At 38.2% G+C, this 144,179-nt stretch overlaps 1 protein-coding gene and 1 long non-coding RNA gene across 3 annotated transcripts; one reads left to right on the top strand and one right to left on the bottom strand.

Annotated features, from left to right (window-relative positions):
• Positions 1 to 26,847: 26,847 nt before the first annotated feature.
• Positions 26,848 to 31,141, bottom strand: ZIC3 (Zic family member 3). The gene is made up of 3 exons (XM_072123374.1): positions 29,975 to 31,141; positions 28,926 to 29,089; positions 26,848 to 28,607 (listed from the first exon to the last, which is right to left on the bottom strand). The coding sequence occupies exons 1-3, from the start codon at positions 30,945 to 30,947 to the stop codon at positions 28,419 to 28,421; spliced, it is 1,326 nt and encodes a 441-aa protein (XP_071979475.1). The 5' UTR covers positions 30,948 to 31,141; the 3' UTR covers positions 26,848 to 28,418.
• Positions 31,142 to 31,234: 93 nt separating this feature from the next.
• LOC140076716 (uncharacterized) lies at positions 31,235 to 119,376 on the top strand. 2 transcript variants are annotated; one of them, XR_011849643.1, is made up of 5 exons: positions 31,235 to 31,320; positions 31,978 to 32,673; positions 100,712 to 100,902; positions 101,788 to 101,944; positions 118,642 to 119,376. It is a non-coding gene; the product is annotated as an uncharacterized lncRNA (long non-coding RNA). The 2 variants fall into 2 exon arrangements; XR_011849642.1 differs by having other exon boundaries at positions 100,712 to 101,944.
• The last annotated feature ends 24,803 nt before the right edge of the window (positions 119,377 to 144,179 follow it).

Below are 144,179 nucleotides of genomic sequence, written 5' to 3'. Positions count from 1 at the left end.
ATTGAAGCTGATAAGACAGTTTTAAGTGGACAAGTCTTTTTCCAAAAATGTTCAAATATTTTGCACTCTAATAGTGCTTTAGTCTTTCTCTTTTCCACATTAAATTTTTTCTAATATTTTAATTTTTGCCTCAGGTATCTATCTTTCATGGAGCATATTGAGGATGCTTCTTAATATGTCCTATTTACTGTCAATTGTGTACTTTTATTAGTTTGGGCACCTTTATAACTAATCAAGTAGCCACACTGCCCATTGTGGGCTCTGACCTTGTTGTGAAAGGGAATTGTCCTTTATTGTTGAAACACAACTTCAAGTATCTAGGTATCTTCTCCGCCAACACAGTTGTATTTTCCAGTTGTAGCTTATGTAGCTCATTCCTACCTGTAAAGTGACTTCTAGTTCTCTAGGAACCCAAACCAACAATTTTTTTTTTAATTATATAACAAGCACCCCATAAAAAATGTCATACAAAATCATCTACATTCTCATAAATACTTAAAAAACAAGTACAGTCATTGAATATATAAATAAAAATATAAGACTTCATCCTGCCTCCCATCATCAAATCATCTCATCTCCCTAACCTGGCACCTTCCACAGTGTCTTTCAGAAAAAATATTGAACTCAATAAATTGCTTGATCATTGTAGAATGTGTTATAGGTAGAATTTCAGTAAAAAGATGTGACACCAATTCAATATGTTTACTATTTAACTATGTTTTAAGACTATTCACCTGCTATTAACAATGACATTGTTCTTTTAATTAATGGAAAATATGTTACCTTGGCCTCCATCATTCATCAGACCAGGACACACCTCTAAGAAATGCTAACCTGTAGCCCTCTATGCTTATACGAATAAGAAAGCAGGGTGAGGACAAAACCCTGTATAGGAGTACTTACACTCACCGGCCACTTTATTAGGTACACCATGCTAGTAGCGGGTTGAACCCCCTTTTGCCTTCAGAACTGCCTCAATTCTTCGTGGCATATATTCAACAAGGTGCTGGAAGCATTCCTCAGAGATTTTGGTCCATATTGACATGATGGCATCACACAGTTGCCGCAGATTTGTCGGCTGCACATCCATGATGCGAATCTCCCGTTCCACCACATCCCAAAGATGCTCTATTGGATTGAGATCTGATGACTGTGGAGGCCATTTGAGTACAGTGAACTCATTGTCATGTTCAAGAAACCAGTCTGAGATGATTCCAGCTTTATGACATGGCGCATTATCCTGCTGAAAGTAGCCATCAGATGTTGGGTACATTGTGGTCATAAAGGGATGGACATGGTCAGCAACAATACTCAGGTAGGCTATGGAGTTGCAACGATGCTCAAGTGGTTCCAAGGGGCCAAAAGAGTGCCAAGAAAATATTCCCCACACCATGACATCACCACCACCAGCCGGAACCGTTGATACAAGGCAGGATGGATTCATGCTTTCATGTTGTTGACGCCAAATTCTGACCCTACCATCCGAATGTCGCAGCAGAAATCGAGACTCATCAGACCAGCAACGTTTTTCCAATCTTCTACTGTCCAATTTCGATGAGCTTGTGCAAATTGTAGCCTCAGTTTCCTGTTCTTAGCTGAAAGGAGTGGCACCCGGTGTGTGGTCTTCTGCTGCTGTAGCCCATCTGCCTCAAAGTTCGATGTACTGTGTGTTCAGAGATGCTCTTCTGCCTACCTTGGTTGTAATGAGTGGTGATTTGAGTCATTGTTGCCTTTCTATCAGCTCGAACCAGTCTGCCCATTCTCCTCTGACCTCTGGCATCAGCAAGGCATTTCTGCCCACAGAACTGCCGCTCACTGGATGTTTTTTCTTCTTTGGACCATTCTCTGTAAACCCTAGAGATGGTTGTGCGTGAAAAATCCCAGTAGATCAGCAGTTTCTGAAATACTCAGACCAGCCCTTCTGGCACCAACAACCATGCCACGTTCAAAGGCACTCAAATCTCCTTTCTTTCCCATACTGATGCTCGGTTTGAACTGCAGGAGATTGTCTTGACCATGTCTACATGCCTAAATGCACTGAGTTGCCGCCATGTGATTGGCTGATTAGAAATTAAGTGTTAACCAGCAGTTGGATAGGTGTACCTAATAAAGTGGCCGGTGAGTGTATATTGTACTTACTGTGGTAAACTTCTGTCTGGAGGATGTGACCCACTGGCAGTGACTTTGGGGGCTTCCTCTTACCATTTTCATTGGCTCAGTGGCCTCGTTTTCATGCCCTTCAGTGAACACAATGTTTCTGGTTGTCTCACAAATGCCCTTAGCATGCCCCTACAACTTTAGCCAAACCCTTTTAGCAGGTTTCTTTCTCCAGTTTTGCAGAGTTTGTTTAGAGTGTTTTAGATGTCTTTTGCATGTCGGATTGGTTATAGGATTTTATATTGATAAATGTAGTCTCATTTTGGCACATTTTGACACACAAGACTGACTGACCGGAGTAGATTTGCGGATACATTTTTGAAAGTTGTACTTCTAAATCTGTCTACTACACCTGTATTCAAATGATAAATCTGATGTACATTAACTGAAGTGAAAAGAGGAAAAGGGTGGCTCACTACAAATTAAAAAATAGTTTTATTGGGAAATCCTTAGATGATCAAATTTTGCACTACCAAATACTTGTGTACATATTGTACATCCATAGATACCTAGTAGTAAAGATATAACTTGAAGCTGCTCCACTACAAAATCTCTACAGTACCCAAATCTATGATGAATCATTCTATAGTACTAGTTTCCTTGGTGAAGAAATACTTTATTGACATTGATTTGAATGGACTTTGCTCTCTGCACCCCCTTAAGTTACGGCCCTGCATTGTAGCTGCCGGGTTAAATTGAGGACTAAGCTGCTAGTACAGACAGTTAGTGCAAAGGGAAGGATTGGGCAGAATAGCCTGGAGCACTCATTGGGGCTCATTTATGCCGACTGTTCGCTGTTTTCGAGTTTTGCATGGCTTTGACAGGTATTTAACAAGTGTCTGTGCTGGGATTGTGTCGCACGCGATCAGATTTTGGCGTTCATGCGAGTGTGCCGTAGGACGATCCGACTGATTCGGACTGAGCGCAGGATTTAATTGTCAAATTGTGTCGCAAGACAATGCACTTACATGCACCAGGAAGAAGAAGGTGAACTCCGGCGGACCTGACCGGGGAAGCGACACATGCAGTAAATCGGGCGCACGATCTTATTGAATCGTGGCAGAGTGCATGATCGTCGGACAATGCACGTTCTGTGAACTCCTGTGACCGGGTAACTAAATGTGCCCCATTGTTTTGGTTGGACTTGTGGCTTCATTCATATACAATAATAAGGTTAAGTTTCTTTGCCATAGAATGCCAGGAGGATCAAGAAAATTATTCATGGCATGTTCAATACTTTGAATGTCATTGGTACGCAATGTACATTGAGTAGCATTGGCACTAATGGAGTTTGCTGAGTAGCAATTTTACTAATGGAGCCTAAAAGTCATGCTTAAGCCTAAGGAATACTCCTACATTCATGTATCAAATACGTGTTTTGCCACTTAGCTACACTTACTATTACAAGCTCCTGAGGTCCTCTAGCTTCAATCATGAATAAGGAAGCAATTGTGGAAATGTACATAATGGAGACATTCATATACAATATGGTGATAGCAATTTATGCCCTTGGTAATAAAAACAAATACGATTTCCACAGATGTAGTTTTTGGATTATTACACTATAAAAAGTTTAGCAAATAAATGAAAGCATATTTCAATCCCCACATAACGCCTGCTGTTATTTATTTTACTAATGAATAAATAATTAAAACTAGGCAAATTTTCTAATACATTTTCCATAATAGAAATATATTTATGAGTCTGTGTTTTGTTCTTTTAATCTGTTTACATTTAATAAAGTTGACACTTTGACATATTGCAGTCTTAAACGTCTTTGGCAGTCCATCAGGTATTGAGTCAGAATTTGTGGTGACATCAAACGATTGCATGGCACTGGTAACATTGTTCCCTCTTGTCGTAGCCCTTCAACATTTGCCTGCAATAATTATTAATGTATAAATTTATTAAAAGTTACAACTCACAAGCTTGTCCAAAGAAGCACATTGGGGCTCTTTGTGTGCTGGTCTTAATTTTTTACTCCACCGGCGCCACAGTTGCCAGAGAGGTTCCAACTCGTGAGACAGAATTTAAAGTAAATCAGGAGTGGCGTGGCCTACCTTGTTCACCAATAAACCCACTTTTTTATAAAGTGGCGGGTGGGGAAAAAATGGCAAAAAGATTAAAGGGAACCTGTCATCAACAATTGGCCTAAGAAACCTCTACCAGGATATTAGTTTTTGTTTCTATCATTGCACAGTGTAGTGGCCTCATCTGGGATCGAGTGAAATGTAAATTGGTTGTATAAAGTCAAGGAGGCAGAGAGGTTAACACTGAAGTCAAGGTGGGGAGCTCTGAAAGCCGCCTCCTCTTTGATTGATATTGTGCATTAGATATCAGGAGATCCAGTTAGAGATGTCTCAGGATGCCGGACCATTAATAACAGTGAAGGGGCTTTCTGAGGAAGAGAGAGCTTGACTTCAGTGTTAAAATCTCTGCCTCCTTGACTTTATACAACTAATTTACATCTCATTTTAAAGTTGATTTTCTGGATGATGCCACCACGCTGAGCCATGAAAAAAACATAATCTGGAAGGTGTTCAGCTGTATCACAACATACTAATAGTGGTTTATTAGGTCACATTCTGCTGACTGGTTCCTTTTAAGTGGGTATAGGTAATCTTAGTATTAGCACTTAATGCCAAGCAGAATCTGTAAAAACATATCAAAATTTAGCGACAAGAAATATACAAAATATACTCAGTCAAAAATAATCAATAAATAAAATAAAATAATAATAAATAAAATAATTCATAGGCATTAAGTTTCAAGAATATTATAGTTCATCCAAGTATCATCCAAGATCATTTTACTCTGCATATGTGTTTGATATTTTCAGAGATCTGGTATTTGATTGCAAATTCTGATGTCTCCAAGACAAATTCTGAAGACTTCTCTAATATCAATTTACTAAACTATATCCACCAGGCAAACTGTATAACATATTCTGTTATATGGGCAATAGCAAAACCTATTTTTATGCATAATTATCCATACAATTGTTTTACAAAAAATAACATGAACAGTATGAAAAACTTTAATATCATGTAGTGATCAGTCCTATGACAGACACTATATGACTTAGAGCATCAGGAGTCTGCTCCAGCACTGAAAGTGTAAGGAAAAACACATGTCCTATCAAACATATTTTCATGTACAGAATTTTAACTGCCTGCATATGTCGATATATATTGGAAAATGTGTTAACAGTACTACTCAGAGAACCCTGTTATGTGAAGTCTAATATGTGTTCCTCAGGACAGAGATCAACTCACCATTGTAAAAAAAAACATCTTCTAAGACCTAACTACAGTCGTTTCATGTATCATCAAACCACACGCCTCCCATGGGAGGTTATTGATAGAGATTTGAAAGATGGAAACACAAAAAGAAAGATTAAAACAGATCTGAAAAAAATATTAGCTAACGCATGAACTTTTAAACATTGAAACATATGTAGTCCCGTGATTATCACAAGCATATTTCAGTTCTTCAAATGTTTTTTAACACATCTACTTGAACCTAGTTAGAAAACTACTCCTTTGCTCAAATTATTAGTAAGAACTTAAAAATTGCCGTAATTGTAGCAAAGATCTAATGTTCTAATCCAATGCCCCAACTGAAGGAAAGATTCACCTGTCATGTTTACCTGTACCTAGGAAAGCAAATTCAAGTTTTCTCCAGCCTTTCCCAAATTCAAGAAATCCTTATTGGTTTCCGTTGGCAACTAGAACAGTTTTACTTCTGAAACTTCTGATAAATCTCCCCATTGGGTTTCATCATCATCTGATTAATGGTCGCATGCTTCTATAAAATGGTCCATTTTGCCATCTGCTTAGCTGGCTTTAATCTTTTTTGGTTATTCTTTTTTTCCACCATGGCTAACATTGATCTGGTTAGCATCCACAAAGGTTTAAATACAGGAACCATGTCCTTGAGGAGTAGCTACCTATGTTCAATGAAATCTACCAACAAAATCAAGCATTATTATCCAGGGACACTTACTCATAGACCCGGGTACTGTGACTGTGGGAATCCTCTTATATTTGTTGTCTATGGCCTCCTTCTTTCTAAAATCAACTTTTAAAATCATGCTAATGTTCCTAATGTGCCTAAGGTCCTTACACACTGTTATACTGTCTAACCCTCCCCCTGCTCCCTCTGCTCTTATATAAGAAGATCCCCACAATCATAGAGCCTGGATCTATGAGTAAGTGTCCCTGGATTACAATGCTTGATATTGATGGAAGATTTCCTTTAATGTTCATTAAAATAACAAACTTACTAAGTTCACTGAGGTAAGTTAGACCATAGTATCAGTAGGTCATTTTGTAAATCCTTTTTTGAAACAGAGTAGTTGTCTGTGTTTTTATGGAGGTTTGCATTAATCTTTAGGACAATCAAGATCTTTGGAAATTTTAGCTACAACCAAGGTCAACAGGGACACTAAGACGTATTCTCTTTAAATTTTCCAAAGTTATACATTTGTGGATAAATTCTGGATGTCCATATGGAATCTGATGAGGTACAGATCAAACAAGTTTGATTCTGACTTAAATTACATGTTTGTCTTCAAATCCAAATGATCAGAATTTCTTCTACCTCTTCTCTGGAATCCTTACAGGATTTTGATGAGTAAATTGTATATCTAAGGGCAGTATGAAAAACTGCAAATTATCTATCTGAGGAATCAATATGGTCTTGAGGGGAGAATCTGTTCCACAGCTCATCAAAGGACTTTAGTTGAAAATTCCTTCAAGTTTTGGAGATGCTGTGGACTCCTTTGATTCCATCAACACTTCTGAGACAGCTATTGCAGAAGCCACTGTCTTTGACTCTTATGTTCCTTCTGCTTTCACCCATGTCAAGTTTCCAGGTTTACTGGTACTTCTAAATGCTCTGGAAGTCTATTTGTGACTGTAGCCTCAGCACAATCCTTGTCTGCTTATTTGCTGCTGTGTTAATGAATCCTGGTCTTGACCCTGACCTTGATCTCAGCCTTGATCTTGCATTTTGTTTTAGTCTGACTTGTCTCCACCAGATAGTTAAATCACAACCACAGATATGGGGGGAGGGGGGTTTATAAAATGCTGGCATGTTCAACCTGGAGTAGTTTTGCATAAAAAACAGGTTATTAGAAAGTACACAGGCATAAGGCAGGATTGCCATTGCTGGCCTACTCCAACAGTGGCTAGGGTGCACATTACATTGCAATTAATTCAGTTTTTCTACAATAGAAACTAGCATAGAAGCACTGATAAATGCCCCCTATGATTCCTGGCTACATTCCCACGGTAATCGTAAAAAGATCTGAGAGATCTGCACCCGGATCTAGCAGCACCAAACAAATGTGGCTCATATGATAAACATTAATACAACGACAGAGAAAATAGGCTAGGCTACAAAATAGGCTAGATAATGTAGCTTTGAACATGTTGTGACAAATTTTTTGAACCACTGCACCCTTAATGTCACAGCAGTGCTTCCGCTACTATAAATCAATAATTTTATACAATACATGGCACATTGCCCATGTTGGTCACAGATTTTACACCAGAGCCCAGGAGTTTGAAGTTATGCCTCTGTTTGACTACAACCTCTATATGGAAGGATTCATGTCTAGGCCTTTGTAATCTAAGCAATAGCTCTATAAAATGGGACTCGACAGTAGGGGATGCAGAGATATCAGACACTTCCCTGAATCTGGTAAATGTTGGGACCTAAAAGCCCTACTTTTAATATTTTGCTTTGAAGCACAGCTGGCTCCGAGAACATTCTAAACCTATTCATAGCTGACAATATTTCTCAATATCATCTAATGCCAGTATTAAGATTATGGAGTTTAGAGAACATGTCAATAGTGTTGACCAGACACATTGGGGCACCTTTACTTACCCGGTCCCGCACGTTCCCTGTTTTACTTACACCGTCCACCCAATATCCTGCATATGTCGCTCCCCGCTCAGGTTCGCCGGAGTTCACCATCTTCTTCCTGGTGCATGTTAGTGCATTGTCTTGCAACACAATTTTACAGTTAAATGCCGCGCTCTGTCCGAATCAGTTGGATCAGTTGGATCGGCCTGCCCCCCATTTCTGTTGCATGAAAGCCAGCGCAAATGCATCAAAATCCGATCGGGTGCGACACAATCCCCTTCTAAATCCCTGTCCCAGTGGCGTGATCCCCGAAAACATCAGAAAACCCGACATAAATTCGGCGCGGGACCCTTAATAAATAAGCCCTATTGACATTTACATGCACACTGCCATTTTGGGTAGAATCATCCTTCTCCATGACATTATTGGGGAGCAACGGTCCTTCCTAGAAATGGCTGAGCACATTGCCGCAAGAATGTAAGTGCTAAGGTTCAGGGTGCCATTAGCACCCTGCAGGCTGTTACTGGCAGAGTTTCGGGTCTGTGTCCAGATTCAGTGCCCGAACACTAACCCTAACAGAATTTTAAAGTTTTGGCCTGCACTTTACTACATTCCAACACTGCTGCTAGTGATATTAATAACATTGAGTGAACAAACATTGTAGCATAAAGAAAACCAACTCTCCCACTCAAGTCATTTTAAATATAGTAAGTGTTAAAAATTGGCTAAATACTACAAAATACACTTCTAGAATTTCTTTCCACTTGATGGAACCTCTAATACATTTTGTCTTATTGGAAACAGAATAGCATTCTTCGGATTGCCCTCTCCTAATTATTTGCAGCATCCATCTGTCTGTGTTAGCCTTCTACCATTTTTCATGGTTCTGCCATTCTCATCTCCCTGTGATGTTTGAAGGCATCTTGTCTGTTTCTTAGTTTCTTTGAAAAGTATGAATACATTTATCAGTGCATTTTTTTGTTTTTACTTATCCTTTCAATCACTTTAAACGTTATTTTTTTAGTTGTCCTAAGCATGGAATAAAGAGGAAGGTTAATAAAATGAGACACCAAACATGATAAGTTCTGTTTATGATTTTCTATGTATTGTTTGTGGTAGATTTCCACCCAGAGGACATGGACTTGAATCTTTTCTCGTCAGCTGGCTTTGTCGGAGATTGCAAATGGTTAACTTTAGTTTACTTGCATGCACAGACCTATATACAAACATATCCTATTTAGAAAAGCCTGGGAAGAATTGGGGTCATAGGTCTCACAGCGGGTTGTCAAACAGACAAGTGAGCTTTCTATTTGCTACTTGTAGACATATCGATAAGTAGACAGATCAACCAAGTGCTAGGTTATGGTGGCTTTCTTTTAATACTTTTCAGAGTGCTCCACGGAGTAGCAGAATTTTCAAATACGCACTCATGAATGTGCATTGAAAGTCCTCTCCTACCTAAATAAGAAGACAATGACCATTCTCCAGTTGGCTTCATAAATAACTAAAATACATTCATTAGCTAAAAGAAAAGATTTCTTAGCCCAATCATTCAGTTGCCATTTTAGAACTTTGGGGTATAATTTGATTTGAGGTTATCTCTATGTCATAAATTTTCAGTGAATTTCCCATTATCCCAATACTAGAAAAATGTGTATATTAGTAAAAGTGAATACTATATAGCAATATTAAATTTCATGAAAATAGAAACCAACAGTATATAGTCAAAGAACAATATTTTTTAAAAAAACGTAATGTTAATTTTACATACTGTAGTTCAGACAGGTCTATCTTTTTGTCGAGGTTTTTCAGAACAAGACAGTTACCAGGGATTCTTTCTTGTAGCTGTTAATGCCTCCCACCAGTGAAGCTGTCTTTCAGCACTTATTTCAGTCAGTCCAATTATACTGCATGTCCCATTGACCACAGCAAGCTGCTGTTATCCTTTTAATTTTGTCCCAAAGAGTCTGACGATAATTGAAGATGAGGAAAGAAGCCTAATGCACCTGGAGGAAGAGTAGAGAACCAGTGAGGCGATTAATGTACATGGGAATCACTAGGCCCCTCCATTTTTTCATTTCTTGACCTGGTCGAATTCTCACCTTGAATATGAACTGTTCCTTTAAATAGGCTAATTTTCACTACTCCTGCACAAAGGAAACAACTTGAAAATTAGCACCACGTTTTGTTCGTAAATACAACAATGGATAATCGAACGGATATAACTGAAATATTGAGCTATTAAAATTTTTCCTTCTTTTTTTATATTTTCTAATAAATTTAGCAATGCATAATAAGTTCATTATTTCTGGTACCTTTAAACACTCTAGGGTTAATTTATTAGAAAATAGCAGATCTAGTAACAGCAGGGTGATGAACCCAGTCCCCATTATCTTGCTAGGTTTTGCAACCTGGGGTAAAGGGGTATATGTTTCCATACCCTCCCTTACATACTTTCACCACAAAAGGATGATATTATGAGCTCATGCTATGTAATAGTTCTAACAATGATGCAAACTAAAAATTGGGGGATTCTACTACTACGAGATATTCTGAAAAGATTTATCGGGGCGGTTATTTTCCGTTGATTTTGGAAATAGGAAAGTAAAATATTTTAAATGTAAGATTATTTTTTTAACAAAACATTTTAAATAATGCTAACAATTTAAAAGGTTCAGCATTTAATGAATACATGTACCAATTTTACATTTCAGATGAAATATGGCTTAAATATGTATATTTATATTTATATTATTTATAACCTTTTTATTGCTGTCATTGCATTTTAGACAGTAGACTTCATCATAATCTTTTCAGTCAATAATGGTAGTCTATAGTCATCTTCTGACTGCATTTTCCAGCAAGTCTGATAATGAGTCAATTTCAAAAGGATCATTATTGGACATGGCAGCTGCTTTGGGGGCTACACAAGCTGTACAGCCAGACTCAATATCAGTTCAACTGCAGCAGTGATTATGATTAATATTGTTGTTCAACAAAGTTATCACATTTTTTAAATTAGATTTTTAAGTTATAATTTTATATTTTACAACATTTTCCATTACATTATCTGGATTCCTCCGAAAAATACCCAACACACCCACGAATAAAAACGTCATAAACATTTTATTAGTGTCTGTTTTTTCTATATTTTAATGATCTTTTTTTCTCTAATATGGTAATTCTATTAATGGGGTTTTCTAAGATAAATAAAAAGTTGCCTAAATCCAGACGTGATAATTGAATTAAAAAAATTATACACACCACTTTAATTCTTATGAGTTCTTTTGCCACTACTCTTGTCCATTCATTCTGTGCATTGTTTACTGTTTTGGTTCTCCTCGCTGAGCTCATTTTACTTGCTGCATGATAACATACCGCTATACCCCGTGTGACTGTTTCAGCCAATATCTAGCCTCATCAGTCCTATGCAGCGTATTATCATTTATTTATAGAGTAGCATAAATTTCATCCAGTGGCTGATTAAGTGTCCCATGGGCCCCGTGCTGTTCACACGACTAGGGCCCCACCAGTGTCCAAACAAACATAGATGTTAGGACTTAACTGCTACTCTATAAACTATTTATAATAAATACTCTATATACTCTATTTAACAAATGTCCACCCCAGATAACCCCCTTTTAATGAAATGTCCACCCCAGATGCCCCCCTTTTAATGTAATGTCCACAGCAGGGCCCTCTTGAAAGAAAAAAAAAATCTATACTCACCTTCCGGCTTCTTCTCCCCTTCCGTCTTCTGGTCTTCCGGCCTGGGTGCATCACCATGACGCGTCGATGTCATAGGCATGGGATATCATAGTGTAAAGGCCGATGCGGCGCATATACTATGACGTCACGGGGCCGCGACACTGCTGAGTTATAATGATGCGCTATAGCCGAAGAGCAGAAGATGGAGCTGCGGGGCTGGGGAGAAGAAGTATAGATTTTTTTCTAAGACTTATGGTGGATCTTCATATATTGCCCGTGCATGGGCAGACGTGGGCCCCTCGCTATCCAAAGACCTGCCCATACCGCCAACATGAAGATCCACCATTGATTCCATGGCGTGGTACAATAAATAAGGAGTTCATATACATTAACATTAAGATGAAAACAAATGCATGTACAAAAGAGCTAAAAATTGCACTAATCTGGAACAAGGGGAGGCCTGCCCATGAGGACTCACAATCTACATGGAAGGATGGATGGAGTCAATAAGTGAGGGATGATAGCAGTGAGGTTTTTACATGTTGAAGAGAAGGGTTTGCAGGTTTACATTTTATGATTGGTAACAAAATGCCACTATACTTTAGAGGCCATCAACTACTGAGGATACACTGGGGAAGATTCCTTATGGCTTCTCCACCAGTTTTCTGATGGAGAAATCACATAATTCTATGCACCAGTTCTTGGCACTCTACACTATTGGCATATTAGGGGGAACTGGCAAGGAGCAGGGTGGGTGGAAGGTGAGCCAGGGCATGAACACCAGGGGAAACTATAGTAAAAACTGTAGTTCTGATCTGATTTAAAGGTCGGAAATGGCAGGGTTTGCATTCATATTCACTAAGATGCAGTAGTGAATACAATTGCAGGACTGCTGCCGGCAGGGGGGGGGGGGGTAATAACTTGAAACTGGTGTTCCAAATCGAAAATTTGGCAAATTGATGCCTCAAACAACTATCCATAGCTATGATTGGCCATTTGTCCCCCAGTAAATAATAGCCACGGCTTCTTATTAGGGGCGTCAATTTGCCTGATTGGCTATCCAGCCTCCAATCCGGCAACATGACCAGATAACCTGCCCAAACCCAAGTGGTAATGTTAGGTAGGCTAGGTAGGTAGATTAGGACAAAAGAGCTTTGTAAGAACTTTTTGGGAAAATAAAAATCTAAAATGGCCTACTTCTGTTAGTCAATGACCACATTGGGTGGCTAAACAATCAGTGGCTGTTATACTTTTACCCACTGAGCTTTAATTTTATTAAAATTCTTCAATTTTTATTATGCTCCTGTTGCTGTTGCTTTTTGTATTGGCTTACTTAATAGTTGCTTAATTCCTCACCTATTTACAGTTTAACACTGCCCCATTCACCTAAATGCCTTACTGAAAATTATTTGAGTATTAAAAGAGATAAGCCTTGCCAATCTTGCATCTAATGTTTACTGCCAAATAATGGAATGCACAAAAGAATAATCGTATTATAACGAATAAAAAAGACATCAACAGTCTCAGTTGACTTTAACATTATTTTTTTTCCCTTTTAACCAGAGTATTTTTAAGCCATGAATGCATGTACGCAAGAAAATAATAACCTTATCTAATGAAAAGCAGACATTTAATAATGTTTTCTATTTTATTTACGTAAAAAAACTAGAACAGCAAGTTCATGGTTCCACAAAAGAGTTCTCAAAATGAAATCCCTTTTCAAAAAACATAAAAGACACAATTTGTTATGTGTAGTTTATGATGCTTTTGTTATTAGTTTTTTGACAGGGCTGTGGAAGAAGCCTAAATATGGTACAATTCAAGGTACTGTCAGAGAAAGCTATTTCTGTTAAAACTGATACATATACCTCCTGTGGTGGATATAGACAGCAGAGGGTCCCTGTTTGCGGGTGTCTTCTTTTCCAAGAGTCAGTTGGCACACACTGAGATGTTTGTAGCCAATGTTGCAAATCACCAACTAGGTTTACATGCAAACTTGTATTGAGTTCTGTAGTTTTTATGTTTTTTCGCTCTGTTTTTAACCCCTTATGTGTTTTCATATTTTACTCCTAAAATCCAAAAGTGTTAAATTTTTCATTTACAAAGATGTAAGTCTTGTTTTCAGGAGGTAACATGCTGGGAAAATGGAGCTCAGTTTATTTAAAAAAAATGTATTTGCATCATTTTTTACAGGCTTCAATCACATTTTTTAGGTTTTATTATGTTTCATGCCTTTACAAAAATAAAACTCTTCCAAAAAGATAAATGATCCATATTGGCATTTTTTAACACCTGTAACTTTTTATTGTTCAACAGAGCAGTGTAGGGTGTCATTTGTTGCGGGGAGTACCATATCAACGATCCGTGCCAGTATCGTTCGTGTGACTAAGACTATGAGGGCGCTTAGCTCGAAACGCGCCAGTGTTTTCTTTTGTGGATATGTGGATTTTAATGCTCCAATAAAGACAAACTTTCCCAAGATGTGATGTTCCGGAAGATTTTTCTACTTTCGTTATCGTTCGCTTCAGGTCTCTACTGTAAAACACCTAAATAACAATGTGCTGTATTGTTAACCCAAACGTTATTATTTGTTAAAATTGTTTTCATTGATATCATTGCATTGATATCACTTAGAAGGTTGACACACAAGATCAGTTCCTGCGTTGATCACTACTGTCAGCCATACTGTAGTTCCAATAATAATTATACTAAAGTTATTGCGCTGCCTAAGCAATGCATACATTCTGATATATTCACTTCTAAACTCACAGTTTCAGAAAGAGGGATTCTAAAAATGTTTTTTTCTCCATTGGACTCATGCCATTAGTCCTTGATCTTTAACCTCTTGTTATCATCAGTGTAATGCAATGAAAAGTACATATATTGGTATCCATTATACCTAAGCAGATGATATTTGTGTATGTTCTGAGGATTGATCATGAGTCATCCTTTCAGTTCACCTCTGAAGCATGTACATCCAGCAAAAACAACCATTGACTATGGCATGAGCTGGTAGAAGTGCTTACTTTGCAAGAAATGGACCATTAGAATTTCCCAGATTTTTTATTCAGTTAATAATAATAATAATAATTTACACTTTATTTACATAGCGTCTACAGATTACGCAGAGCTGCACAAAGCATACCAAATTGGTCCCTGTCCCCAATGGGGCTCAATATCTAAACAGTTAAAAAAAATCCTCACTACTAGAGATGAGTGGACCTAAAGTTTGGGTTTGGCTATGCAACCCAGTATTATTGCCAGATTGACAGCCAAAAAGACAATGTGGCAAATGGATCATGGCAATGGCTAGTAGCAAGGGGCAGCCGGATTGACTCTTCAACTACCAATTTGGCAATATGTCCAGGTCGCATGACCAAACCCGAATGCTAAACCTGAACTAAAAGTCTACACATCTCTAACCACTACTTATAATAGCATACAATTGCAGATGATCATTTGGATTCTTTTATGGACAAGTGGGTCTTCTAATGGCTCCAATAATTGGCAATAAATGGCTCCCATGAATATTATTTTTATCAATTAATCTATTTATATAGCACAATCAAATTCTGTAGCACTTTACAGATTATGGGGAACATATACAAATAAAGTAATATATTACATAGTAATAACAGTCATATTAAACAATAGGAATGAAGATTCTATGAGGTCTATGAGGATGAAGGGGGTAATACAAGAGGCATAAGAGCTTGTATAATTGTCCAGCCATTGTTTAGAAGGAATCTATAATGAAATAAAAATTATTTAATAAATAAAATGCCATCTTCCGCTACCTTGTATACAAAGATCACTGTTAATGGGACTGCAGAGGAACCTATAGCTTGGTCTGCTGTTTGTAGAATAACAGATGGAAAAAGTACAAAGAATTGATTAATAAAAAGAAAGTTAAATTTACATGCAGTTAGGGAGTGTGGTAGACTTGCCTAAAGTGATCGGTTTTAAGACCACGTTTGAAGCTTTGCTGGCTTGCATGTATTAATCTGATAAACCGGGGAAGGGCATTCCAGAGAATTGGTGCAGCTCAGGAGAAATCCTGGAGATGTGAATGGGGGGTCCGCATTAAGAAAGAGAATAATCTAAGAACACAGGTGATTGAAGAGCACAGGTTAGGCGATAGACTGAGAAAAGAGAGGAGAGGTAGGGAGGTGCAACATTGTGCAGAGCTTTGTGGATAAGGGTGATTCATTTAAACTGCAATAGGAAGGAGAGGAACCAGAGCAATGGCTGACATACAATGGAATGTAGAGAAGAGAGTTTAGTAAGTGGAAGACCGATTATCAGGGAGTTACAGTAGTCTAAACGAGAGTGAATCAGAGCAATTATTAGCATTTCAGAGGTTTCATTGTAAGAAATGCCATAGTATCAAAATAGTTGATGTTCATTGCAATTTTGTTGCTCCTGATACATGTATTAGCATACGATAAAGTGGTCCAATAAGTATTTTTGAAATTATTTATTTATTTTTTTCAACATAGCCCCCTTTCAGAAAGATACACTTCTCCCACCATTCCTGCCATTTTTTTAGCCCTTCCAAAAGATAGGATTTGTCTCTCCAAACTCTCCAAAACTCTCCTCTGTCTCGGCAATGACTTCCTCGTTTGAGCAAATTTTTTTTCCCGCAAGCCATTTCTTCATGTTAGGGAACAAGAAAGAGTCACAGGGAGCCAGATCGGGTGAATACAGGAGTGCAGCAGCAATTCATAATGCAATTCATGCAGCTTGGCAGCGACAACTCCGGATGAATGTGCTGGTGCGTTATCGTGTTGAAACAGCACCTTCTTTTTCGCCAAATGCGCTGTGTCTCCTTCAATTTTTTGGCGAAGCGGTCCAATAGCTGACTGTAGTATTGTCCAGTGATCATTCTTTCTTTTTCTAAAAAATCCATGAGGATGACACCGTTCCCTTCCCAAAAAATGTCGCCATGACCTTTTTCAGCCGATGGGACCGTCTTCGCCTTCTTTGGAGCAGATTCCCCAGGAGAAATCCATTATTTCAATTGTTGCTTAGTTTCTGGTGTATAATGATGAATGCAGGTTTCATCAACGGTGACCACTCGACTCAAAAACTCCTTTGGATCTCCCTTAAATTGCTCCAAACACTGCTCCGAAGTTAACAGCCGCAACCGCTTGTTTTCTACTGTGAGCAATCGCTGCACCCATCGGGCTGACAATTTTTTATCGCCAACTTATCATGTAAAATATTAATTGCCATTCCGGTCGACACACCTACGGTCTCTGCTACTTCGCGAACTTTCGTTCATTGATCACCGAGTATCATGTCATGGACTTTTTGAATGATTTCCTCGGTAACCACATCAGTCTGCAATTTGTTTTGCTGTCATTTGATAGATGGCAGCACACAATGATAACACCAACTTCCCTCAGCAACGACCTCTGTTGTCAAACACGGGTACCTATTGAACCGCCCGTATGTATACAGGTCGTGTTCCTGTTGATGGACCTGCACAGAGATATACATGATCTGTGCAGGTTCTGATTTCCGATAGGGAAACAAAACGCTTAATGATTGACTGGGGTGCAAGTTGTGGGCCACCACTGTTCTCAGACTTTTAAGGTCCCTTAAAGTCCCAATAGTCTTCTATTTTAGTACCTTTGCACTTGCCAGAGGTTGGCTATTATTGGATGATAGAAGTAGAAGTATTGCAGTTACCTCATGCTCAAATGATACTTGTGGACTAAAGAACAAAAATATTGTTAAAAATATTTTAAATACATTTAAAAGATTCAAAAATATCACATTATTTATCTCATACGGTGAATTTTATAGATGACAAACTCAAAGCAACAATTACTGACAACAAGTGATAAGAGGACCCAAAGGTTCTATTTTGGTTTGTGTCATTCCCACTGGTAACATCCTTGTGATAAACATGTATCTTACATGAAAAGATAAAATGTAATGAAAAATATAAATAAATAAATCTGTTTGTGAGGGTATACATATTTAAAAAAAAATGTTTTTACAAACCTTTTATTTTAATAGAATTTTTTTCACAAATTGTGAACGACCAAGTCCCCTAAACAACACATATACAAATGGGGAAAAAGAAAGGGGGAATAGGATAAAAGTGGCATTATAAAGGTTCGTCTAGCAGACAAATGTACAGACTATTATAGCCAATTTTTATTCCAAGTATATTAAAGTTGGAGGGGAAAAAAAGGGGAGGTGAGGGAGGTGTATGACTTCTGCTTCCGGTTAATTTATGGTCCACCATCCACTCACCAGTGTTCAGTAAAATAACTGTATAGTTGGTTCCTGGCATTTCTGCGGTACTGGACTAGGTATCTTTCCACAGACAAATGAGATTAGCAGCGGCTTCTCTAGACGAACCACAAGGAAATGATGCAGGGAGACCAGATCAGCATCCATGAAGTTACCTGTAGAGCCAGAATCCAGGAAGGCGGAGACATGGACTAGACCACTGGTTCCAAAACTGAGCAGAACAGGAATATGCAGGAATGGAGATGCTTTGTTCTCACCTAGGGATGCTTCTCCCAAGGACCCTAGGTGAGTGCTTCTAACTTGGATGCAGAGGATGGGAAGGGCAAGTCTGCAGAAAGTATTCTGGACTGGCACAATAGAGGCAGAGATTCACCAGATGTTGTCTTGTCCGCTCTTGGGGAGTCAGCCATGCTCTATCCAGCTGCATGAGTTCCTCGGAGGAAGATAGAGGTGGATTTTGACAAAAACAGGGCCAGGTGAGGAAGGCACCGGGTCCTGACTGGCGCTTGATCAAGGCGTTGCTCTCCGACGAATTTCGAGAAATGCAAGTCCATCTGAGTAGCCAAGGAGATAAGCTCACTCAGAGAAGATGGCAGGTTCCGTGCAGACAAGGCATCTTTGATCAGTCCAGAAAGTCCTTTTTTAAAGGTAACAAGTAAGGCTGCTCCATTCCAGTCCAGCATGGAGGCTAAGGTACGGAATTGAACCGCATAGTCACCATCAGAAGAGTCCCCTTGGTGTAAGTTCAGCAGGGAGGTCTCAGCAGATGTCGCCATGGCTGGTTCCTCGAAGATGGATCGGAATTCTGTGAGGAACGTGATGAAGTCAGCCGTGAACCAGAGTGCCAGAGGGGTGTAGGCCATGCCAGAGCTTTCCCAGCTAGAAGGCTGATTACGAAAGTTACCTTCGACTTCCCACTGCATGGGAATAAGCTTGATGTGCAGAGAGCACTGCGTGATTAACTCCCTGCACAACATGGGATCACCATCATATTTGGATGGCAAGGATAGAGGCCAATACGCCTGCAGTAGCGGAAGGTACCGCAGGAACCGGATGCTGCTGCCGCTGGGATGACAATCCTACAGGGATTCAGAAACACAGTAAATTGAAACAGCTTTCTCTGAGGCACTAGGCACAAAGATCCAGCGGGAAATGCTGGGAGAGGCCGGCGTTCATCAATTTCCTGGAAATGGCCAGCACTAATTAGTGGTGCGCTGGCCCTTTAAATCTTCAAGTGCTTGCATGTGCGCGCTAGGTGGCAGGGACGCACACTCCAGGCTGCCGGAGCAGGAATGCGGACAGGTAAGGTAGGGAGGGGAGCCAGGGGCCACGGAGAGGCACGGGTGTGCCGACGCCCCAGGATGTGGGTCGCTGGGGCACCCATGATATTGTAGATATGGCGCACGGGGGTCGATTGACGTCCACCATGGATGTCCGCCAAGGAGGGATCCTGGAACAATTGGTATTTTGGTGAGAAATACCAATATCCAGTATTGTATCTATTTTAATAAAACTCAATAGGGGTCATTCATTTATGTGCTTGTTTTTTAGTTTTTTCAGTTTTTTCCAGGTTTTTGCGACCTTTTTAAAAATAGTTTCATCATACCATTCTATTGCTTACATCTGCTCATGACTGGAGTTTTTTTGTGCAAAAAAAATGGTGACTTTTTACAGCGATCGCGCAAAATATTTACAACTTTTTCATTAATCCATATCTGGATTTTAAATATGTAGTAGGTGCAACACTGAAAAAAAGGGAAAGACAAACTTTGCTGGGCGGTTGAAAAAGTTGCAAATTTTTTGAGGTGTAGATATTTACCTTGATTATTGTAGCATTGTAGAGAAGTGTTAATAAAGATGCAGGTTCATTAAGTCTTACACAAAAAGACAAGGCTGAACTATAGTAAAGAGAAATTCTTTCTTGGCCCCAAATATAGATCAGAATCACTTTGACCAATTTTTTTTGTTCCTGTAACCTATGGTAAGAAAAAGTAATAATTTTAGTGCACATACTAGAAAAAAATAATATGTTATGCTGCACTATTGTTTTGAAATTGGAATGGAAGTTGTCCATTTATATATATATATATATATATATATATATATATATATATATACGGCTCAGGGTTTAAAGTAAAGTAGTAGAGCATATACTTACCTCTCTCTATGCTCCCATTACGCTGTAGAGATGCCCGTAACTGACGGGTCTCTGTTTTTATACAGATGCTGCAGCAGGTGGTGGCTATTGTCAAGACAGCACTGTCAGCCCCTGTATAATAACGGATGGGTGGTGCCACAGCTTGGTGGAAGTGAGGAGATAGGTGAGTAAAGGTTATTATTTTTAAAGCCCCTCCCAGCAATATAAATATTTCTATTCATGGATAACCCCTTGAATAGGAAAAGAATGTACATAAGTAAATTTGTCATAGTGTACACTCCAGTGGACTGTGTTGGTGTTGTGTATGGACCATCCACTGTTTATATTATGATTAGAATGATTTAGTTAGAATTATTTAGAATTGTGTATTTTATTTTAGATTTAAATGTTTTGTAACTAAAACTAAATTTACAGATATAGGTTAAAATATATCCATAATGTTAATGTATGCCAAACACGTGTACCACTCCAATGATGAAATTGTTATTTTTTTTCCTTTTCAGTGTCAACCAAACTTAGTAACCACTCATCAAATAGAAATTTGTAGTCAGCTGGTAAAAGACTATTTTAGGTTTTATCAAGAGCAGAAGACTGTTTTAACCAAATCAAAAGCTGTGATTCTTGTTTATTGCCATATTATGAACTGTGATCTTTAAAAGAAATGTGTATGTTTTTGGAAGCTTTTCAGTTATACAATATACTAATTGTTGTTTGTAGATTATTTTAAAAACAACATTGTAGTATTTTAAATCTTTGCTACCTTTTTTGGCCTGTTGGTCTTTCTTTCGCATCTGTGCCGTTAAGGGTGGATTTTCATAGAATTTATATATTATTATTCCTTAGGGTGCGTTCACATGTAATAGTTACGTCCAGCCAGAAGTTTCATGCTGGCTCAACTGATGGACTCAACTGATGCCCGATGTTTGAGACGGACTCAACCATAGGCACCCATCTGGAGGCCATATGGATTCTATAGTCATCTAAAACATACTACATGTAGCCCATTTATTGTGCATAAAATTGTGACTTTTTTTTAAAATTACACACCCCGTCTGCCTGTTGTGGAAAAAACAAATTAGGAAGATGAGCCTTTAATAATTCTATCACACCAGAAAAAAATTATTAAGACCTGTACACAAAGGCCTTAATATTAGTTTTTTAAAAAAAAAAATAAATAACACTACGGTTCTCAATGTATTTTTTAAAACATTGGAAAGTGTTATACTAGAATGAAGAAAAACGCCAAAAAATTAAAGTAAGTGTAGTCTGATAACAAGTTTAATTTTACCCAGAGCCCAGATAATTCAAGTCTGACCATGCAATGAAGCAATCAAAATAGATATTAAAAAAGTAAAAAAAAATTAATTAAAATAAGAAATCACCAGGTTAGACCACAGGCATAAGAAAAAAAAATAAGATTTTAGATATTCAATTTACTATTTTTAAAGCATGTTATATAACATATTGGTCTTGGAGGAGATGACTTGATTTGTGGTTTTTATTACTTTCTCTTTAAATATATACTCTTGGAATATCCTGTCCTGTCCCTTGCCCTTTCATCACTTTTCCTTGGTTATATGAAGGAAAACTACAAGCAATCCATACTTTATTTTTTCTATTGAATGCAACTTCTCTCCTCCTGCTGAGCTAAATGAGTAGGCCCCTGTCCCTCCCACTCAGCCGGTCTCGTAGATACACAGATGAACAGAGCTCATAGAATAGACTCGAGGGCTTCTTTTAGTCCTGAATATGAGACTGCAGTCATTTAGCTCAGACACTGCAAAGGGTGTAAATTCAATTAGGAAAAAGTTAAAAGAAACACTCATCATCCCTGGGTCCACTACACTCGCACCTTTCTCAAATTGTCTAGCTTGTCTCCCGGTCTTGAAAGGAAATTTAGCAGTCCGAGAGGTTAACTTACTGGGGGACATTTAAAACTGGATCTACGGTAAATATACAGATACAAATCCACTACTTATTTAAATACAGTAAGTAGAAAATGTTCACAATGAAAACAATAATATATATACATACACATGAATGCAGACTGTTGAGTAGTTCTCAAGTTCTCAGGATGTTCTCAAATAATAAGTGTCATACAAAACTTCAATGACTTTCTTACAGTCTTCATTTTAGAGATAAAATGCTGTAAATATAGGCAGTGATGTCACCCCTGTTATGAAGACATCACTATACATATTAACATAGGCAGTGTTCATTGAAAATCCATATGATTTCTAGTATTTATAACAATCTCAAGGCATTGTATGCTATGACAATAATTTTAGATGTTATTAATATGTGAATTGACAAATTATAACTTTTGTGGCTACACTTGTATTGCTCTTTGCTTTTTCTACAACTATCTTTTGCACAGTGGTATGAACATAATCTGAAAGTTGGTGTTTCTATGTGTACACATGTATGTGTGGGTTTGTCTATACATGTATGTGTGTGTTTGTCTAAACATGTATGTGTGTGTTTGTCTATACAGGTATGTGTGTGTTTGTCTAAACATGTGTGTGTGTTTGTCTGTACATGTGTGTGTTTGTTTGTCTAAACATGAGTGTGTGTGTTTGTCTAAACATGTGTGTGTGTGTTTGCCTATACATGTATTTGTGTATTTGTCTAAACATGTGTGTGTGTTTGTCTATACATGTATGTATGTGTTTGTCTATACATGTATGTGTGTGTTTGTCTAAACATGTGTGTGTGTGTTTGTCTAAACATGTGTGTGTGTGTGTGTGTGTGTTTGTCTATACATGTATTTGTGTGTTTGTCTAAACATGTGTGTGTGTGTTTGTCTATACATGTATGTATGTGTTTGTCTAAACATGTATGTGTGTGTTTGTCTAAACATGTGTGTGTGTTTGTCTATACATGTGTGTGTTTGTCTAAACATGTGTGTGTGTTTGTTTATACATGTGTGTTTGTCTATACATGCATGTATGTGTTTGTCTATACATGTATGTGTGTGTTTGTCTATACATGTATGTGTGTATTTGGCTATGTTTGTGTGTGTCTATGTGATTGTGTGTGTATGAATGTGTATGCATTGTGTGTGTGTCTAAGTCTGAGAGTTTCTGCATTTGATTGTGTCTATGTGTGCACGGGTCTCTATGGGGGAGATTTATCCTTACATAGGCTCATTACGATAGTTCTATGTCTGCCTTTGGAGCTTCGCTGCTTTTTAGATTTATTAAAGTGGCATTGGCCCTTTAATAAATCTCTCTGGGATGTTTTTAAAATAATCACAAGTAGAGTAAAATAATCACAACAGCTCATACACCGAGAGAAGAGTGGAGAGACTTTGCGACTTTTTTTAAATTATTTTTTTTAAATCACAAATCATAATAAGCCTGACTTTTCACGGCGTTGCACTAGCAGTGGTTCTGTGTTTAAGCCACTATTTCCGAGTAGGCCTTTGCAATTTTTAACTCTAAAAAATCACATTAAATTCATATTTGTGTGTGTCTATGTATGTGTGTACGTGTATATATCTATGTATGCATGCCAGTCTGAGTGAGTCTGTGAGGGGCATTTATTCATTTTGGCGCAGGGTGGCGCTGGCAAAGTGCTATATTTTTAGTGGGTTGTAAATTTGTGGTGCAAGGGATCAATGGATTGGCGCACAACACAAACGTATAGAACTCCCTAGACTTGCTTTTAGCTGCCCCCTTTTTGCGCCACAAATTGCAAAAAAATAGAAGCGACAGAAAACTGTTGGATTCCCAAGCGGCAAAAAAATTTAGTGCCCAAAAGTTAGAAAAAGCCAAGACAAGTCAATATTGTGGCGCCGACACTTTATAAATTAAGGCGCAAGAGGCACAGAAAGGAAGAAAAAAACAACGCCAGTTTTCCGTTAGATAGGCCATAATAATTGACCCCCTATGTGTCTATGTCTGCATCTGGGCATACATGTGTGCTAACAAGCATATATCTGTGTGCCGAGTGTTGATTTGTGTGTGAGTATGCAAATGTGAGTCTGTTAGCATTTGCCAGTTAAAACATTTTCATTGTAGGTTATCTCGGTCAAAGCAAATACATTCTGCGAACATTGTGGCCGAGCATGTTGGTTCTATACAAATGAATACAGATAAATAAAAACAACCTTCAATGTCAACACCTCCAATCAATAGCAACGCATCAGAACTAAAGAGTAACACATGTTTTCTATTTTTTTTAACCAACAAAGAGTTAATTTTCTCCATAAGATGAAATATTCTTTCGTGCACTGAAAACACGTGCGCCCACTCAACTTACTGCATTTCGTGCATCTGCTGAGGATTCAACAAATTTCTATAGAGCAAAAAGTATCAGAAGAGCAAAATTAAATACATGAAATATAAATGTAATCTGATGTGGGTTCATTTCAGGCTATGTCTTTCCAGGATTCAAATAAGACAATAATCATATATACAAACTTGGTGCAAATTCTAAGTTTCTGCAGGTGAATTTCTTTCTACTAGGTCACCTGTTTAAGCTGTAGCTTCATATATACAACCAAGATCAAGAAGAACTTCCTCCATAGACACCATTGTTTGACTATGTATTCATTCGCCGCACTGTCCACACAATTTTTGGGTCCATCTTTACATCCACAACAAAGTCTGTACTAATATTAAATGCAAGATATTTAGATTTTTTTGTTAAAATCTTATAGCAGCCATCACTTCTATAGCAGTATTCTTTATATCAATCACATTGCTGGTACATGAAAAATAAGTCTAATTACTTGATGACATTTTAGACTGTTATATTATTAAAATGCAGGTTTTTTTTTCCCAAAAGCAAAAATATGTGATGTTCCCTCTATGTTAAACTAAAAATCCATTAAAAAAATCACAGTTTATTAAAACCAGTAATACATATCTATAACCTCGATCCTACGTGACTGCATGCCGCTAGATGCGTTACCTTACTAAAGAAAAAGGAGAAAATCGAAATCATAAACAACTTTAGAGACAAAATCAAAATCTGGAGACGTAAAAATAAAGAACCAATCGTATTTCCCTTCCGGTGGTCCGAAGATGAAAGACTTCAAAAGCTGGGAGGGGAGAGGATCAGCGATTCTATGAATCATCACTATACGCAGCAACAGGGCGTGGGGAAGGATTTTGAATGACAGCAGATATTTTGGCCTGTGCTGTGTACCCAAGCCTCTTTTTCTGTATATAACTAACAAATTGTGTACATATATGTGAAAATCCAAAGCTTGTGCTATTAACGTTGATAGATAGCCATAGATAGATAGTGATAGATTATATAGAAAGATAGATCTAGAGGACATAGATAAATAGATGATAGATATGAGATAGATAGATAGATAGATAGATAGATAGATGGATAGATTATATAGATAGATTGTTAGATAGAGACTAGAACAATGTAAAATATTAATTTGTGCCTAGACAGATAGATGCTAATAGATAGATAGATAAGAGATAGATAGTGTTAGATAGATAGATAGATAGATAGATAGATAGATAGATAGATAGATAGATAGATAGATAGATAGATAGACAAAGACTAGAACTATGTAAAATATTAATTTGTGCCTATAGGCCTTTTATATTTGCATTATTAGAATTCATTACTACATACTGCAATCTTAGGAAAAATGAAAATGAAAGAACACTTTACATATGAATTTTTTTTTTCCACGTTTGAACTTTACGTTTTTTTGACTACTCGGATCACAGGCCAAAGAACCAGGTTTAGATGTTGTAGCTGTTAATGTCACCATCATTTTTCAGCACATAAATGTTATTGCCTAAGCTTATGCAATCTGACTCAGCGAAACAGTCTGGAAGGTAACAATATTAACCTCTCTACTACTCAAAAACATCAAAGATATGTAACCATTTCAATCTTTTTTTTCTTACAGTAAGAACCCTGCTGTTCTTTAGTACCACGACTTGTCTTAATACGTTAAAGAGGCAATCAATGGAAATTTTCGAACAATCAGGGTAAAAAATTGGCAATTGAAAAAAAAAGAATTTGAGAGGCCTGTTTTATTCTATTTTATTGTCCTAGTATTTTAAAAATATTTTCTAGCATTATTTTTTTACACTCTCTCTTTATATATACTCGGCCCTATGAGTGTGTCTGTTAATACAGTATTAATTTAATTGCACTCTTGTCTTTCTTTTATCACATTTTATTGATAAGAAACTATTAGGCATAAACATTTCCAGTTAGTAAAAATATTCCGGCTCCCCTACTGCAAAAAAAAAAAAAAAAAAGAACTATAGGCACAAAAATAAAATTTTGATGCATTATATTAGGTATGTGCCATTCTTTTATTATTCATTTAGGATACCCAGATTGAAAATAATTTCTAATTATACACAATAAGCGATATTGGTAAGAATGTGATACTTGAAAAAATAATTGCTGTGACCTTCTATTACTTTAGGTTATACCATGTAGTTCTATGTGGAATAATCTGCCTCTTCACCAGTGACTGATAACAATGTACTAGTGGGTAGTAAAGAAACCCTCTTAGTCTTAGTCTATACATTCCATCAGGTTCAATTTTTTTTTTAAATGTATCTATCAAGGTCACCATTTGACCAAATCGTATTGAGTATATATATATATTCAATCTGAGTAATATATTTTTGTTTTATATATATATATATATATATATATATATATATATATATATATATATATATATATATATATATACTTAAAGGGATGGGGGAAGGGACCAGGAACCAAACAACCACATTACAATCATGATAGTAACAGCACTGCCACATGAACCACACTTCTTTACTTAAAGGAATTCTTAAGACAGATAAACTTTTATGTAATTAATTTAGGGAGCCTATCACATGGTCAGAGCCAGATACAACCGTATCTGAAATCGTGAAGAGAATCAAAATTATGCAGATAAATACATCGTCTCTAAATTAAATACAGCAGTTTAATTTTGTGGTTCCAATCTGAAACTTATGCAATATATATACCAGATATGATAAATTTATATAATTTTTTTAATGGATTTTTTTAAGGGACATTTTTTGAAATCATAAGTGCCAATGCTGGTATGAGGCCTAAAAAAATCTATTCAATTTTTGTAGAGGTTTTTTGTTCTTTTTTTTTTAACCCTAGCATTTTTTTTTACCTGGCTGTATCTCTATGTATGTCACATTAATCATATTCCATACATAGGGCTTTTTTTTTTCAAGCTAAAACTGAACCTATTAAACTCTTTGAAATTTGCCTGAGAACAGCAGCATGTTCCCATTTGTCCTTTGAAGCATTAGATAGAGATGTCATGGTACCTAACTGAATTGATTAGAAATATTTGATTTGCCTGAACAACGTTGAAAGGAAAATGTATTATACTTACTGCTTTAAACAAATATCAACTAGTTTGAAACGTCTTTGATATCTATCCTTGTCACCTAAACACCTGCAACAGACTGTTACAACCTTCCAAAAATAATCTTGAATAAAGTAGATTTTTTTTCCCCCATAAATGATTCTGTCAATGTAAAATAACTCATAGGTTAGACAATTTAAAATTAGATTTTTTTTCAAAACAATAAATTTTAATGCTAAAGCAGTTATAACCAAAAGCTATACAGAGTTTTGTTAGAAAATTTTTTTTTCATAAATATTGTTCAGTTCCCGGCACTTGTATCAATAATTAAATTACAAACGATAAATATGGCATCATGGATATATTTACAAAACTTCTTACAAAAGGCAACTGTATACTAAACGGTCACAATCTGTGAATTAACACACACCCCCATCCTGAAAATATATCGAACAACAGCTCTGACCCTATAGGACAAGGAATACATTCACAAGTGTAATGCTTTGAGAAAGTTCAAGACATAACAAGACTTTGGCACGGTTTAAGAATGTGAGAGTTTTACAATCACCGTAAAGGTGAATGGATTTTTTTTTATCTGTTAAATACACTGTTTAAGAACCTTCTATAACGAGAAAAGAAAAATGTAATATTGTTAAAAATAAAAAAAAATAAAAATTAAAAATGGATAAGGAATGCAAATGCCAAAATATGTTTTCAGATCCTGAGAAAGGGACACAATTAGTCCACAGCCTTCTTTAAAATGGGCAAAAAAAATCCAGGGTAATAAAACAAAGCCCTGTTCTGTTGTTTGTGTGATAAACTCCATCATCTCCATCTTGGTAGAGCAACCTTCTTGGTCTCTGTGATTCATTTGGTCCTTTATGATTGAGTATGATTTTGCCTTTGTGTATTTTTTTTTTACACATACCACTCATTAAAATTAGGAGGAAGTAATCCTGGGTTGTGAGTGTTGCTGTTAGTCTGAATTACTGCTGAAGTAGTTTTAGAAGACTCCTCACTACTGGCAGAAACCATTGCTGGTGGGGTGGCAGATTCATAACCTGAACTGGCAGCTGGGGATGAATCAGACCCTTGAGATTCATGGACCTTGGAAAATAAAATGACAAAAATTAGAATCACAACTTCTGTTATCCTGCTTAAATACTAATATTCATAAGAGTCATGAATTTAGAAATAATTGCACAAATCAGTGGCTACATGATGGGGTTGGAGTTAATCTTAAAATAGAATATTTTCCCAATGTAATTCCAATACTTTTCAAGTTCACGTTTGTTAAAGACATTAAACATTTTGCATTTGCATACAATTCCAATACACATTTGCATAGTCAATTACATAATTGGACTAATTTATAAAAAATAATGACATACAATAAAATAAATATTGATAATAATAGCCAGTTACCTTCATATGTTTCCGTAGAGAGCTGGGGTGAGTGTAGGATTTATCACAGACTTTACAGATGTAGGGTTTGTCTGATGTATGCACGTGCATATGCTTTTTCCTGTCACTGCTGTTTGCAAACCGTCGGTCGCATCCTTCAAACTCACACTTAAAAGGCTTCTCACCTAACAGAAGAGGACACAGCATAGTGTGTTATATACAGAGCTACAGTATTTATATATCCAGTCATTGCTGTGCTACATTTTACAGTATCGTCCCCCCCCTCTACCAACCTTTAATGAAATTCACATTGTTGGCCCAGACTGGTTGATTTCCTCCTTAAATATTCCCATACGTTATCTGCATATCACATTGAAATATTTAACTAACCAAATTGACACTTAATAAAATACAAAGGGACACCTAGACAAATCCCATAAAATAGGTTAAACAGTCTGGTAATTGTAATCTGACGTCTAGATTAAATTTGATTATTGTGGCTCTTCCCAGTGACAATAGAGTAGAAGTGTTAAAAACCCTGCAAGGTCCTTCATCAATACATTGTCAGAGACCATATCACTTTAAAAAAAAAAAAATCACTGCAGTTATAAGACCTTTTACACCAGAGAGGACATTAGTTGTCATCCTGCCTTTTCTAGACTCACTTTGCTTGCAAAGAGTTTAATTAAACATCGAATTCCAAATAAAAATACTTTGACAAAAGTATCACTGCTTTAATTAGGAGATGTGCCAATCAAGGGGGAAAAAAAGAGCGGAAGTGAGTGAAAATTAGATTTAATTAGCATTTCTATAGTTTACTTAACAGTATGCAAGGAACTAAAGTGCCTGGATAGTGAATCATCCCTCAACTAATTCGTATTTGTTCACTGCTAACCAGAAACAAGGCAAAAAGAAACTACAACTTATCCCATTTTACAAAAAATGTCCTAAAATTCAAGAAAATTTCTTAATGTTTTTAAACATAAAGACAAGTTATATAACATCTACATCCAGGCCTAATAAGTTACAATTTACTGATACAAGGCTATTAACCCCTTGCGTCTACTTACCTGTATGAGTTCTTTTGTGAATCTTTAGATTTTCTGAACGTGCAAATATTTTCCCACATCCAGGGAATGGACATGGAAAAGGTTTTTCTCCAGTATGCACCCTTATATGATTAACAAGTTTGTATTTTGCTTTGAAGGATTTCCCTCCCCTGGGACATTCCTCCCAGTAACAAATGTGATTAGTTTGTTCTGGTCCCCCAACATGTTCCATTGTCATATGTGTAACCAGTTCATGCATACTACTAAATGTCCTGTCGCAGGTTTTCTGTGGGCGATTCATCGGTGATTCCTCCATCCACTTGCACGATAATTCTTGTTTGATTGGTTGCCTCATATATCTAAAAAATGCCCCTGGGCCATGATGAGCAGCCACGTTCATGCTCATATTCATGTGGTTGTAGTTGTGGAACTGGGCAGCTGCATAATGATCAGTCCTGGGGCTGGGTACCGCTCTGTAAGGATCTGGACGCCCAAAAATATCACCTCTGAGACCTAAATGCATTTGTCCATTTACCACATGTCCATTGGGTGAAGTGTGGCTGGAGCTTTGTTCATGAAGTCCTGGGAAGATCAGGTGTCCTGGGGGTTCAGTGATTCCAGGGGGGCCGTGGCTGGCAAAAAGTCCATGTTGACCACCTGGAGAGGCAGCATCCCCAATTCCAGAATTCCGGTTCCGAAAAAGAAAATCTCTTGTGGAGTTAAAGGCAGCGCCGCCATAAGATGGCACCTGCCCAGCATGGTGCCCAAGCGCGTTGGCATATCCGGACGCCTGCGGGGTAAAAGCTGAGCTCTGGCTTGAGGAGAGATCATGACTGGCTGGACTGAGCTTAAAAGCTGCGGCGTGTGAAGGTTCAGCAAAAGGATTAAGCCCCATGCCAGCATCTCGGTTGGACATTTCATGATGGCGAGATGTCCCAAACCCACCAACTCCCAGGGTGGGAAACTGAGGTCCTCCATCTAGAAGCATCGTCATGAATGAACCTGAGCAGCGTGCAGACCCAAATGAATGGTCAGCACAGGATGCAGTTCATGCAGAAGCAATGATAACAAAAATAAGTTTTGCTTTTATTCCTTTTGCTTGTTGGAAATCCAGGAAATAGTTCACCCTCTCCAACAGAGTAATGTCCTTGGACTGATAAAGTCAATCACTCACTCCTCACACATAAACCAACTCAGGAGGCAGTCTGAATTGCACCAATAGAAACTCAGCTGGGGGAGTGTCATGCGAGCCCAGCCCCAGGCACCCATTTGCCTGTGAACTCTTGATTGACAGAGTTTAGCATTGAATATGGCAGCTTCACTAATATCTATTCCCTGATTGGTCTACTCAGGTTTAGTATTTGCAGGTAAGCTTAACCCCTTTAGTGCTGCAAATTAATAGCAATGCATAGCAAACATACATGTAGCAGTCCCTTGCAGCACTGCATGTGTTAATAGATTACGAAGAGCCCAAATATTTATCCGAAAGATCCCTCATTTAAGGATGCCTCTAACCACCTTCCTAAACATCATAAGCCAGTTATCATTCTTCACACCGTTATCTCACATTTATCCCGATTAAGACCCTGAAACCTTCCCCATAATTGCAACACACAGGGTTTTGGCAATGCATAGATAGAAGGGAATGTTTCAGCCTTTGTCTCTGTATTGTTTGTAGCTTTTATTTCTGCTGTTTAGTAGCGTCTGTGCTTTTGCTTATTTCTATATGCTGTCCCTTTAAAATTCGCTGCCTTGTGTTTACAAGCAAACAACGTGTATTCGGATAAATCCCTTATGTGTTGCTTTATAGAAATCCATCACCCCTTATTATTATCTTCTTCTTGCGTTAACTTATATTGCTTATTATTTTGTGCTTTTGTGTTATTTTTATTATTAATTTTAGAATCTATAAACTTTATTATGCATTTAAGTTGTATTTATTATTTAAAGTGGTTTTTTTCCGAGTTTCATGCCTGTGGATTTTCATATGTCTCCATCCCTCCCTCCCTCCCTTCTCTCACTAGTGACAAAAAAGGAATAAACAGTTAAATTGCTTGGATGGAAACAAAAGAAGAAGGAGACTTTAAGGGAGAATCCCTGTTGTGTGTGCTCTGAGTTAGGATTTCTAAACTTCCCAGTGAAGTTTCATGCAGAAAACATATATGATCACATAAAACCTTCATCATATAGACTGCATTAAGGCACCAAGAATAGGGTTTTTTTTCCCTCTTCAAAAAAAAAAAAAAAAAGCATTCGTCTAGTGATGATTATAAGCTTTAGACAGCTCTATAAATTCCGTTCCTTTCTGTATGGGAAAGCATTTGCAAAGAACTATAGGGAGTAAGATTGGGAATAAAAGAGAGAGAGAAAGATGGCCGTAATTGTAATATCCTGAGATTTGCTGAGCCCAAAAGTCTGTCTATTGAGCCACTTTCACAGGATTGTCGCTGTCTCTCTGCAGGAAACATAAAATCTGATCAAGTTCAGAGACGCATTGAGAGACTGCTTCAAGCAGTGCTTTATAACTGCAGTCTTTTCACATCCTTCCCCCCAATCAGCCCCAGGAAAGAGTTCGCATTCTTTATTTTAGAGTTTTGCTAAAAAAAAAAAAAAAAAACTCCACCCCTATAAAAATCAGCTTCACTAGTAATGCCATGTCCCATCAAAACCAATCAAAATTCATGCTACACATCCAACAGGAACACACTAAAAGTTGAAAGGTGAGTCCTCTTGTCTTAAATCGTTGCTTCTTAAACTGTGGAGCTTAAGCCTGGTTTACTGTGTTTGTTAGACCTCACTGTGGTACAGCATGTCTACAAGGGTAAGGCAAAGTTGTGGAGAGATCACTGATCCTATGCTTGGAGCTGCACGAGAGGCTGCATTTGTAGCTGTTCTGCCTGGGAACTTGGGCTGGTTTATTTGATGGACGCAAAGCTTATCCCAATGCAGTCGTAGGCTTTGATGTTCCTTTGGTGAATGCACTACATTTCAAATGCCCTCCTAGTCACTGAAAGTCCTATAGAAAGCAGCAAAGGTTTATGGTGATTCTCTTGTTCTTTCATAGGTGTCAGCAAAGTTTTTCAGACCTACCCCCCCCCCCTTTCATTAGTTTATTGGCCTGTTCCAAAGTAAATTGCTGATTTTCGTTACCTGTTTATATGACTGTGTACATGGAGGACACTGTCCCCATAAGATAATTCATTAGCTTGGGCATATGTTGACTCGTTTCGGTGACAAAAAGGACATCATTTAATTAGACCATCAAGTGAGAAGACGTTGTGAAGTGTCTGTGAAGTTGCCGACTTGAAACCACTGTGGATAAATGACCTTTAATGTTTCAGAGGCCTCAGCAGTGGTCCTCCTCCGTGTTTTTTTTTTCCTTCTGCTTCTCTTTTTTGACACTTTTTTAATACTACATTTTTACTTTCAAGTTTAAAAGAGAAGAAAAAAGACCTATAGCTGGAGATGGGGGGTTTGTGACACTACTCTTGAGCTGTAGGATCTTCCTTTTTTTTTTCTCAAGAAGGTAAATCCATCCAGATGTGTGAAAGTCTTTACTGTAAAAATAAACACTGGGTTGAATATAAAATGCACGCTGTACTGTTTAACCTTTTGCCAGACCTCAGAGGGTGGATAATATATCTTTTCTGAGGAACCCACGTTAAGGAGTGTGATCTGACACGATAAATCATGTGTTAAATGTAATATATGGTGTTACCCTAAGACATCATGGCCAGTGTAACAGTATTCGAAAGCAACAGTGAAAAAAAAAATAGTTTTTTTAAAAAAAAAAAAACGAAATCATAGTATAATATCAACTTGTAATAGTGTATGTAACATAATAAAAGCTTGATGTATAATTATATATTTCATGTTGTTTTTATTATCCTACATACACTCCCGTGTTATGCCGTGATGATCGTCTTGCTGTATCATGCCTAGACTGTATTTTTACTCATTGTGCCCTGTATCATTGCATGTTGGTCTTCTATGCTTTATCAGCCTTTAATGAAACAATATGACATATTAAATATGAATACTTTGTTATAGCTTTAGATGACTATGTTATGGTGGTGAAAAAATATAGGAGTGATGTTAACCCCTCACATCTCCATATTTTATCAATTTTCTTAATTATTGGAACTTCTTGCTTTGATAAAATGTGATTTATATTATATTTAAAAAAAATATTGATATATTGAGATAGATATATAGATATATAGACTTTAATCAGTTCCCAGTTCTGAATGCGATTACTGCTATGATTCACGTGACCCAAGATGCATTATGAATCTTACATTGAAATCCATCGACTGGGTCGTATATAGCTTGTTCATTTGTAAACATATTGTGGGTGCAGAATAATTGAAGCCAAACTAGGGGCAAATGAGACATTTTCATTGTTAGTGTCAATCAATGCGGTATAATCACATGTACACTTGAACTTCGAAGGGATGCATTGAAGTAAACAGGGCCTTGGGTGGGAAGAGAAAAGGAGCAGAGTGACTCTGTTGAAGAAACTTCATCTTACAAAGAAACCAAGACTTCGGCACAGAATGTAGACATTTACTCGATAGTTAAGGCTCATTCATTGTCTTTGGGCCAGCCTATCTAGAGGAAGAGAGAGACAGATGCAAGGTATTAGTCAACCACAAGATAAGCTTCTAGCTACAAGGAAAGGTTGTGAAATGACCACATTAAGATTAAGTTCTTCCAAGGAACAGCAAGAACAATGATATTATGCTCGTCTCATAGAACATAGCTGTTGATTAGAGCTTTTGTGTGATCTGGCTGGTCTTGATGCTAAACCGAGACAGACTGTGAGGCCTCCTGATGTATTCACCGCCCTCATAAAATCCATTATTGTGGCAAATAACAATATTTTCGACTCCATGAGTTTCTGTCTTATACCTGATATACAAAAACATCAAATGTGTGTGAAAGTGAAACTGTTCGGTGAATTCAAGCCGATATGTTCTTCTCGTAAGTTGAGGGAATGCATCAGTTGGATTAGGGGAAGAAAACATCAATCATAATATCTGCTATGGACTCTAAAAGGCAGAGCGGGCCATGCTCATGAATGACATCTGTTGTCTGTTTAAGGTAGAAATATTGCAATATCTATATGTTTCGAATTCACAGAAGGTTTCTTATGGACTGGAATAGGACATTTACAATAAATTGCGCTGTAACAAATGTTTTAGTTATCATTAGACTAAATAGCCGAGTCACTGGCATATTAACGTGAATATTAAAGGATTACGCTTCTGGGCTCAACATCTTAAATCCATCTAATGTGCTTTGTCTTTTAGGTAGACAATCCAGGCTCTCAGTCTGGGAGTATATTAGGCCTATTTCAGTTCTCGTGTATGTTCTGCTCACACTATGAATCCCAGGAGAAGACTCGTTTTATTTGCTCTTAGGAAAATAGAAAAGAAATGAAATGGCATTGCTATAAACATTCTAAATAAACACAATTTTACTGCCGCAACCTGCTGGTTGGAGACAAGTTCTGGGTGTGACATGGCTTCCACACGTCTACTTGTAAACAACAAGCTCTATAGCTGGCTTGCTCTTGTTTAGTTGTTGCTTGTGTGTGTGGTAACTTTAGCTGACGAGTAAAAGAAAGTTGAGAATATCTCAATCAGTGATGAGGTGACCTGTGACCTGGAGGGTGCTTTTTATTGTCCTCTTTCTTTTGAGGGGGACACACAGTTTATTGACCCATTCAATGTAACCTTGCCCTGAGGGGAAACCACAAGCACCACACTACTTGACGATATAAGGGCTATGTGTACTGTCCCTTTATACCTATGTTATCACTACTTCTACCAAATGTCTATAGATACTCATCCTGCTGAGACGATCTTGTCGTCTTGTATAGGATACGTACGTCTTTTCAGTATATGTTTACATATATACATAGAAACTAGATAGATAAGTAGTTGAATCGAAGAAAGATACCATAGTTTAAAAAGGAAACACTACGATTACCTCATTATAACATTGTTATAATACTTATTTTTGAGCTTTTTATGTCTTTATTTATTCAAAATTTATTTTAACTTTATTTTCGTTTCAGTGGCTACGTAGATGCTATCACGGGGGTAAAATCAGCTTAGGATGCTCTATATTAATGTACTGAGCATAAATACTAATGAGTAGTATAAACGTGTCTGTGTGGTACGTACGTAGCAGTATACATTGCATATATGCCATTGCAGGCCTATGTGTTTGCTATTTTATATACCCCAGATCTTCGATGTACTGTATGTCTTGTGATTCTAAAAATTCAAAGGGATCATTTAAAAGCATTAGACCAGTCTTTCTTGCATAAAAATCTATATAAGTATTATAAAAGTAATATAAAAATTATTCTCATAACAAAAAAGCATTGAAAGGTCATAAAGATTATGGATTATGGAGAAGCTGAAGTTTGTTTCCCAATAGTTGTATCATGTAAAGCTGTGAAGCAACTCATCATATCACTAGAATTCATAAAAACATTAACCAGTTAACCACATATGTGTGTATATTCAGTATTATAGTACAATTCCATTTTTTATACAATTATTTTTTAATTTTTTTTTAATGTGTTAAAAATCTAAATAGTTAACCAGCAAACATAACGGCTCCATGATGAAAAACTAAATAAATGATGTCCAACATGTGCCTAGTTTCCATAATAACTATATAGCATTTTTCCATACAAAGGAATTCTGAAATATAAAAATAGATGTTTATTGGTGACAAAATGCCAACAGTTTCTCACGATTGGGGGGTGGGGGGTATTATGTACTAATTGACAATACATAACGAAGGTTAATTAATCAGTCCTCTGTCACAAATGACATGTAGTAAAAGTGGCTTTGGAACTGTAACACTATATATTGTATAATATAGGGTACAGAGTGACTTATACAATTATTGATAATACCAGTGAAAAGTCTATATATTATTTGTTAAAAATGGGCAAAGAATGCATAGTACTTCCATTTTTTTCACGTTTTATTAGTGCATTAATGTATTTGAATTGTCTTAAAATATATTGTACATACAATCAGAAGAAACTATACAATTCACAATAGTTTCGTAAAAAATGATATCCATTCAAATTTGCAAGTAGTAAAATGGCTTCCCACAAAAACATCATAAAACATGAACATAAATGATATTTTCTGAAAAATATGTCAAAATTTTAAAATAATATGGAGCCATTGTTCCACCTACGCAAACCTTCCTGTTTGGTTTACATCTAGACACGGTGTATTCATATGAATTATTTATTCTGTGTACATCACTCCTAAATTAGTTGGTTCTATATAAATAACAGGAAATAAATCATATTAATGTCCAAGTAGTTGATACTCTTATTGATTGCCGTTAACGGGAAAATTGGTTCTCTAAAATCGGTTGGTATAATTGATGACCTTTTCCAGATGGCCTCAACATATCATCGCAATATGTAATATGCAGATTATATTTTCCTGTTGTGTCTTGTCATAATGCATTATTTTATTTTACTCCACCATAAGAAGGAAAAAAAAAAGAAAAATTGACAGCTTATTGTAACTCATGTGAACATTTACACTGTCCGTATTTTTCTTTCTTTTCTACAAGATCTTTGGTGAATCACAAACAATTAAAAATTTGCTTTGTTTGTTAAACAGAGAGGTGCTTTCCAACCAAATATGTCAAATCACATCACAATTCTCAACTGTTGTAGCTCACTTCCACTCCATGTGAGCAGGTTACTGGTAGAAAATGTCTTAGTCTAGTACATAGGCAATCTCGCGGGTCCCATGAGCAATTGAGGTCTCCTTTGGACCATGTGGTAAGCCGCCTTATTGTGCGCATGAAAGATTGAAATCCCCCAGGAAAGCACACTAAGTCCCTCCATCAAGATAAGTACAAGACTTGTGCCAGAGTCTTGGCTTTTGTGCTACTAAAACCATCACTGTTCTTTCATGGGTGTTGAGATCCCCTTGGTCCATTGTCAAATAAAAAACTTGTTTGTGTCGAAAAACTTTTTAAAGAAGGCAGTGGGCAGCTTAATCTAGATTTAGTTTGCTGTTTGATTCTTACTAGCACCCATTTAATGTACAGTTACCTCAACTTTTTAAATTTCTTTTGGACTGTATTTAGAATTTTGGCTAATTTTTTTTTTGTAAATTATAAATTATGATACTGATTTATTCATCAAATGGAATGTAGTGTAACAATGTAGAAAACACCTACTAGGACACATTTGAAATACTTACACATACATGGACAGTATATACAGTCATACAGTCACTTTGCCTTTATAATTTGTAGTGGGGCCAATTCTCAATAAATAAGTATAAATAGTTTCAATGTTAAAAAGTTTCAAAATTAAAAACAAATGTTGGTCTACATCATCTTAAAAAAACACGAAAGGCAAGAAAAAGATGAAGAAATACGGTCAATACGTAACTTTCTAGTTTTGGAATTTTATGTTCCATTTTTTCCTTCATTGTTTTACATTTTTTTGTATTTTTTTTTTTAGACATAGAAAACATAAACATAAAACATTTAGTCATATGAATAAAGATTCCACAAGGCAAATGAATGTTATTTGACTTGGAAAGTTATTGGACAGTATAAAGTTTCTCTAACTTTTTTTTTCACTTTAGTTGACTGACACCTTTGCCCCCTTGTAAATCACAACAAAAGGAAAACCAGCAAAGTGGGTAACAGCAGGTAGTCTCTGGACCCAGTGCATATAAATGAACCTACCTTACTACTAGATTGTGTACCTATTTAACCATTCGAAAAAAGGAACAATTCACCTTTTGACTTTGGGGGAGTTGATGAGAGGAAATTTAGTTAAGTCATTAGCATATGTTTATCTACCATGAAAGACACCTTTTAACTTGTAAAATTGTTTCAGATTTTAATTAAAGTTCCACGTTACCCCTCACACACATCTAATACACAAAAGATTGCATTTCCCTGCAGATTGGAACATAATGTGTACTCTCATTATAACCTAAGGTGAGAGGAGACTTGTGTATTGCAATTATATATATATATATATATATAAAAATATATATATATATATATATATATATATATACATATATATTCAACTTCTAGGGGTCATCATTTTTTGTTTTAATTTTTTTTTCCGGAAAAATACAGAAGTGGAAGGGCTTTAATTAGTCACTAGTCACAATGACAACACCAGTCAATTAGTGTTTGTCTGAATTTAATCCTGTTAGTCCCGTTATTATGTTGTTTAAATGTAGCCCAGATCATAAAACCTATTTCCTTTCAACACCTAAGACACTCTGACCTTCGCCTTGACCCTGTGACCCCCTTAAAGAGATAGGGCGACATATTAGAAACTATCATGGCACATCTGATGTTTCTTTGTACTTTGATTCCCTTTTTTTTTTTTTTTTTTTTTTTTGTAACTCAAATACTTTCCATTGTATTCAGTTACTTTCCTTCTCAGGATATTATAGAAATAGGGAGCATAGAAAATAATAATAATCTATCCTCCATCTTTATTATACATATCTCTTTTTTTATCATTCCATCTATCTCTATCACTCTCTATATTTCTATATCTCTTTATCTTTCTTTCTAAATGTCAATCTAAATGTGTATCTGTTTATCTGTTCATCCCCGATCAATTGATCCCACTTTCTATCTTCATGCCCAAAATTCTAGTCTTAAATTTTCCGTCCTGTCTTTGTAACTAGAAGTTTTTCACGGGTAAGCTGATACTTCAAACACCGCACATGTTTTTGACACACAAAAAATGAAATATAGTACTGATAGAATACGCAATAATTGAAGCCACACTCTTCCCCAAGAAACACAACGCATTTTTCTCCAACTTATTACACTCCTAGGATTACCTAACAAGAAGAAACATTACCCCAAAGCGCCTTTAAAAGTTCCACTGAGATCCCATTCCTCGAATTTGTTACTTTATTAAAAAAAATAATAAAATAATTAGTCGGTAACATCTAATTAGTGTTATTTTATGAAAATAATTCAGTACCCCCCCCCCCTCCTCCTCCTCCTCATCCAATTTAGGCTGCATTTAGAAAAAAAATGTCTCCAATTGATAATGCAGGCCACTGAGCGTTATTTTCTTGTATCGTGCGGCACTTTTCAAAGGGTAGTGTGATATATTTTAGAAAAGAGATCAAGCTGTGAAGGTTTGCGTGTCTTCTCTCCACTAAACTAAGCTCTTGTCAATCATGGCAGCCCCTATCCAATCACGGCGGCTCTTTCCTGAAAGCACATCATCCTGCTGTGCTTTTATACATCACACTGCAGTATGTTTTGATGCATTTTCGCTATCACTTTTAGGGCTGTGAATTAGGAGAACATAATACAGAAAACTGTTCTCCCAAACAAGTTGCTTGCTCCAGTCTCGGCCGTGATTTTGCATATATTGCCTCTAATATTCCAACACTAAAACCTCATAATGTAATAGAGAGAAAACAATAAGTCGGTTTACTTTGTATACATCTACCTGGAGATCAGGATCTCTTGATTTAGTGTGCACCCTGGTGGTGACAGGTATCAGCGCTCTCTCTGCAATACTTTGCTTGCTTGTTAACCCATGCATGCCATCCAGTGCAAGTTTCCTGTTATGGTTATGTGGTATATATTGTATTACATAGATTGTTATGTGTTATGTGAAATGATGAAGAGTATTAGAAAATAAATAAGAGTGCAAAAAAGTTATAGGGAATATTATATAGTATATTGTATGGAAAGAATAATCACAAAGGTATATTGTGATGGTGCATACTATGTATTGCTATGTGTTTGTTATGGTACATGCTATACTACATAGTCTGTTATAGCATATATTAGTCTAGTTCCTCTACTGCTGTCATGGAACATATTCCCTTCCCAATTGATAACAGATAGATATATGAGATATAAATGTAGATAGAGATAGATAGGTAGACAAACAGACATATAGATGGATATGTAGAGAGAGACATAGAAGATATATATATATATATATATATATATATATATATATATATATATATATAGATAGATAGATAACATATATATATATATATCCAGTTTGTATTACTGCAGTGTTGTGTGAATTCTATTGAGCATATTATATGGCATGGATATATATATATATATATATAGAGAGAGAGAGAGAGAGAGAGAGAGAGAGAGAGAGAGAGAAAGAGAGAGAGAGAGAGAGAGAGAGAGAGATAGATAGATAGATAGATAGATTTGAGTTACATATGTAGATGGATGATAGATAGATAACATATATAATATAGTAGTATATCAATTTATACTATTTGCATTACTGCAGTTCTGTACATTCTTTGGAACATATTGTAGCACATGGAAAAGTAGATAGAGAAATAAACATATGTAGATAGAGAGATTATAGACAGATAGGTAGATATTTGAGATACATATGTAGACAGAGAGATGATAGATAGATAGATAGATAGATAGATAGATAGATAGACAAATGGATAGGTTTCTGGATTTGTAGATAGGTAGTGAGATAAATGATTGATTAATATTTTATGTGTTTATTTTCCCAGGAACGTGTCTGAGTCTGAGAATCACTAATGTAGCATATATCTGTTATTGTGTATGTTGTGTAGTGCGTATGGGAGTATAAAGTATATGAATTGCCATAAAATATAATGTATAGCGGATGTAGCTTCATAACCTCATAGTATAGCACAACGGTGGTGGATAGGAGTATAATAGAAGGAAGAGTGTATCAGAATGTGTAAAAATACAAACCAGTATACTATAGATGGGTGTATAGGTGGAGTTCAGTGGATCTCCTAAACAGTTCGGGCAATTAGTGTAGTGTATGTTTCTATAATTAATATTATGATATTATGCTTGTTGTATATTGTAGAAAGGCATTGTATAGTCCCTACATATTGTGACGGCAATCTCACTATGGCACTTACTATACATACATTTGTAGATGATATATATATATATATATATATATATATATATATATATATATATATGTATATAGTGTTTGTGGATGTAGAAATCACAATATTCTGCCAATATAAGAACAAGGAACATAAAGAAAGTATTTAAAAGTTACAATGTCGCTAAATGTATTTTTGTGTTGGTTTGTGATATTTTCTTATTCCTGATTTTATGGTAACTGTCCATCTTAACTTCTAAAGGGCAGTTGTACAATTCAATGATTGAAGCCTTTTCGGAATGATGCCAGGAGTAGTAGGTATCATGTGTATCAGCTCAGCCTTTCTTAAGTTTTTATGAGAAAAGCAAGTTTTATGAATCCAAATATGTCAATATCAATATCACCTTACCATGGAGTATTTATATAGAGATGAAATCTGTGCTTTACACTGGTTTGGAACAAAATTATTTGGCGTTCTTGTCTGCCCCAGTGCTTCTGAAGACACATTTCTGAAAAAAGAAGCAAAGTTTAATAGTACTTGCATGAAATATAATCCCTAAAATAATAGGTTCTATTGATCTTGGAAATTGCCTGCTACCTCCTGCTAACACGTTGTTATCGTTCTTCTTACATATTCGATCGCATCACTTGCTGTTTTGTGGGCAATTTGGTTTCTATACCAGGAGGAGGGGGGTAAAAAAACAACTAGACTTTGACTACAGTGGCTATAATAGGAGATTGGCCAACATCGATGACGGGAAAGAATACAGAAGCTTGTATGCTCTGAATCCTCAAGCCATGCATTTGCAAACAGAAGAGGTTTGAGTGGTGGCATATGCATCCAGCTCTTGTCTAGCAGTGACTGAAGATGCATGCCTCTGCAAATTTATCAATTAGTCTGCTATGGCCACTGTGATCCTGGTTACTCTGTAAAAATGCGGAACAAAGAGGTTGAAGACCCATGTCCTGCTTGTCTGTACTCCTGCACTGGTCAAATTCTGCTTCTTCAGGAAATAACCAGCTCATACCTTAGGAGGCCTAAATCTCCTGACAAAAATGATCTGTATGTTAGTTTCAATTATTTCAAATCTAAAGCTGGTTAAAGGTATAGACATAGTTTTATATTCAGTATCTATTAGTATAGGGTATACTTCTTCCAATCCAATGTGTGGAATAAAATACTATAATACTAAAAACAAACACTATGGTTTGGAATGGAAAAAAAAATGTCAGCAATTTTTGATATCCGGTGGTCAAAAATATTTTCGTTACCATCAAAGTAAGAGTAATTTTTATGTGGATTGTTGATAAGTAAACTTCTTGTCTCATTGGACATTGGAGGGGTTTAAGAATATCATAACACTTGTTGTTTCATATATCCTAATTATAGACATTCTAAAGCCCCCTAAACTTAAAAATGTACAAACATAAAATGAGATTACTCTTCAGAAAATATCTCAGCCACCAGTTGTAACCACGATATGAAGTTATGACGAAAGCTGGAAAATGTCACTGTACGTTTGTAGGTTTATGTGCTTCTACTATTCACATTTTTACCCATCAACTATTTCAAATTTCCCTAAGGGGTCATTTTATTAACCATGATTAAAAGGTGACCAAGGATAATTAGCGTATTGCTTTATGCATGAAGTTATATATGGACAGAGCTCTTCATGATTTACCGCTTGCTCATAAACTTTGCTTTCTATTACTAGTCTTGTGGTTAGATCTCAGATAGAACAAGTTACTTAATGATATTTGGTAAGTACTGATGTCTCAGACAATTGGCTTTTCATGGTCATGACTTATGAACTACCCACTTCAATGTAATGGGTTAATTTAAGCATCATTAAACACTTCCCCATACTCTAAACACTTTACAACTGAAATACTACAAAACCTACAGTAAAAAAAGAACAACAGCAATCTAAAAAATTCTTCTTTAGAATCCTCCTTTTTGTCTATATGTAGTGTCCTGTACATCAGTGCTAGATCTGAGCCCCATGTACCAACTTGGTAAAACTTCCCACCATCTTATCATATCAGTATTATTCAATTGCTAGGGAGAAAATTATGTTTTTTTCTCATTTTTATTTATCCGTTTTATTGACATTTTTAACAATCCTCTGAAGGAATATTAATCCCCTCTTATATACAACCCAGCAGTAATTTTATCATTGTGGTCCAGTTACTTAGATTTTACAACCATATAGTGTTTTGGTAGCGGTTTTTATAATAGTCAAGATATGATTATGTAGATTTTATCAACAACTCATATTTCATGGAAACCTCAAGCATGACCACAAATTGGAAAATTGAGGCTAAATAGTTTCACTGACAGGTTTTGATTTACACTTATAATAAGTTCAACCAGTTAATAAGTAGCTAAAAATATTTAAAAAAAACTTTAACTATGCCTTCAACATTCTTCAAAATGTATTTAAAAAACGTGAAAAATAATCCAGAATTCACAGAGATGTAAGCATATGTTATTTTGGCTAAATACAAAAACTATTTTTTGCCTGAAGCAATGAGTACTAGATTATTGTCCTCTTTAGGAGGAGTCACTAGAAGTCCCCCTTAACAGCTACCCCAGTACCATTTCACTAGACTGCCATGTTTATCTCATATGAGAACAAAAGACTGAGCATATCAAAATTTACCATCCCCAATCATTTCATCTTATGAAAAAACTTACCTGAGCATTTCATATTCATCACATGGTTTGTCGGTTCCACCAAAATTTGCAAGTCTTGATAACCTAAGTTTAATTTTTATATAACCACCTATAAAGAATAAATCTGTCCAGGGAGTCGTAAATGACCTTAAGACAAGTACTAGGGAATGGGACCATGGGGACCGAAAAAGGTGGGGTGCCTCTACTTTATCATAAATTTTATTTTTTTATTAATTTTGCCTGACTACATCTTTCAGCTATGTTCTATCAAATAGGGGGCCTTTAAATTTTTTCTAGTCGATCTAAAAGGATACATTATGGGCCAAACTTTTTGTTAGTCTGAATATCAGTACAAAGCTATCTAAATTGATACTTATTTAACAATGTAATCTTATCCCCTTTGTACTAACCAGATTTTATGTGAACAGTAAGCCAGACGCATTGTTTTTCCAATTGGAGAATGAATGGAGGGAAAATAGTTTAGATATTCTATGACGTTTATGAGACGGGAGAATCTTTTCACTAGGTTTGAGGCTTAAAACAAATCTCCTCCTAGAGAGTCAATGGAGAAGATTATTTTTTTTTTAAGGACTTGCTCATCTGGAGTTGTAACCAGTAATAACCAGTAAGACAGGAATATGCTGAACTAAACAAAGCTTATTGGTGATTGGTTGCTATGGATTATTACACATTAATATGATAATAGACAAAGAAAATGCAGTGCAATTGTCAGCAGTGAACTTGTGTTTTATGAATGAATCTATTATTCCAAACCTCCTTTACATTTCTTTGAGTTGAAAACACAATGTATGATTGCAGCCTTTTGAAGGCTACAGTGTATTGTTTGTCTATATTTTTGACTATCTCCATATAGATTTTACCAAGTTTATTGTTTTTGTAATCTGTACAAAATCATTGATTAGGAAATTGCCGTAATCAATAATGCTTAAGTAATACACAGAGCTTGATGATTTTTTTCCCAATTTTAATTGGTTTATATTTCTTTGTAAAAATATATTTGAAAGGTTTTGCTTATCATCTTTTTTGATTAAAAGCCTTTTAACTTAACCCTTTGAACTTAAGAAAATTTTTATCACTTTATACATTGCAATTTTTTTGTGTAGGGTAAGGGATATTTATACATTTGTTTATTACATTTACGTTATTCATTGTATGACCATAGATATGATGCACAACTAAGTTATTATCAGTACAAAGCTAGGAATAAAAAAATGTATAACCATATATTTTCTACGTCTAAGTTCATAAGTTTTAATTTATTAATGTTCTATAATAAATTGTTAGAATATTTCAATTAATTTTTAAAGAAAGACATTTCTGTTTATAATAAATCCAAATCCGATTCGTCTATTGTTCCATCAGAGTGACTTAGAAATTGCAAATGTTCACTATTAGAACAGTTAGTCAAAATTTTAAAGATGTAATGTCACAAGTTCTGAAGACTTAAATGAATTTTATGGATTTACTTGCCTTGTCATAAAATCAACAGGAATAGCATCAAAATTTCAATAATTATTAAATTATTTTGCGAGATGTGGTTATTCCATAAGTGAGACTAAGTTTAAATATCAGCTACAAAAGTCACATTATTTTCACTTTCAAAAAATTTTATATTATTATAGAGTGCTGACTACTTAGGATATTTAGAGATTGAACAAGTTCCATAAAAATAAAGCTGAGATCCAATCAACAGTAAATGAGAACCAAAGCCAATGACAAGGCTTGTTATCCCGTAATTATTCACCTCATTTATTTCTGATGCTGGAACCTACAAGGGTAATTAGGGAAGGAGTTAACCATTTCTATTACACCTATTTGAAAGTGCTGCAATAACATAAAAACTTTACATCAATTGATTTGTTTCAATAAGTTATAAAAGTTCCAAAAAGATCAAAATCATCTACTAATTCCTTGTTGATTTTACCTTATTCCCTCTATAAAACTACCTTTTAATCAACATGTCTGATGACAAGGTGAACTCTGGCTCTATAAACTCCATGCTGGGTATGCTGGGACATAAAGTATATGGCTTCTCTTTTACAAGTAGGAAGTAACCAGTGGTGGGGCACTTTGATTAGGTGTGTATTATTCATTTACATCAATTCTTAAAAAAAAGTTTTGTTTGAAGCTTGCAAATCACAGCAAGGACTCAAGGTGAATAAAACATTATGTGTGAGATGAGTGAAGCACAACTCCATCCCGGGCTCATGAAGAGGGAGAACACGTTTAATCTACTGACTTGGAACTTATCTTCAACTTTTACAAGTGTAATGTTACATAATCGAGAATGTATTTGTTTTTGATATTACTTGTGTTTTTAACAATTGCTCACATTTATATAATAAAAAAGACGCCTTGTCACTCAATGATATGGTACACACACTATCCATTCCTTTATCTATCTATCTATCTATCTATCTATCTATCTATCTATCTATCTATCTATCTATCTATCTATCTATCCATTCATGTATTTTATATAAATCCAGATATAACACCAAATGAACACGTTTTACCTTTAGATTTTTCCAAGACAAATGAAACATTTAATAAATTAGTTTTAGAATTATTATAAGATATAAATAATTATTTTTCAATCAATGTTATATATAGCTAGATTTAGTGTGATATTAATTGAAATATATAGTAGGATCTAGTTATAGAAGCTAACTTTAGAATATCTATCTATCTATTGTATAAATCCCCAAAATATCCCATAAATCCCATTATATATATATAGCAATAAATTAGATAAACAAAAAAACATATATTGATAGATATGACATGATATGTATATATATATATATATATATATATATATATATATATATAGAGAGAGAGAGAGAGAGAGAGAGAGAGAAAGACAGATATACATATTAGATAAATGGAAAGATCTGTAGATTAGACAAATAATAGATTTTATTATATATGTGTATATATATGTATAAATGTATAGATAGAGAGAGTTACGTAGATAACTGCAGGTTCACTAAATTATATATATATATATATATATATATATATATATATATATATGTGTGTGTGTGTGTATGTTTGTGTATAATAGTGTTTGAAAAACTATATATAGCCATATTTGGCTACTAAAACATAAAAAAAAAAATCTCCATTTTTATCTATGAAAGATTAAATTATATTTTGATTGCAGAATTGTAAAACTTATCGAAATTGTGTTTGCATTACACTAATTTTTCTCACATATTATTATACTGTATAATCACCTCTTTACTACACGATCTTTATTATTTTTGAATAAAAGAATCCTTCTTTATTTTGAAGACATTAAATCTCTAAATATTTTTAAATAGTTGATCATGGAATATTTAGAAAAATAAAAAAAAAACCCCTGTACTAAATAGAATTGAATTCTGAAATGTTGTTGCTCAAAACAGTTTTTAACATAATTGATTTTCTATTTTTAGATATTTTTTTAAAAAGTCCTACTTTTAAATAACTTTTCAGATGAATTACATGGATTACATTTGCAAGAAAAAAAGTCCCTGGGTAAATACATGAGAAGACACTGAGACACAATTGTGGCTTTCTATCTTAAAACACATGTTGGAGAAGAAAAGGGAAAGCCTTTTGCCCTTTAGCCTTTATAGTCAAATAATGGTCTTTTCAGACTCTGCGCATTTTTATTGTTTGTAAAAACATTTTGCATTCTCAACTGGACACTTCTAGACTGAAGACTCCAGACACCCTGCCATAAGTCAAATGAATAAAAACGTACAAGTCTACACTGAAGACTTCTATAGTCACGAGATCAAACATGTTTCCCTCTAAAAATAAAACGTAGGAATGTCTTTCTACGTCAGAAGTCGTGTGAGACAAATATTCATTTAACTTAGTATTCATATAAAAAACATATCAAGCTTTGATGTGTAAAACCTTTCTCATATGATACGTCTTTGGTTCTACTCTGTAGCAATAAGTTTTCTGTGTTATTCAAGTGAGATGTAATTTCTACATCTATTTTAACCAGTATTTGATAAAATCTATAAATGAGTTAAAGAAAAAGCTTCCTTTTTTCCAATTGTCAAACTTAGAGAAAAACATTATTGAAGATTCTTAATTATCCATTGATTACACACAGTTAAATATGAATCAGTGATAATGATACATTAGATTAATTTGAATGACTCCATTTTAGTAAGTTAACATTTGTTAAGAATGGATGTATACATAGATATATAGGAGATAAATAGATAGATGGATAGATAGATAGATAGATAGATAGATCGATCGATCGATCGATCGATAGATAGATAGATAGATAGATAGATAGATAGATGGATGGATGGATGGATAGATAGAGAGATCCATAGATAGATCCATAGATAGATAGATAGATAGATAGATAGATAGATAGATAGATAGATAGATGCACAGAAGGTAGTGGGACAAAAAAATAAAGCGAGATATATGTTCTGTGCTGATGTGAAATTATAATTTAATGATATAAATTGAAAATGGATGGACTATAAATGATAGACATATAGTCAGATGGATATACAAAAGGTAAGTCAACAGATAAAATAGATAAACGGTTGATAAATAGATAAACAATACAGTAACACAAATAAATAATAGAATAAACTTAGCATGGTAGGTATTATATATATGGAAGATAGATAGATATGAGATAGATAGATAGATAGATAGATAGATAGATAGATAGATAGATAGATAGATAGATATGAGATAGATAGATAGATATGAGATAGATAGATAGATAGATAGATAGATAGATAGATACGTAGATAGATCTATAGATAGATATATTTAAGGCAGATGGATGTATAGTTGCATAAATAGCTAAACTTTACATACATAAGTATATAATATATATATATATATATATATATATATATATATATATATATATATATATTGAAGGAATAAAAGAAAGACGGAAAGAAGATGGGAGATATATAGATAGATAAAGACATCAGAGAGAAATCTAAATAGAAATAGATTTTGGAATTGGATTTGTAGCCAGCCATACATAGCTAAATAGATAGCTCAACATAAGATCTATAGGAAGATAGACATACTGTGAGATGGAACAGTAGTGATAGATTGATAGATAAATAGATAATAAAGGAAAATTCAAAGCAGCACAGCAAATGAGCAATGAGTGCACAGCCGTAGGTTCTGTGGCACGGACCGTTATATAAAAATCCAAAAATAGGCGGCACTCCAAGGTAATTCCAAGTTCAAAGGCGAAGTTTATTCCAATGCGACGTTTCGGTGACCTTTGAACTTTGATTTACCTTGGAGTGCTGCCTATTTTTGGATTTTTAGATAAATAGATAGATAGGAAGACTAACATAAGAAAGATAGATGATAGATATATTGATCTGAAATAAATGGATATATATATATATATATATATATATATATATATATATATATATATAGATCTGAGATAGATAGATAGATAGATAGATAGATAGATGATTTACCTTAATAAATTGATAGACATTTACATTGGTGACATGATAGACAGAAGCAATAAATAGATAACAGAAGGAAAGATAGACATATAGATAGGCAGATGGATAGATGGATAGTCCTATGTAGATAGAAATTGTGGTAGATGATAGGGAAGAAATGCTTAGATTAATAGATAGACACAATATCAAGTATATCTAACAGATGAAGAATAAATAGATAAGTTATCAGATGAGATAGATCTATAGATGCAGCAGGTGGACAGGTCGTTATATAACACAGATACAATGATCTCACTGTAATTCTGAAAAGACTAACATGGCCATATGCAGGGGATAACATTTTTTCTACCTGCTACTCTGTAGCCTTTGTACTTGCATTCATACATACAGTAAAATCAGTTGCATATGTACTTGGATTGTTACATTTAAGTCTATATTGGTGTTTTACGCTTCCATGGAAATATTTTTTGGAATATTGGAGAACATGCCCTATTTAACCAATGCTACCAGTTTTATAGTCCACTATCATTCCCCCCATTCTTATTAACCTTTGAAATGAAGTGAACAAGTCTCTGAAGAAGTAATATACACCAATAATTTGCATTTAATCTCGATGGCCACTGACTGTATAACAGATATTGCATTAAACAATAGTACATGTGATTCTACAAACCTTCTAATATATCTTTTTAGAGAAATATTATTTGTCATCTTATCCCCCTACTTCTTATTGACATTCAATCTGAAATCTCTGTGATGTTTAAAATTACCTATGCCCATTGAAGTCTATGGAGAGGGAGGGGTAGAAGGGTGGAAAAATACAGTGAGATAGAAGAAGAGACAAGGAAACAGATGTTCTGCATACTCTAATAGTATTTGTTTTATATCAAAACTGGTTAATAATGTCCAGTATGATGCTACTGCTTCTTCAGGGTATGTTTCTGAGACAAATATCCTATTGTACCTCCCGGGAGCCCCCTGAAGGAAAGAAGCCAGACTAGAACTAGAGTTAGAAAAATAATTTGTACTTTATTTAAACATTTCATAAAACATTAAAAATCCAGTGGTGACGAAAACAGAAAAAGAAGGGGGGCATCACCGGACAACAAAGAGTGGAGGAACATTACAATGTATATACACAGGTAAGACCTAGTACTGATGAGGGTGGGATCTTAGGTGAGAGCCCACTATGAAGCTGAAGGTACATACAGCCATTGTCATAATAGTCAATAAACATTACAGTGTAATCGTACAAACCAGGTCTTACCCGATGGCATGAAAGGTGAGACTCCACTGTCCGGGATGGCACCCACCCCGACGCGCGTTTCGGCTCACCCCCAGACGAAGGCTCAGTTTGAGTTCTAGTCTGGCTTCTTTCCTTCAGGGGGCTCCCGGGAGGTACAATAGGATATTTGTTTAATTTTTAGCCTATGTCTAGGGTGCATTTACAAGGGATCCGTTATACTTAGGTAAACGGAATGATATGATCCCCACATACCTGTCTCAATTAACTTTCTTTCTATATGTTTCTGAGACATAGGGGAAAACTTTTGAATAGCACTTAAGGACTATGGAAACACTGAGGGGGGCCCGTCCAGGGGTGAGAAAAAAGACTGCATACTTAGTCCACTCAAGATTCCTGGTTCCACTCCTGGTTCCCCAGTCGCTTCAGTATTTCAGGCTTCTTACACTTCCCCCAATTGGGTCAACCCACTTTAGTGAGAACTTTTCTTTTGGTAATCAGAAGTTTTGTGGTCCGAGGAGGCCACTTATTTGCCCCCCCCCCTAGACCTTTTGAGGAGATGCAGTGTCATAAAACAGAAGTACCAGTGCGACAGGAGAACAAGGAATGGAGCAATATAAGTAATAATAATTTTTCATTTTTAAAGCGCACACAGATTACACTGTGCTGCACAAAGCATGCCAAATTGGTCCCTGTCCCCATGGGGCTCACAATCTAAACAACCTAAAAGTATGTTTTTTGGAATGTGGGAGGAAACCAGAGGACCCAGAGGAAACCCACACAAACACGGAGAGAACATACAAACTCTTTGCAGATGTAGACTTGGGTGGGATTCAAACCCAGGACCCCAGGGCTGCAAGGCAGCAGAGTGCTACTCACTCAGCCACCGTGCCACCCTAAGGTAGCTTTTATTTTTTTACACTTAACCTGGATCTCTGATGGCCACAATGTTTACATGTATTTGAAAAAAACAAACAATTTCTTTAATTATCAAATTAAAAGGGATATCAAAAGGAAAAGTGGATTTCCCTGTTCAGAACTTTAGAAGAGAAAGCTACTCTGTAGACAAGTTTTTCCCCATTGGGCAGTGTGTGGACGGCAATGTATGGACGGCATGGTGGTTCTTTGTTTTCCACTGCAAGGGAAAGTGTCAGGATCAGTGGATCCTCTGAACCACAGCGGGAGATGGAACTAGCCGACACCTGGGACCGGAGCCCAAGCGGCACCTTGTTTTCACCAAAGCCCGCCGCAAAGCGGGTTGGACTTGCTGCGGCAGGATACCACCAGGTCGTTCCACAGGTGCGACCTTAGCGGATGACAATCTCGTAGTCAGGTCCAGGCACAGGGTCAGGGCAGGCGACAGAGATGCAACGTCAAGTCCAAGTCCGAGGTCAGCAACGGGAGGTCCAGGCAGGTGGGAGCGGGAACACAGGCACACGGAACACAGCAACACGGAGGAACTCGGGTAACACAGGACTCAGGAGTGGGAACACACAGGAATACACGGGAACGCAGGAATACACAGGAACGCAGGAATAATCGCTTGGAAGCTTTCTCTTAGGCTATGAGGCACAGAGATCCGGCAAGGATTACAGGAAGAGGCAGGCTTATGTAGAATTGGGCAATATGGCCAGGGCCAATTAATTTCACGCAGGCCCTTTAAATTTGGAGAAGGTGCCGAGCGTGCGCCCTAGCAGTCGGGGACGCGCACGCACAGCGGAGGTCAGCGAGCCAGGAGCCGGGACGGGTGAGATGTGCTGGCGGCGCACTGGCGAGGGCCGTGACAGTACCCCGCCCCCTTTGGCCTCCGCTTCCTCCTAGGCTGGAGGAACCTCTGCAGAAGATTACGATCCAATATGTTGTCCTCTGGCTCCCACGACCTTTCTTCAGGCCCGGACCCCTCCAGTCAACCAAGAAGAACCGCTTCCCCCTCACCGTCTTCATGTCCAAGATTTCTTTTACCTCATAGGTGTTGGTAGAGTCCGCCACTGGAGTAGGAGGAGGATCTTGCTGGGAGAAGCGATTCAAGATGACAGGCTTGAGCAGGGAGACATGAAAGGAGTTGGGGATGCACATGGTGGGAGGAAGGCGCAGCTTATAGGCCACAGGGTTAATACGCTTCAGCACCTCAAATGGACCCAGATAGCGAGGGCCAAGCTTGTAGCTGGGAATCTTCAACCGGACATATTTTGAAGACAGCCACATCCCCTGGAGAGAAGACGGGAGGAGACCTGCGTTTTTTATCGGCCTGAGTCTTAGTGCGGGCAGACGCCCGAAGCAGGGACTGACGAGTCGGTTCCCAAATAGCTTTAAGGTCTGTTACCAACTCTTCCACAGCAGGAACATCAGCATACACAGAGAGAGGTAGGGGTGGACGTGGATGTCTTCCATATAGAACAAAGAAGGGTGATGCACCAGCAGACTCCGAATCCAGGGAGTTATATAAGAACTCTGCCCAAGGTAGCAAAGTGGACCAGTTGCCCTGACGGGCAGAGACAAAGTGACGCAGGTAACAGCCCAAAGTCTGGTTAATTCTTTCAACCTGTCCATTAGACTGAGGATGGTATGCAGAAGAGAAGTCCAGTTTTATCTGCAGTTGATTACACAGGGCTCGCCAGAAGCGGGAGACAAACTGGACCCCTCGGTCCGAGACGATGTACAACAGAAATCCATGTAGGCTTTGAAGAGTGAAGAACTAGCTGTCAAGGTGTGGAGCAGACGGCAGGCCTGGCAGAGGAACAAAATGAGACATTTTGGAAAAACGGTCGGTTACCACCCAGATAACGGTATTGCCAGATGATGGTGGCAGATCTGTAATAAAGTCCATAGCCACGTGAGACCACGGGCAGGTAGGCACGGGTAACAGCAATAGAAGACCAGCTGGTTTCTGTCATGAGGGCTAATTACGAGCGCAAGAGGTACAGGACCGCTCAAAATCCCGAACGTCCTTGACCAAATCAGGCCACCAATAGAATCGGGAAATTAGGGCCACAGAGCGTTGCACCCCAGGGTGCCCAGCCACACGAGAAGAATGTCCCCAGGTCAGGATCCTCTTTAGAAGACCAGGTCGCACATAAGTCTTGCCGGGAGGTAATTGCCAGAGGTCCACCGGCGCTGCCAGCACAAGTCTCTCAGGAGGAACGATGTGTCTCGGGGCATAGTCCTCCCCCATAACATCCAAAGAACGGGACAAGGCGTCAGCCTTGATGTTTTTCTCGGTAGGACGAAAATGGATTTGGAAGTCAAAACGGGAAAAGAAGAGAGACCACCGGGCTTGACGCGGGTTCAACCGCTGAGCCGACTGTAGGTATTGGAGGTTCTTGTGGTCTGTGTGGATGCTGACTGGAAATCTGGCCCCCTCCAACAGATGACGCCATTCCTCCAAGGCAAGCTTGATGGCCAGAAGCTCACGATCTCCAATAGAATAATTCCTCTCTGCGGGGGAGAAAGTTTTGGAGAAGAAGCCGCAGGATAGAGTTCGGCCACTAGGCCCCTTCTGAGTAAGGACCGCTCCAGCTCCTACGGAGTAGGCATCAACCTCCACAAAAAATGGCTTCTCGGTATCTGGTCTGCTAAGGACAGATGCAGAAGAAAAAGCAGACTTTAGTCTCGTGAAGGCCTCCTCAGCCGCTGGGGGCCAGGCACGAGAATTGACACCTTTCTTCGTTAGCGCCACCATAGGAGCTACCAGAGGCGAGAAGTGAGGAATGAATTGTCTATAATAATTTGCGAAGCCCAGGAATCTTTGAATAGCCCGCAGTCCCACTGCGCATGGCCACTGAAGAACCGCAGATAACTTGTCAGGATCCATCTGCAAGCCTTTATCAGAAATAATGTAGCCGAGGAATGGAAGGCTTTTTTGATGAAACATGCACTTCTCCAGTTTGGCGTAGAGATGGTTGGCCCTGAGGCGGCTGAGCACTTGCCGTACATGGGAATGGTGGGACTCGAGGTCAGCAGAATACACAAGGATGTCATCCAGGTAAACCACAACACAGCTGTACAATAAGTCCCTGAAGATATCGTTGACAAACTCTTGGAAAACGGCTGGCGCATTACAGAGTCTGAAAGGCATAACTAAATATTCAAAATGCCCATCACGGGTGTTAAAGGCGGTCTTCCACTCGTCGCCCTTCCTGATGCGGATAAGATTGTAGGCCCCACGAAGATCCAACTTGGTAAAGACTGTCACACCCCGTAGGCGATCAAACAGCGCCGTGATAGCGATTCTTAACAGTGACTTTGTTAAGACCGCGATAGTCAATACAGGGGCGGAGAGAGCCATCTTTCTTGGTGACAAAAAAGATGCCTGCGCCTGCCGGAGAGGTGGATTTTCCTGGACATACTCAGACATGGTGGCTGTTTCAGGTACCGAGAGCGGGTACACCGGACCCCGAGGAGGAGAAGATCCAGGCAGCAGGTCGATGGGGCAATCATAGGGACGATGTGGAGGAAGGGTCTCAGCTTGTTTCTTGGAGAACACATCTGCGAAGTCCTGGTACAGAGTGGGAGGCCCCCCCAAAGGCTTAGGAGACAAGGTAGAAGTCCCGACAGGGAGTGGATGTAGAACCTTCATACAGTGTGATGAACAATCCGGACCCCAACGGAGAATCTCCCCAGAAGATCAGTCCAGAACAGGGGCATGATGTTGCAACCAGGGGAGGCCCAGCAGGAGAGTGGAAGTGCACTGGGGCAGCACAAAAAAGAACAGTCTTTCTCTATGTAATGCTCCAACTTGCAGGAGCAGGGGTTCCGTGCGAAACCGGATGGGCACTGGGAGAATCTGGCTACTGACCGAGGCAATGGACAATGGCTTCTTTAGACGAACCATCGGGAAGTGATGCTGGGAGACCAGGGCAGCATCCACAAAGTTTGCTGTAGAGCCCGAATCCAGGAAGGCGGAAACTTGGATCTGGGTGCCAGTGCCAACGCTGAGGAGTACGGGGAGAGTCAAGCATGGAGAAGCTTTATTCACACCTAGGGACGCTTCTCCCAAGAAGCCTAGGTGCTGACGTTTCCCGGACATTGGGGGTGGACAGGACAAGTCCCGACGAAGTGCTCTGGGCTGGCACAATACATGCACAGGTTCTCCTGACATCACCTGAAATGCTCTTGTAGAGAAAGCCTTGGTCCACCTGCATAGGTTCATCAGCAGAAGATTCAGCCGGGGCTGAAGCGGCTTTTGGAATACAAGTGTCAGGTGAGGAAGACGTCTAACATGGCCTTGGGGGTACTCGGAGCGTAGTTCCTCAGCGCGCTCCTTAAACTGCACATAAATTTGAGTGGCCAGGGTGATAAGACCACTCAGAGTTGATGGCAGGTCCCGCGCTGCCAGCGCGTCCTTGACCTGCGCAGAGAGTCCTTTCTTGAAGGTAGCGATGAGGGCCGCATCGTTGCAGGCAAGTTCGGAAGCCAGGGTGCGGAACTGAACTGCGTACTCTCCCACAGATGAGTTGCCCTGGCGCAGGTTCAATAATGCAGACTCTGCAGAGGAAGCTCGTGCCGGTTCCTCGAAGACTGACCGGAACTCTGCCAGAAATTCCGAGAGGGTAGCGACAACTGGGTCATCCCTGTCCCAAAGAGGAGTAGCCCAGGCCAGGGCCTTCCTGGAAAGGAGGCTGAGGACAAATGCCACCTTGGACCGCTCTGTGGAAAATTGCGGCGGCATAAGTTCAATGTGCAGGGAGCACTGGGTGATGAAGCACCTGGACATCTTGGGATCCCCATCATACTTGCCGGGAAAAGAGAGACGTAGCCTGGGTTCAGCAGCAGGAAGATAAGCCGGGGTAGCAGGAGTTGCACATGGAACACAGCAACACGGAGGAACTCGGGTAACACAGGACTCAGGAGTGGGAACACACATGAATACACGGCAAACGCAGGAATACACAGGAATGCCGGAACGCACAGGAACGCAGGAATACACAGGAACGCAGGAATAATCGCTTGGAAGCTTTCTCTTAGGCTATGAGGCTCAAAGATCCGGCAAGGGTTACAGGAAGAGGCAGGCTTATGTAGAATTGGGCAATATGGGCAGTGCCAATTAATGGGGCGCCGGCCCTTTAAATTTGGAGAAGGTGCCGCGCGCGCCCTAGCAGTCTGGGACGGGTGCGCACAGCGGAGGGGAGCGAGCCAGGAGCCGGGACGGGTGAGATGCGCTGGCGGCGCGCTGGCGGGGGCAGGGGAGCACGGGTGAGCCCGCGACCCGCGATGTGGGTCGAGGGACCACCCGTGACAGAAAGCTCTTGCCAGATAACCCAATGATCAACAAAAACTTGTCTGATTAGATATTCCTTTTAAAAACTACAATTTTTTAGCAAAATAATAAGTTTTTAAAATGTACCATTTATCACATTTATTATTAGCTTTAAAATTTGGATTCATTTTCAAGTATGAACTTGAAATTTAATCATTACAACCCTGTAAAATAAAGTGTTCCATACAATGTTCATGTGTTGGCTTTAATATAAAACATCATTAATTTCTTTCCTTAATTCATTGTTTCTCTGTTTCACTCTTCAGCATAATTACAAGTAATGGGTTCAGATTCACTTGAAACTAAGCTAAATTAGACATTTTAATAAAGAAGAAACTGTAATTAATAAGGTTAAAAGATAGCAGTGAAAAAAGAAGCAAAATAATGTAGTCTTCCATCCCATGAGACTTTTATTTTATACTTTTAGAATTAAATGTAAAGTCAGAAAAGTTAGAAACAACACTTGGGTTAACCCCTTCCCGACGATGCCTTTTTTCATTTTTGTGTTTCCATTTTTTGTTCCCCTTCTTTAAAAATCCACAACTGCTTAAATGTTTCCGTGTACAGAGCTTTTTAAGGGCTTGTTTTCTGTGTTACAAAATTGTATTTTCATTTAATTTTGTATGCCATGTACTGGGAAGTGGGAAAAAAATTCCATATCCAGTAAACTTGACAAAAAAAACACTCTCGTGCCATTTACTGGGTTATGTGTTTACAGCTTTCACTCTGCATGCCACATGACACCTCCTTTTGGGACACAATGATACCATGTTTAACATGTTTATGAATTTTATTGTTTATTTTTATATCAGGTCTAGGGAAAAGGGGGTGAATTTTTGCTCTTTAATTTTTTTATTTATTAAACTTTTACATTCTTGGTATTTTATTCGAAATTTTTTTTAACAACTCCTATGGTACTTTAACCCAAGGGGTCTGACCAATCCTACCATCTACTGCCTTACTTCAGTATAGCAGTATAAGGCATTTTTGCACATTATGGGGCAGATTTACTTATCCGTTCCTTGGATATCACAGAAAGTGCATTGTTTGACGATTATGCACTGTGCTGCGCTCGATATCCTGCATGTGTCGCTTCCCCACTCAGGTCTGCCAGATTTCACCTTCTTCTTGTAATTGCATTGTCTTCCGACACAATTTTAAAGTTAAATCAGTCCGAATCAATCAGAATGTCCGACGGCACGCCCCCCATTTTCGTGGCATGGTAACCAGCGCAGCTGCGCCACAATCCAATCGCGTGCAACACAATCCCAGCGCAAACCCCTATTAAATACCTGTCCAAGCTGCGCAAACACCAAAAACGGTGAACAGTCAGTCGAAAGTGCGATCCGCGACTTTTAGTAAAAAGCCCAATCTGTTAAAATGTACCACCGGGACCAGTAGATCTGCTGAAATGTCAAGGCTTCAAGTTTTATACAGACACCAGGCTGGCATGGCGATAGATCTATTGTCCTGGATGACATCACAGGGAGCAACGATCACAGCCAAGGTGCCGGCAGTCATGTGCCACTCGCTGTTACATGCTGCCAGGAGCTTTGCCAGCAGCATGTAAAGGGTTAACAACATGCACCAAACACCTACACTGTATGAAGAGGGCTCAGCTTGAGATGTCTGTTCATACATCCCTTGGCATGTGCCGATGTACTTTTATGTCGGTTTATGGCGAGGGGTTAAGGATTAACTAAGAAAAATGTCTGAATGTTTTTCTCAGCCATTAGTTAGGTGTAATGCCTATTTCAGCCGTGCACACTTGGCATAAAATTGTGCTATAGCCTGTGCCAGGATCCTGATGCAAGATACAGCAAATGCGATTGGTTGCTGAAAAGGGCATAACTTGAGAGGGATGCAGAGTGTGTGGTCACAATCGGGTCCAAGAGGCTTAGGAGGCCTATAAGGAGTCACTTTTCCATATAAGAAGACTAATATTATAAATGATACATTATAGTCAGGGACCTGGCACAGACTTTGCACTGGGGCCCATCAGCTTCAACTTATACCACTGGTTACTCTCCTTTGCACCGATTCAGCTATGTTCTGACAAATTTTTCTTACTTGGATGCATGACTATATGGGCGCATTAGGTTATTTGCCCAAGTGCTTTAACGTACATTTATCTACAATAAACTTCATTCGTTTTTTTTTCTGCCCAGGCCTATAGCCAGGGCCGGTTTTAGACAAAGTGGGGTCCTGGGCAAAACTAAAAGTGGGGCCCCAAAATAAATCTATTTTATGACCAGTCACAGTCAGCAAGAGGCTCCATTTAGTATGGTAAAACAAACTGTAATATGGGAGAATTTTATAGGAGATAGATAAATGATAGGGAGATTTATGGGCAGCATGGTGGCTCCGTGATTAGCACTACAGCCTTGCAGCGCTGGTCAACATCTGCAAAGGTTTTGTATGTTCTCTCTGTGTCTGCGTGGGTTTCCTCCGGGTCCTCCGGTTTCCTCCCACATTCCAAAAAATTACTGGTAGGCTGATTAGACTTGTGAGGCCCATTGGGAAGAGGGACTGATATTTTCTGAAAGCAGACACTTGCCCCATTTTCAAAATTGCATCAAAGATTTTATAGACATAGACGCCTTCATGCAATTTTGATTCAAGTTGAAAGATTTTCTTAAAAATACTTAAAATTTGACTTTGATGGCAAAAAATTTGATCCAAACAGAAAATATTTACCTTCACATCTCCTAAATGTAATACATGGACATTTGTAGAGTTCACAAATGTGCCCTATTGATATGTTCACATAAATAAATCCACATAATATCACTAAAACTGTAATAACTAGATATCTGCTTTTCAGCTAGACATTTTTAGACAGTCACAACCTGCAAAATATATCAATAAAACAGAATAAAAAGTAAAGGTGCCATCTAATTTTGAAAGCAGACAACCAGGCGATGCATTTGGCAATTAACATTCAAAATTTCCTCTAAAATATGTACAAATCCTGATACTTATATCTACTTTCCTAAAACAGTAAGATGTGAGGAGATCATACAGACCCCACACCAATATATTCACCAAAACATGCAGCAAAGGGAACTGCAGAAAATTCACACAGATGTATCATTGTCTGTTCCTTACACAATGGTCACCCAAATAAATAATTATATATCCATAAACCTCTCTAATGAGATAATAAAAGTCACTTTTAGATGTCGCCAATGTATTAGCTGCACAATAACAGAACCCTCCGCGCTTCATAAGAATGAGAATGAGAACGTCATAACATAAATAATGGAGGATGGTGTGAAATAAAAACTTTATTCCAGAACATGTGAGTGTTTTTGGTGTTACATATAACTTTATGGACATGTTCTGGTCGCGGTGTAGTCACATTAGGCGAAGAGGATTGAATGTTCATCTTATCAGTCAATTTTCCCAACAAAAAGTGTAGTAGTTGCGCCTAAATTCTGGCGCACTGTTTTCCAGAATTATCACAAGCTACAACCATCTGTGATAAGTTAATTTCCTGCCTCTTATTAATCAATTTACTTTAACACAGTTTAGGCGCAATTTTGGCGCAGTTAAGGTGTAATGTTAGATTCGGGCACTTACATGTGATCCTGCTACAAGCTCCTCTCTGCTTCTCCCACATCCCAGCAGGAAGATAACACTCACAGCAGCACCCAGGTGTGTGACACCCAGCACCCAGTGACCTCCTCACCAGGGGCTTCTCCTGGAGGGGATCCCCCAGTGCTGGTCTCCGGTAATTCTGCACAGTATCCCCCTCAGACACACTGGTGATACTGTGCAGAATTACATGGGGGACACTTGTCTGTAGTATCTGCAACATTCTGTAACGTTCTCTTCTATCTTGCTTTGAGCTCAGGATTCTGCAGAATGTTTTGTAAATAGAAGGTGATGACCTGTAAATAGAGTCTGCAGCTCCTGTCTGCAGAGTATCTCATGTCTGTATGATCTGTTCTAGTGTCTGCAGAGTTTCCCGCTGAGCTTTGCTGCTAGAAATGAGCTGTTCTGCAATGGGCTCAGTGCTTTCTTCTCAGATAACGCCACCTTCGGGCTGGAGTGTTTTTGCGCCCATTTTTGCGCCTAAATGAAAAGTCGCAAGTGATGAATATCATTAGGCGCAGCAAAACATCTGGATTGCTAGGATAAATGAGGGAAAGCTGGTTATTTTTGCTGCGCAGCTAGTTTGGCGTTTAGTCGCAAAAATGGCACAAAAACGGTGCGCCTGAATAAAAAGGCGCAAAAACAACAGAAAAAAAGAATTGATACATGTGGCCCAAAGTGTGTTTTTAGATAGTTCTGCATAGAGAAGGGTTAAAACCATGAATATTAGTTGATTTTATCCCTTCTCAAAACATATAAAGTGAATATTTCCATTATCTGTGGGGTGCAGCAGCTCCTGTGTGCAGGAAATGCTCCCTGCAGCCTGATGGCTAAGAATCTGGATTGGGGGGGGGGTTAATTTCAGGGGGCTGTATCTCTGGCTCTGTGACACATAGAACCTCACTTCTTTTTTCCTATGAAAGAAGAGAGTCTCCTCTTTTATACGAATCTAAATTTGTATTTCTAACTGAGATAATAACTGTTAAACTGCCGTTGTGAGTGATTTTTATATATATAAATGGCTTCTGATATTCTCACTTTAAACCTGAATATCTCTGGATCCATAGCACCTAGAAACACAATTCAAGATTCATTTGAAAGAAGAGATTCTCCCCTTTCAGGGCCCTCGGCAATTGCCACCTTTACCTACCCATAGCGCCGGCCCTGCCTATAGCACCCATAAACCTATATGTAATACAATACTATCCTTCTCTGTGCTAATTGCTTTACAGAGCTCTTCTGTATCATATACAACTATCATAATTCTCTTTTATAAACCCTCTATAAGGTTATTATCAAAACTATCATATGATTTAAAAATAGGTGTACCAATGTATACCAGCCAAATCATTAGTCCTTTAATTTGGGAGAATTTTCTAGCATAGACACTAAACATAGTTCCAATTGTTATTTCAAGCCTTGGCAGAGCAGTAGAGAATGAAATAAATTTTAATTGAAAGTTTAGTTTTAAGAAAGCTAAAGCTTTATTGTACTTCCCACCCCTGAACCATTTCTGTAAAATATCCTAATCCAGGAAAATCCCTTCAACATGCAGTTAACAATTAAACAGAGCGCTAACCTACTGAAATATCCTGCTAACCTGCAAATCCCACCTAAAACAAAACAAAAAAATAGTCACTCCTTCCTTTAACTTTTTCTGCCCCAAGAACATAAAACTATGGGAATGAATGGATCTGCTCATCCCTACATACCACATCAGTCTCTGTAGTTCTGTATGGCCCCGCTTTTCTTTCCTCCAGTTGCACATCCTCCTGCCACGGCCTAGACATCTTGGAGACCACGTCTATTCACCTGAAAAGCTCTACACCCTCACCAGCGAAGCCCCTGGGAATCTTTTTTCTGCCTACCATGTGGCAAAAAGTAGGAGAGGTAGAATGGTGGAGGCCCTCTACACTTGCTCACTGATGGAGGCCCCTCCATCCCTTCTGCCGCCATTTCTGACAAAAGACAAAAGAAGATAGGTTTTCTGCAAATAGTCATATTAATATTACTTGTGCAAGAATTTGAGGGAAATTACATAAGAAATCTACATGGATTCGGTTTCTAATGTAAATAATTGTAAATAATTTGGTACACATTGTTCTAGTGCACTTAGAGGTTAGACTGGTAAGTTTGTGTTTATTTTGCCAGAATATTTTGACATCTTGCCAGTGTCAAACTTTGTAGAAACAATTTAATAGGTGATCTAAATAAATGTACCAAACAAAGTAATAAACATCCCCAGTGAAGTTAAAAAAAAACAATTAGTCAGCCACTAATTGTTGAAGTTCTCCCAACGACAGACCTGTAATTGAGAATATAGATAAACTTTAACTAGGAAAGTCAAAGGGGGGAAATTGTAATCTCTTTTCACAATGAAAAAATATGCGATTCTTACAGTGGCTATGCCACTTTCACGCCATGTGGGCATTGAAGGTGAGTAGAGGCCCTTGCCTGCATAATTTAGAAAATGTACACAAAACTATGCCAGGTCGGACATGGCGTAGTTTTGTCCAGTGTCCGTGCCGCTTGCCATATACATCAAGAGGTCTAAACCTTGTGATGTATCCGGTGTGAAGTGTGAGGGGTATGGCCACTACCATGCACAGGAGTGTCAGCCTCTGATATATCTGCCCAAAATGAGAAAACAAATCCAGAAAATTACATTGTCTGATTTTTAAAGAACTAATTTGCAAATTATGGTGGAAAATAAGTATTCTCAGTACTCTGTTATATATCCTTTGTTGACAGAGGTCAACCTTTATTTTAAATTTTCAAAAAGTCTTCAAAAGTTGGCACACACTGTTTCTGGTAAGTTGGCCCACTCCTCCATGCATATCGCCTATAGAGCAGTGATGTTTTGGGTCTGTCGCTGAGCAACATGGGCTTTCAACTCTCTCCAAAGGTTTTCTATGGGGTTGAGATCCGGAGACTGGCTAGGCCACTCCAGGACCTTAAAATGCTTTTTTTGATGCAACTACTTTGTTGCCCTGGTGATGTGCTTGGGATCAGTGTCATGCTGAAAGACTCATCTTTAATGCTCTTGTTGATGGAAGGAGGTTTGCACTCAAAATCTCATAATACAGTGCATTCTTTCATGTACACAGATAAATCATCCTAGTCCCTTTGCAGAGGAACAATCCCAAAACAAGATGTCTACAGTTCTACTTTGGTTTCATTTTACCACATGACATTCTCTCAATGCTCTTCTGGAACATCCAAATGCTCTCTCGCAAACTTCAGATGGACCTCGATAAGTACTGGCTTAAGCAGGGGGACACGTCTGGCACTGCAGGATCTGAGTCCCCGGTGGCTTATTCTGTGAATGGGGTTAGCCTTTTTTATGTTGGTCCCAGCTTTCTACAAGTCACTCACTTTAATTATATGATTCCTCTAGAATTAACAAGTTAAAGGGAATCTGTCAGCTGCCCCAATTGCCCTAAACCTACCATAGGACCACATCACAAACCAAATATGCCAGGAATACCCCTTGCAAAGCATATGGACTGTATTTCAGTTTTTTTTATGGATATGATGTGTCCATGGGTGAGAGAGTTGTCCAATTTGAAAACCCCAATTTTATACGCAGTAGGGTAATGTAAACTTATTTAGGGGTGTCTATTGACTTGGCTTTGGAGAACAGTATGGCTGCATCTACATAGAATGTACTCGTAGAGGATAATCTATTGGCAGCTCTTATGGATGGTAGCCGAATAAAACTCACATACATACTAAGCAAATTCAACAGAAATTCACCTGTGCTGCTGATTTTCAAGCTCAATGTTAATTTGTACCACAGCGTTCAAACTTTGTAATCCATTAATCTAGAAGTCCTGTAAATTTTTTAAAAAAAAACTGTCATTTTTAGGGAGGAATTTCAGCCAAAGTAGAATCCTGGAATAAAACATTGTTGTTCTGTCTGGAACATACAAAAAGAATATCTCGCCTTAGAGGACAATTTATTGATTTAAAATAGCAATGTGTTACGCTTTATTTCCTTTGTAAAGACACCGCAGGCAAATTAAACATTTTCTGCCAGTTTTCACCAAAGAAAAAACGCCTATATATAAGGAAGAATTTCTTATTTTAGTTTATTAATTTCAGGCGCATATTGGTACAGGTTTTTTAGAATAGAAAATGTCTATTTAGCCAATCACTGGCAGAGGTAAGTCACCACTGTGCCATTGATTTGATATTTCTTGTTCTTCAAGTGGAAATAGGCTTCAAGAGAACCTGTGATGCTCTTCTATCCCCCCATATTAAAGTTCCTACCTAATTTTTTGTAGTGAGTTGCTCTGGACGATATTGAAATGAGTCAGCGGCTCCTGTGAATTATAATTATAAAATAATGAGTCAGCCGGGAGTTCCTGAACTGAGCTGAGTCAGGCTGCAGCACGCCTCGAAGTGTATATGTATGCAGGGGCCTGTTTACAAGAGGGCACAGGAGGAAGGGGGTGTTACAATCCATTTTATAATTCACAGGAGCCACTGACTCATTTCAATATCATCATGCAGAGCAACACACTACACTAAATGAGGTAGGACCTTTACTTTAGGGGGCTATATGTGCCCAACGGGTCCCCATTAATGGGAATCTACCATCTGCACCAAAAATTATAATCATCTACTGGTATGTTGTAGAGAAGTGCACTATGGTTCCACCATACCATTATTATTTATGTCCATTGTGTAATTTCCAACATGGTTTCTACATTAATTGGTGTGTCAAGGTCAGTCCTCATGCGTAAATCAAATCCCTCTTCTTTCAGCTTATTTGACGGAGAAGGTAGTGGTCGAGGCAGGAATAGCAGTGCTCTGGATGCTCTTGGACATGAGTTAGCATATGGATTAAAATAATAATTTCCTAGAAACTGCATATTCCTAGAAACTGCATATCTGAAATATCCCACTGCATTTTTTACATGTTACCAACTGATTATTATGCTTGGGGAGGTGGCAGATTCTCTTGTAAAAACTTGTAACTTTTGGTGCATTTGCACTCCTGGTGCTAAATTTTTGAAAATTGGTCATGTCATGGTGAGGCTTAGCTGGACCAGTAGCTTAGCAGTAGTATCAAAGTCTATGTCAGCTCCTAACTGGTGTAGATTTCTGATGAGGAGATGCATCTAGTTTATAGAGAAGCTTGATGTATGTTTCTGAGCCAGAGGAGGATCTAGCGAGAAGTCCTTTTTCATATTTCCTATATTTATATATATATATTTTAATTCTCATAAAAGTCAATAAAAACTGCTGTTTTCATCTACTTTTCTACAGTATACTTTATGGTTTTAGCCTGTTCCTGGATTTCTTTATATACACTGTTAAGCTATATCTCTGTTGCCTTTCTCAGTGCCTGTTTATCAGTTCCGGTTGTTGCCTGCATGCCATACCATATTTATATTTGCCTTTGCCTTTTGTTACGATAGGTGGCATCTGAGGGAACAGGGAGGACAGATAAGATAGTGAGCCCTAAACTGAGCCCCCCAAAACTGTCACCTGCCTCTAGTATCCTAGGTCAATACTGGACAATCACAAGGATATTTCCTCCCTAAGTCACAGTGCAGACACAAAACAAGATTTACAAATGCAAAATTGACAGGGCCTGTGGCAGCGCTGGGCATACCCAGACAAGCAGCAGGGCTGCTTGGGGGCCACCATAATGCTGTAGATAAGAAATCCATGAGGGTGAGGTAGGCTGTATCTAATGCATCCATAGGGGGTGAGGGGGATTTATATAAAATAACCATAAGGGGGTGTATATAAAATAACCATGAGGGGGGTGTTTGGTATGATAAACTAGGGAATATTTTAGGGAACAGGAGACTGTTTTAGTTTCCAAATTTGCCGTCACTTGAGTTCACCGCAAAGAGGCTCAGTGAGGCTCGGTCGCCCAGGGACCTAATGAGACCTGGAACCGACCCTAAAAGCAAATAGTAAATAGAAATAGTAATATAACCAGCAGGGTGTAATGGAACTGGGAAGGTATATAAGGCAGTTCCTGGACATGACTCCAGCAGCTGGATAAGCTGTCCATCAGGCCAGTAACTCTTGCTAGACAGGACTGAGCTGCAGAGAGCAGGGTGCGGCTCAATCATTCCAAACACAGCAGAAACCTTAGCCACAGTTCATACACAAGAAACACAAACAAATTAACGCCACTTAATCTGCCATCCGCGGACAGAGGAAGGTCTTGGCACTGACATTACAGCTACGCTCTATACAAAGTATATATACCATAAAGTATATACAGTAAATACACCATTAATATATACATACAGAATATAAACACATACATAAGTACCATATACAGCCATGCAGAATATGTACAGACATACAGCATATGCACATCACATTGGCACATACACATAGAACTTATACATGTCCCCATGTTCAGAAATACAGTAGATACAGCATACAGTATATACACACTACGCACACATTGAACATATAGACACCCAATACCCCAGATGCTGGGGCCCCCGGACATTGCGTTCCCCATAGCAGCTGCTATGGCTGCTACCTCTGTAGTCAGGCTGATGCCTGTCAGATTTATTAAAGGAATTTAGGCCCTAATAAATCCCAGTTGTCTTGTAGAAAATGTTCACATATATTCAATATATTTTTCCAAACTCTCTCTCTCCAGCTATACATACATCATTTAGATCCTGCAAGGTTGCCCAAATACTCCTTTCACATGGAGATGCATTGACATCATGTAGAGGTAATTTAGTGCTTTTGATGCTTCTGTGTAACATAATGTACTTTTATTTGTGCTGTAGCCCCAGTATTAAATTAGTTTTTTTTATCTTTGACTAAAATAGCCCTCCCTGCATGGCAGTGGCTGAGAGAGGTTGATGTTGAGGCAAGTGATTGAGTGGTCATTTCCTGCTGAGTCACATCGGGTAGAGGCAGTAGAACTCAGGGGGGACCCAACAACTATCAGAACAGTGGTGAAGGTGAGAATAAGTTATTTCGTTTTTTAACCATTTGCATCCCATTGTCTCCCAACTCTTGAAAACATGAAAACCCCTTAAAGGGGTGCAGTCCCTTCACGGTATCACAAAGTCATGTAACAAATCCTTACTGATGCCTCAAACTTTGGGAGAATATTTTGTAAAGATAATACTAAATAGACAGCAGATATGAAATTCATCATGGACTGGCACTGGCCATACAGTCCCAAAATCATCTTATCCTTTACAAATTCTTATGCAACCTCAAGGGAGAAGATACTTACATACTCATTCACAGGTTGTGTTCTTGTTCCACGTACCGAATTATTTGCTCCACGTATTGAACTGTGTATGCGTAAAAACAAGAGGCGCATGTGAACCCTGAGCTCGTAGATTTCAGCTGGGAGAAGATGTGCTCCACTTGACCCCTAAAGATCTGACACTCTTTCTTCTCGGGACACATGTAAACAGAAGCAATTCAGCCTGTGGATTGATTGGTGTCTTTGAACACGTCTGTGAACCATTTTAATGGATCATAAGATCAATTCACATATCCTTAGCAATGTGAATCCAAGATGTAAAAAAAACACACACTGCTGTTATCATGGATACACAGGTCCGTATGTCTTGTATGTGACATGGCTCAGTCCATCCAACAGTTAATGTACTTTTTCTCCGTTTTTCAGGTGTTTGGCACATTTGGGGAACAATAGTGTATTACAGTAATTATAGCCGGGCTCTGCACTTTGGGTCTTTACTGCTATATTAAAAACAATCTGAAAAGAAATTGTCTCTTACAATTTTAGTGTTATTGTTCCCTGGTGTCTTTGTTCTGATGAGGCTCTTTCACAAGCCAGTATTTTCATAATTAGATGTTACAGGCAGATGTTCCCCAATCAACCCTAAAGAGTAATATTCCAGCTCATGTCATTTTTCCCTAGGCATCCAAGTCAGTTCTACCTACAAACGTAACTCATTCCTTCACTTCAATTTGTTTCAATACTTTTTATGTTCAAAAACATGTTTACAGGTATTGTAAAGATGTTCTCGTTATAACAAATTTGCAAAGTTGGATTGGCCATGAGAGTTACAAAATATCCTCCAGGTTCTAATACAATAATGGGCCCAGAGATCCAACTGGTCTGGAATCTAGAAAGATATTAAAAGTGGACAAACCCAAAATTTCTTTATCTGATTTGCCCAAAGTCCTCAAGTCCAATATACTTTAAATTTGGTCTTTAGGTTTTACAAAGATGAATATTCATTAATCAACGAAACAGCCAATTTATATTATGCATGAAATAGGAATTGTTTGTAGAATGAAAAGTTATACAATTTTCCAATATACTTTCTGTGCCAATTCCTGATGGCTTTCTAGATCTCTGCTGCTGCCATTATATAGGAAGCTTCCTGTGGATATAAATCTGTTGTTGGTCATGTGAAGTCTCACTATACACACATCTCTGATTACTCACTAATGAGCCATGTACTTGTGTGACATCACATGACCATAGACCGTTTTTATCCACAGAAAGTAAAGCAGAGATAATAATAATTCTTTATTTATATAGCGCCTACAGATTACACAGCACTGCACATAGCTCTAGAAAACACAAAGGAATTGATACAGAAAGAACATTTTACCACTTTAACCACTTTTATGCCCTGTACTGGGAAGCTAGAAAAAAATCCAAATGCAGTGAAATTGTAACATGGGGATTTCCCTAAGAATCTATAGCAGTGTGCCTCCGACATACTGATAGATAGTGCTGAATGACAGGCCTGGGAGTCCCAGCTGTCACGGAAATGGATCCTCCCCTACCGATGATGTCAATGACTACACAGCATGGTTATGGTTATGTAATATACAGAAAAACAACAGTGTATGAAAAGGCCTACCTTGGTAAGCCTTCTTCGTACACACGCTGATGCACCATGACATTGGTGAACATCATGGTGCGGCAAGGAGTATTAAGAAAAAAGATAATATTTATTTGTTGAACTCCTCCAATTGTTTTTGTTGATCATGAGATTATTGTTTATAAGTGGCTGTATTTGTAATTGTTTTACTTCCTCCTGGTTCTCAACTGGTACTTTTACCCTTTACAATACAATGGAAATATTATCCCACATGTAGCCAGTAATCCTACTTCTCTATGAATTTCTATGATGTAAGTATTTTAGAAGTGAGTGAAGATACCAATGCTTTGTTTGTATCTGCATAAATCTACATACATAGAAAAGATACAACAGAAAAATAGATCCAAAATAAATCTACAACATAGAAAAGATCCAAAATAACAAGAAAGAATTAGTAACAATATTTAATACAGAACTGACCAAAAGTTTGGACACAACTTCTCATTCAAAGATTTTTCTGTATTTTTATGACTATAAAATTTGTAGATTCAGACTGAAGGCATCAAAGCTATGAATTAACTATTGTGGAATTGTGGACAACTAAAAATATATCTTATGTACTAGGTTATTCAAAGTAGCCACCTTTGCATCGATTACTGCTTTCCACACTCTTGGCATTATCTTGATGAGTTTCAAGAGTAAGTCACCTGAAATGGTCCTCAAACAGTCTTGAAGGAGTTCCCAGAGATGCTAAGGACTTGTTGGCCCTTTTGCCTTTAATTTGTGTCCAGCTCACCACAAATTATCTCAATTGGGTTCAGGTCTGGTGACCGTGGAGACCAGGTCATCTGGCATAGCATCCCATCACTCTCCTTCTTTGTCAAATAGTCCTTACACAGCCTGGAGGTGTGTTTGGGGTCATTGTCCTGTTGAAAAATGAATGATGGTCCAACTAAATTCAAACCGGATGGAACAGCATGCCGCTGCAAGATGCTGTGGTAACCATGCTGGTTCAGTATACCTTCAATTTTGAATAAATCCCCAACAGTGTCACCAGCAAAGCACCCCCATATCATCTCCCAACATCCCACCTCCTCCTCCATGCTTCACAGTGGGAACCCGGTTGTAGAGTCCATTCGTTCACCTTTTATGGGTTGCACAAAGACACGGTGGCTGGAACTAAAGATCTCAAATTGGCACTCATCAGACCAAAGCACAGATTTCCACTTGTCTAATGTACATTCCTTGTAATTCTTTAGCCCAAACAAGTCTCTTTTGCTTGTTGCCTGTTGCAGTGGTTTCCTAGCAGCTATTTTACCATGAAGGCTGCTGCACACAGTCTCCTCTTAACAGTTGTTGTAGAGATATGTCTGCTGCTAGAACTCTGTGTGGCATTGACCTGGTCTCTAATCTGAGCTGCTGTTAACCTGCGATTTCTGAGGCTGGTGACTCGGATGGACTTATCCTCCACAGCAGAGGTGACTCTTGGTCTTCCTTTCCTGAGACAGTCCTTATGTGAGCCAGTTTCGTTGTAATGCTTGATGGTTTTTGCAACTGCACTTGGGGACACTTTGAAACTACTTTTTAAAGTGATGATGTCCACTCGTTTTTCTTTACTTAGCTGCCTTTTTCTAGCCATAATACAAATTCTAACAGTCTATTCAGTAGAATGTTAGCTGTGAATCCACCTGGCTTCTGCACAACACAACTGATGGTCCCAACCCCATTTATAAAGTAAGAAATCACACGTATTAAACTTGATAGGGCACCTGTGATGTGAAAACCTTGATAGGGCACCTTTCTCTTGACTACCTCTTAAAGCTCATCAAGAGAATGCCAAGAGTGTGCAAAGCAGTAATCAAAGCAAAAGGTAGCTACATTGTAGAAACTAGAATATAAGACATATTTTCAGTCATTTCACACTTTTTTGTTATATAATTCCACTTGTGTTAATTCATAGTTTTGATGCCGTTAGTGCGAATCTACAATTTTATAGTCATGAAAATACTCTTTGAATGAGAAGTTGTGTCCAAAGCTTTGGTACTGTATAGCAAAATACCCAAAGACAAAGTGTAAAAGGATAGTCTTTCCAAATCTATTAATGGACATAGTGTCCCTTTGAGTCTATAAGGATTATAATTCTGAACAAACACCTTAAAAAGAACCCAACAGTTTTTTTCATTCTAACAGAAGCTAAAAAAATGACTTTTTCATAAGGAATATTTTTTTTAGAAACAAAGATTAACCCTTATGTCCTACATCCTCACAGGCAGCACCTCTATGTCTCAGTATATATGAGATATGCCACCAACTTTTTTGGTTGTATGGTGGATAAAACAAGTTGTAATTGCAATAATTATGGTACCTAATGTTAAAACATGCCAGGTTGACATTTTCACAAAATTTTCTCTTTCCTTGGTGGGTTTAATCTGTGCATACTGCTTTACTACCAAATGTACAAAATGTTAATGAAATTTCCATCAAAATACAACATATTGGTTGCACATGTCTAATGAGGCATTTAGACAACAAATCAATGACCACCGATGAGGAATATGGACATTTTTATCAGTAATATTGTTGTATCTGGCTGGATGGAAACTCCTGCTTGCTCTTGTTATCTATGGATGACATTCTCTGGGCCATGTGTAAGCCAATGCATTGTGTAAATATACTTACTGTAGCAGTATGCAGCCTTATAGGAAATCAACCCTCAAAACCAAGGATGATGAACCAGGGACACAAACTCAAAGATCAAGGCACCGTGACTGTGGTAACCTTCTTATATGTGTTGTTATTCATGACCTCCTTACTTCTAAAATCAACTTAGAAAATTAGTCAGAAGAGCTCTGGGGGACATTTACAGAGCTCCTCCGTGCTGTAACTTCTCAGGCTGCTATACTGTGCAGGAGCATGTTTCACCTTCCCATTTGCTCCCCCACCCCTTCTTCTTCCCTCTGCCTGCTCCTCCATAGTATAACCCACTGTGAAGCCAAAGCAGGGAAGGGCTCTGGTAATGCCCCCAGAGCCCTTCTGACTAACAACCATAATTTTAATACCTGAATTCAGAAGGAAGGAGGCCATAGATAATAAATATAGATATAGAGGATTACCACAGTCATGGTGTCTGCGTCTATGAATAACTATCCCTGGTTTATCGTGATGGATTTTGATGGTAATTTTTTTCAACATTTACCAATCATGATAACAATCATCTACATGGCGCTACAACTGATCAAGATCAATGAAAAACCACAGTTTTGTTGTTTCTTTTTGATGTCATTTTGTGCATTCACACTGGTCAATTACAGTTATGAGCTCTTATAGAAACCCAACTATAATTGACCGACGTGTAAGGGCCTTGAGATTAAGTTAATCTGTGAACCCAATTGGGGAGAAGAACAGATAAGAATGCCCACATTATATAACGTGCCACAGAATATGTTGGTGCTAAATATGCAACAGAAAACTATTTAAAATAAATACATGTATTGAATTTCTTTGTTCCTGCTGACCCTGCAGGGAGAGCAGCCACATTTTTTCTTTCTTTTTTACAGATGTTTTAAAGTAAGTTTTTTCATGTCTTAGAACATTGCCATTTTTCGGTTGTTTGTCTAATTTAAAGTGTGTTTTGATGTGCAGTTGAAGCCTAGTATCCTTGACTCAAAGATATAATGATCACCAGATAAGAATCCACTCGCCTTTCTTTGATTACTCTGCGGCTTTCTACTGATCAGTAAGGATAAAGCTTTGATGATATCTCTGTTAATTTCCCAAAAGGGACATCATAGACACAGTTGAGTGTAAAGATACATAACTTCAGATCATCCTATTCTTTAAATATATGATACTGCACCAAATAATTGGGCTTAAGGCCCCCAAAACAAGGTTTTTGTGGCATGTTTTGTTTGACTGCATAAAGCTTTTTTATAAAAGAAGAAGCTCCATTTCTTTCTATTCAGTTAAATATTTTAATATAGTTTTGTAAAAAATAAATCAGTATGACGCTCATTAGTAACGGTAGTGGAACGAAGAGAAAGACAGCCCCCACCGATCGCTGTTCCCACACTTAATTCAGGCATCAGAAGGCAGAAACGTGGGCGCCATCCACGCCACAGAAGATGGACCATTTTGCACTAATGCGCTTCCTCAGACCAGTGACCTGATCGTCTCCGCAATCAGCGCAAAATGGCCGCCTTCAGTGGCATGGATGGCGTCCACATGTCTGATAGTTGATGCCTGAATTAATTGTGGGAGCAGTGATCAGTGATTGGCCAAAATACAACATTGTTCTATTTTGAATCCCGCACCCTGTCTTTGGTTCCAAGATTACTACTCTGACTCTCTTTGTGAAGACAAGCTCCAAAGCTTGGGACTTTCTATACTACCAGAGATCATTTCCGGTGGTTTTCCCTTTGACTTTATTCTGCTCATTAGTTTTTGCTTTAATTTTGTTTCATCATCAGTTTTTGACACATGAAAAAACAATATTCTGTGCCATGTTCACGACCAGTTGTGACATCCTGCCATGTTCAGTGCTCACAACATCCTCCTTTGCTTACTTAGTACAATCCTAAAGACAAATAGTGGGGGGGGGGTATCAGACATCATGATCTGGTACATAAGGTTTTATTGTCTGCAGTGAATTTTTGACGTAGTATGTCGTAGATTTAAGCTAAGCTAAACTATTTTCTAGTCCCACTACACTGTCGCCTGCACTCCTTCATGCCCATCTGTGTCCATTTGGACCTGATGGTTCATAAGGAATTTCAATTAGTTTAGGGCTAGTTCACAAGAAAAGTGGCATCCTGATAAATGGCTCACTTTGAGTCTCAAGGGAAGTCCGTAGTGATGTCACTTTCCATATTCATTGGGAGAAACACCTTGAACATTGGCAGCAGCCAATGCTATTGATGCTATTGATGCTATTGATGATGTTCCCTCCTCCCACTTTCAGGGAGAGGAGGAGGAAAAAGACAATGGGGCACACTGAAAGTGCATTGTTCGACGATCATGCACTCCGCCGCGATTCACTAGGATCATGCTCCCAATATCCTCCATGTGTCGCTTCCCCACACAGGTCCAACAGAGTTCACCTTCTTCTTCCTGGTGCATGTAAGTGCAATGTTTTGCAACGCAATTTTTAAGTTAAATCCCTCGCTCAGTCCAAATCAGTCGAATCGTCCGACGGCATCCGCCCCAATTTCTGTCACATGGAAGCCAGTGCAGCTGCGCCAAAATCTGATTGCATACGACACAATCCCCTGTTAAATACCTGTCACAGGAGTGCAAAACTCGCAAATTTTGGAAAATCTGACAAAAGTGCAGCCGTGGACTTTTAGTAAATAAGCCCCAATGTATCCCACTGTATGTGCAAACATACATCTTAGCCCTTCATTGTTAGAGTACATTCAGAATTCTACATATCCCTACAACTTGAGGGCAAAAATGTGGTGTGAACTCACCTTACTATGGCAGCTAGAAAAATGGGACAGAGAATCTCCAAAACAATTTTTATGGTGTTTTGCTGGTATGGATTGCTAAGTACCTACGAAAAAGGGTTCAATGAGGTCGGGTGACAATGTTTGAGCCTAAGGCTTACTGATGCACATAAAAGTAAGAGCTAACCCATCTGGTTATTTCCCAAAATAGAGTAACTATTGGAAAAGTACTTTAAAATTCCATTATCTACCGTTGCTTAATGCATAAAGGATGCAACCGGAGTATTCATGTTGAGCCAAGTCCATTGCAAGCTTTCACAGTCTGCATATGGTCCATGGATAGTGCAAGAGATGGCCTGAACTGTAGGAAGAAGGGAAGTCGGTAGAGGAAGGTGAAGGAGCAATTTTCTACTGGCAAAATCCTGACATTCACATAGAAATTACTGTGACAGGATCACCAATCTAAACATTGTGGCAGACTGGACTCATCTACTAATGGGGATGCCATTCTTAATGACGGTGAGCTCTTTTATCATGTTATTGCCCCTACCACACAGCAAGAAAAGTTCAGGAACAGTTTCACAACATTGCGCAAGAGATTTTGGTGTTGACTTGGCCTCCAAATTCCCCGTATTTGAACATTATAGTGGATGATGGAGATTTTACTCTATTATTATGGTAGACCCTCTGTGGAAAAACATGACCATCCATGGAGTCTCCACCATACAGGTTGCAGAGACTACTGTTCACAACTAGAAGAAACCTTCAGAGATCTGAGACACCTTCAGAGATTTTTGGGAAACCAGGGGAATCTACACAATATAAGAAAGAAGTAGTGAGAGGACCCAATTAAATTCAAGTTTGACCGAATTCAAAAATTGCATTTGGCTCTGGTTCCTCATAAATAAACACCCTTGATCAGTGATAGCACCGATAGCGAGTGTAATCTCATTATGTGCCCGTGGCAAAGCCGGTGAGGACATTAGAAATCAATGTGGCGCATCCGTGCTGGCACTAGTGTCCCAGTGACACAGTGTGATGCCATTTTGGGGAGGATGGTCACTCCCTGGGAGCATTTAAAGAAATAATACCAGTGATTGGTGCCAACCCTCATGTCCAGGTTTGGGGCCCAAACCTGTAAAGTTCGGGTTCACTTAAAGGAAACCTACCATTTCAAATGGTAGGGGTAAGCTGTAAATACCGAGCACCAGCTCAGGGTGAGCTGGTGCCAGCGCTTACTTTCGTAACACTTTTTAAACTTTATAGCAGAAGCTGCCTCAGAGCTGTGTGCGCACGATCGTGCCCGCGCCTACATAGGAAGTGAAGGAGACGTTGCGTGTGCACGTTGCGCCAAAGCAGCTTCTGCTATAAAGTTTAAAAAGTGTTAAAACCACGATACAGCGGTTAATAACACTAACGAAAGTAAGTACCGGCACCAGCTCACCCTGAGCTGGTGCTCGGTACTTACAGCTTACACCTACTATTTGAAATGGTAGGTTTCCTTTAACAGCTGACTCAGTACCCCGATTATAGTATAGTTAAAACATTGTTACATTGTGCATTCTGCACAATATTGTATTTTAATGTAGATGAGAACAATTGTTCTGTATTTTTCTCATCTGCTGAATTCTGTCAAATTTGCATGTGCGCCTGTGGTTTACATCAACTACTAAACAAAATCCCCCTGTAAACAAATTGTGGTAGCCTTGAACTCCCTACCATGCTGCTTATTATGTTGGTTTGAGGCTGTGTTAAGACTGAGGTGCAACATTCAAAGCTTTGCTGTAATTCCCGAGTCCCTTTAGTGCGGTAAATGTTACCCAGAATATTTCATGGCTCTCATACTTTGTAGACAATGTCCCAGAGCCATTGACTTCTGAAGAGTTATTCCGAGGCTCCCTGTTCTTTCCCAGCCACAATCTATTTCCCTAAGCTGTCTAACACTCGGAAGCTTGTGTTGCCTTCTGTTCTACCTGCTTTAACTTCTCTTTAACAGGTATATTGTTCATAATTGCTGTTTTGTGTGAACTCTCCTTTTTATTAAATACAAGTGGCCCTGAATAGAGAAAGATAAATAAAAGCCCAAAACATATGACTCTCTTTAGTGAGAAATCCTTTTGGATAAAAAGAAGGGAGGCTGCGTTTTCACTGTTGAATGTAAATTCCTCTGAAGTGGAACTAATCATTTAAAGGATAGTTTGGGTTGTCCTAACAACGCTGGAGAATTGAATGGACTCCCTTTTTGTTAAAGATATGTTTTCTTTCTTTCAGTCAAAACTGATGATGATACCCCTTTCACACTCTGTCCTCCCGTATCATAAATCTTAACTCACTGCTACCAAAATCTCACTTTAAGATGCCAAGACCCAGCGGGTGAGAAACATCCAGAGAGAGAGAGAGAGAGTACAGGAGATGAATAAAGTAAGAAGAGTTGCAGTGAGAGAGTGAAGATGGGATAGCGGAGGGAAAGTAAAGAACACTGGACAAGATTCTATTTACTATTTATGTATTTGTAGGAATAACAGAAATAGAAATGGATACAATCTTTCATCAACACTAAGTTTTATTCATTGGAGACATTGGAGGACATTGCTATTAAATCACACAATAAAACATTTCCTTGTCATAAAATAAATTCTATATTCAATATATTTGGTCTATGTTGTCAATGTGGCAAATGTATGATATGATTCGAAATTTGTGCTCATATCTCTGTTCTAACTATGTATAAATCTCATGTAACAGATAGATGCAAGTCACAGATAGAACCGTCTTCCTGTCTTCACGGCATGGAAAAGTAGAAAGTAGTGTATGTGTTTAAGTTATACCGAAAACTAATTTGCAAAAAAAGTTATCTGCTCAGCTCTTACTGCTCTATAACATGCCACCTGCAGATAGGACACTATGTACAATATGCTCAGCACTTACTGCTCTATAAAATGCAACCTATAAATAGGACACTATGTACAATCTACTCAGCTCCTTCTGGTCTACAACATGCCTCCTGCAGATAGGACACTATGTACAATCAACTCAGCTTCTCCTGCTGTATAACATGCCACTTGCAGATAGGACACCATGTACAATCTGTTCAGCTGCTCCTGCTCTATAACAAGCTGCCTACTGATAGGAGACTATGTACAATCTGCTCAGCTCCTCCTGCTGTATAACATGCCTCCTGCAGATAGGACATTGGGGCAGATTTACTTACCCGGTCCATTTGCAATCCAGCGACGCGTTTTCTGTGGAGGATTCGGGTCTTCCGGCGATTCACTAAGGTAGTGTGCCCGATGTCCACCAGGTGTCGCTGCTGCGCTGAAGTCCGTCGGAGTTCACAAAGCAATCCTGGGTGCAGGTAAGTGCGTGTCAAGCAACACTTTTTTTTAAAATACTGCGGTTTTTCATAATCCGCCGGGTTTTCTTACGGCCATGTCCCCTGATTTACGTTGCGTGCATGCCAGCGCCAATGAGCCACAATCCGATCGAGTGCGCCAAAAACCCGGGGTAATTCAGGGAAAATCGGTGCAAAATGGTAACATTCGGGTAACCCGACGGAAAAACACAATTCGAGCCCTTAGTAAATGACCCCCAATATGTACAATCTACTCATATCCTCCTGCTGTATAACATGTCACCTGCAGATAGGTCACTATGTACAATCTACTCAGCTTCTCCTGCTGTATAACATGCCTCTTGCAGATAGGACACCATGTACAATCTGTTCGGCTGCTGCTGCTCTATAACAAGCTGCTACTCATATGACACTATGTACAATCTACTCAGCTACTTCTGCTCTATAATACACTGCCTGAAGATAGGACACTATATACAATCTGCTCAGTTCAACCTGCTGTATAACATGCTGTCTGCAGATAGGACACTTTATGATCTGCTCAGCTCCTCCTGCTCTACAATATGCTGCCTGGGGATTTTATATTTTAACATTTATAGAGTGTTAATAGTTTTATTTTTATCAATTAATAAAAAGCAAAGTAAATTATCAAGAGACATTTAAATCAATATGTATATCAAAGCTTCATGCATTTACTTGTACTGTAGATTTATGCAGTTTGAAAAAAAGTTAGTGAGTATTTAAGGAATTGACCAAAATAATTGAATTTGGTTGTGGTTATTATCCCTATAATGTAACGAGCTGATTTCTTTTCTAGGTAATATATAGTACGGCAGCATGATTCCCTTATATAGCATTTTGTGTTTTACTCACTCCTGGTGTCCAGTCCACCAGGAATACATTAGGCATAAGAAAACATGGAAGTGAGTAAGGGACGGACAATACAGAATCTTTAGGGTTTTTTCTTTGATCTAATAGTAAAACGATTTTCACTGACAGCAGTTGTGTTTTTGTGAGGCTTTGGGGATGTCTCTCTTTATTTGTCAGTGATGGAGCTGGTGGACTGTTAAAGCCCCTTTGGCTGTGCTCCTGGCCATTAACCCCTTCACAGACAAAGGAAAAGTCAACATTGTTCACGGCCATTTACAAAAAGAAGCAACCTAATAAAATAAGGAATGTCACCAAGACTTTTTTTTTATTGTATAAGCGGATCAAAAAGACTCAGTGCCACAATGCCTGGGAGAGATTTTCTTTTTTCAATATGGTGTTGTTGTGTTATAAACCTATGACTCAAGATTTTATTATATTTAATACTTTTTTTGTCTACTTATTTTTGTGGGAGGGCACATTTTAGTTTCTAGAGAGGTGGAGATTTAGGATTAGGCAGACAAATTGGTGGGAATTTATCCGGCATGTAAAAAAGCCACATTTTAGTGGGTTTTCTGTGCGATGCTACAGGTAGTGGTGGGAAAGAGCATGAACGCTGACGACTACAGCTGGTATCTCATCTAGGCAGGGGCGTTGCTAGCTACTTAAAATATCTGGGGCAATCAATTATATAAATTATACCAAATTCTCAGCAGTGTCCACCTACATGCTCTACCCCCACATGCACAAGTTCACTCCAAAAACAACAGTAGTAATCATATGAAATCTCTACATGTTACATCAGGGGCTGCAGGTGACGTGTCCCCGGATTTTAGTTATTCTCTACTTTCTCCATTTGGCCCAGCATTATCATGGCTTCTCTTCTCACCACACATCTTCCCTGTGGAGTTTAGCACACCAACATCTTATGTGCTTCATTTTCTCATTATAACTTCTATCTTGGTTGGTCCCCTACTGCATCTGTATTATGCTGCACATTTTCTACACCAAAATCCACACGTAAAATCCACACAGAATCTGCAATGTGTGCAGATAGCCTAAGGATGCGAATATACCAGTCGGCCAATAGGCAGTGGAGAGGCGGCTGTAATGCGACCAGCGGCATTAATTAAGGGATTGTGCAAATAATGAATTTAAAAAATATTATTTAGTAAGAGTTTCATGTCCTGTTAACATGAAAATGTTACTAAATAATATTATTGGTACAATCCCTCGATTGATACGGCTAGCCACAGGCGCATCTCTGCTGCCTCCTGGCCGCCTGGTATATTCGTACCCTTACAGTGTTGCTGACATACCCTGTGGATATATCATAAATACATACATAACAATACACCGTCACTTTTGCCCTCACAATAATAAATTCCCTTCAATCTACCCCCATCATTGTTTAATTATATAAAAAAAATAATAATACTTACCTCTTCCCTCCTAATGCATCTCGTTCGTGTGCCGGATGAAGCACGGTAACGCCGCTATATCACATCTCCTGCTCACATCTCCTGACTACTGCTCGCACCTCCTGACCCCTGCTCACACTACCCCCTCATATCTACTAACCCCTGCTTACACCTCTTGACCCTTGCTCACATCTACTGACCCCTGCTTACACCTCCCTACCCTGCTCACACCTCTGACACCAGCTGACTACTCTTTGGTTTTACCTGTCCAGGTGTCACACATCGGCTGGCTTTCTCTTCTTCTCTTCTTCTTAGCCCTGCCCACTACTTCCGGTCCAGGTATCTTATGATTCCCCTGTTCTGCTCCTTCAGGGCTGCAGTTTTCTTTTTCCTCTTGTCAGTTGTTCTCCACTGATCCACATTCTCATGTGGAGGCGGGGCTAGATCCAGTTATTCCCCTCCCCTCACCACCAGCAACAGCAGCACAATGCTGCCAGTGTGATCTTCTATCATCTATCTAGCTATTTATATATAATCTACTTTATATTTATGCATCTATAAATCATTTATAAATGAATTTATATCATCTTTCATATTTCATCAAACTACCTGCTATAAAATTCTCCTACAGCCCCATATTACACATTCCCTTACCATACTACTGCTTGTGACTACAACATGTTATTATTGTGCAGGGCTAAAGGAGCCTCTAACTGAGTGTGACTGTCTGCTGTAGTCGAAATAGAGAAACCATGGGAATTTTTACCTAGCAGTACAATTTCTTAGCTCATGCAGCTAACTATCAACCACAATCATACTGTAACATTTGGGAATTGATTTCCACAAAATTCCTTTTATATTTTCTGCAATGGATTTGACAGATAAGGTCAATTTCCACTATACTTCAATATAGTATTATTGCAGTGTATTTCACCAGTGATCAGACTCCCTAGGGTTAAAATACCCTAGTGGGTCTAAAAATACATTAAAAAACCTAACTGTTTAATCATTCCCTTTCCTTAGCACCCAAATAAAAAAGCATAAATGTGCTAGGTGTCAGCACATCCCAAAATTTCCAATGTGTCATACATAAATGCAGAACAGAAGGACCTTTACATCATGTTACTACAGGATCAGACCCGGATCAGAAATCATTACAATTATTTGGGCCAAGACATCCCAGTGTATTGATTCTGATTCTCCATTCCGCTTTGTGGCAAAGGAGGTCTTTATAACTAGCCTCCTCTGGGACTTCTTTCTACCTTTTCAATTCCAACGAAGAATAGATGTGTCCTAGGGATGCACTGGCTGAAATCATAAAAATGTAGTGTTCCCTAAATCTGACAAAAACACTCCAGATCGGATTGCCAATACAACATCTTTCACATGGGCAAAAGACTAAATTTACTTTAAAGTAAGCCTTACAATGATGGTGCTAATGTCATGTGACACAAGTCCGAAATGTATACTTTGCTTGTGAATGATACCAACAGAAGAGTCCTGCACTGGACCATTCTTCACACCGCTCTATGCGTATTTGCCATGGAAGGGGCGTAAAAGAGGAAATTATCCCGATTGCTTGAGGTTCACAAGAAATTGTGATTATTTCAGAGTTTGTATACCAGAAAACAGGCATAGAAGTCCTGCTAGATCTCTCCCAAGGAGTCATTGGAAACCATTTTAGTTGAGGTTCTCACCTTAAAATTTTCCAATTCTTATTGGTGGTGTTACAGATTGACTGAATGGAAACAAGAAAATAAATTTTTTGCTGTCATTCCTCCTAATCTTGTCTGACTACACCAGTGACGAATACTCTCATGACTGCACCGGTGAGTCTCGTTCTGTTTCTCCTATGGGACAGCTGTCCCTATTACTACCGCTACACAGCTGAACCTTGTCTGTACCAACATATGCAGAGAGAAATATCTGGACCCACACATCCACACACTATACAATGATATCTTTCCGGAAGATTCCTCCCAAATGGCTGAAAGGTTTATTCCAGAAACATCCCTGTCTGACCAGAATGGAATAGAATATTCCGCCAGAATATTCCACTATAATTCTATCTCTCCTACAACAAAGACCAAACGAACTTAAGGTTCTTAGTTATATTTAGCTTAAATTGTATAAGCCACTTACCACTTCATGGTGAGCTCGTTGTAGTAGGTCCCTACACTAACTTGTCTATCATGTTTGGTCACATGCTAAATTGTCACATCTTGTTTGGTCAATTTCATTTGGATTAAACTTATTTAGACTAAATGGAATTTGTCGTCCTACTCTCATAAGTTGCCATCTTCTATGATTCTCAAAAATGATGTAATTTAAGTATATAGAAATCTGTGAGAAATCCAATGAACTCGTAGCTGCGACAGTTAAAACGGTGGCTTTTGCTGATGAAGCTTAAGTAATGAAAAGCTTTTGATATTAAAAAAATCTTGGAGTTTGAAATTTGGCAGAAGTACTGTAAACTCGTTCTGCAAAAGCTTCTTTCCTGTGGAGATCTTTCAAGCAAACTACATTAAGTCTTGCATGACATATTTCAAATGAACTTTACGAAGCATAATTCAACCTGAAAATGTCTTGTATGCATTCCTCGCCACTTACATGTCTTTGTTTGAAGATTGCAAATCTTAAGCAAGAAAGGTGCCACGTTCCATGCTCTTTTATCAACAATAAACAGCTTCACGTTGTAGAGACGGGCTCCTGAATCTGCATGGAGGAAATTGGGTTTATTGGTCAGGATATACAAGTGTTTTAAAAGCATGGCTGTCATTTGCTAAGTAAGGACACCCCAGATAAGGTGATTCTGCATCAAGGTCACACATTCATATATGTCGCCTATATTTTTCAGAATTAATCCATTATTGAGAATTAAAAGGGTATTTCCACAAAGAAAAATTTCTTATATGTACTCAGGATAACAAAATAACACATTCTCTAATTCACTGTTATTAACAATAATACAGCATTTCATAGATATAATTCCAACCTGTCTCTATTAGTCCTGTTGTACACAATTTCAGTTGCCCCTGGTTTCTGACCCTGTATGTTCTGACTTTAGGGTCAGCAGACATCTTGCCTGATCCTGTGGAGCTAAGCGCTTTTCTGCTCTATTCCTCTAGCCCCAACCCTTGCATTCCAGGATGAGATCACACAAACTGACTCCCTTCCGGCAAACATCCCCAGCAATGAGAGCTGCAAGCTATAGGCAGATAAGTTCTTTATCCGGGGGTGGGAGACACATCAGATCTGACAGTGTGAGAGCAGAAATGTAGCAGTGCTGACTATGTCATTGGGGCAGATTTATGAAGCTGTCTGAAAGTTATAATATTTCTAGTTGCCCATGGCAACCAATCACAGCTCAGCTTTCATTTTACCAGTGCTCATGAATATTTTAAAGGGAAGCTGTGTGGTTGCCATGGACAACTAGAAATATTCTGACTTTCAGACAGCTTGATAAATCTGCCCCATTGTGTGTAATATGCATCTCATGGATCTCATCATCTCATCTTTGATCCGTCTCATCTCACTATCTATGTATCAGATACTATTATAATGTTCACAAGGTAAATGAAACTGTAGATAAGCCTTGTACCCTGATAATCTAACCACATTGTCAGCACACTGTATCTCATAGGCCAAGAGGGATCATGAAGTTCTCAGGCCCAGTCAAGCCGCCTCCTTTCTGACATGTATCTCACTAAATGTTTCTCACCACTGCTTGCCCTGCCGGCTAACTCATGTCATTGCCCACAAGTTTGTAATGTCAGCACATGTGCAGTGCATGGAAGGAGGCCAATGGGCCAATGGGCTTCCTTCTTCCATGCACTGTGCATGTGCTGACATTACAAACATGCAGGCAGTGATGTGAGGTAGAGGGCAGGGTGGTCCCTGTTTCCCTCCTACAATGCACTGCCTTTACGAACTGGCGGCAGTGACATGGTTTAGCGGAAACGGTGTAGGGGTGGTGTGATATGGCATGGCGGTTTAAGTGACATACACGTCAGACGTCAGACTCCTTGACTTCATACAGTCATGAAAGCATTAGGAATAAAAGTTGTTTTTAGAGATTACAGAAACATTGGAATGCCTCTACACAGGTCTTTAAGGTATTGTGCGAGGTTTAGTTTCGAAGTTTGAGGTGACAGGTTCCCCTGAAGTAAAGGAGCTTCTCTATGCTTTTTTCCTTCTTCTTTCTCATGCAGTGAGCAGTGTATTTAAAAGCATTCAGAGCTCTGTTCACTTCAGACAGATAAGGAGGTACATGTTGAAATCTTTCCTTACCAAGAGAACAGTTTACTTGTTAATTTAGCTTGATTAGATTACACTATCCAGAGACTCTCTGTAATGAGTTAAGACATTAGACACTTTATCAAGTTCTTTATCTCTCAGCTGTCCATGGATACAGGAAAAAAAGCCTATTTACACAAACTGCTTAAATAAGAATGATAAGTAATAAAGTGTACTACAAAATTATCATTACAACCCCATCTTAAAGGAAGTTAATCATAGACATGTTGTGTTACATAGTATTGTTAAGGAAGAAGACATTAATCCTGCAAGATTAATCCTGGGTAGAGAAAGACTGGAAAGTAAAGATGAGTATGGAAAATCTGTTTTTATGTTTTTTTATAAATGGCAACTTTGGCAAGGATTTGAAGGAACCTCAAGAAATCACAATCATAATTTTTCATGTATGGTGAAGATACTCTCGGCTATTTGGAGCAAATATTTAGTCTTGGCCTATATGGAAGGTGTCAGGCTTCTGCGGACTCCCTGGATCACCGAGGACGATGACAACACCTGGGACCGGAATCTAAGTGCCATCTGGTCTTCACCAGAGCCCGCCGCAAAGCAGACATGGTGCCACCAGGTGTTTGTACAGGTGCGACTTGTCCGCGACTTGTCCGGTGGCAGCCATGGTCGAGGTACAGGAACACCAAGCAGACTCAAGGTCGGGGACAGGCAGATAGTCAAGGCAGGCGGCAATGGTGCAGAATCAGGAATGGAGCAGGAGGTCAGGGCAGGCAGTGAAGGAGCAAGGTCAGGGTCAGTTCCGGGGTCACAAGGGAAGGTCAGAGCAGAAACAACAATCACTCAATGGCATATAGCGCAAAGATCCGGCGGAGGATGCTCGGAGATACTGGCTTTTCAGGAGACCCGTAAGTGACCAGTGCCAATCAATGGCGTGCTGGCTCTTTAAATCCGCGAGTGCAGGCGCGCACCCTTGGGAGCGGGCACACGCTGACCAGCCAGGACGGGAGAAGGAACATGGAGAGGTTAGTGAACTCGTAACGGGGTGCATCCACGGATAGGGGCATGGGTGTGCCTGCAATCTGAGACATGGATCACAAGAGCACCAGTGACAGAAGGGCATCTTGGCGCCTAGTAACCAAAACCTATGAAGATGTCTCACATAAACATGGTTGTAATTGATGCCTTCAAAATTATACAATTTACTTCCAAAAGTGCTAAGGCATATGCTTGACTTGGAATCTTCATTGGGCATATAAATGCTAAAATAAATTTTTAAAAAATGTGTTTTTGTGTAATGCTTTTTCTGCCCACAGAGGTATGTTTGCAGGTGCCTTTGCTCCCCATATTAATATTAAGGTTTCTTCATATGTATTATTTATCATTATTAGTCAAACAATGAAAGAAAGCTCAATTACTGGGCAATGGGGTTTAATTATAAAGATATCATAATAGAATAAAGATTACCATACACATGTTCGGAAAGCAAATAGAAAATGTCAGTTTGCTTTATATAATACATTATTTCAGTATGGTCACTGGTTGGTTCATCTTCTTTCTTGAAGGAATATAATCAGCAGTAAAATGACATCATTAGCACAAGATTATCCCATTGTCGTTGCTTTAAAGCCTCAACTCAAATCGGGCCCTGCAATTAGAGCACATTCATATGAAACATTATTGACCATTACAGAAGAAGCAGCTTTTATATATGTTATGACTTTGCAGACAGCCAATTAACTCTATATAAAAAGTCATGTCTTGAAAGTTGTGTAAAAATGTATTTATAATTTCCAAGCCACTGATCCTGGGAATGTAATTAATTTTATTGAATTAGGAGATACAGTTCTAGTACTTCAGATGTCTCTGGCCTGCAGTATAAAACATGACGTTTGTGGGAAATCTCATTACTTCATCCAATTTAGTCAGATATTTGACACCCTTTTAGCACTTTACTATATGAACCTGCATTTTTTCCCCATAATCGCAGACTGGTGAGGAATGGCAATAGGGGCCAAAATCCAGACATCTCACCAATTAGATTGTTTGGGTTTCGGTTTTGCCCAACACAAAATAGTGCAAATTTCTGGAGGCAGATGGTTTAATTTGCTCTTCAGAACCCAACTTTGAAGGCCATTAAAGGGCACCTACCACCACAAATCTACCTATAAAGGTAGATTGGGTGGTAGGTGGATCAATGGGACGTGAGGATAGCCCTTTTAAGGGCTAATCCTCACATCCCTGCACTTTTTTGATAACTTTAATTTGATATTTATTCAAATTTACTTATGCGGCTACCGGGGCGTGGAGTAGCCGCATATGAGATTACACGAGGCGGCTACTCCACGCCCGGTAGCCACTTTACCCCTCCTACTCACCCATCTTCGGCGCGCAGCTCCGCGTAGCTGCGCGCCCTCGTCCGGCGATCCTGCCGTCTGCGCATGCGCAGAAGAGCAGGCCCGCGCCTGCGCGGTCACAACTCCGAAACAGGCGCGGGCCTACGCGTAGCTGCGCGCCGAAGATGGGTGAGTAGGAGGGGTAAAGTGGCTACCGGGGCGTGGAGTAGCCACCTCGTGTAATCTCATATGCGGCTACTCCACGCCCCGGTAGCCGCATAAGTAAATTTGAATAAATATCAAATTAAAGTTATCAAAAAAGTGCAGGGACGTGAGGATTAGCCCTTAAAAGGGCTATCCTCACGTCCCATTGATCCACCTACCACCCAATCTACCTTTATAGGTAGATTTGTGGTGGTAGGTTCCCTTTAAAAGATATTCTCCAACAACTCCCTTGACTGCCTCTGTGACTGTCTACCGTCCTTGTTAGTAGTTATTTCTTCATTTTGATCTCTATGAATTACTTTGCTTGTATGTCCTTTTAGCCTGTATGTTACTTAATTTTTTTATCATAATTATATTTTATTATAAAATAAATAAATAAAAAGCCTGCAAAGCTCATGATGTATAAAAAAACAACATTTACTACTGGTAGACAGAAGCATCCATTTTCCCTTCCCCTGACTAATATATGATATATACAGGCAGTCCCCAGGTTATGTACAGGATAGGTTCTGTAGGTTTGTTCTTAAGTTGAATTTGTATGTAAGTCGGAACTGTGTATTTTATAATTGTAGTCCCAGCCAAATTTTCTTTGGTCTCAATTGTGACAATTGTATTTTAAAAATGTTGGATTGTCATAAGAACCAGGATTAACAATGAGGCTTAATTGCAGACACCTTTAATTACTGTTATAGCTGTTTATAGCAGCCTAAGGCAAAAGTACAGTAAATTACTAACATCCAGAGGTTCGTTTGTAACTAGGGGTCATCTGTAAGTCAGGTGCAGTAGGGGACCGCCTGTACTGTGAAAAAAAATCCTGCTGAGCTTATATACACTCAAAAGAGGCCATTGGAGGAAATGGTGGACATAGGCAATGTACTGCATCCCACCTATGGCTCCTGCTAAGGTCCCCAGTGATGTAACCACTCATATAATGACAGTGACTGGCTGCTGCCATTGTTCGCTCCTCCAACTTTCAGGGGGAAGGGGGAGGAACATGATGAAGTATTTGGCAAGCTCTGTGCAATGCTGCGTAATCTGTGTGCGCTATATAAATATACGAATTATTAAATATATCTCAAGAAGCAAAAAAGAATTGCACCAAAAGTAGACCAACATGCAGGAAACAATAAGTGGAAATATCTCACAACATAAATCAATATTTATTCATATATAAAGACAGACACAAAGAAGACACACATTTAAAAACATTTAAAAGAATATTTTACAGGAAAATTCATATGTGGTGGCCCTGGTATGGGTCAACCACCAAAACACCCCTTTCCAGACAATGGTTGCTGTCTATATGTCTACCTCAATATTGCACATAATCCATAGTAATATAATCCAATATAGAATTCAGTAGCAATAAGCCCAAGCTGCACAGTCCGCAGTGATGTTGGCATTGGATAGATAGCCGTAAACAATATATCAAAAAAGTGCCAATACTTCAATCAATAGCTCACCCAGACACAAGAAAGTGCTAACAATAAAGTGCTAATAAAGAACTATAAAGTGCTGGTGAAAAGCTATAAACAATCACTGCTGAAGTAAGAGTAATACCCACTATATATGTTCAAGTAGAGATCTGAATAAAATACTGCATAGGGCTGGCATACAGGTAGAGGTAGATAGGATAGGCGATGACCGGTTCCCCACGCGTATCGTCGTCAAAAGACGACTTCCTCGGGGGTAAGTAGCCCAATGAATGAAAGCACCCACCTTAAATGCATCTCCGAAGCATGTGTGTGACAAATCAAAAATGCCGCTGTATCGGCGTATCAGCGCTGAGCCGGAAGTTGTCATATGCGCATGACCGGAAGTGACTGCCAGATGCACCGGCCGGGGTCTTGGTGGTTAGTAACCAGGCAACAAGCTGACGCCAAGCTGGCTAAGTAGTATGGTTTGCCTAGAAACAGGTAGTACTATGAGCGGCGACCTAGAAATGGTAAATTATGAATGATGTCACATTTCAACCGTCCAAAGTAATTGGTGTCATTAGTCTAAATATAAGTATATATATATGTTGTAATTTTCAAATAATTAAATATTCAAGGGGGTTTTTAATTAAAGTTTTTATTCACTAATTACTAAAGAGCAGGTAACATTGGTAATTTAAAAGGATTTCTATACAATAAAATATACAAGCAGTTGTAAAACTTTGATCTTTTCCAATAGTTCAAAATGAATCTATCTCTTTGCTTTGAATTTGCTGCCTTTGGTGTTAATGTTGGCTAAGTTACTGGTTAATTGGTCAAGTTAACCTCTGGATTGTTGAGTTTTTAATATACATTTGATAAATTTGCTCTTTACATAGTTTTGTCTCAATCGGCTTTCATTCCATATTCATGCTATGCATTGTTGTATTATGTGGGTGGTTTTTAAAGGTTTTTCTGAATTTGCTGGGAGAGTAAACAAAGTATCAATCCCGTATTAACACACGTCAGAGAATCCATCACATACATTCCACTAATTACCAGATCAACAAACTGTCTCACACTAATCAGGATATTACTTGTAGCCAACGCCATCCATCTCAATCCAGAGCAGCGCACTTAGATCAACTCAATGGCCACTGATTAGCATAACACACACAACTATTGATCAGAATAGACTCATTCACTGAAAAACATACAGATTATCCAGCACACAAACTAACACTTCTGAGGCAAAGAATCACAGACACCACCCTTTTCTTTCTAGCATCGCCTTTTATCATCCCTAAAGAAGCCTCCGTCGCTTCAAGAGACTCGCGTTCGGATTTTGCTCTTTCAATTTTACTTTATTTGTAGAACAGTAAATAAGACACATTTTAAAAATGTACTGAAATAAAGTATTTACAATGTAATTTAATGTTCACATGAACCTTACAAAATAGTCATTTAATCCAATTCTGGGCAAGGAACAAAACATTTGGCTTAGTCATTACATTTTGACCCTATAAAATAGCACTTAAAGGGGTTTTCTGGGCTGAATATATTGATCACCTGTTCTTAGACTAGCTCATCTTTATCAGAGAATGGAACAGGAAGCTAACAGCTTCATTACCTGTATAAGTTAAAGGAAACCTACCATTTAGAATGGTAGGTGTAAGCTGTAAGTACCGAGCACCAGCTCAGGGTGAGCTGGTGCCGGTACTTACTTTTGTTAGTGTTATAAACCGCGGTATCACGGTTTTAACACTTTTTAAACTCTAGAGCAGAAGGGGCTTCGTGCGTGCGCAACATCTCCGCTATTTCCTATGGAGGCGCGCGCACGATCGTGCGCACGTAGCGCCGAAGCGTATTCTGCTCTAAAGTTTAAAAAGTGTTAAAACCGCGATACCGCGGTTTATAACACTAACGAAAGTAAGTACCGGCACCAGCTCACCCTGAGCTGGTGCTCGGTACTTACAGCTTACACCGACCATTCTAAATGGTAGGTTTCCTTTAAGTCAGTGCTGCTTATCAAGTAGATCAGAACTTGCCTGCACTAACCCTATCTGCCCACATCACTGAGAATGGAGCTATCTGCTTCCTGTTCCAGTCCTTGTGCATTGACTGTTGAAGAACAACTACGCATTAAAGGCTCACTATCATGGTTCACTTCACATCACTATCACTTCATTAAAGGCTTACACTATCGTGATACTAATTCTTATATTTGGTAGAATTTTTTTTAGCCTGGGAACCCCCTTTCACTTGAGTCCTATGAAATGGAGATTTCAAGGATCTGTTTTGGAAGCTACCTCTGTGTATAAGGTCTGAAGCTGTCATAATGTGCTATGTTGGTATTATGTACACTTGGTATTCTGGGGGAAAGTATCTTGTCCATTTATATGTGTAAAAAACTTTAAATAATTCAAAAATATATTTTTGTATTTGGTCTACTTGACACAATTCTATGATTAAATTATATATGGTACCTTGTGTTAAGGGTCAAATTGGGGCAATATAATAGCAGAAAAATTGTCAGTCGCTGCTTTGCATTGCCTTTGAAATTGCTGAATCTCAAAAAGGTATGCCCCCTTGAAGTACCTTAAATATATAGAAAGCCCCCTCCCACTTAAAAACATCACTAGAAACATAAAAACAGCACCATTACCAAACTCCATACAGAAATATAGCACCAGAACTGAGCTCTATACAGTTATACAGCACCAGAAGCAAGCTCCATACATATATTCAGAACCAGACCAGGTTCCATACAGAAATATAGCACCAGAACCAAGCTTTGTTCAGACATACAGCACCAGACCTAAGCTCAAAAACAGGAATACAGCACCAAATTCACTATCCATACAGTAAAACTACATCAGCACCAGACTGTGGACCGTGGATAAATACAGCACCGGAACCAAGCTCTTTACAGAAATACAACCCAAGAACAAAGCTCCATATAGAAACAAAATGCAAAAAAATGCTCACACCATGAAGACAGCCCCTACATAATGCTCCACCATAATTTAACAGTGCCCATTAATATTTAGTATCACAATTTGGAAAAATCTCCTGAAATGAGAATATTACTTTCATCCAAGTCTCCAATGTCTTTCTAGCCTGTTAACTAATTAGAAGGCCATTTATAGACTTCTGACAACACTAATCAATAGATCCATAAAGAAAAAACGCTAAGTGCTAATTAACTGATTAATTACCTTCCCTGTCAATGTAAAACAACAGGACACGGAACTAAATATCATTGAACGGTTGCATTTTGTTGTAATTCTTTAATTTACTCAAAGTTTTACATTAATTTAACTAGAATTAAGTTGGAAATGTACCACTAATTTCCTATTTTATTTAAGAACTTCAGACAGCAAAACATACAACTTGTTTTTATTTGTTAATTTTATATGCTTTTATCAATTGTCTATGCAGGATTATGGGGCTTCTTGAGCTTGATTTTCTGTGCAGCAGCCTCATGGCCATAATCAACAATAGTCTGGAGCCAACTCATTGAGGTTTATACAGAGTTTTTCTACCATGTTATGTGCAGGTGGTGGATAAGATAAGCCAAGATAAGACAATCGATGATAAGCAATCATCAATTGTTAGTTATTGAGTAGAAGGTGCAATCTTAGAGTTTTCTACAGAGACATTGTTTTCTATTGTACTCAGTCTGTCCTGTCATGTAAATGAGAATGACTACAAAATTGTGTTGTGTTGTGTATGTCTATTACGAGTCCATGTGGCCAAAGTAAAATCTCCAGAACTTTCTTTTTTTTAACTTAGATAATACCTTTAATGGAATAAATGGAAAAAATAAATTTTTTAAAAATCCTTAAAAAAAATCACATAATAATGTAATTTTAAGGTCATTAAAGTGGCATTCAACTCTTAATAAAGTTAGTCAACGTGCGTAGACTTGCTCTATAGTTTGTACTACTTTTGGCATTATAGAAATTCTATCACATTAAGTGGAAATTATTATGCAGATTTGAGAATTTATATTCGACCTTTATTCTTTTTTTTATTGTTGAAACAACTGAGGCTACATTAACACTACCCTATGGGCGACATATGTATGGCCGCAACCTTAGACGGCAACGGCACCGTACCATACACATATGGCACCGCACCACTCCGTACATAGGGAAAAGATAGGAAATGTCCTATATTTCCCTGTAGTACAGCCCTTATGCAATGTATTTCAATGGAGAGGGAAGGGGTCACCTGTCCTCTCCATCGCGACGGATGTATGCCCGCCCGGCTTTAGCAATGTATCAAGATTGGGTCTTTATGTCCATGGTAAACCCGATTTATTAACAAATTCTGGAGTGAAAGAGATGAAGAATAACCTGGTAGGTTGTGGTGAGAGTCTCGAGTGCGTGGATTCTTGGGTAGGTAGGAAAAAACAAAGAAGGAAGACAATGGTGCAAAAGCCTAGTGTGATATGTCCCTATAAGCTCAACTGGTGCAAGAAAAAAGTCCTGCTTTAGCAGCCAAAATCCTCCTAGTGCCTTATGTTGATACTTCTGGGAGTCCAAAGGGTTGTAGACACAGGTTCCAGATGGAAGAGGATTAGGGTGCTCAGCCCTCAGGAATGGGTGATGATTATAGTGTATAAGGTGAAAAAACACTGGTATTTTATTTTCTATGCATTTCAGTCTGGTGCCTGACAAAGTCCTCGTAACCAAATTAAAACATGTAGCAAATAAAATACCAGTGTTTTTCCCCTTATATACTGTAATCATCACTCATTCCTGAGACCCAAGCACCATCAATCCTCATCTATCTGGAATTATACCCTGTATATACCCATTTGGATTCCCTGAAAAGTCGCAAAGGGTGACCAGGAGGATTTCGGCTGCTGAAGCAGGATCTTGCACACCAGAATCATGAATTAGTCAATAAATCTGGCTTGATGCTGTATTATATATCCATTAAAATCATATTATACATGACAGTACAAGTAGGCTATAAATAGTGAATCACCCTATGTGTTTCGGAGCTAGTCCTTACCTCATTGAAGAATATGTCAAAAACGCGTAAGGTGATTTACATTATATGATTTAAATAGATGCATAATGAAGCATCAACATTTTATACCCTTGACAAAGCGTCCTATACGAAACACATTGGGGCATATTTACTAAGGGTCCGCACGGCGCATTTTCGTCAGGTTTCCCGACTACTTCTGATTTGTGCCGCATTTAAGTGGGGTTTTTGGCACAATGCTATGGGGCATGGCCGATGGACAACCCGACTGATTCGGACTAAGCGCGGGATTTACAATTCAAATTGTGTCGCAAGACAATGCACTCACATACACCAGGAAGAAGAAGGTGAACTCCGGCGGACCTCAGCGGGGAAGCGACACATGCAGGAAAATGGACGCACAATCTTGAATAATCGCGCTGGACTTCATCCTCTTTAGAGAACGCACCTCGGGGATCGTGACAGTACCAGGTGAGTAAATGTGCCCCATTATCTGCTGATACCCTGTTTCCCTTAAAATAAGACGCCCCCAAAAATAAGACCTAGTGCAATTTTTTGAAGCATAGAAATTTAAGGCCTCCCCTGAAAATAAGACCTAGCCGCCGCCATTGTTACAGCTCCCTCATGTGCTGTGAGCAGCTACATGGACAAGAAGGGCTCATTGAAGTGGTAAGCATGAGAGATTGGGGCTAATGATTCCAATAGAAATGGAGACACATGGAGACTGCATGAAATTCAGAATTTTAGAGCTATAAGAGAAGTTGTCAACATAAATTGCTTTTTTTGCATTTTGTTCATAAATTCTGGGATTGGTCAATGTACCCTGTATTGTTGTACATGGAAATAGAGTCACATGACTTTCTTGATGGGATTTAGATGGTTTGCTGATGTATATGATGTAATGACTGCAGTATTTTAAGAAATATAGATTTTTTTTTGCTCAACAATAGCTGTAAATTTTTGTTCATGGAAAATCAAGACATCCCCTGAAAATAAGACCTAGTGACTCCTTAGGAGCAAAAAGTAATATAAGACAATGGGGGAGATTTTTCAGAAGTGTCTGAGAGCAGAACTGTTGTAGTTGCTCATGGCAACCAATCAGAGCTCAGCTATCATTTCACCACAGCAGTGTATTAGATTTGATTGGTTGCCATGAGCAATTCGAACAATTATGCTCTCAGACAGTTTTCATAAATGAGGGAAACACGGTATATACTAGGGGATGTGGCTGTAGGAATCAGTAAAGTAGGAGTGAGTCTCCACATATATTTTGTTAGTATAAATTGTGACCTTATGTGAGCTCTGTATTTTCCATGTGTTGCTCCTCTTTTATGTAGTTTTAGCTTTGTTATCTATTAAAAATAGTTTTTTACTGACAATTTATGCCAGTGCTGTTCTGGATTTCTTTTGTTGGGTATATCATTAAAGAATATGTCAGACATGTAGGGTGATTCACTAGTTATAGCCTCCTTATACTGTCACGTATTATATGGTTAATATGATAAATGGATACATAATAAAGCATCAATATTTAAATTGGAAGTACTTAAGATCTCATAGCTGCATAACAGCTCAGTATTATCCATAGCATTAAGCTAATAAAAGGGGGGCATATTATTTTTTATCTATTAAGTTATAAATAGGATTTTCTATGTCACCAGATTCAGCTGTGTATTACCCTCTCAAGTTATTCTTAACTTCACGAGTACATGTAGCCATATGGAATATAAAGAAGTCATTAGCTCAGACTAATTATTTTTTTTTTCAGATTTCTTCCATTAAATTATGAACTCATTAAAAGATTCTTTGGGGTTTGAGCCATACTGCGCTCACATACTGCTACTGATATTACATAGGTTCATTGACCCTTTTAAATGAAAACCATATATGTTAAATAATCTTAGGAACATACATGGACAAAGAGAATCTTTTTCGTTATTTGCAAATTACTGTGGAAAAGCCTGTGATGTCTTACATCAACAAAGTCTAGACAACGGTAGATTTTTTTTCCTGCTTTTTGAACATATGACAAAGTAACAAAGATTTTTTTTTTGTAAAAAAAAAACCATGGATCCATGGTATCTTATGCTCAATGCAAATTATTTGTACAAGCAGGGGGTTTTCAATCTCCTTGAACTTTGATTCAGAAAACAAAGCATATATGCTTAATTAAGACAGGATGAAATGTCGGTGTATTGATATTTCACAGCCTCTACACCCCATTCTTTTATACCTTACCAGGAATACTGATGTCTTAGGTAACATCTGTGATTGACCCCTTTTTTCCGTGTTACATCTTAGAAGAGGTAGCTTTCTTCTTTGCCACAAAAGAGTCAACAGGGAGCCTTTTACTTGAGCAATTTGAGGAGTTTAATAAGAACTTCATTACATCAATTACTTGTTGAACACATCACAATTTATTTGCAATTAGTATCAAAATGTCTTATTTTTTGCTAATATAATAGAGCAGATGTAGACACAGAAGGAACACTGTGAATTCGTGAAACACGAGTCTTCGAACTTATTAAATCTCGGAAATGAATACTGGAAACAGTAGTGATAACATGTCGATGGCGTTGGGGTGGACTGCAGGTGCAAAATTTAAAAAAAAAACATAATCTTAAAAAAGATTTCTGTTATTTTAATTATTTGAAATTAGAGTTTCATTGTATCGGAGAATTCAAAGGAACCCGAGACATCCTTGTAATAATGAGACATTCTTCATATTGGGTATTTTCTGTTTACTATTAAACATCCAATTAAAACCCATAAAATGATTTTTATGTATAAAATTAGTTACCATCTTAATATGTTAATGTTTATGCAATGGTAACTAATGAGACTTGGAATGTTATTACAATTTAGGGAAGTCAGTTATTAAAATTATATATATATATATATATATATATATGTAAAATCATGAAATAGATGTTTATATAAAATGTATTTTTTAACACAAAAATGGCACAGAATAAGAAATAAAACCAACCTAAAGTTTCATACTGATGCTCATCATCATGATCGAGGCATTATGACTCAACATGGCCACTATAATTCTATTAGCTCTCACTCATACACACACGACCTGTTAGAGTATTTTCACACTGTGCTTACACGTTTGCCATGTACACACAGGGAGAGCTCCTGGCACATACATTCATTATACCTGGACAATTATATTAAAAGGGGACAAAAAAAGTCTTTAAATGATTGCACACATTTTCATATAGAATCATTCAGTAGATAATTCTGTATTTAATAATAAAGGCAATGATAGGGGCAGGAGTAATGTACTGATATCCACCAGATTAAAAGACATCTACCACCAGGATGAAGGAGTGTGAGCCATTGGGGTGTGTGCCCCCTCTGGGTGGATTTGTTTCTTATGCCCTGTTGTAAATAAAAAAAAAAGACTTTCAAAATTATACAAATGAGCCTATGGAGTCCCTAAGGCACATTCGCATAATGTTAAACTTTTTGTAAAAAAAACAGGGCATAAGAAGCTAAAAGAAGAGCAGATCCTGCATACACAGTATGTAAGTGTGCGTGGTTCACAGTTCTTCACCCTGGTAGTAGATGTCCTTTAAACATATACATTAAGTTTCCCAATAGCTAGAGATGAGTGAATCTTTTCATCGTTTGTAGATTTGTCACAAATCTGGAATTTTTCAGCCATCAAATCAAATCCAAATATTTTCTGATTCCCTGTGGATGAATCTTTTAAAAAGGCGCCTAGCTACTGCTGTCTTGACCCTTGAACTTAGGGAGGGAGACGTTGAGGGAATAAAAAACTATTTATAAATAATTAACTATCAATTTCAGGGACAATTGGAACAAACACCGAACCAAAACCAAATATTTTTAAACATTTTGCTGAAACCTCTACGTATCGACAATTGACTCATTTCCACTCGCATGCAAAACTTGACATACTATACTACTAATGTAATACAGTATGAAATGCCTATCATGCTTATCAACATGGAAGACCTGTGGGTTCTATTAATTCTGTTTACAATTTTAACAATCCATTTGCAATTAGAGATAATTGCTAAATGGAAATTAACTCAAACAATTGTTGGCAATTGACAATAATCACTACCATCAGATCTGACATTACCGATTTGTGCCATCAGACATACCAGATTGCAATGATAGTCACATATAAACAACGGCCGTTCTCAGTCATCATGTCAGTATGGGAACCACTGCCCCCCCAAAGCAAATCATGTAGACACTTTATTCATTGGAAGACAGATATATACCATATACAGTAGCAGTGAGAAGAAGTATGGCTCTGTGTCGATCATTAGCCATGTACAAAAATGGTGACATACCAGCAGTAGTAAAGTCAGCCAATGCAAATATGTCTGTGGTCAGGGATTGGCACAACTTCCACTCTAGCTAGAAATAAAGAGAATCTAGCATGAGCTAATGGAAAAATGTGTAAGTGGCAGGTGATTATGCTTTACTTTATGTCCCCCAGACATCTATTCCATCAAGAGAATTACCGGTTTGTCCCGAAAACTCCAATACAGATAACTGTGACCTTCATTTAAGATCTTACTTATAGAAGCCTAAACTTTGAATTTTAAATGACCCTTGTATTTCGAAAAATGTTGTAAGAAGAATATTTGAAGTCAGTTTTGATGGAGTCTGCAATAATTTGGACCAGTTTATAAAATGTCACACAGTGCTTGGTCAACTTCTTTAAAACTTTCATACCTTTTTACATCAGGGTCACACAGTGTAAAAATGTAAAATGTTGCTTATTTTTAGTGTCAAAGTTGAAATTATTACTACAATACAAAAATATATTCTACTGCAACTTAATATTACTGCTGCTCAGGGAGAATATGCACCAGTGGATATTACATGGGTTGTGCATGGCTGAGCTGCCCCGTTCATCTCTATGGATCTTACGGAGATTGTTGAGCGTTGTACTAGCCACTCTTTTACATAACTTGTGCATCTGCCTTTACTGCCCTAATAATAATCCCTGAATATTCACCATGTGATTCAACAGTCCTGATATTTACTTTAGTGCCATGTGCAGACTCCCATGTTTCTTTGTTTACATGCCTGAGTTCGGCAAAATAGGAGGGGCCTGCAGCAGGAGATTATGACTCAACATACTGTTCCTGTTACTGTCAGTGAGGACGGACTTTGAGAGAAAGAGACATGGGGAGTGACCCCATGAGGACTAAGGCAGTGATGAACAAGAAGTTGTGTATATATGCAGTGGGCGGCTTGGTAAAAACAGGGATAGGCATAAGTTATGAAAGGAGGCAAAGACATAGGTACATATACAGACACGTCTAAAACCAGGGATAAAGCATTAACCCCTCACCGCCAAAGTCCACCAATGATACAGACATGAAATCAGTAGTTCGGTCTGCACATGTGAGGGGTATCATAGTTTTTTTTTTTCTTGCAACTTTTCTTTCCGCAGATTCTGACTATTAATTTGAAATTCACTTTCAGTCATGGGTGTCTAATTACACATTGCTTCCCCTCTGATCTCCATGGAGCTTCCATGTAACCTGACTCCTCAGACAGTGAATGTCTGTCTTGATAGCAAGATGAAATTAAATAGGAATGTCAGAACTTATAAGGAAGGGAGGGAGGTGCTAAAGTATGTGGAGCAAAAAACACATTTCTATTATAATATAGTAGAAACGTTTTTTTTTTTCATTTTGCTATACTCTTTATGCAAATGTTATTAATAAGTTAATGTAAGGTAAACATTAAATAAATTAATATTGGCTAAAGATCTTGGAGAATATTGTTGTCCAAATTCTCCATGAGCTCAAGTACAATCCTTTAAGAATTTTATCTGTAGGAAATTCATGGAGAATTCAGATGATATGCTATAAATCTCTCTGGAAACAAATCCATTGACTGATGTTGTATTGATATTTTTAAAACAAAGATGTACATAGAATGGTCTTTATATTTTAAAAAATAATAATTTAAAAGATATCTATTCAAGAAACACTAAGAAGAAAATATGAAGAAAAAAATAATATTCATATTACTTTAAAATTGATATGTCATTTATAGAATATTATAATACATAGAATCCTTCTCTTTGTGTACCAGGAGCTCAGACGTGACAACCCAAGGTCACCTCCCTCCAAGCCTTGGTCTGGCTGAAGGACAACTGGCTCTAGATTGAGTATCCTCCCTTTTATAGAAGGATTAAGACCCCTCCCCGTGGCTAAGCCCTGCCCCCGCAGATAAGCAATGGATTAATTTATTTGTTTTCAGGAAGATTTCTATGTGTTTTTGTATCATTCAGAAGACAAACTGTAGGAGGAAGGTTAATCTCTTGTCTCTTGTTTAGTGTTCCTTTAATTCTATTTCTTCTTCCTAAGACAACACTGTTAGGTCTCCTAACCAAATTATATCTGTTATTTCCTTACAGGTGAAACACACCCCCACATCTTCAAGTACTGCCAGATAATATTGTGGCTGGGGTTTGAATACTGTGTCATAGGGTGCAAACAGATTACTTCCAGGCTGTCAGGAATCACACCTCCGGATTGCTGGAAAGTGTTTCTGAAGGAATAATTGCTGACTAGACAGTGACTCCTACTGAAAAGATAAGTGTGATGTGTATGTACTTCCTGATGAGTCGGGCAATGGATATTTAAATATGAGTGGAGAGAAGAAAGTATTGTCATGTAGGCTTGTCACAATTATGCCTCTCATTACTCCCTAATACCACCGTGCCTGTGACATGTGGCTGTGGCTTATAATCATTATCACTACTAACAGGGGCGAGTCACCCCCTTGTTTTGCTCCACACACATGCTATAGGCTGCAATAGGTTGTCAATGACTAAGGCTAATGTAAATGTAACACTGCTACCACTGCCACTGCTATAGAAAAAAGGAAATATGGATTTTCAATTGATTTCTAGGTAGTTGAATTTTTTGAACATATATAAGGTTGCATATATAATACATTGCTTTAAAGCGGCAGCAGTGGTTACTATTTCAATTCTCATTATATAGCATAGCAGCGTAGTATGATTTTCTGCAAATTTTTTTATTTTTATTTCTCTGTGCACAAATATTCCAAGTAGTTCTACAGTTTTATTCAAGAACAGGGTATAATATCTGTGCTGGTATCATCCTCAGTCAACAAGGTGTGGCTGAGGATAAACATTGGCCTACATTTATCAAACTAGCGCAGTCTGTACTATGTTTAGTTTGCCTCATCAATGAGCAGAGTGCCTAAGATTCATCAAAACTGGCACAAAGTCTTCACTAATCCTGCACCCCCTGCACTGCTCTGGAGGTGCATACCATTTCGTTATCCTCTAGGTTTCGACTCAGCTTTGGCAACTTTTCTTATTCGTTTGTTTGTCTTCTTCTCGTCCCAGCATTTGGCCGCTTCCATAATCATGAAGCCAATAATGTGCATGCATCTTTACTAACCCCAAAGACAGACATAAAAAGAATCCAGTCTTTTCATTTTAACCTTTATTTTTTTTAGAGTTTCTTGCAGTGATCTACTCCAATGTCCTAATTGGAAACCCCTAATGTGCCAAGCAGTGTGTGCATGTGTATGCACACCGGAGAAATAGCAGTTTGCAGAGGGAGCATTCAACCAAAGAGCATCTAAAGTGGATTGGGAGCCATCTTCGTATCAGGTCATAATTGATGTTATTGTCTAAACACTATGGAGAATGCTCCTAAAATTCCACTAGAGATGGCCATTATTTTGTCATTCAGCTCAGTGTATTCAAAAGATAGGGTATCATAGCTCGGTATCAAAAAAATTGGAGACTAATATCATATTTACAATATACACGATAACATCCTGGTGTTAACAACGGAGATCACTATATATATTTATTGATTTTTTATTGAATATATATACTATGCATTGGCCATCAAAACCAGATCATTGGAAGTTGATACAAGGCCTCTTACATTTGTCCATCAAGTTCAACCAAGGCAGACAAAGTAAAGGGAACACATTTAAGTCTGGTAATGATGGTATATAGGAATTGCAGGTTTGGCTCCTATTGAACTGTCCGGTAGCCATGACCACAGTATATTGGTATGACAATCCAACATTGAACAGCAACACCTGCTTCTGGCTTCATCCACGGTGTAGTGCTACAGGGTCAGAATAACTGACCATTTCAGGAGGAATCTTAACTCTCTGACACTCACCAAAGGATAAACAATCTAAACTCCTTTGAGCTCTTCTCTGTAAAAATGCTGATGCCCAAAGTTCCTGTTCCTGTTGAATGTTTTTTCCATTTTGTCCTCCAGATGCTCCTCTAAAGTCTTTATTGTTGGGGACCTGATGGAAAGCCATTCTTACCTAAACCAAGTTTTATATAACTTCATGCATATGCCTCTTTGCTCTCTCATTAGTATATGTGTCACTCTGTTCTATACTATACTAATAATAAGTCCCCTCCACACATCCCCCAATTAAAACATCTGTCCAATTTTTGCCCAACTAAAATATGCTTTAACCAACACTCACTGCGGCACAGGACTCCATGATACTTACCCATGTTCTTATACTTCAGCATTTTAATGATGGCTTGGATCACTTGTAAGACTTTGCATCTCTTGACACATTTTTGTTTTATCTTTCCTGGAAGTTTAGATAATTAATTAGAGTGACACATGCTCTTCTGTGTGTACACTGCTCTAATGTACATACTTTTTGGTTGTAGAGGGAAGTGTAGTCAACTTATATATTCCTTCTTAATTTCACTGTACAGCATCCCATCCGGTTTTGAAGACTCAAAGGCTTATCGGAAAGCTTTTGAAATGTTAAACTTTATTCCGTCTTCTGAGGGACGTTTGATTTCAAACTTTAAAGAAATTTTAACCTGTTTAGTGCTGTCAGTGGGACAGGACATTGAACAATGTAAATTACATACAAGTTCCCAAACTATTTCTCAGAGCTTGATTAAAGTAATTAAAAAAATTTAGGAGTTCAGCATTTTCGAATTCAGTTGATATGAAAGATTACCGTATATACTCGTGTATAAGCGGAGTTTTTCAGCACAAAAAATTTGCTGAAAAACCTCACATCGGCTTATACACAAGTCAATTAAAAAAATAAACTTAAATGCTCACCTTCCAGTGCCCTGATGCTCAGCGCGGCTCCCCAATGCTTGGTGCGGCTCCTCTTCTGTCTTCTATGCAATGCTCTGGTCCCCGCAGCTCCTCTTCTGTCTTCTGTCTGCTGTAACAGCTGGCAGAGATGCAGCCAGGCGGCGCATATCATGACATCATCAGTGACGGCATCATAGTGTGCGGCAGCCGGCAGAGCACATGGCCCCGTCACTGCTGGCTGTTACAGCAGACAGAAAACAGAAGAGGAGCAGCAGGGACCAGAGCATTGCAGAGAAGACAGAAGAAGAGGCGCGCCAAGTATTGGGGAGCAGCGCTGAACATTGGAACGACCCTTTTCCTGGCTAAACTGGCGGCTGGCTGGCTAATAAAGATGGCTGGCTTGCTACTAAAGGGGGATGCCTACTAAAGGGTGCTGGCTGGCTGTATACTACTGGGGGATAGCTTTATACTAAAGGGGGCTGGCTGGCTATATACTAAAGGGGGCTGGCTGTATACTACTGTGGGATGGCTGTATACTACAGGGGGCTGGCTAGGTATATACTAAAGGGGGCTGGCTGTATACTACTGGGGGCTTGCTGGATATATACTGGGAGGCTGTGACTAATGCATTTCCCACCTTCAACTTATACTCGAGTCAACAGGTTTTCCCAATTTTTCGTGGTAAAATTAGGGCTTATACTCGATTATATACGGTATCTTAAAAACACACAGTACAGAGTATTGTTAGTTATGCTATTTATCTATTTTACATTTAGACAGGTAGAATGTTCACTAGAAAGACTGATGAAATATAATACAGAAATGTTATAACTAGAAAGACTATGACTATTATGACTTTAGGATCCTCAAGCTTACATTGTAAGCTTAATCCAGCATGTTCAAACACCATATTAGATATATATTTATGGATATATATCTTATATATATCTTTCATCTTACATCTTTGTACACTCTCTATGTTCATTACTAATGAAATGCTGGAAAGAGAGTCGATCTTTCAGATAGCCGCTTCTAATTGGGTCAACACTTATCTCCTGTGTAGGGCCAGTATTTTTGATTGGAGCATTTATAGTATGCTTATGTTTGCAGTCAAATTGTCAAGGTTGCAGGCAAGTAAATTAAAATATACATATGTTTATGAGAAGTCACATACCAAATAGTGTACAAAAATTATCAATTATCAAAAAATGGTAATAGAGATAACTGCAGCGTCCGGATGCTTATGAAGAGATTCTTGTAATTCAGAAAGCATTCTGATGCCACAACACCTTGAGAATTGACACTTGTTTTTCCAATCCTTTGTACCAGAGTGTAAACAACCCTTCGAAGCGCCATGTACTCCTCTTTTTTCCTCTACACCACTTTCTCTAGTTCATCTTAATGAACATGAAGATGTCCATGTTGGGTATTGATAGCTGGATCCTCTTTTCGGTGATGACACTGACATCACTCAGAAGTGCCTGCACCAATTCGTGGTTACTGCAGCCTGATGCTTATGAAGAGTTTCTTCTAATTCAGAAAGCATTCTGATTCCACATCATCTTGACAATTGACATTTGTTTTCCAACCCTTCGAAGTACCAAGTTTTCCTCTTTTTTCCTCTACAGCACTTAATCTGGTTTTCTATTGATAGCTGGATCCTCTTGTCATGTCATGTCATCACCGACTTCACTCAGTAGTGCCTGCAGCAATTCGTGCTAGTACTCCTTCATTTTTGTCTCACTCTCTGGTGGCCACCCATTAATCAGAGCTGGAGATTATCTGGGCAACTCATCTGTCGTTGCGTAGGCACTGGTGCATGTAGTGGCCTTTGTGGCCCAGGATGCCAAAAGGCAAGGACAAGCAGTCCTCAGTGGGAGGTGACTCCCCCTCCTCTACATCTTCCTAGCCATGCTCCATTGATGAACTGTGAGCTGCATTGGGTGGCACCAGGCTCTTAGGAAAACTCCTACTTATCTTCATCCTCTTCCACCTCCAAAAGTGTCCCTTGGCGGGACAGTACAGTGTATCAGAACTGGTCCAAAAAAACACTCTGTGGACCATATGTGAAACAGCCTGATGCCTTTTCTTCCTCTTCTTCCTCCTGTGCCACCATTACATCCTTCATCATGTCCTGATGAGCTTCTTCAAGCAGACGAAAGACATGGATGGTATTGCTGACGATGGCCTCATCTGCGCTGACTAAAATGTTGGCACTTTGGATGCAGTGTCGCTCTAAAAAAATTTCTTTCATGGCAGCTCAGTTATTGGATGTGAAATTATGAAATTCAACAATTGCCTGTTACTGCCCACACAACCTTTTTAGCATATGCAAAGTAGAAGTTCTCCTAGTTGGTGCATGAAATATGAGGCAATGCCTGGGCAGGCCAAAGTTCCTCTGCAGTGCAGATAGTGAGCAGCAGCGTGGTATGAACACACACCGTGCATTTCAAGCAGCAGCTCCAGCAGGACTGTATAGTTGGCCAGGAACCTTCACAATTCCATTTGAGCACATGTGCTATAAATGGGACATACATTAAATTAGCTAGGCCTAAAGCTGCAACAGGATTTCATCTATTGTCACACATCACCTTGCTGCCATTTTGCCATGGCTTTGCTAAATTCAATGGTGTGGGTGCTGCGCTGACTGTATGAGGAAGCAGCAGAGGAGGAAGGGGAGTAGTGGGTGGCAACTGGAGGCAAGGAGTGATGTCCAGCAATCCTAGTTGGGGCATAATGTAAGCCAGAGGGCTTCCTGCTTAGGGACCAGATGTCATTAATTTAGCCCAGTGAGCAATTAAGGAGATGTAATGTACCTGCCCATGATTTCTTGCTAATGTGCCACTTGTGAGGTGCACTTCAGGACTAATAGAATTGTGCAGTTCACACCTGATTTTGTCCAGAACCTGTTGGTACAGGCTGGGGATGACCTGCCGAGCAGTTGGGAGCTTAATAGTGTGAGACAGCCATCACCATCAGGTCTTTATATCAGTCGATCTCCACCAGCCCTTCAAGGGTCAACAATTTGGAAATTCTCTTATTCAGGATCAGAGCTCAGAAATGTGATGACCCAAACTTCCATTTTCTCTTCAAAACTGAACAGTTGGTGTGGACAGATTTGATGATGGTGACAGAGGTGTTGCTGGTGGTAGGGTCACATTGCGCCTTTGCAGGGAGAAAAATGACGTGGTTCCTCAGGAGCTGGTGGTACAGGTTAAGCCTGCTGAAGCATTATAGGAAAACTTAGGTGTCTTTAGGATTTTTTGGGGTCTCATCCACTACAGCTCATTTACTTTGCAGATGCCTGGTTATACATGAGGTGCTCAGATTATAAAGGCTTTTGCCACGCTTTATGGACTAGTGGAAGAGCATGCAAATGACATTTGTTTGGTTATATGCACTCTTGGTAAAAAAAAATACCACGCCACCACATAATTGTTTGCTGGGTCTTTGGGCGCACTGGGAAGAAGCAGGTAACAACATTGCTACAGGATCATCACTGTATTTTGGCACAATTTTGCTTGTTTTAGTGGCTGCTTGGGGTTTTCTGACAACCACCTCTTCATTCAAACTATCACTGCCTTCCCCCCATGTGGGATCTAGGACCCCATCATCTCCCTACCCTCACTTCTGCCACTTAGCCCTCACCCTCCTTCTCTACCACAGCAGTTGGCAGTTGGGTTTCATCATCATCATCATAGATCTCTTCCAATTGTCCACTGGTCACCCTATTATTCTACAACAAAAGGTCTTGGGAATCCTGCAAATGTTTGGAATGGGCAGTGGATGGGCACAATTGTAATTGACCCATGCCTCATCTTATTTTGGTCTACAAGTATATGCTGCACACCGTGGTACCTGCTTTCACCAGAGCACCTTAGAGCAGGCAGAGAGGAAACACAATCAACCCTGCAGCACCGGCTCCATCGCCAGCTCCATCACCATGGTCACATCCATGTCCTTTAATTCCTGATTTCCTCATTTTAAAAAACCTGAACTACCATTTCAGAATTAATATGAAGTGCCAACGGCAAAACAATGTTTTACTGTATTACTGTAAATAGGTCTAAGACTAATAGTGTTAAGTAAACTGATGCAAATACAACTACGACTGGCATTTTTATTTAACACTGGATGATGCTGGAACTGCAAACTATACTGCAAACTATACTCCAAAAGCGCATTTCAGATTTTGATGCAACTGCAAACTGTAATGTGAGAGGTAATGTCACATAACAATGTGACTGTAATGTTTCAGATTTTCTTGAACCAGCAAAGGGTTCAAGAAACCCTGGGGGGAGCTGAATGACTACATATGGGGGGCTGGCTATATCCAGGGGACTAGCTGGCTATATAATGAGGGTCTGGCTAGCCGTATACTGGGGTGACTGGCTTGCTATATACTGGTGCACTGGCTACATACAGGGGCTGGCTGGCAATTTACTGAGGGGGCTGGCTGGCTGTATACTGGGATTATTGGCTTGCTATAAACTGCGGGGGGCTGGCTGTCTATATACAGGAGACTGGCTTGCTATATATTAGGGCTGGATAACTAAATACTGTAAATATAGGTCAATATTATAGTACCTACATGCTCGTACATATGGGGCAGTATTATAGTAGTTATATTCTTGTACATAGGGGGCAGTATTGCAGAAATTATATTTTTGTAAATAGGGGACTATATTATAGTAGTTGTATTCTTGTATACAGTGGGCAGTATTAAAGTAGTTATATTCTTGTACACAAACCGCAGCATTATAGTATTATATTCTTGTACATAAAATGTAGGTATTATAATATAATTTACTTAGGGGCAGTATTATGGTAGTTACATTCTTGTTTATCAGAGAATGTATTGTAGTAGTTTTTTTGTATATATTAGGCAGTATTTAGTTGTGTACTTGTAAAAAGAAGCTTTATTCCTATATAAGGCAGTACGAGTCCCTTTCTCTGTGCTGTACATATTGATTTAGACTATCTATCAACAATTTGTGAGGAGTTTAGTAACTCCACCCACATCACATGGTAATGCCTACTTGTTTTGATCCCACCCACAGAATTGGGCCACTTTTATAGTTTTTTCCAGGGCCACTTTAAATTCCCAAACCAACCCTGCCCAAGGCTGTATGGTTTCTGCAGATTCTTTACAATGTACCAGTGGCACATTGCAATGAATCATGTGTGAAAGTGCCATATACAGCAACAGAGTAGTATTGCCGTATATGGTAGAAACAATCAGATTTTCCCTAGATCACCCCCCCTTTTGCCCCCTTTCCCTAGAACTGCTATAAAACTAAATAAACATTAAAAATCACAAGCAAGTTAGGTATTTCCACATCCCAAAATACCCAATGTATCAAAATTTAAAAAGTTATTCCCAGCAATGAATCCCATGAGGGAAAATAGCACCCAAATGTACAAGATGCTACTTTTATGCCATTTTATATCACAGAAAATATTTTATAAAAAGTGATCAAAAGGTCACATAGTCCTCAAAATGGTAGTAGTGCAAACGACAGCTCATCCCACAAAAAAGTATGAAAAAGTTATTAGCATCAGAAGATAAATTTGGTATCACCATGATCGTACAGAACCAAAAATAAAGTAGACATATCAAAACTAAGCCCACAAGAAAGTGCCACAAATGCTTTTTTTGCCAATATCACCATATTTGGAATTTTTTTCCAGCTTATTAGAGATGGCATGGCATAATAAATAATGTTACTGTGAAAATAAATCAGTTATGCACAAAATAAGCCCTCATACAGCTCTGTACACAGAAAATCAAAAAAGTTATAGCTGAAGGTGGGGAGCAAAATAAATTACAAAAAGATGCTGCATAGAGGATGCATAACTTTACATTTATCTATATTAAACCTCAACAACCATTTCTCCAACCACTCCTCAAGCATGTTAAAGAATCTATATTTAAGATATATATATATATTTTTGTATGATTAGTGTTGGGTGATTCATTTTACAATACTAGTATTTTTATTTAATAAAACATTGTTTAAAAAAAGAAAATACAAAAGGCTTCTCTTTTTCTTTTTTGCTATGTTTTGCAATTTATTTAATAAAATATAAAAAAAATGTAGGATAAAGTAGGTAGAATTTTGGTCATATTAGGAATGTACATTGGGCAGTTCCTTAGACCTCATGATTCTCATGTGCTCTGACATGCACTCTGAGCTGTGACGTCTTTCCTAATCAAGTCTAATCAGTTTAATTAAACTTCACTGAAGGATCTGAACGAATGGAGAACATATGAGTTAAATATGAGTGTCACAGAATACTTATGACCATGTGATATTTCAGTTTTCCTTGTTTTATAAATTAGCAAGAATATCTACATTTCTATTTTTTTCTGTAAAGATGGGGCAAAGTGTACATTAATGAACAAAAAAAATGTACTTTTTTGCTCTTACCAACTTGCTGCAATAAAACAAAGAGTGAAAAATTGAAAGCGGTCTGAATGCTTTTTGTAGCCACTGTAAGTCAGACGGACATGAAAACAGGCATTCATAATAGTTATACATAGTCACCCATTTATTTATTAAGATATACAGCAGTCCCCAAATTACAGTTGACCCCCTAGTTACATATAGACCTCTGGATGCTGGGAATTTACAGAACATTAGCCTTACGCTGAAATGATCAACTATAAGAGTTGTCTGCAGTGAAGGTTTATTTTCAATGCAAAATTTTAAAAATGGAATTTTCAAATGCATAAAAAATTATTTGAAAGGAAACATGCATATACAAAATATACCAGTTCTGACTTAAACAAAAATTCAACTTTAGAGCAAACTTACAAAATTTATCTTGTACGTATCCCAGGGTCTACCTGTATGGTCACACATTATCATAACTAAGAATTTATGTAATTGTCATAAAAGGATCTGGTATTTGCTGGTGAAAATATCAAAATTTTTCTGCATGGAACTCAACAAAAACCGAGGTCATGTAGTGCCTTTGTTCTCTAGTTTCCCGAAAATTACATACTTCAAGCTCCATTCATTTTGAAGTCTTAGTCAATTGACCAATTGTTGAATTAATCTCCCTTGTGAGGCAATTTCAATATTACTTAGGAGACTGTTTCACCCATTACTAAAGTGTAACATGCAAAACAAATTGCCTATAACACTAGTCCTGGCATGCAAGCACTGAGTCGAAAATCCACTCTGCACTTGCATGTGGAGCTGCTGATTTATGGTCCCAGGAGGTGAGGACGATGACACACGCCATCAAAATAATTTGTGTGATACTGATGGCCGCACACTCACCTATCTCATGCCAGTGGAAAGTGTGAGGGACATTGACATACCTTTATGGTTTTCACCTACTTCTAAGACAATAAGGTGGCGAAGCCCCAATAAGGGGGGGGGGGGAGTATTTTGGTGAACCCTATTCAACCCTATGCAAGCAGACCTCGACTTAACAATATCCAACAAACTGATGACCTCTAGTTACAAACAGCCCTCTGCTGAGGCTCTCCGGATGCTGGTAATTTACTGAAATCCGGTCCAGGGCTGGAAAAGAGATGTAATATGTGTCTGCAATTAAGATTTACTACTTTTTCCTATGACAACTCTAAATTATGAAAATTCTATTCTCACAGAGACTAAAAAATATTTTTTCTGGAGTTACACTTATAAAATATACTGACTCTAACTTACATGCTAATTGAACTAGGAGTCATGCTACATAACCTTGTATGTAACCCAGGGACTTCCTGTTTTATTTCATATTTGTATCATATTAAGTTACCACAACCTCCCACTTGCTGGATATATCTAGAAGCTCCAGCCTCCAGACATATCCAGCTGTTGGCTGCACTGCCGTTCCTGGCGCAGGATACAGCTGTGCCCAGTGAAATGCTCCTATACACTGTGCCACCTTGCACCTGGAATTGAGACAATTTCGGCGCATGTACGCTAGAAAACTGGCATACAAGCTCAGATAAATCCCCCCTCTTCCCTGTTGTGCCTATTACAAAAAGAAATGGAGTAAAAATGACTTGAGGATGAGACAACATAGGCTTGTTTGTAGTCTGTAGACATAGCAATGTACAAGGATGTATTGTAGCTGAATACACCAAACAGTGGGATATATTTTAACTTAGGCCAACCGAAAAGTTGTTGCATCTTTGACTTTCCCACTAAAGTAACAAAAACACAATCTTAAAGATGTCTCTAAATAATCTTTGTCTACATATTATTGAACATGTTCCTTTGATCTGTTACAAAATTCTAGGAGCATTTTTTAAAAAATTTCCATTGTTAGAGAAATCCTTACCTGAATTCCTTTCTTCTTTCCAAAATGTGCAGTACAGTACTTAAAAAGTCACATTGTCATGGGCACCCCCACGATCCATATCACGGATTGCTGGTGGACCCATGCCTTTCTCTGCTGCCCCGGTCCCGCTCCCATGCACTCACCTCTCCTGGCTCCCGCTCCCATCCGGACTAGGTCCCGCGCGCGGCCCCGCTCCCTAGGGCGCGCGCGGCAGTGTCTCCAGATTTAAAGGGCCAGCGCGCAGGTGATTGGCGCTGGTCATTTCCTGTTTTGTATTTAACCCTATGACTCCCATCATTCCCTGCTGGATCTTTGTGCCTCATAGCCTTAGAGAAAGTTTACAAGCGAGTATTCCTGTGTATTCCTGCATTCCAGTGTATTCCTGCTTTCCTGTGTATTCCTGCGTTCCTGTGTATTCCTGCGTTCCTGTGTGTCCCCGCTCCTGAGTCCTGTGTTGCCGTGTTACCCAAGTTCCTCCGTGTTGCTGTGTTCCGTGTGCCTGTGTTCCCGTTCCCACCTGCCTGGACTTCCCGTTGCTGACCCCGGACTTGGACTTGACGTTGCATCTCTGCCAACTGCCTAGGTACCTCGCTAAGGTACCTCGACCTCGGCTGCCACCGCGGGCTAGTCACACTTGGGAACGACCTGGTGGTATCCTGCCGCAGCAAGTCCAACCCGCTTTGCGGCGGGCTCTGGTGAATACCAGGTGCCGCTAGACTCCGGTCCCAGTTGTTGGCTAGTTCCAGCTCCCACGGTGGTCCAGAGGATCCACTGATCCTGACACACATCTATGGTATGTGAGAAATCGGTTTGGATGCCTATTATAGTGCCACACTGTAGGGCATTTGCACTGACGACTTTTCGGCATGATAGACATTTAATAACAAACATGTTTTTATATTTATTAACTTTACTGGAAATCATAATTAGGAAGATAATATTTGAGGAGATTTAACATGCTATTAGACACTTTTTAGACATTTTATACCCCATTGTACATATAAATTCTGTGTGTTTATTCGACAGTTGTTGTAGCTTGGTAGAAAGTGGGAACTCATTGAGAAGCTTAGGAGTTGATTTATTATGCCTTGTGCATGAAAATGTCTCAATTTCTTGCACACGCCATAAAATTTGAGTCTTTTTGCCCCTTTTGTACCTTTTGAGCATTGCACCCAAGTTACTTAGATGTCTGACTCTCTTAGTAATTTAGGTAGGCCGCACCGTGTGTGGGCCATGATTAATATGGGAGCACAATTGGTCAAACAATGTTTCTCCATGTGCCTGTGAGATTTACAGGAACAAACCTAGAATCACTGTAGTGAAGGGGTGTGCTGAGTTCGATTCAGTGATTCTAGGTTGAGTCCGGTAAACCCCACAATCCCACTTAGCAAGTTTTTCAAATTAATCTCATGGGAAACAGGTTTTAAAATGATTGGAAACGTACCCATAGTTATGCAACTACTATGAATGCTACATTATACCTAGGAGTTGTCCCAAGTTTAATTGTTAGCCTATCCCCACAGGATCAAGGAAAACAATATGTTTGGTAGGGGTCTGCCTTCTGGGATCCTCATGAGAACTTGGGCCTGGTTTTCTAATTGATGAAGCAGCAGATCGAGCATGCATCCTGCTGCTCCATTCAATGCCATGGGAGTTTCGGATATAGCCTACGTGGATAGGGAATAACAATTAAACATTGGACAACCCCTTTAAGATTTATATATTTGAAGTTAGAATTTGTATGGATTTTATTTTATTCCTTAACATAATTGATCTTGACCTGCACAAAAATTGTGTTCATGTTCTTCTCACCGATTTCTTAATTACATTCATTTGGACCACATGGAACAAATCATTGGTAATAAATACACATTAAATATAATTTAATTAATTTTATGTTTTTACATTTCGGAAATACACTGGTAAATTAGAAGAAATATCTCTCATTAGAAAGGATCTTATCTGGTTTTATTAATCTCAGTGGAAAAGGTCATCTTGCTTTGTTCACCTGATTAATCCAGTTTTGCAGATGAATGATTTACCTATGGAGAGGCTTGGCTTTGGCAAACACTGCTAGGAAAAGTGAAGCCTGGGCGCGGATATGAATATATAGTGGTGTGGAGGATACAACGTACAAGATCATATGAAAGGGAAGTGTCAGTCTTTGAGAAGGAGTTTTTTTTTTCTTATCATAGATTGTCACTTTGGGGCAGATCCAATATTCTGGCTGTGCCAGTTTTCTGTCGTACTTTGCACTGAAAACTGGCTGCAAAGTGTCCAACAAAAAATGTGTTCTATATTAAAGATGTACAAAAAAAAAACTTCCTGAGCAGTGCAGGGGGGTACCAGATAATTGAAGCACCAATAACCAATAATCTGGTGCACCCCTCATATTCGTGAGGCAAACTGCACTTAGTGAAATCTGGGCCATTATTTTTTTTAATTGTCCCAAAAATTTTTTTGAAAAATGCATGCATTGCATCCAAAACACTTTACTGTTGATAAAACATTTTCTAATGGCAAAATTACCTTCAAGTTTGACAATCATACATTCCTTTAACGCTGCATAAAAAGTGACCTTATCTTATCAGTCGGTCTGATTACTGATGTCTACCTATACCAAAGTGACCCCCTCCCTTCCCTGCGTGCCGGTACAACTGCTATCTATGTACCGCATATATCTATCGCCCTCCTCTGGTACCTAAACCCTCATCAGCAGTTTTGACCTTTTGACCTACAAAGCTGCAGACAGTGTAAGTTATTGGCCCTAGAGATCAGTGTTACTATACCTTTATGAAGTGATATATTTGATTTGATGATTTTTGCGACTTCAATTAAGCCCACCTTAAAGGTAGCAAAAGAGGCGTGGTTTTCCTTGCCCCATCTAGGAAAACTGATTGTGCACCCAGAATCCCCTAGTGGAGCAAAAATGGCTATAAGTCTCCCTACGCCTGCAAGGCGGCCTTAATTGGCAAAGTCTCTGTAAGGAGAGCTCTTACTCCATGACACATGCACATTTTCGTTCTTGGATATACCAGGGTTGTAGCTGGATGGGATGCATTGGGTGTTTACCACTCATATTTGTCACGGTTTGTGTGGGGCGAACCGTCTAAGAGTCTCTTTGGTAAGAGCCTGTGGACCCACTGGGCCACCACGGGAGATGGTATGAGACCCACGGTGGTAGCCAAGGTAAGAAATGCAGGAAATAGTCACAACCTGAGATGACAGCAGGAACGCAGAGGTGCACTGATAACGCTGGTACGGAGTGAAGACACTGCTGGGCTGGAACCCTGGAAGGCATGGCAGTAGCACAGGAAGGCAGAATGTAACCACTGGGCTAGAACCCTGGACAGCACAGCTGGAGCACAGTCATAAGGGAATGGACCACAGGATATGGACCACAGGACACGGACCACTGGACACAGACCACAGGATACGGACCACCAGACACAGACCACAGGATACGGACCACCGGACACGGACCACAGGATACACACAGAAACGGGACATCAGGATACACACAGAAACGGGACCTCGGGATTCACACAGGAACAGGACCTCACGATACATACAGGAACGGGACCTCGGGATACACACAGGAGGCTTTCACTTCAATGGGAAAACTTGAAGGTCTGGCAGGACCACCGGACATGGACCACAGGATACACACAGAAACGGGACCTCAGGATACACACAGAAACGGGACCTCGGGATTCACACAGGAACAGGACCTCGCGATACACATAGGAACGGGACCTCGGGATACACACAGGAGGCTTTCACTTCAATGGGAAGACTTGAAGGTCTGGCAGGAAGTGAAGGGGGCCGCCGGGTTATATAGGAAACCTGGAAGTGACCAGCGCCAATGGGAAGGATGATGGCCCTTTAAGTTCTGAGAAGTCAGCGCACGCACATCTTAGCTCTGGGAGTGCACGGCTTAGAATGCAGCGACCAGGAGCCAGGATAGGTAAGTCCGGGGATGGGGCAGACATGGCACCACAGAGAGGAGCGCGAGTGTGCCCGCGATCCGTGACCAGGATCGCGGGGACACCTGTGACAATATTCACTCTAGTACAATAAACCATGCATGATAGTCACGGCCCTAGCACATACTTGGTTTAAAGTTACACCACTGTGTCATCCCCTTTCATTAATGAAATAAGTATAGGAAATACAGATGTAAATTACTTTAAGCCAACATTTACCCCAGTACAAATAATAATTTAGAATATATATATTTCACATGTTATATCCATTCATTTCAATTATATGTTATGCATTCAGTCAATATTAAGCTCATTGTGTACATCAGCCTTTCATGTCAATTTTAAGTTTGCCTCCTACATAATATATCATATTAAGAGGAGATGACAATTCTTTTTAAAAGTGCAGGTGTGCACGTTATAACTGTAAAATTATGAGAATCTACAATAAGACATTGGCAGAACATATAATAATGCTGGTTTTCGCTATTTCTGCAAAAAATTAAACACCTAAGATTCTCCTTGGAGATATAATGGAGAAAGGGACGCTCCTATAGCGTAATATTTTTTACAATACGGTGAGTGTGGTAGTCATGGAACTACTAACCTTATGGGTTAGTTCACAATGAGCGTTTGTGTAGCCGCTGGAAGATTCTCCGAGGGGTGTTTAAAACATGCTTTTATTTTGAAGGCATAGTAAAAACAGTTAAAAATTAAATCCGAACAACGCGCTTTGCGCTCGTACCGAACCAGATAAAGCGCTCAGTACGAGCGCGAAACACGTTGTTCGGATTTCATTTTTAACCGTTTTTACCATGCCTTCAAAATAAAAGCATGTTTTAAACACCCCTCGGAGAATCTTCCAGTGCCTACACAAACGCTCATTGCGAACTACCTTTTGGAATATAAGATTCTCCTTGCAAATTATAATTTTATTATAATTTTTTTTTAAATGTTCTTTCTAGTATAAAATTGACAATCAATGCATATCTACAGTTTTAAAATGTTTTGTATAGTATGTAATAGTGTATCACAAAATTGTATCATAACAAGCAGTTATGCATAATGATTTCATCCCTACTCATTCCTACCGAACAGCACAGGCCAGACGGGCTGCACAGTCCTGACATCATGATGGGTGGAGCTTAAAAGACTGAGCTCTGATCACACATTCACTGTTGAATATGCATTCAGTATCTTTTATCTGGATGATTATCTATAGAACTGTCTAGCTTCCTATCCCTAACAGTTCATATCTATCTATCTATCTATCTATCTATCTATCTATCTATCTATCTATCTATCTATCTATCTAAAATTTCAAAACTTTCATTTTTGTATCTATCTATCTATCTATCTATCTATCTATCTATCTATCTACCTATCTATCTATCTATCTATCTATCTATCTATCTATCTATCTATCTATCATCTATCTATCTATCTATCTATCTAAAATTTCAAAACTTTCATTTCTGTATCTATCTATCTATCTATCTATCTATCTACCTATATATCTAATATCTAACTATCTTCTTTCTATCAATCTATCATTCAAACTATGGAGAACTTTAGCCTCAATTCTATTGCACAATGTATATAAAACTGTCATTAAAAAACATTTTTTTAAAAAGTCTATCCCAAGATGTTAAGAAGAAAAGTATTTTTTTTTATCATTTTGTAAAGTATGTTATAAATATGCAACCTCTGTTGCAATATTTTGTCAATGTTGGAAATGATTATGTAATATTATTGTGATATCTTGAAATCCAATCTTGCCAAATGAAACCGGATAATACATTTTTAAATTGAAGCAGGAAAACCGTATTAGAAAATTCAAAACATTGTTATGTAGCTTAAAAATGTCTAATTGCTAATTTAACAAATTTTTAAATTGAGATCCTTTTCTGTGCGACAAAAAAAATATAACAACATTTCCACAAATAAGCGAAATGGCAGCATAATGAAATCCTTGTTACAATTAAATGAAATAGTTGTGGTCCTAGAAACAAATTCTTAATTTCCAGTAATTGACGGACATTCAGATTTTCATTTTAATTTATTATACCATGTAATTCACATTCTAAATGTGTGATATTGCAGACTCTAAACGAAAACCTTGACTTACTGTTACTTATGGCAGAGAATCAAAGTTTAAATTTGTTTTACCAATTTAAACCATTAATAATTTGCCTGTTCGTGTTCAATGTAATGAAAATTAAAGTATATAGTATGGTATTATATCCATCATTTTATGAATATATATATATGAATATATTATATATGTACATATAATACAATGTATATTCTTATATATATTCAATAATTTTTATTTACATTTATTTCTATAAGATCAATCTTTTTAAACATTGACAATATACATATCAATATTTTTTACATTTATTGAGGGTCTTACTATTTATCGTGTTCTTACAATTGATCAAATATTTCATTTAAATTCATTTTAAAAATGCCTACTTAAGATGTCCCTTAACTGAAAACCTGAGTGACCTCTATTCTCATTTACAAATTTTTGTAACTTTTTTAAAAAAGTAAATTGGATTATATTTTTATGTTTTGTTATTTATTGAGTTATTTAAAAAAATCAATTCTCTATTTATATAAACATATAATTGTTTTTTCTGTATGAAACAAATAGGGCATTTGTACCTGCTAAAACCTCATGATTCCATCTTTTTCATGTCACCCTGTACTCTACTATTACCTTCTCCAAATATCTCCCACACAGGGTTAATGTATTGCAACAATTATGAAAAAACGCCATTTCCTTTTATAGATTACTGCTATTATAAAACCATCTGCCACTTCTTAGTTTCCCACATGTAGAAGGGAGGTTGTAACTATGTTGTTTACTCCTAGTGTTGCTACCAAATGCAGATACTGTGTTCTTGTGCAGTAAACCAAAGACTCCCCCCTTAATAGGCACTTTATTAGGCTTTTTTTCCCCTTTTTTCCAGGTGTAAATGAACACATCATTAAAAACAAGAATCAGCGGCGTGGAGAAGGAACGTCTCACACTGAGCACGGTAAGCCCTGCCTCCCGAGCCACATTTTGCATATGCAATCACATCACAAGAAATACACATGCTGTGCACAATGGGACAAAAAGCAAAGCTAGAGACGGAGGCTGAAAGAGAGAGAGAGAGAGCGAGAGAAAGAGAGAGCAAGAAGACGCAACCTACAGTATGTTGATGGAGCAGCCAAGCTCAGTTACATCTCTTCGTATGCAGTCTACAGGAGACCCAATGCACAAGAGGGGTGAACGTCCCCTCTCCCCTTTCCATTGCTCCTTCTCCGTAATGTGAATGTCAATGCTCCATCCAGTCCTAGAGCAGCAATGTAAATAAGGATCCGGCATTCAGCTTACACCGCACTTAGGATATGTGGCCATTTTTTCTTCCTTACTGCTGCTTCATGCAAACTTTAATCCACAGGGGTCTAATCCTCCAAAAGCAGACATTTCAGACTGAAAGAGCGAAGCTCCATTAATTAGAAAGTGCGCCAGTTGTAGCCAAATGCTATTATATTAGTATGCAAAGCCCACAGTCAGTTAATCTCTACAAATCGTTTGTTTCCTTAATTGCCCTCTAAGGGCAAAAGTGAAAAACAGAAGAGCGCTGTAATATATATATATATTTTTTTTTTGTTGAAGTCAAACAATTCTATGAGATACTTCTATAAATGATAGAGAATCGCTGTATTTTCAGACATTAAAGTGAGACGTTATTATCCACTTGCTTCTATTGTGTTCATTCGCACTGTTACATAACCCATCATTGTACAGGCAGTCCCCGGGTTATATATAAGATAGGGTCTGTAGGTTTGTTCTTAAGTTGAATTTGTATGTAAGTCGGAACTGTATATTTTATCATTGTAATCCCAGACAGAACTTTTTTGGTCTCTATGACTTTAAAAATGTTGGATTGTCATCAGAACCAGGACTAACAAAAAAGCTTAATTGCAGACATCTTTAATAACTGTTACAGCTGTTTATTGTAGCCTAAGGCTGAAGTACAGTAAGTTACCAACATCCAGAGGTCTTTTTGTAATGAGGGGTCGTCTGTAAGTCGGATGTTCTTAAGTAGGGGACCACCTGTATTTATCTTTTGATATGTGCTACCATACCCTTGTGCTACCATATCTTGACAATATACTTTGGGGCAGATTTATATAGTTGAATGTGTGCTTTTTGGTTGCATTTTCTGGGTACATTTGGGAATTTACAATTTATGTGACTTTTCCAAGCAGTACGCCAAATTTGTCTTTGTATTTCTCCTGCTTCCAGATGTTTGCATATGATTTGACACTCTTTTGCGTCTAAAAATGCACAAATTATTGAGCATGAAATGCCCAAATCCCAACCATGTGTAGGTCCTGCATAAATGGGCACTTTTTTAAAATTAAGTCTAAAACATCCCTGCAATTGCAAAGAACCAATCTACAAAAACAAATTAGGAAAAAAAGACTCACTAGAGGGGCAAAAAGAACACAAGGAAGGGGAAAAATATAAATGACCCCTAAGACTTTTGTTATCCAAGCCAACAAATCAGTTTACTGCTCAGCAATGTATATTAATACTTTGCCCATTTTCTTATGGACAACCTACATGGAACCCAGCAACAAGGCACATGACCTACCAGAATTATTTACCCATACTATTCCTCAAATATAAAAAAATTATGTAAAACATTGTATATTATATACTATATAATATAGAAATGGCTCGATAGAAATGCATGGCCAATGATTTGCCATGTGCTTCATATTCATATAAGACATAAAATAAATAATTGCGGAATGTATCATTACATTGTATAAATATGGAAGAGTTTTCTACTAAAACAATTTATTCTTGGGGAGTACACAGTGGTGGCACCATGACAGAGTACCTACAGCTAGAGATGAGTGGATCTGAACTTTAACTTTTGCTGCCAAACCAGCAAAGTGATTCCCCTAGCTACTAGCCATGGCTGTGATTGGCCAGTGTTGTCCGCTCATCGCTGCATACAGCTCTAGAATATATGGAAATCAAAACGGATATATATATGACTCAAAAGTTTGTCAAATACATGAGGGCTTGAGTTACATAGGTGAGAACATTTGTTCCTAATTTTTCAGCTCATGGTTTTAACAAGTTTTTTTTTCAGTCCGATGGGTAGACACATGGTAGAGCTTGTATTAAAATAAGCTACTAAAATACCATACTCGCTGGTTTCTTGTACCACGTTCTAGGACTTTTTTTGTCTCGATTGAGACTTTCTTGGAACAGTTGAGACGTTTTTTATCTCACCTAATACAAAGAAGGCTCTACTTGACAGACACAAAGAAAAGGAGTCATACCTGCAACAAAACCGCAACTGCAGTCATAGAAAGTAGTACAAGACACCAGACGATTTGGTGATAGATCCCTACTCACAGAATCCCTATGGAAGTAATTTTCCATCAAGTGATAACTCTTGGGGAGAAAACCTAAATATTGTTAATAACTATTTTAATAACAGATTTCAAAACCGGCATACCTTCGGAAATGTGGGCATTCAAAAAAGAAGATTGATGCAAATGGGGATGGGATGGGGAGGAGAGTAATAATCATCTTCATGGAATATGATGGTAGATATAACAACCCCCTTTACTGTATCATGTTTTAAGAGCTCTCCAGCAGGCATTCAGGGACTCCTTGCATCAAGCATAATTATGATACTTGGATTCCCTTCTCTGGAGTAGTGTTTGGTCCATGAAATGCAGCTACCGCACAAGGACCTGTGAATTTAGACAATATGGTGGTAAGTAAGGATTTGGGTTGAATGTGAACCTCTCCAAGTTACGATCAAGGCTTTTTTGGATCGTTCTGTTCATCTGAGCTATTACTTGTATACTATGTGATCAAATTTGGTCAATATATACTATGTGATCAAATTTGGTCAATATCCCTGAGTCAGACTGGATGCTTCCTATGTAACCTCACACTAGACGCACTGCTCAGGAGAAACTCATTAAATGCTATATTGGTGCAGTGGGACATCATTTAATTAGAATCAGTAGTGATGCACATGTTCATAAAACTCATTCACTGGATATCATTTTCCTGATTGCTCTTTAGCACATGCAATAAAGATTATTTGTGACCATCTCCCTGGTGTATAGCACATGTCAACATTTGCAGAACAAAGTGCAATGATTCTCTTTTTATTAATATTTTATTCCTAGAGCTAACTGAGATCTAAACTATATGGACACTTACAAGGAAAAAACGGCAAAACATCAAATGAATGAATCTTTTTTTTTATTTACCGGGTTCCGAATGTATAATTTCTGCAAGATAAGTGATTTAATGTAAGTCTAATTGCGGATTTTTGTTTTCTGACCACCTAGATCCCCTGAGATAAAATTAAGGGTGGTCAGAATAGGTTTAAAAAAATTTTAAAAACTATTCACAACAGTGATCCCCACCAGTCAATTTATGATGCTTCCCTAGTCCCCAACTGCCTAATCTTCTAATTTCAGCAGCATTTGCCAGACACCTCCATCAACAGCAGATACCGGGGAGAAAAAGGATTAGACAAGTTGGACTGCAGCATGGTCAATCATTCATCTCTGTGGTTGACAAAAGGATTTCTCACATTCCCCAAGCTAAGATTGCATGTTTGTGAATTAGAATAGTAAAATTAAAGAACATAAAGAACATCTGGTAAGATCTGGTCTTCTGTTATTTTTTCAAAAACAAGGCTTTAAAAATTATGCAAATCATGCTGAGGGGCTTCAGGCTTCACAGATGTTAATGAAACCTGGAGCCCCTCAGTTACATTTGCATAATTTTTATGGCAACACAACAATGCACAGGCTATAGGCATGGCCTGGCACCTTCCCCTATATCCCCAACTGGATTAGAGAGGGAAACGTCATAAATCATAGCTTGTATGCCTGTTTTCAGTCTAGAAGGCAGCATCATGCCAAGAGAGGATAAAAAGACGCAGCCCCTCTCTACAGGGAAAGGAAGGTCATGGACTTTGTGTAGCTTCTGCCTTATATGTATTTCTCACAGGCAGTAGATAAAGCAGAATAACTATCAAGGCAATGTTTTTCTTTATACAGGCGGTCCCCTACTTAAGAACACTTGACTTACAGACAACAACCAGTTACAAACGGACCTTTGGATGTTGGTAATTTACTGTACTTTGGCCCTAGATTTCAATGATCAGCTGTAATAGTTATAAAAGGTGTCTGGTTTTAAGCTTTGTTAATCCTGGTTCTTATCATAATTTTTAAAATCCAATTGTCACAAAGACCAAAAAAATTCTAGCCGGGGTTACAAATATAAAACATATAGTTCCGACTTACATAGAAATTCAACTTAAGAACAAACCTAAAATACCTATCCTGTACCTAACCCAGGGACTGCCTGTGTATATCATATACTGGTCAGGGGAAGGTACAATGGATGCTTCTGTTTAGTAGTAGTAAATGTCGTTTTACTACTTTGACATTACTAAATGTCAGTACATAACCCGGGGACTGCCATGTATAGAGAAATGAGCGTAGGGAAGGAGATATGAGGGTAACATCAAGGTTTCCGCCTGGCTGATCTTCAACACTCAGAATGCTTTTTCAAGTAAACAATGGGGCACATTCACTAAGGGATGTGCGGCAGTTTTTTGTCGGACTTTGCATGTTCATTTAGGAACACACTGCTTACACAGGTATTTAAGAAGTCTCTGCACCACATTTGTGTCGCATGTGACCATTTTGTGGTGCGGCTGCACTATTCTTCATGTGACACAAATTTCTGCACGGAAGGGGGCTTACCAAAAAAAGTTGGTGCACTCTATTGTAGTTGTGCAGATTTATGAAGAAAGAGTACCAGAACTCCTCAATCTGGTGCACTCTGCAGTTTGCACAGACCTTAGTAAATGTGGGCCAATGAATTTGATACTATATATTACAGAATGACAATGCGTTCATTTCATAATTTTTAAGCCCACTCCATTAGCCGAGTATAATACCAGTCTTACATATATATTTTTATTTCTATCAAAATGATCAACAATACTATACACATTATTCATGATGGTGTGAATTTCTTATGTCTAAGAATTCTTAAAGTGGTTTTCTTGGAAATCTAGAAATTCCACAGTGGTGGGGCAAGTGACATCTCTGAGGCCCATCAAGGCCACTGATTTGGTTCAGTGGGTCCCGTGATCTCAAAAACTTCTGGACCAGCAGGAAGTCCTGGCTACCCAACAACCAGGAGATAGAACTGGGTAAGTACAGTTCGTTTTTATTGGTTATGTGTATCTGAGACAGGATAACAAGCCATTAATGCTGAAACTTCTTCGAGCAATTGTTTTGACTTCTTAAATTTTAAAGCTGTTTACTCCACGGAGTAAGAGTAAGGTTAGACTGTTGAGCTGATATAAAACAAAAGTGATTGATCGCAACTCCAGTAGGGATTTGTGTAATAACCAGAAAAAAACATCTCACAGTATAAATTTTAGACTTAAAGATATATCAAATTAATAAAATATTGAGGCAGACTTACTGATAATGGGGTAGATTTTCTAACATCAGTGCAAACTGCACTAAATGCAGTTTGCCTCTGTGTAGTGTGCAGGGAACGCCAGATTCAGGATTTCTGGCTCCTGTTCTTCATGAATCTGGCGCCCCTGCACTGCCTTGACAGAGAGCACCACTTTTTGGTGTACCTTTAACATGGGCCATGCAACACAATTCTGTCGGACTTTGCATGTTAAAGCTGACGCATGGTTTGACTGAGCACCGGAACACCTCCTAATTTGTGTTGCATGATGCCTGGTGCACCCACGCCACAAAAGGGTCGCATGCGACACAAATACCTGTGCAAGCACTAGGAAAAACATGCAAAGTCAGACAGAAAACTGGGGCACAGCCCTTAGTAAGTGTGCCTCAGTGTCTTAGCTTTGTCAAATTATCTGAACTGATACAAGACCCAGTAACTCTCCTATATTGTCTAATTAAGGTAATGATTGTGGTGTGAAACAAGTCCAGTCCAGTTTTATTGGCACAAGTTATTAAATAAATAATTTATTTATTATCTACCCTAATGTGCGATTTTATTTTTAGAAATTTGGCAAACATTCGTTATAACACAATGGGTAGGTAATGTCTCATGCGGGTAGTCCTTAAGTCATTCTGACTGAACTCAGCATTGACAAGAGTTGAGCCAAATCTATCAAATGTCATATCTGTAACATGTTCAGACACTTTTGCTCCACCCCCATACAAGACGTTTCATCAGTAAGTTTGGTGTACAGAAAGCTAAACAGTCTAACTACACTTTCCTTCCCACCCAGTTTTCCATTCAAGTCATAAAACAGCTAAAATTTGTGCAAGTTAACCCAAAAAGTCAGCCTTCGGGATTTGCTGTAACCTTTTAAAAACCCAGATTTACTATAACCTGTTAAAAAACAATAACAAGGGATCCACCATAATTCCTTCCTTGGTAGAAATTGAGGGACATATGTTTTTTTCCCACCATACTAACTATGTAACTACACAATTATATGACAATTAAGAAGCCGAAACCTCTTGATAATTCTGGCTCATCTGGCACCGTTGGGTTTGATAATTAAGATTGGCGCATAAAGCACTGATCTTAATATATTGGTATCATAGTTTTTTTTTTTAAAAACTTGAACATATGAAGCGGAATTTGAGCTAAACCTTACCTCAAAGTATTATCCATTTTAAGGGTTAAACAATATATGGGAAGATTTTTACGAAAAAAAAAGATTAAGATTCACATTATCCTAAGTAAATATATCCTACCTGATTTTCAATTATCCATTGATGTTTACCTTTTATGTTCTTATTACCTAATAAATATCTTAATGCCTACATGAAATGCATATTTCATAATTATATTGCATGATAAATTATTGTTCAAAAAGTAATATCACCAATGATTTTTCTTGTAATACTAATTATTTATTTTATTTTTATCATGAATGACCATTTGAACATATGTCCACTGCTAAATGTGTAATGTACAGAATTTTGCTTATGTTTTTTTCATTACCAAATCTTTAATGACCTTCTTATACTTTTTGATAATTAAACATAGTTAAAATTCAAACCATGGACCTAAATGATTGGCTTAGGAAAGTCTACAGTCGCGCTGTCCTCTTTACATTTTAAAATGTTTTTTGTAATTGCGATCGTGCCTAATACTCAGTTGGACTTATTTATTAAAGATTCAGGAATTTTTGTCATTCAATCTTTCAATTCCGGATTTCCATAAATTATTCTTTTGTGTCTGCTTAATAAATATTCACACATTTCCAATTTGTGTATTTTATGTGGATGAGTTTGCAAATTTTGGACAAAAATTGTATGCAAAAGGTATGTTGTTGGTAACTATCTTCTTGACTGTCTGCCCCACTGCCTGCATGTCTGCAAATCACCCTGTCTTACTTTTTGCCTATTTGTCTACTTGTCAGTCAATCTATCTATCTATCTCTCTGTCTATCTATCTGTCTGTCTATCTATCTACAAAAAGTAAAAAACAAAAAGTAAAAAATATGCCGTACACAAACGTGTAAAAAGAAGTGGGTACTTTATTCACCCAAGTGCTACGTTTCGGATCCTCTTCAGAATCCTTTCTCAAGCTCAAGGATTCTGAAGAGGATCCGAAATGTAGCACTTGGGTGAATAAAGTACCCACTTCTTTTTACATTTTTGGTGTGCAGCCTATTTTTAACTTTTTGTAATAAAAAAAGGGAGAGTCAAACCACTGAGAAGGGCAAGGACCCAAACATAGTTTTCTTAAGTGGTGCAGCTGTAAACTTAATTTCTATCTATCTATCTATCTATCTATCTATCTATCTAAATCCCAAAAAATGAGGCAGCACTCCAAAAAATGAATGGAAAAACGGAAGGGTTTATTCCAAAACCGGCGACGTTTCGGTGTGTATCACCTTTTTCAAGCTTGAAAAAGGTGATACACACCGAAACGTCGCCGGTTTTGGAATAAACCCTTCCGTTTTTCCATTCATTTTTTGGAGTGCTGCCTCATTTTTTGGGATTTATACACTTGTTAGTCCTCTACCAGGACTGCTGAGTCTTTGCACCCCCCCTTGCTAGGGGTTCTTTCTTGACGCTGTGCTGCTGTGAATTTTTTTCTTTTATATCTATCTATCTATCTATCTATCTATCTATCTATCTATATATCATCTCATCACCATCCTGTACTACAAGACAATGAGGGGATTTATCTTGACTTTCGATAGTTTTGTCGTGCTGTGCGCCTTCTTTATGCATTTTTTGTGTGTCTGATTTGTCTTAGTATTTTGCCTCTTTAGGTTATGTGATGTACATTGGTGCAAGCATGCACCCTATATCTTGGTGGAAATATATGTGTGATCTTCCAACGTTTCACCTTCTCGATAAAATACATCTGAACAACCAGCTAAACCATTGGTTTAGCCTTTTGCTATTTTTCTGTGAATGCAAATCCATATGATACTCTGTAAACTTTGTCTATAATAATTATATTCATATATATATATATATATATATATATATATATATATATATATATACATATATATATATATATATATATATATATATATATATATATATATATATATATATACAACGCCCCTCTACGGCATCCTTGATGAATTATGATTAATATGAATTTATTTATTGTGTTAATAGTGTACAGACTATAAATTGCACAAATTTATTTTATCATTGCACAGTTATTATGTCTTTGCCCTGCTTTTTATTATTTATTCCAACATCTCTATAGGAGTATATTTTTGCATATTCACTTTAATTGGCACTTAGAACTCTTTGCACTTTCCATGTTCTTGTAGTAATTTCTGTTGATCAAATCTATAGTGTGTTCTATATTGACTATTGCACATTTTATTTATCATTTATTAGTTATATTTTTACCATATACTGGTTATTACAATCATATGTGGTTGTTTGGTATTTGTCTACTCCCCTGCGATGTTTGCAATATGTTATTCTCTATGTATTTCATTGTAAATGGTTGGTCGAATGCATGTGCTTAATACTCAATTCATACTAGCTGGAACATGCGCATTATACACCATCTTGCGGACACTGCTAGCTTCCGATGACTCACGTGGAGCGATCGCTTCCTTCTTTGCGCAGTGCATGTTTGGGTAGGCTACACATATATACTCCATGGCTAAGGTAATCAAGGAAGGGGCCATGTTGTAGGTGGGGGATGTGTATATAAACAGGTCATTTTTCATTTTTACTTTATCTACCCCTTCGGGTCACAGTCTAGTGACGATAGGCATGGGGTCAGCCTTCTTTCCCCTTCCTCTGTGTCTGGCTGTCTTCATACATACATTTGTTTATGGACCAATATTTGGTAGGACATCATCGTTCCATACTTTGTAGTCATTCCTCATGTTATTAGTTGCCTGGTAATCATCCTTGTACTCTTATATTTACAAATTTTGGGTATTATTGCCACTTGCAGTCAGAGTGTGTTAGAAGGTATCTGGGCTGGCCCCAGGTTGTTTCACACACCCACTAAGTGTGTGTGTTTTTTAGTGTTTTTAGTATTTGTCCTGTCACTTGCCTGTGTTTTTTGCTTATTTAAATACACTATTTAATGTATCAAATTCATTTTTCCTCTATGCGCATCTTCCTTGTCTTTTTGTGGTATATTATATACAGGATTTTTTTTATATGTGGCACAAAGAGTGGTCAGTTGTGTTGTGAGGGGTATATGTTATTTACGAGCACAGTGGGGGAACATTGTTATCCAAGTGACACTACTGTATACTATAAGTCACTGTTCTATTTTTACGGATGCAGTGTGTATAGGTGGTCTAAAGTGAGGCTCCACCCACAGAATATACATTATATTAAATATTATATGGTGCCCCTAGGGAGTTCAATTTGTTCATCAGATAACAAGCCCTCATACTGTTCTGAGAGCAGAAAAATTAAAAAAATTTGTGGGGTGTTGAGTAAAAAGACAGAAATGCAAGAATGGAAAAGGGTATAGGTGTTTAAGGGTTTAGCGGTTATCCTTTGTAAGAGCCTGAGACTTGCTTCTTACAGGCAATATGTATTATAAAAATAAAAAAAATAAAATATTTTTATGTATGATATTACTGTCTCTTTTTAACTGGATGAATTAGGGCAAACAGAGAGACAGTATCCCGTAAAGAGGGTACAAAGATTCGTTGATATGCTTAACCTTCACTTTGATTTTTATGGTGTGTTCATAGATCAACTTTCAAAGCACTGTAGTAAAATAAAAGAAAGGTCTAAGGAAAGTCTAAAATAGTATAAGGTCTTTTGCACAATGTTTTGATTGACAGTACTTTTGAGATTGGAAGCCTGTAACAAACATGTATAGAACATTGAAAAAGATATTGCTAAGGCACTGTTCATATCCACAACATGATTTCCATTTACAACAGAAGCCACAATCCGCTGACACGATCCAACATACAATGGACATCAGCAACTCCCTATGGTCCTCACCAACTTACAAAGGGGTCCTCAAGGTGTCCATCACTATGACAGGAGAAATATCACTGCATGCGGCACAGAATTTTCTGTCAAAAAGGACTGAATCTATGACATTAAGAAAGTTGTGATGTAAATATGAAATTAAAGGGAGTCTACAACCCCACCACCAGCACTTTGAACTAGGTACTCCTACATACTTTCCAAGCCTACCATCATAGGTTCAGACAGTCAAGAGCAATTGTGCACTCAGGACATTGACTACCTGTACCCCTCGCTGTCTGGCACAGCCGAACCTTTTCCTAATGCCTCAAGTATCCTGTTTTACACAGGCTTTATAAACCTGTTTTATAAGGCTGTCACAGGCTTCCGCATCCACCACCCTGCACCCACAAGCATCTTCATCCTCCATTATCAGGCACCTGCATTACCAGCAGCTCCACCCGCTTTAATACTCCAGTGTCGTCATACTGCCCTCCTCTCATCATTTGTGTGCAGCTAGTTATCTACAGTTAACCTGACAATGATGCCCACCTGGCATCAAAATGTTTTGCAATATTTTACTGTTAGACTAAAAACAGCCTCGATGGGACCTACCTGTCTATTTCCTTTGAGAGTTGAGCACCAAGATATGCAGAATGATACCTATATGTGCATAAAACCACTGCATATGTTCACTACATCCTCACCTTCTACATACATGTTGCCTCCCACTTATGGCAACAGAGCACAGGAGTTCTCTGTTGCCACACAAACTACAAGCGCACAGTCTTTGTGATAAAAGATGCAGCACAGGCATCATGTCATGACACATATTCTTGTGCCTGGTCAAAGGCTTCAGTGGCCAATAGCTAGAGATGACTCAGATCAGGCAGGCAGATCTATGATGTCATCATGCATTGCTTGCATCGCAGCTTCGAAATCATAGTGATTAAGGCAGCAAGAACATAGAAAAGGCGCAGAGAGAGACAAGGTAAGTATGTTTTATGTTTTTCCATATGCTACTTGGGGTATCAAGTGACTGCTGGTCACTGGGGTCATACCTGAGACTACTGGCGTATGTGGGCATCACTGTGACTGCTGGCTACTGGGACATCCATGTGACTGCTGGCTACTGGGGGCATCCCTGTGACTGATGGCTACTGGGACATCCATGTGACTGCTGGCTACTGGGGGCATCCCTGTGACTGATGGCTACTGGGGAGATCCCTGTGACTGCTGGCTACTGGGGGCATCCCTGTGACTGCTGGCTACTGGGGGCCTTCTTGTGACTACTGGCTACAGTGGGGAATCACTGTGATTCCATGCCACTGATGGCACCGCTGTGACCACTGGCTACTGAGGGCATCACTGTAAATACTCGGGCATCACTGTGCCTCCAAGACATCACTATAACTAATGGCTACTGAGGGCATCACTGTGACTACCAACTACTGAGGGCAGGTGCTGAGACTGCTGGCTACTGTGGCCATCGCTGTGACTACTGGCTACTTAAGGCATCTCTGTGACTGCTGGTAGCATCACTGTGACCATTGGCTTATGGGGTCATCACTATGACTACTGGCTACTTGTGACTATAATTCCGATTTATAACAGTAGCAAAATTACAGTTACAGCAACAAAGTTAATTTTATGGTTGGGGGTCACCACAACATGGGGAACTGTATTAAAGGGTCAAGGCATTGAGAACCACTGTTCTATCTGTTTGTAACTCAGTTTTGGTCTCAGATGATAATCAGATAATAGATTCAGAACCCCAGTCAGCAGTAAAAGTCCAAGAGATATGGTTCATGTTTTCACTTTTAGGGTATGTTTGTCATTTTTGTCTTTAGACTGCATAACTATATAGATACATTTAGCAGAATGCACAAGCACTGCTATTGTACAGGGCTAGCAGTAGGGAGCAGAAAGCTATTTGCTGCAGATGCATTGATCAAAGATAATTTGGATCAGGACAATTTAACCTTTTAGAAACTACTGTCAATAGTGACCAAGGCAGTTAAGTAGTCACATGCCTTGACACATCTATCATTTAATGCTGCTAGACTGTCATAGGTCCCCTAATCTATCATAGTTATATGCTTGAATAGTATAGGACTACTAACTGAGGAAGAAGGAAAAAATAACCTAGTGGAACCCACAGGTGAAACCTGTATACTTTTGATATGACACAAATGTCTTATATGGCAACACTTTCAAAGATTTAAAATAGACTAGAATTATAGATGTGAAGCTGATGTGAAAATATACACTGTAATGCTTTTCTAAGTCAAACATGAACACAGAAAGATGATTGCCCCTTGGTTGTGACTCGTCTTGTTGTACACACAGTGGCGTAACTTAAATCTGATGGGTCCTTGTGCGAAGTCTGTGCGAGGCCCCTGACTATAATGTATGGTTTACAGTACTAGTCTTCTCATATGGGAAAGCGACACCTAATGGGCCCCCTAAGCCTCTTGGGTCCAGTTGCGACCGCACCCTCTGCACTCCCACAAGTTACGCCCCTGTGTACAGACCTAAAGAAGCAAATGGACCTTGATTGTAAAGTCAGACACAGTACATTAACAAAAATAACACCGTTTTTTTAAATAGTTCCATTAATGCTTTATATAGAAGTGATTACAACCTTACATGTTGTGACCACATTTTGTACTGGATATAGTTTATGCTGCCATTTATATGAATTGAAGTAAAATGACTCTACCATAAGACTAACCAAATGCGACTGTCAAATTCTGTTGTCAATTTTTCAACCTTACTGCATAACACTTCCTTCTGTACTAAAACAGAACAGTTTCTTGAAGTTTACGCTGAGCCATAATTCTGACCCAAATTAAGGCGGAGAAAAGATAAAAAAGACCTGACTTGTAGGGGCAATCTGAAGTCATAGATCTCACTAGATAGGTCACTACTAGAAGAGCTCCAAGAGTTTTACTAAAAACACAAAGCCGGGGTTTCTTTCCTTATTGCGTGAAATATATATTTCCTTTCTTAAATTGATCAACCCAGATTCCAATTGAAGGAAATCTAGCATCAAATAAGATAAAAGAAGAACAATTACTCATAGATCCTGGCATCGTGACTGTGGTAATCTTCTTATATGTGTTATCCATGGCCTCCTTCCTTCTAAAATCAACTTTTAAAATTATGCATGAAGAGGGATTTGGAGGGCATCACCTGAAATCCTGTTCTGGGTTCAGAGGCTGTTACACTTTGCTGGAGCACATCGTACCTCGTGCTTTGTGAGGTTACAGTAAGTATGCAAATATGTTTTCCATTATCAAAAAAGGACAAGAAAAACATTGCCTTTTGACTACACTAAAACTGCACTCAATGAAACAGCAACACACGGACCTCAATTTTGAGGGTGAATTCTGTTTAATGTTAAATAATAAATCAAATTTTTTTTTATCACTCATATTGGCATAGCAATCTACTATTTGTAATGGATTTGGTTGTGTGTGTCTATGGCAAAACTCAAATCAAGTTTATAAGGTATCCGGGTAAAGTAGTAAGGTAAGATGTTTTGATGGTAAGTCGTTTAAAGGCATTTTTAATTGAGTAAATTTTTTAAGATAAACACTTACTCCAGTTTTTTAGAGTGTCTTAGGAGCCCTATGGATGTTTTTTTAACATCAGATTTATTGAAGTTGCTTAGACAGCATTGTAGCACGTGAGGTGTTAATTACAGTTGAGTAGCCCCAAATCACAATGGTCGGGTCCATTCCAAAACTTATGGGTTAGGGTCCAGGCAGAAGTTTGGGATTGAGTTGGCCGTTCAGGATCACACCCACTGGTAACAACCGGTGTTGCTAGAGAGGGACAATCCTAGGAAAAATGGCGATGGCATAGAGGGTTTACACAGTTTCAATATTTGCAGATGATACTAAGCTCTGTAAAGTAATTAATACCAAGGCCGATAGTATAATATTACAAGGGATTTGTGGGAGCTGGAGGAATGGACAGAGCAATGGCTGATGAGAATTAATGGAGATAAATGAAAATTATACATTAGAATTATTTTCTAAACAGTACTTTGTTAAACTTCATCAGAAATAGATTTGGGTGTATTGGTATTCTATTGGTGAATGGTAAACTTAACTATAGTGACAAGAGCCAGGCAGCAAATAAAATTGTGATGTATCAAGCTAGGAATAGATGCTCAAGATAAGTGCATAGTATTTCTCTTATACAAATCATTGGTCAGACCACACATGGAATATTGTGTATAGTATATGAAAAGAACATAAGGGTAATAGAACTAGAACGGTTGCAGAGGAGAGCAACTTAGATTATTAGGGAAATGGGGGGACAAGAATACAGCTTAGAAAAAAGATAGCTGAGGGGAAACTTTATCACCATGTACAAATACCTGAACGGGCAGGACAAGGATCTCGCCAAAGATCTTTTAATACCCAGGCCTGTGACCAGGACAAGGTCGCATCTTCTTCTAGAGGAGAGGGGATTTTACTGTCGCTATAGACAGGAGGCATCCTCTACACCTAGAGGAGAGGTGGTTCTACCATCACCATAGACAGGGGGCATCCTCTACACATAGAGTAGAGGCGGTTCTACTATCACCATAGACAGGGGGCATCCTCTACACCTAGAGGAGAGGTGGTTCTACCATCTCCATAGACAGGGGGCATCCTCTACACCTAGAGTAGAGGCGGTTCTACTATCACCATAGACAGGGGGCATTCTCTACACCTAGAGGAGAGGTGGTTCTACCATCTCCATAGACAGGGCATAGACAGGGGGCATCCCCTACACCAAGAGGAGAGGCAGTTCTACCATCACCATAGACATGGGGCATCCTCTACACCTAGAGGAGAGGTGGTTCTGCCATCACCATAGACAGTGGGCATCCTCTTCACCTAGAGGAGAGGTGGTTCTACCATCACCATAGACAGGGGACATCCTCTACACCTAGAGGAGAGGAGGGTCTACCATCACCATAGACAGGGGGCATCCTCTACACCTAGAGGAGAGGTGATTCTACCATCGCTATAGACAGGAGGCATCCTCTACACCTAGAGTAGGTGAGGTACTACCATGATCATAAACAGGGGACATCCTCTACACCTAGAGGAAAGGTGATTCTACCGTCGCTATAGACAGGAGGCATCCTCTACACCTAGAGTAGGTGAGGTTCTACCATGATCATAAACATGGGACATCCTCTACACCTACTGTAAGAGCAGTGAGACTATGGAACTCTCTGCAGCAGGATGCAGCACATAGTAAAATGCAGAGCGAGGTGATGGCCGTTTCGCGCCAACGGGTGCTTTCTCAAACCATTGTCAATGGAATTTCACTATGTGCTGAATCATTCGATAAAGGATACATTTTTTGGTAAGTGTTGCTTCACACTTTTTCTATAGGACTGTATTACTTGGACTGTACTCTGAGCGGAACACCACCCAACAATACCTGGTAACAGGGAACCACTATTACGTTTTGTAAGCCTGCTGCCTCATGTGGTTCTATATGTCATTGATAGTGCCAGTGCGTCTTTTTTCTGTTATTCTCTGCCGCAGTAGGTTGTTATGGTAGAGACTTTGAACATTTTTAAGAGAGGCCTGTATGCCTTCCTTGAGTTTTAGAATCTTATTATTTATATCTCATATCTATATATCTGCTAAGAATGTTTGCTAACACCCCCAGATGTTCGTCCACACAAAACTCACACTGACAACTACATTTTTATCTATCTATCTATCTATCTATCTATCTATCTCAGGGGTGTAATTAGGAGAGGCAGAGCTCCATAGCAGGCTTCTGAATGGAGACTGCCATCTCACTTATTCAGTCATGCACACCTATGTAGAACATATACACACACATATAGTGTCATATACAAATGTACAGCATATATACACACATACGCAGGCCGGCGCCAGCACTGGGCATACCTAGGCAAGTGCCAGGGCCCCATTAGGCTGTACATAAGGAATCCATGGGGGGGGGGGGAGAGGCTGTATTTAATGAATCTATAGTGGGAATGGGTGTCTTTATATAAAATAACCATGATTTGGGTATTTGGGATGATAAACTAGGAAATACTTTTGGGAACAGGATACTATTTTAACTTCTGAATTTTTAAGAGGCCAAGTGAGTTCACTTCAAAGGGGCCCACTGAGGCACTGACACCCAGGGGCCTGGAACTGACCCTTTACATACAGTATATACACATCACAGATACAGCATATATGTGTGTATATATATATATATATGTTTATAACATATATGTTATATACACATTATGCTGTACAATGTATATAATGGTGCACATTATGCACTAGTTACATCCCTGATCTATCTATCCTTCCACCCACCTCTACATTTATGGGTTGATTTGCTTTATTTACCTGCTCTATATTTTTAGCTCGTGTCTATTATATGTCAATCTGAAAAAGGTGGTAACACACTGAAACGTCGCATCACGGAAATTAAGATTCATCATTTTCTTTAACCTTGGAGTGATGCCCTTCCTTGCATCTATCTATCTATCTATCTATCTATCTATCTATCTATCTATCTATCTATCTGTTTGTCTATTTCATATCTATCTACCACATAGTTATCCATCTACCAGTAACTATTTCAGCATCATTCATAGGTTAACAGTAACTATGGTGACAACTGCTTTAGCCAATGCAACACTTCACCTTTATGTGGGTCCCAACCCCCATCATGCTCCTTTAAAAAGTAAAAAATTTGCTAAAATGATTTTTTTTTAAATGGCTCTACACTGACAGACAATTTTCCATTAAAAACAGATATTTATCCTTGAAGAATAAGCGCAAAAGAACAATTTAGTGAGAAATGATTTAACAGTGTCACGTAGAATAAATGGATGTATTCTCTATGGAGGGTCATTGCAGTAATTTGTTTTGAGAAAAATTATATTTATTATTAAACGGTGCCTATATCTAGTATTCTCATTGTGCATATTAATCTACGTGATGTCTAACTATGATTCTTTCCACAACTAAAGAAACTGTGTGCACTTATAATGCGGGAAAAATGTCATAGAAACACATTCATGTTTTTCTCTAAATCAAAAATATCTAATGTTAATATGTTGTCTACGTGAAGCTTTTCATAGCTGGTTGTGTAAATCCCAATAAAATTCCGAAAATTAGTAAATGGTTTTTGAATTTTTATGCATAAATGATTTAATTTATATAAATATATACATGCGTATGTAATAAACCATATAATATTACAATTTATGATATTAATAAACTAATAAAACATTTTTCTCAGCGTGTTGAAATCTTTTGTTTAAAGTATCTTAGCATGTGTTAAACCTTGCTCTTTAGTTTTTTTTTTGGGGGGGGGGGTTGTGACTTTTTTTAAAAATAAATTTTGCACAACCCTAAAACCCTACAGCAGCACAGATGTGGAGTGATTTTGCGTAAAAAAATTAGACTTTTAAGAGCTGTTTGACAATTTAAGGACTTTAAAACACACTGGTAGGTTGATTAGATTGTGAGCCCCATCAGGGTCAGGGACTGATTTGGCAAACTCTGTGCAGCACTGTGTAATCTGTGTGCACTATATAAATAAAGTTATTATTATTATAACATCTGGATTCTAGTGTTAAAAAAGCAACACATAGGATAACTCAGGGGCAGTGTAATTTGTAGGGAGTGAGTTTTAAGTTGAAAAAAAAAAGCGCAAATCCACAACTGAGCCAAGAAGACTGAAAAAAATGTGGAAAATACCCCATATTACTTTACAATTTATAATATTAATATAATAATAAAAAAGCATCTTGTGTAAATTAAAAAAAAAATACAATCCAAAACACAGCATGTACAATGTAAAAATTGTCATTTCTAATAAAAACTATAATAATGCAAATTATTTACATCCAATAAGAAATAAAACAATATAATCATTTACTTTTTGATAAAAACACAAGGAAAAAAAATATTAAAACACTAGTAATACTTACTACATCATAAATCTTAAATGAATAATTACACATAAACTAATTTATATAATATAATGTAACAAATTATAATCATACAAATAGATTAATCAAAGAAACATGCCTTTTGAAATCTACTAGTGAATTTACGAATAATATTAACTGCTATAATTTTTGTATCCCTGTTATGTATTAGTTTTATGTTTAAAACGATGCACTTAAGGAAATTGGGGCAAAATATATATATAAATATATGTAGATATTCACAATGATGATAAACCCCTTGTTGCATTGAAAGACTTGGAAATTAATAAAAATCAAACCCTTCTAGAAATCATTAGATTATAAAGAGACAACAGTAGGCACAATTTCTGGAAAAAAAAAAATCATTTACGTTGCCCAGCTATTCTTTGAGACATCATTATTGTCAGAGTAGCGAATGTACTCACCAGGAGGTTTTAGAGACTTGTATTTACATAGGAGGGAATATCTGGATGCTTTTCTGTCACTATGCTCTTTCAAAAGAAAAAAAAAAATCTACAGGAAGCTCATTTTATTTAAAGAAGGACAAATAAAGTGAAATAAGCATAGAAAATGTTCGGTATAATTGTTCCACTATTTAGAGATATTGTAAAGGAAACTCCTACAGATAAATCCTCCAGAATGTTTTTAGAGTGGTAATTATTGCATATTCTGCACATGATTAAATATTTATGTTAACTTACATGTATGGGAATAATTAAACCATCCAACATTTGTAATATTTGACACAATAGATATCGAAATAATGTGACATTTTAGATAAAGGACTACATTTTTATAATTATTTATTATTTTAAGTGCTAGTTTTTTTTTTGTAAAATGCAATTGTTTAAGTAAACTATAGATCTTTTTTTAATTTATAAAAATATATTATTGCGGGAGCTGAATTTCACATTTTACAACAAAATGTTTTAATTATTTAATATTTGAGATTCCGATGTTTTCTGCATTCTGCTTTATTTATTGCTCTTTTATTTTAAATCGTTGAAATTATGTTTTTATTTTTTATTGTGAAACAAGCAACATCTAAAAATCATTTGAATTTATCTCTCTAGGGGTCAATTGCTATTTTTATCTGTGCATCTGTCTGATATATTTATCAATCTACATTTCGCTATCAGTCTCTTATCTATCCATCTATCTATCTCATAAATATCTATTTATCTATCTCATATCTATCAATAGATCTACCTATGGGTTCATTTGCTATATTTATCAGCTCATCTATCTCATATATCTATCAATCTATTTACTTGTCTATCAATCTCTTATCTATCCATCAATCTTCTATCTTTCTATTTCCTATCTATCTATCTATCTATCAATATATCTCAAATCTATCTATCTATCTATCTATCTATCTATCTCATAAATATCTATTTATCTATCTCATATCTATCAATAGATCTACCTATGGGTTCATTTGCTATATTTATCAGCTCATCCATCTCATATATCTATCAATCTATTTACTTGTCTATCAATCTCTTATCTATCCATCAATCTTCTATCTTTCTATTTTCTATCTATCTATCTATCAATATATTTCAAATCTATCTATTAAACTATCTATCTACCTATGGGTTTATTTGCTATATTTATATGCTTATTTATCTCTTAATTTTCTATCTATCTCACTTCTATCTAAAAATCTACATATATATATACATATATAGAGAGCTGTACATCATATATATATAGAGCTGTCTTCTATTCTCACCCATCTACAACTATATGCAAGATCTACTTATTTTCTTAATGCATTTACAGTTATATATCCATATATATCTATATCTTTACCTATCATCTATCTCATTTATATCTGTTTTTCAATCTTACAGTTACAAATTATTGTATTTGATGCAATTTATTCCACATATATGGCGCTACTGGCTTATAAAAAATATTTATATTGTCAGTCAATAAAGATTAAAAAAATCACCAAACTAATTCTTCGGTCTATTATTACAGTAACAAGCCTGGATGAACCTCTATTTTTCCAGATTCCAGATTCTGTAGAAAAGCTCTATTCACATGATCCAAACTGATTAGAGAACCAAAAATAAAGTCTCTCTGCCTTTCAATCAGATATTTGGGATAGCAGGACCCAAAAGCAGAAAAAAACTTTAATGGCATGTGCAGCGGATATCATTATATTGACTATAAGTTACAACCAGACTATAAGCACATATAGTAAACAGTATAATAACAGTAAAAATACAATGATATCAATTATTTATATTATAGTCCATGATATTTTTAGCATTGTAAAACTACAATTCTCAGCATACCCAGACATTGCTCTTCTCCATGGGAAATACTAACTTTTGTATATCAGAACAAAGCACATGAATGCAAAAAGAGGCAGTGTTGGTCATGAGTGGTGCTGTAACCACGCTTTGGGTGACACTGCATTGAATTAGTATAACTGTGAGCGTTATCACTATTGAGTGTTTTAGGATTGAATCCACCCCATGTCTGCATGCTATTCTTGTACCTGGAATCGTGGGGGTCATTGATAGTGGAGCAAAGTTTTTACTTTATTGTCATAAAGTATGCTTTCCACTATCACTTCGTAAAAAAGAGAGGGGTGTTCTTACACGTTTGACTCTTTGAAGGTACATTATCCTTATACTGGAAATCTGCACCTGTCTTTTTTGGGATTGTTGGATTTATCTTCAAGGGTGATAAATCTGGCTTCTGAGTCGTGTTGGCTTTTTGCTCATTTTTGAGCAATCCCTTTCAATCTTTTTTCCAATGCCAGCAGGGGAGTGGGATTTTTCTGCACAAAAATATGACTTCTGTCAGCACACTTATTTAACTTTGAAAATTAGAGATGAGTTGACCCAGTTTGGCAGCCAATCTAGAAATACGTAGGTCTGTGTCTTGTGGGGCACCCCGAAATCTGAATGGGAAGTTTGGATCAGCTCATCTCTAGTCAGCATGTCAAGAACCTGACTGCAAAAAGTGCACCACGACCAGACTTGTTGCAAGCAGTTAGGCTGGGTAAATGGTGCCAAAATTACCCTACAATGCCCCTGCTGACTAGGGCCCTGCCTACAGGAAGTAAGCCACCCTCATAGATCCTGAGAGACCCTGCTGGTGAAAGGGAAAACTTACTTTGTTTAGCAGCTGCTGGATGGTAGAGCAGACAGGTAACCAAAGTGAGAGACAAACCAGTTTTCACATTAGAATAGACAAGACACAGAGGGACAAACAACAGAGTAAAAGAATAGTTGAATAAATGTAGCAGAGGTCGGGTAAACAAAATTACATAGCAATAGGCAAGATAAAAGGACTGCAATAACCAGCAACCTGGAATCAGAACTGGGCATATTTTTTAAGGAGTAGTTGGCTGATGCCCCCAGCAGCAACTGGTTCAGCCCTCCATCACTCAGGTCACAGCTGATACAAGCATAAAGGTTGTGATGACAACACCCAGCTTTCCAGAGGAATACACACCCAGCTTAGCCAAGGGAACTTGCTCTGAAAGGCTGCTGTCATTCAACAATCCCAGCCAAGCAGCCCTTGGTGTGGCTACAAGCATAGAAGCCTGAAATCTGATCCCATTTATACCAATGCAGAAGAAATCAGCGAATCCTGAGACAAAAATCTGGATTCCAAAGATGAATCAGGCACAACACTGGAAAATGAAGAGGTAATTTATCTGGCTTGGATGCAGGTATTTTCATTGCCTTTTTAGGTACATTGAGTTATTTGTGCAATTTCTTTGAGACTTTTTAATACAGTGCACAGTAAACCTGATTTGCACCATAGTCTCCACCTGGTGTAGCAAAGTGGTATGATTTGATTTGCACTTTTCTTAACATTTTGCCTAGAAAGCCTCGAAAAACTGCATTTGACAATGAGCCCAAACAACAAAAACAAAGAGTAAAAAAAAGAGACTCACTAGTGGTGCAAACATCTATCAATGGACAAATCTTTCAGTGAGACCAAAAGACAAAAAAAAGAGAAGAAACAAAGATAATGGGACACAGGGACACACTCCTGGGATTTTAGGCACTGGATAGCATGCATGCATGGCAGAGGGATGGGGATGCTCAAAACGATAGTACTCAATAAAAATAAAGCAGTTATACAAGTTACAGAACTAGATTCAATGGGGGATGTATCAAGAGCTGGCATAAACCCAGCCAAGCACATCACCCTGGATATTCTCTTAGTACATCTAGTGCATAACCTTGAGCCAAGATTAATAATACCACATACCCTGCCTGGCATATAATTTCTCTATAAACTGTGAATAAGCTGGGAATTGTACAATAACCTAAGATGAGCCAGCATAGGGCATCCCAACTCTGCACCCCTTTCCACCCACTTGACGTGGAGGAGAAGTAGGTTTGAGGGGTGGAGTCGCAATTCCTGTTGGTACAAGCCTTGATAAATCCTTCCAGTGTATTGGTACCTGGAACATGGTTCTTTCACTCCAACAGGACAAAAGTTGCTGGGAGGTTCCTTTTCAGTGCGTGCATGTAGCGCAACATATAAAAAGTTAATATAATAGCATCATAATAATATAAATTAGCAAATTATGACAACTCAACATTTTTCAAATCCAATTGTCACAGAGACCAAAAAAAATTTGGCTGGGGTAACAATTATAAAATATACAGTTCCGACTTGCATACAAATCTACAGAACCTATCTTGCATGTAACCCGGGGACTGCCTGTAATTTCTTTTGTACACACCAGTTTATTCAAGCATATAAGCTATGGTTTACATGCCGTCCTATACAAAACTAACCTATAACACATTCTAATTAGGGATGAGCACACCAGTTAAGGTTTGGGTTCGGCCGATTTTTCTCAGTTCTCACCGAGGTCTGCTCGGGTTCAGGTACTGATCAGTGCCAGCATCATTAGCAGGTGTTAGCCTTTACTTGCTACCATTCTTTTTTGTGGTAAGTCTAACATCTAGCTGATGTCCATGTTCAGAAACTCAAACGCTCAATGTTTGCCGGTTCGGGTAATCTCATCACTAATCCGGACAACAGAAATAAAAGACCTGAGCTTTGCTTCCTTTGCAAATTTTTAACATTCTAGGTCTAAGCAGTTTTATAAACTAAAGTTTACTCTTCAGCAACAACTTTCAGAGATATCATAGAAATAGTTAATACATGACTTACAACACAGCTATATTGGTAACCGGATATTAGAGATAATGACCAAATGGTTTTACACATCCATAATGTAATCCTTGACTCGGTAGATACATTTACATTTCATAAATGTGTGTTTCATCTCATTATAACGCTGGTAATGGTAGCAGGTAACAGTTTCTTGAGTGCTTAGCATTTTCGAAATAGTTTCGACTTTGCAGCTCGAGAAGACCTTGCCAGACTCCCTTTCCTCCCTCTTAGATGTGTGACATCTGCGCTCCACAAAGAAAGGTCTCTGTGATAAGTAAACCTTTATTGGAAGCCTTTTAGCTTTATTAATGCCAAGGTGTATAGAATTTGAGGGTATGAAAAATCATTAGCAGCGCACAGCAATTTCTAAAGCATCACTATTGTCAGAATACAGAGTTTGCTCCCCAGGAGGTTCTAGAGAAAATTATTTACATAGATGCCATTATCCAAATGATTTTCTGTCAGTTCGGTCTTCAAAAGAGGAACTTGCAACACTAGATGTGAACGCATGCATTAAGCGAAGGATGATTGGTAAATAAGTGGGCAGGGTTGTTACTGAATTGCGGAGAATGGCAGTAATGAGAGAGGGGGTACGTTGTACCATGTTGGTAACACACATTTCCTTATTAGTTGCCTTTTTACTTAAATTATATTAGTTCTCTTATTTTGGTAATATTTTTGGAATAAAAATTGAACAAGTCATTGCTAAAAAGAGGCATTGTGTTATTGTCATGAGACGAGGGCAACTATTACGGAAAAAACTGTACCAGCTCTGTAACATCTGAAGGGTAGTAAATAATTTATCTGTCCATAAGTCATGCAAATAAATTGTGTGGTCCTGTAAAATAAATTGTGTACAAAAAATGCGAGCTGCATGGTTTATAGTCCAACTATTCGGACAATCAGGTCTAAGTAACTAGCTAGCAAAACTATATCAATTGAGTGTTATGTGGGGGGGTTGAAAAAAAAATTCAGGGCACAATTCAGGGCATGTATATAGCTTCTCTCCCTAAGAAAATATATAATGAAGACAGCTTTTAGAAAACATGAAAGTCTTAGGCTACATTCACAACACGTTAAAGTCCTCCGTTGTAAGGAAACATTGGGGGGCATATATTAATTTGGGAGCAGGGTGGTGCTGGAAGCATGCTATCATTTTCAGTGGGATGTAAGTTTGTGGCGCAAGGGATTAATGATTTCATACACAAAGAATAAGGTGTAGAACTGTCTTCTCACTCATGATGGTGAAATAGAACTCTCTAGACTAGCTTTTAGCTGCTTTAACTAAGTACCAAAAATTGTGACACAAAACAAGCTGGAAAAATAGAAGCTTCAAACAAGTAACAAATTCACAAGCGTCACCACAAACCGAGTTGGAAAAATAGAAGCGGCACAATTTTCCGCCACAAAAAAGAACCACCGATATTCTTGCACAGCCTCTTCATAAATAGCGGTGCAGCAAGGGGTTAAATATTTTCCAACAGTTTTCTGTTTAAAAGTCAATAATAAATGCCCCCCGTTGGGTTGAATCATGACATGTCCTTACAACAAAGGGCTGCGATGTATGCACATACATGGAGATACAGGGGGTCATTTACTAAGGGCCCGATTCGAGTTTTCCCGACGTGTTACCCGAATATTTCCGATTTGCGCTGATTGTACCTGAATTGCCCCGGGTTTTTGGCGCACGCGATCGGAATTTGGCGCATCGGCGCCGGTATGCACGCGACGGAAATCGGGGGGCGTGGCCAAACGAAAACCCGACGTATTCGGAAAAACCGCCGCATTTAAAAAAAAATGTGTCACGAAAATTTCACTCACCTTCATCCTGGATAGGCCGGTGTATTTCGAGGCATT

Source organism: Engystomops pustulosus, chromosome 9, assembly GCF_040894005.1.
Source record: "Engystomops pustulosus chromosome 9, aEngPut4.maternal, whole genome shotgun sequence".
Lineage (NCBI taxonomy): Eukaryota > Metazoa > Chordata > Amphibia > Anura > Leptodactylidae > Engystomops > Engystomops pustulosus.
Note: the sequence above shows the minus strand (reverse complement) of the source record. Positions and strands in the feature narration are given on the sequence as shown.

What these genes read in the sequence shown, in the direction of transcription:
- ZIC3 (XM_072123374.1), bottom strand. Translation starts at nt 30,947, where the DNA reads ATGACGATGCTTCTAGATGGAGGACCTCAGTTTCCCACCCTGGGAGTT. An exon ending in TCACAAAAGAACTCATACAG is followed by an intron (nt 29,090 to 29,974) that starts GTAAGTAGACGC and finishes CTCTTCTGTTAG; the next exon opens with GTGAGAAGCCTTTTAAGTGT. An exon ending in CTCTACGGAAACATATGAAG is followed by an intron (nt 28,608 to 28,925) that starts GTAACTGGCTAT and finishes TTATTTTCCAAG; the next exon opens with GTCCATGAATCTCAAGGGTC.